Source organism: Pituophis catenifer, unplaced genomic scaffold, assembly GCF_029215685.1.
Source record: "Pituophis catenifer annectens isolate HBS135680 unplaced genomic scaffold, rPitCat1.0.hap2 SCAF_6, whole genome shotgun sequence".
Taxonomy (NCBI): domain Eukaryota; kingdom Metazoa; phylum Chordata; class Lepidosauria; order Squamata; family Colubridae; genus Pituophis; species Pituophis catenifer.
The window spans coordinates 56,772,657-56,916,835 of record NW_027256886.1 but is presented as its reverse complement, the minus strand read 5'-3'; the positions used below and the strand labels follow the sequence as shown (position 1 = coordinate 56,916,835).

Below are 144,179 nucleotides of genomic sequence, written 5' to 3'. Positions count from 1 at the left end.
TTTATCCATGATTTGTCTACGGGGGTTGAAAAGCTCAATAAATCGTGTGTTGGCGGGTGTCGCACGTTGGCTGTTGTGACGTATATTTTGAGTGACAGGGAGCCGCAGCAGAGGAGTGAAAGAGCCACATGCGGCTCAAGAGCCACAGGTTGCTGACCCCTGATTTAGATAAACAGGGATTAACATCAGAATTAACATCATACCAACAATCAAGCAACAAACAATACTCCAAGGAACTGCCAACTCAAGACAAATGATCAAACAGTAAACAACAGCCTAATCAAGAAACTACCAAGAAAAGCCCACCACTCTCACTAAGACTGACAGAGCAACCCATTGTATATAAACAGACGGCAAACCCCATTGCCTTCCAGCACTGTAACTGTTACCTAGTTGGGTAATGAAACGCTGCAAGAAAACAGCCAATCTCAGAGAACACCAAGGACTCCACTGTTTTGCCTAATCATTGTCAGGTCAGGAACACTTACACACACAAACATGCACGCACACACGTGCACACACGCACACGCACACACACACATGCACACCTTCTATTTCCACCAGATTCTATTTGTAGTGGAAAGATTAGAAACATAAATAAATTGATTGAAAAACCTTTTCCTAAAGTTTTTGGCTTTTATGCAATGTAAATATAGCAGTAGGACATATTATTGGTCAAAAGGCCCTTTTTAAAAACCTAGTCTTGTTAGCATTGCTTTGGGATACAGTCTCCAACCTCAAAAAATATCTAGTCAAAAATTTGTGTGGTTGTGTGAATGAGCAAACCTATACTCACAGTACACCTACCTGCTCCCTAAAATGAAAAATTCATTTTCTACAGGGAATCAATTATATGACTTTTTGTATTTCACAGATGTATCTGGAGAATTTAATCACTCAGACAGCATGAATGATTCAAGTCAAATCGTTTTACAGTCAATCAGTCCCTGGGGATACATGGAGCTTTTATTAAACCTGTCCTATTGAAAACGACAACTTGAGATGTAATGTTTTGGATTACTTCAGACTGAATAGCAGAGTTTTAAGCTGAAATTATTTTTTTTCTCATCCCATATTTCTCATCCCCTATTAACAGAGTAGGAGGCAATGGGTAAGCCATAGAGGGCATAAAATTGTTTTGCTTTCTCTTATTATTAGAGTTGACAAAACAGGAACATGGTAAAATAGACTATCTTTTCCAAAGCTTGCTTACTTGATCTAAATAAAGAGATCTAATCACAAAATCAGCATTTCATGTACAAATTATCAGCCCAAATTAAGCATGCATGGTGAATAAGTTTGTAGTCAACCGTTCATGCTGATTCTATGCATCCATATCTTGCTTTCATGACTATATACCAGGGGTGTCAAATTTGATTTCATTGAGGGCCGCATCAGGGCTGTGTTCGACCTCAGGGGGCTGGGGTGGGCGTGGCCAAGGTGGGCATGGCCAGCTCAATGTCAATCATGTCGAGGGCACCTGTGGTTGCCAAGTGCTAAGGCAGGACTTTCCTCAGACCCTCCCTTACTCTCATTATAATCTTCCTTCCTTCCTTCCTTCCTTCCTTCCTTCCTTCCTTCCTTCCTTCCTTCCTTCCTTCCTTCCTTCTTTCTTTTTCCTTTCCTCTTCCTTCTCCTTTTTTCTTCCTTCCCCTTTTTCCTTATTTTTCCTTCCTTGCTCTCTTCCCATCTTCCCAACTTTTTCTTTCCTCTTTCTCTTTCTCTTTTCCTGTCCCTTCTTACATGCTCAAATGCAAAAGGGGAAACATTTCTCCTTTTGTTTTTAGTTTGGACCTTAGACCTTGAGTTTGTTTTTAGTTTGAGCCGTGGGCCTTGAGTTTGACACCCCTGCTATATACAATAAAAAATGCATTGTATGGTGCACTTACTAGGCTTCACCTACACTTGGACATTCCTTTAGATTTGCTCAAGAGGTACTCTTCTACTGTTACATATGACTCATAAGTTGGGCTTAGATGGACATTCTTCAAAATCAACCTTTACCATCCCTCTGCCATGGTCACCTGCTATTTTTAGCGCATCTGCTATTTTTAGAAGGCAGTGAGTATGGGGAAAGAGAAAGATAATTTCATCAAAGCCCTGACTTCCTTTTATCGTCCAAGTTCTGAACTTGCCACTTGCTCTACTTTTGCCTGAAGATCAGAATTTGTTCTTTCATGCTTTAGTGAATACTCATCAATAGAACACAAATGCCTATCTATTGATTCTCACAGTATGCGAGTCAGAATTTTCAATGCTTGATTTAGGTAAATATCTGGTTTATTTTTTTTTATACAGTCACATGGTTTCACTGCATTTTGTAGAGCATTCTCTCATCCTTAATAATATCTGTACAAGGAACAGCCAATCTAGGCACAATTGGAAAAGAGATACCCAAGTGAAATTAATACTAGCATTTGATTCCCCAACTGTATCAATCTGATAGAAACCAATATATGAAAAATACAAGCTAGTTTAAAAAGAGTTGTCAATGTCATTGTTCAATATCATAAGATCTGAGATATTTATGGACATTTTTAAGACATATTTTTTTCTGAAGTTAATGATATATGTTACAATACTCATCTCCCCATAATTTCCCATCCATGCTATTGCAATATGTTACACACAGAATTGCTTTTGAAAACAGTTTATTTATTTCACTGCAAACACATCATATGGGCATCATAATTCGGCAGTTAAATATCTTCATTGATCCTTTTAGATACCTTAAAAACATGTATTTTTATTTTATATATAATTTTTATATTTTAACATTTTACTGATTTTGTAAGTCCCCATGAAATATTATTGAGCAGTGTATAAATGCCTATATCTATAGATCTACCTATAGAGCCTTTATCTTTCATGTCTTCTCCATTCTAGTGAGTGTTTTTATTGATGGTTTCAGCAATAATAGCAATAGCACTTCGACTTACTGTATATACTACTTCATGGTGCTCTACAGCCCTCTCTAAGCAGTTTACAGAGTCAGCATATTGCCCCCAACAAACTGGGTCCTCATTTTACTGACCTTGGAAGGCTGGAAAGCTGGAAGGCTGTGTCAACCTTGAGCTTGGTAAGATTCAAACTGCCAAACTGCTGGCAGCTGGCAGTCAGCAGAAGTAGCCTGCAGTACTGCACTCTAACCATTGTGTCCCTGTGGTTCCTCCATAATAACCATAGCCTGTTAATATGAATGTGTGGATCAGTCAAGAGTCAATCTGGATTGAATATTTCATATCCAAACTTGGCATAATTGACTGGAATTGGCTATTCAAATTGAGGAGTTGAAAATATTGATGAGGCTTTATTCCAAATCTATATACTTTTATTCTACCTTTCCATGCATCCAAATTTCTTTTAATCCTCTCCTGACATTCCATCACACAAACTTGCTATGTGAAATACTCTGACTTAATTTAACTAAATTTGTATTCCAGACTTTACAAATTAGTGACAAAGCTCATAATAAGTCAAAGCTTAAGAAGTCACATTATGCTTATTTTGTCCCAGGCATCCATTTTATGCATTTTAAACAGGACTTCTGAACAAACATTGTTGACCTGTTCTTCCCAAGATAGCAGGAACAAAAATTCAGCATAGATTAGTAAAGAAGATACTAAGAGAAACCACCTGTGTATAATAAAAAAAAAAGTTAGGTGTGTAACGTTATACATTTATAGCAGTGGCCAAACTACTTCTTATAATTATTAAGAGGTAGCTTAGGTTTATTTTATAACAAGCTGAACAAGTTTATTATTTCTGTTAATGGCTACTTTCTCTTTAACTTCTAAAATGTTTAAATACAAAATTCATAGTTTATTTTTCTATAACGATTTTCCTTCTTGGTGCATTGCCATTTTTGAATAACAACCCCAAAGTACATAGCATAAGAATTTCAGGTTTGATCCTGCCATATACTCAAGAATTCCTGTTTCTGTCCTGATCTTTCTAAATTATGCTTCTTTCATATTCCTCTGATTTAGTTCAAAGTTTTTTTTCCAGATTTATAGATCATATAGATTTTTTTCCTTTTTTTGTTAGTTCTTGGGAAGTTTGATATATGCTTTCTACATATCAGAATTCTACTGATTTGATGCCTGGTGATCAAATGAAGATCAATAAATGTGTACAAAGACTCAACAGAAACATTGAGCTAATCAACAATCCACCTCTTTTATTTATCTTTTATTTATTTAGCTGTAATATTTTTGCAAATTTTTTGTTGTTCTGTAATAAGCATCAAGGAGCACAGTAGGAAAGGTTTGTCTAATGACTTGATTTCATAGACTGTATAATTTCAGCTTTCAAAACCAGCATGCAGGCACAAGTCCATGTTTAATTATTGTCAGACAGGTTTATAATCCAGCTATGAAATTATGTTATCATATATAAACTAAATATCTTTTTTTCAATACTTCCTATATGACATTTCAGAAGAATATACCTCAGAGAAAGGATATGATGAAAAAGAAGTATACCGCTTCATATCATATAGAAAATTTATATGATGTACATTAAATATATTTGTTCACTTTACAATATTAATAGGATAGTTGGTCAAAATCTATGTTTTAATTTGATTCATAAAAATTTTGATGAAAAATAATGATGGGAATTATTTATTTGTTTGTAGTTCATCTATATTAGTTTATTCTCAAGAAAATCAGTGCAAAATACTGCACAATGTATGTCAACTTTCAAAAAAAATCCCCTTGTCTTATTTTTTAATTAAAATTACTGTATGGTCATAGATTCCAATGTGCTAAATAGGTCCTATTCTTAGGCAAATATACTTGGTATTGTGGCCTAAATATGTTCACATTCTTGAAATGAAAACTTGAGTTTCCAGTCATTTCACAGCTGTATATATATAGTGCTTCCTTTGCCATTTAATCTTTATTGCAGTCCTGTGAAGAGAATAGACCAAGTAAAGATGCCTGGCTTATGATTTGGCTGAATGAACATTTTATGATGGAATTTGGTTGTTTGGGCATCACCGATAGGAATGCTGGAGCCTGTCAAAAACACTATTATAAACGTAATGTGTCCACATTATTAATTGTTTGTTTTCCATCACAGTTTGTTTACAATAGTACTGACAAATTTAAACTAAAAGTATTGCAGGGATATGTTATAATTTTTATGGGCAACCATCCCCCACTGTTACAGTAATTACGTAGAGAATGACTCAAAATATCTATTATAAGTCCTTGCCATCAGACATTCTGAGAGATTACAAATTGCCCAAATGTAAAATCTAACCCTGTCTTTTTCTTTTTTTAAAGTCTAGATGATGATACTGTTATTGCATCTGGGAACTATATAGAACAGAATGAGGAAGTTATTGTTTCCATGGCAATTGGGGCTCATTCATTACACACACAACTATAACGTAATGAATTATTTTTGAGAGAAAAAGTAGACCAGGAAAAAAAGGAACAATGCTGTTTTTAACAACCAGGGGTGGGTATCGTTTCTTTAATAATTCAAATACGCTTCAAATTTAACCTTGAGGTATAATAAATGCAATTTATATACTGCATATACAGTAAGGACTCTTTAAAAGAAGAAGAGAAGATATCTCATTAGTCACATCACCTAAATCTAGCAGAATAATCTGCATATGCTAATGTTGCTTTTGCAAAACTTGCATGCATGACCATTTGCTGGTTAATTATTTTGAGAACAACTGTCTGTCTGCTGAGGGCAAGACTATCACAATTCTTCCTTTTGATGCTGCCAGAGCTGACAGTACCTATCAGTTGTTGGGCATCCATATGCATTCCTGGCACATCCATGAAAAAGAAGGCATTGGATTTGAGTTATGGAGAAGCAGGGTTTTTTATTCATTCCTTCATTATGCTATCAAATTAGCAATAGTTTGAAATTTCTTTGTTTCCTTTATATCTTCTTTTCTATATGATGCTTATATGTTCGCATATACACAAAGCACTCCAACAACTAGATCTGCAATGCAGAGCACACCTTCTCTTGCTCTCTGTTGGCTGCATGACTTACAATTCTGTGTTGGTGAGCTCTGAGACATGACCCAATGTGGCATCATTTCTACAGTAGAAGAAATGTGGCTACAAAAAAACTGCAGAGAGAGTCTCACAACTATGTTACTGCAAGGGTCAGAGAGGGCTGAGAAAATATCTACAGACCTCTCACATCACATCACATAACTTATTTCAACTCCTCCCCTCAGATGCTACAGAGCATTGCATGCCAAAATCACAAAGATAGTTTTTTCCTCCATCATTCTGCTAAACACACAGTTCCCACAGCACTCTTATGCCTAAGGATATCTAACCATGTAATAGGATAGTATTGCTATTATCCTTTTCATCTTTCTTATTACCTCTTCCTACTTATTGTTTTATGTACATTGAGAGCTTATGCACTGGAGACAAAAGTGTGTGTCCAATCACACTTCGCCCGTAAAGAATATTGTGTATTGTATTGTATTGTATTGTATTGTATTGTATTGTATATTGTAAGTGTGCAGAATACAGAATTTCTTTATTTGACATTAAAACAGTAAAATATCAGAAAACTCTTAGCCATCTCTTAGTCTTGAGGCAGAGGCTTCAGCTCCTGATATTAGATATATTTTGCCTGTTTTAGTTATCAAGCAAAATATATACAGTAGGGTTTATTTTTTTCTTTGTTGACCATTTATATTCTTCTATATAAGGATAATTGCTGGTACAGTTTGTCCAGAGAAAAAGTGACATGTTTCTACTCAGAAAATCTTCAACACACTTCAGTTGCTTGTCCACCTCCTTGTAATTTACATTTGAAAGGTCTACTTTGAACAGGCAGTCCAACCTAAGAACAATAATGCTGGTGCTTCGTTTGTAGTTGTGTGTACTACATAGCAATATGCCAGTAGAAGATGTGCCAGCTTTTGAGTCAGTGTTATGGTTTCTCCAGATATTGTTCTCAAAGCATTCTGGAAATTTTGAATAAGCCTGGCAGTCAATCCATTGGTAGCTGGCTAATGCAGTGCTTATGCTATATATCTGGTTCCATTTTTTCCCCAGAAACTGAAACTATGAATTGGAACCCATTCTCATTCTTTAGTTGTTCTAGAAAACCTATTCTTGCACTGAGTTGTTGTTTGAAAATACCCCTGGCCATTTTGAACAAACTCTACCACAAAGTAAAAGCCAAACTCTGCACTCAAGCAGCTTGTCTAAGTGTAATTCTCCTTAAGGCTTGAAGATTTGAAGTAGTAGTTAATAATCAATGATGAAGGTCAAGTCTATTCAGATACGTAAGAGCTAAAACCTTTAAATCTCCACACCAATCCATGGCTTTTCTTTGTATACAGTATGTGTAGAATTTTTCTCCACAGATACAGTATGAGTGAGCACGGAAGGAAAGGAAAGAAGTCACTGCTGATTTTACTCCACTAGTTGTAGTTATTCCACTATAGGGGGTGGTGCTCATCTCCATTTCAAAACCATGAGTCAGTGCTCTCCAAAGACATTTCTGTAGTCATGTGGCCAGCATGATGTCGTGGAGCACCACTTCTTCTCCACCGAAATGGTACTTATTTATCTACTCACACTTGCATGCTTTTGAATTGAGTAAGCATGATGTGTGCATTAACAGATTAACAGAGTTGGAAGGGACCTTAGAGGTCATCTAGTCCAACCCCCCGCTCAAGCAGGAGACCCTACACTATTTCTGACAAATGGCAGTCCAATCTTTTCTTGAAAGTGTCAAGTGATGAAGCTCCCACAACTTCCGAAGACAAGCTGTTCCATTGGTTGATTATTCTCACTGTCAGAAAGTTCCTCTTTATTTCTAGGTTAAATCTTTCCTTGGTTAGTTTCGATCCATTATTCTTTGTTTGGCCTTCAGGTGCTTTGGAAAACAGTTAACCCCCTCCTTTCTGTGGCAGCCCCTCAAGTATTGGAAGACGGCTATCTTGTCTCCCCTGTCCTTCTCTTCACTAGACTAGCCATGGCCAGTTCATGTAACTGTTCTTCATATGTTTTAGTCTCCAGTCCCCTAATCATTATTGGGCCTTTATTTTCCTCTTTTATGATTAATGAGAACTGTGCTGATTTTTTATTGTGAGGCATCCCAGGTGAATTTCACTGCTAAGTGTGAAATGATGTGTGGATGTCACTGTTACTTTTGCTTATGTTAAAACTTGTTTGCACCATTTTTCCCCGTCATCTTCTCCCTACTTTTAGTGAAGTGTTCAAAGGAACAGGTTTTAACAACAGAAATCTGTTAAAATAATCAAAATTCCTAAAGGGAATTAGGCCTGAGACATATCATGTGGCTTAAAAATTGCTTGAGGCTTTTTCTTTTCTTTTCATACTTACATAGGACTTGTGCATCAATGGTGAGACCACAATGTATAATACTAGGTTTAACAACCTCACATTTATAGAATCATACTGAAAGGTCATAATACACACAACCTTTCCCACACTGCTTTGAAACTTTGTAGATGCACTTTATCATTTTCCCTGGTGACAATGTTATAATCCAAATAGCACCAGGAACATTTTGCTGAAATGTTATCTCCGCAGCATGGTTAGAAAAAGAAAAATCAGAAAAGGTATTGTTCAATATGACACAGTGGATTAACAGTAATTGTAAAATCACTACAATTCATGACAGTTCTAACTGAGCTGCTGGAACTCAGATGTAGCCCCTGGGCACAAATAACCTTTTGAAAAAGTATCTTCAGCTTCCATGCAACCCAGCTCCGTTTTCAGTTTTTGGCATATCACATATGGGTCTATGAAATTTGTATTGAGAATTATCCTGCACATCCTTTTATTATTTGTGTGCTTCACTGATTTGATGCCATCTTTGAAGGCAGTTCAGTCTCATCTAGTACTTTTGATGGCTTCATCTTGGTGATGTCCATAATTGGAAGTATTATGTGCAGGTTGCTAATGAAGATCCAATCCAATGGAAGTCCCAAAGGTGCTTTTCTCAAGAGGCAGCTGGACGTTCTGGTTTTTCTTTGAAGACATTTCGCTGGTCATCCAAGAAGCTTCTTCAGCTCTGACAGATGGTGGGAAATGGAAGGATTTATACCCCTTGCAGACAGCTGGACATTTGAATACTTTTAGTGGGTCATTAAGGTCACTTGGAGGTTTATCTGTGTCATCAAGGTCACCTGAGTGGTGCAAATTGGTGTGGAGCCTTCTTGGAACTGTTGAAAGGACTGTGTTGTAGATTGGAGATTGATGATGTTGTATCCCTCCCCCTCCGTTGAGAGAGGGATTTTCAATTTTGGCATAGATGGCATTTTTAACCCCTTTTTCAAACCAGCAATCGTCTCTGTCCAAAATATGGACTTTGTTGTCTTCAAAAGAGTGGCATCCAATGGCAGCTTCCTTAGCCAGTCATGCTTGGCTAGTCCATTTGTTCACACAAAATATTATGCAAAAAGTCTAATATATCTTTCTGGTACTATTGGCAATTACGATTATCATTCCAATGGAAATGAACTTTTTATAATAGCGTTTTTAATTGAATTTCTGATGGCTTTTGTGAAACACCTCTGAAATGTTACTCAAATTCAAACTGTAATATAACCCCTGTCCAATGGCATTGGTTTTTTGTTTTGTTTTGTTTTTGTTTTTGTTTTTTTTGGCATTCACTTCTGGTATCAACCTGGAAGCCAAGAAAACAAATGGTTCATCTAATAAATCAATCAATCCAGTGTTCTCACTTGAGGAATAAATGGTCAGGCTCAAATTATCCTACTTTAGACACATTTAGCTTTCCAGAAAAGGCCCTAATACATATATATTTAAGTCTATGAATGTTTCACCATGTGGTTTTGTTTCACCAAATCACCATGTGATGCAGTTGGTGGCACGACTAAATGTTTGGCTGCTCAAGCCAGACTCCAGTGACCATCAACCGACCAAATACTGACAGAGACAGATCTGTTCAACTTTTGTGACAGAAACATCCATGGACTTAAATATATATACATTCCGAAGGAAGAACTTGAAGACAGCAGGATGCTGCAAGAAGAAAGATGGAAAGTTAGCAGCACAATAGCTGGCACAAGAGATCATCACCAGTTTATGACAGTTGATTCAAATTGCTGATTTCTGTCAGCAAAGTTTCAAATGACACAATTAAATTTGTAGCCAAAATGTCCAATACCGTTGTTCCGAATTTAAAATTGGCTGACATATTTCCCGGTTGTTATGTGGCCTGCATTTATGACAAAAAATGATGGGTAGGCAACATCATGGAAATTTTGATCGAGCAAAATGATGCATTGGTAACATTTATGTATCCACGAGGCTCTGCTCATTCATTTTATTGGCCTGAAAGACAAGATGTTTGTTGGGTTCCAGAACCACATCTTATCTGCGTGCTTCCAGCATCTTCAGTTACATCATCAGGTCGATAGTATCAATTCCCAGAAGCAACGCTAAAGAACATGGCACGTAAATTCAATAATAAATAAGTGATTGTTGGAATTTGGCAGTTCATACAAACAGTATGGACTTCAGCTTGGGAACCATATAAGATACCCACTTTAGGCTTGGGAACCTAAGATAAGCTGCCCAATTGCTGGCTTTGGAACTGGACAGATATCCACACAAGGTTTTGGAACCTCGAGGAAGAAACCAAACTACAGGCTTGGGATCCTGAATCAAGAAACCTACCCGTGGCTGGTATTTCATGGCTATCAGGCGTGACCCCTATGGTGATGGGGTTGTAGGGTCAAGTGCCTGAACTGGTAGTGACAATGTCACCATGGACCAATGCAATATAATAGTAGTAATGATGTCTATATAAAACAAACAAGACGAAACAATAACAGAATGCATGTGATGCTGCCATAACAACATCCTCAACTTTGTCCCTATTTTTAGGGACACCAACCCTACTTTTTTTTAGGGGGGTTGAAACATGCTCTTTCTAATGAGAATGATTTAACAGTGTTTCCAGAAGGTCTTTTTTGTAAAAGCGGGCTGAAAATACCCTATTTTTGGCATTTTTACAAAAACCATCACTTTTACACTCAATTTGCGAACTATTGGAAAGAAGTAGGAGAATGAAATTTTATCTTCGACAACCTTGTTATTACGCACAAGGTTTCACGTTTCTCATATTTTTCCTTCCAGAGATATAAGAAGCCAAACGTTACCCTTTTTTTAAGCTGCAGTCATTTTTGGCCAAATTTGCTCCAAATTATCTAGATGGAGATTGCTCATGAGAATGTTTTTATTATTTTGTTTAATAGAACACAACAAGTTGTACAAGATGGCCAAGTTTTGTTTCTCTCAACAAAATATTGCCGGAGATATTATGTCTTAAAGTTGCTGAAACCTCAGAGTCGTAATGTTGAAGGCTGTGGTATGGGGGTCAAACAAATGACTATATCTCCGCAAGTATTGCATCGGCAAACATAACACTTTACCAATGTTCATTGGGGACGTGTGTGCATGTTCACACCAAATTTCATTGAAATCTGTGATGGTCGAGCTGGGAGCCCCAGGTCACTTGACGTGACCCAGGTGGCACACAGTGCCCTCTCTGACTGCATGCGAGCCATCGTCCCAATTCAGCTCTGCTGCACATCAGCTGGTCTTTGGGTCTCTGCTGCGTATGTGCAGGGGGTGGGATGCATGTGGGGAGCCATGCACACATGCGCAGGGGGTGGGGTGGATGCGGAGGTTTTGCATTTTGGGGTTTGGGTGTGCTTTGGGCACTCGGTCCAGAAAAGGTTAGCCATCACTGCTATAGTATTTCTAGCAGCAGTATTTACTGAAATAGCCATTTCAAATGCTGTATAAAATCTGTCTTTTAAATTTCATTTTCTTTCAGAATTCTACCAACTTTCTAGTTGGTGAAGAGATTGCAGCATTGAGCCTTTCACCAAATTGGTCCAGACATCTTTTAATATTCATTTGCAGCAGATTTTTGCCCTCTTTCAAGTTGTATTTATAAAAACTTAAACGCTCCGCTATCAATAATAACAATCAATTTCGACACCAAATGTTCCTGCATTATTTTTACTTGTTCTGCAAATGTGAATATGAAGAATTTTGTGAGGCTGTACGCTTTGCCTCCCTTAAAACAGTGAAACAAGAATATCTTATGCAGCAACTATCTCATTTGCCTCAAAAATTAATCATGTCTCTCTGTATATAATGTCCACTTACCTGCGATACCACCAAATATATTTATCTCTTGAAGAAAGCTAACTATTATGCTGTGCATGCTAATTATATGCCACCAAGTCATTTTCGGTTTTCAGGTTTAAAAACTCAAATTTATTTTAATATTATCTATATTACATATGTTCATATAAATGTAAACTGTCTCTCCTCTCTTTCCTTTATATATATTATACACACACACACACACACACATACTGTATATATACAGGCTAACCTTTTGTAATAGAAGTGATATTTGTAAAAAAAAACACTTAACATTTATTATGACAACTGATACTTATGAGGAGTGAAAATTTTTAAGCTTTTGACATAAAGCAGTCGGAGAGAGGATTTTCAGGGCTCAGTGAACAGAGAAAGCATACTTAATGACAGTTGGACTTTGAAAAAGCAAGGTCTCAATGTTTAAACACAGATTACTGTGTATTTTTCAAAAGTGGTTCCTTTCTCTGTGGGTGTAAATTTTACCTCTGTTGACAGCAGGTATAAATGGTTATTGTGAAGAAAAAAATATGAATGTTTAAAAAGTGTAATTCCAGTTTCTTTCTCTATTGTACAGCTCATGATATACTGCAGATTTTAAGTACTTAGGAATAGAAGCTTTCTACAATGTCAGAAAAAAATGTTATTTTTAGCAATGCTTTGTTGCCAAAATATATACAAACCACATGGCCTTCTCAAAGAGTTAGTATTCCATCATTTAAAATTCAGTCTTAGAAAACTGTTCTAAACTGATTACTACAGTGTTAGTAGTTTACACAGAAATAAATTTTAATTCTCTGGATTATTCATACCTTATTTTTTAAACAGATAGGTTCCCCATTGGCTTTGAGGAATGCAATTAATTTAGATTTTGCAAATGAAGTAAAGTAAATATTTAAACAATCTTCAGCTGTAAATGGGCTACGGTCTGCTGTGAAATGTAGACTCATTCTGTAAGACATTTCATCTGTATTGTATGTTTTAGTATTAAGCACTATTCCATAGTAATCTTCATATTTCAAAGTTGTCTTTTAAAATATACTTAGGTATATACATACAACATGCAATACATACATTTCTTTTCTGGAATTTATTTCTTTATTTGATTTATATCCCACCTTTGTTGCAGAAGTTTCAAGCAATATATGCAGCACTCCTTCCTCCAAGTTTTCTTCCATTACTAATGTTTTGGGGGAGATTAAGCTGAAAGGTAATTGGCTCAAATCTAATAATGACTTTTCATGGCTGATGGATAAATTAAATATCAAGTATTGTCTGACACCTTAACCACTATAATACATTTCACTGTTGGGTAATTTTAAATGGCTGAGCAAATACAAACATACTTTTCAAATAGACAGCTATTTAAAGTTACAACTGCCAAAACATCTTATGGATATATTTATGTGAGTGAGATTCGAACAGCTTGACACAATGATCAGATATGGGAGATTACATTCTATACCGTACAATGGATGTTTCTGCATTTGCGGAGTGGCAGAGGTAGAAGACCTGGCTCACATCCTATTTGATTGTTGCCTGTATAAGACGGTGAGAGACAGGTACCTTGGTCTATATACTAAACAAATGACCCATTGGGATCCCTATATCCCTATGTGGAGCCAGAATCTGAACATAATATTTAACACAGCACAGTACTTAAGCAAAATGGTTCGGTTGAGATCAGCATATGTGCGACTGATTGGGGTAGATTGTAGGGGTGACACTGAAATATAATTTTATCATATTTAATTTATCTCCATATTATTTTATTTTATTTTATTCCAATTTCATTTTAAACTGTATTTTATTCCAATTTCATTTTAAATTGTTTTTATCATATTTTAGTAATCATTTGTGTCTGGAACTGCACTTTGATATTGCCCAAGGGCTAATCAATAAAGTAAACTTAAACCCAATAAAGTAAACTTAAACTTTTACCATTTAAGACTGTAGTCAGGGGAAAGCAAGCAAGCAATATGATTGAATATTCTTTCCAGAAAAACAGCATGCATGGTACATTTGCTTTCTGTTTGCAGGGGTTTTGTCCCATTTTATGATGAATCAATTTAAAAAAAGGCAATCCTCTGCCTGCCATTACAATCTACAAAGGTTGGTAACCTATACTGAAGCTCAGGATCAAATTCCAGATCTGGAACAAGACTAATGATTGCAATACAAATTCAGAATAATTCATGCTATGTGTGATTTACAATATGATACATGAATAAAAAAAATATACTGATCAGTACATAAATTCCAGAAAAATTACCTCTGCCCTAAATCTGAAATCTAATGCTTTTAAGATCAAACATTTAAAAAAAAAAACAGTTAAGAGGTCTGCCAAAAAACTTTTATAGAAAAAAGGTGCCACTAGTGATAACTGAAGAGGGACACCAGGAACTTTATGCATTTAATCATAAGGGGAGGGTTGGTATAAATCCCACTCACACACTTAGTAGGATTACAGTCAAGTCAAGAGAGAGTTACTAGTCCAAAATAAAGGTGAGGGCTGACATTTTTAAATATTTCTAATTTTCACCATAGAAAATGCTGAACTCGGTGATCCTTGCTCATATTATGTTCTTAAGTTGTTTTGAAATGTTGCTACATCTTTCAGCTGCACTTTAGAAAGCCAAGAATTTGAAGCTGTTCAAAAGAACATGAACCACTGAGCTACAAAATGTGACTGTGGTTACATTCCCCAATTCCAACAGCAACAAGAAGAGACACAGAATAAAATGCAGAAAGCAGTAGCAGAATCAAGTTATGGAGCATACAACCCAAAACCTAACAGGCTTGTGGTTCTCTATTTGTCTTCCTTCAATTTCTTCAATATACATTTTAATTCTCTTAAAGACCAGTCCAACAATACACTCAGTCAGCCAACAGAAACAAATAAGAGCCCTTTTATATTTTCTTTTCCACTAGTTGGAAGATATAACATCAGTAGAACCACAACAGTATGTGTTTTTTTCCTCTCATGTTCTCTTTATTTAGCTACAACATGCAAAATCCTGCTCATTACCATCCATGCCCTGGTAGACATTATGCACTCAGTTTAAAAGACTGAGTTCAGTACAAATCTGACACCACCAAAAAACTAATTTGATAAATGGCAAATGTGATTTTATTCCCAAGATTTGTTTCTTTGATTGTAGTTGCCGGGCTCCTTTTTATTTAATCAAATAAAAAAGCATCAAATTATCAAAAATATGAATCAGCATAATAAATATAGCAGAAATTTCACAACAACAAATATTTACAATGTACCCAATTCAGTACACACACAAGATATGCTAGAGAATCCATGATCCATTGGACCATGGTTTGAGAGATATTTCCATATTTAAATGGAGAAAGAGAAGGATCACAGGCGGGCAAAAGAATCTGTGAGACTAGAAGTGACTTCCTACTTCCTGCAGCTTGAATATGGCTGACTACCCACTGGCAGCCAATGGCAGGACCAGTTTACCTGACCTCCTTCCTCACTTAATGATCATAATTGGGACCAGAATCTCAGTTATTGAGCAAGATGCCTATGTGACTGCTTTCTTCAATGATTGCATTCCCAACACTTTCAGTTATGGTCATTAAGTGATCTTCTGGCTCATTAAGCAAACTGGGCAAAAGAGCTCCTTGCTGAAGGATTTCAGCTCTTCTTCCTGAATGGAATGGAATCCTTTGATAGGATAGACTGGAGTAATGTTGCTGAAATATCCAGGATATCAGTAGCTTCAGAAGAATAATTACATTTATCTTCTTTGAAACCAAGCTAGAATTTGTATCCATTTTTTCCCTACAAAATATATTTCACAGTTGTAGGTTTCCCATTAATCTTGTCTCTACTACCTCATTCTTTGAGCTGACATATTTATCCACTTATTTAAACACTGAGCGACTAAAAAATAGGTGAAGTGGGAAAAGATCCTCATTCTTAAAGCTTCTTGAAAATTCCCAGGGGAGGAAACAATTACAAATAGCTCGGTATTAAAGAGCATAAATTTTGCCCTGGAGTTTTATTGGGTGAAAAATTTTGTAGACTTTGGAAAAAAATTATTTATCAGTTTTAACTCTCAGTGATTTATATGAAGCCAACAATATTGGTTGATGCTCCAGTATCCATGCAATGATTACCTCAGTCATGTATACAAAGTGATAAAAATATACAAATCTGTCAGGTTTTCTGATTCAGGCTACAAACTCAACCAAGTACTGGGGTGTCAAGCCTCACACAACTGGATAGCCCCCCCTCTCTCACACACACTCAATTATTTACCTACCTACCTACTTACTATGATGCTAAGTGAGTTATAAATAAAATAAGAAAATAATCACAACAGCAAACACAATCTCAAATATTACAATTAAAAAATAACCATTAGCCCAGCGCCTCTCAATTCTTGGGAGGATATTCCACAATATCACTAAGATCCTTCTCCAAAGGCCCTTTAAATCCACCAGCTATTCACCAACTTCTTAAAGATCATTAGAGAAATGACTGATGTATGTTTTATAGGCAACTATCCCACAGGAGAGCCTTCCCCAGAGAATCCTGGTTTCTAAGTGCCCTTTTACCAACTTCCCAACCGAAAAGGACTGTGAGCATGCACTGCCTGCAGGCAGATTCTTTGTGGAGCACTCAGTCTTCGAGATAACCAGGTTCTAGTTATAGGTTCTATAGAGGGTAAACAGAACTTTAAATTGCACCTGGAAACAAACTGGTATCCAGTGCAGATCCATAAAACAGGTGTTATGTGACAGCAATAAGTAATAAACAGGAAACTGAATTCTACCCCAGTTGAAGTTTTTGGAGGGTTTTTAAAGACAGCTCCATGCAGAGAACTTTGCAGTTGCCTAAACAAGAAGCAATATAGGAATAAGGGCCCAGTGCCCCTAGACAGAACTCTTTCCTTCCACTTCTATGTATTCTGTCTTTAATTGGGTTACTACAATATTCAAGTTTGGTGAAATGTATGCAACTAAATCAGCATTCCAATTCATGTTTGCACCTTGGTGATTTGCAGGGTTTCTTATTGTTCACTTATGGAGAATGATCCCTTATCCAACATATGAGTTCTGTTCCAACATTTTGGTGTGTTTGAATGTATCTCATTGCCATGCTCAGAGAAGAGGATAATCTAGATACGGTATGTACCCAAAAATACGTTAGATATGTACCCAGCTCAAAATGAATAGTTTTTGTCCCTGAGCTCAGTTATGAAACAAATTATATTAAAATGTATACAAATCAAGTTGATTCATGCATGGAGCAGAAACTAAATCACTACAACATAACTAAAAACTCCCTTATATATAATTCAATTTCTGGTGACCTCATGGGCATGTTCAAATGCTTTTTCTTTTCATTTTTTTTTGCAAAAATACAAAAGTAGTTTACCATTGCTGCCTTCACATTCCAAGTCCAGCTGGCAATCTCCCATCTAAGCAGCTGTAACTCTGCTATGTTTTTCAAGATCAGCCAAGGTCAGTTAGACGCTGTCACTACAAATGCACACACAGATAATTTGAAGCATATATGAAATCATGCCAGAATTCATCTCCCAAAAGTTTGATTGTATTGCTGAATGAATGAACAAGATTATTCATTATGAATCTGGTTTTGGTTCTTTTTTGTACAGATTGATGGCTACCAAGAAGAGATCAAGTTTTATTACAAAAAGACACATTATTATCTAATTATATGCAAAATAGTATCAAACATACTATTTCAATTACTCCAAAGCTTTATTTATTTACATTTGTAACAGTTTGTCCTTTCCTTTTCGATATGAATTAATTCATCTTAATTGGACTTCACTTTTGAATTTACTGTATTTGTCTTAAAAACTTTCTCTGCCTGAAACCTACAGTAAATTCTTCACTTCACCCCATTTGTTGTTACTTCTTGATTATTATTTAGCTCTGTTAATGTTTCTTAATTCTTCTGTTGATTTACTTTTGAAATTCTACTCTTTTACTATGTCTTCTCTTACTTTCTCCCTCTTGCATTTTGTTCTCCCCTTTCTAACTTCTTCCTTCACTTCAATTGCTTCTCCCATCTTCTTCCTTCAAGCATATGAGGTTGGTCCTCATAAGAGAATAGTAATTGTGGTTCTTTTATCAACAATCCTCTCTCTATTAGCCTTCATCTTTCTCGTCTGTGGTGAATCTGATGTCTCTCATCTTCTTCTTATCTAGCTTCTTGTGGATTCCACATAGCTACTTTCCATTTCCTCCTTTGTCTAGTCCTGGCAACAATATTCATTCTTAACAACCCACATAACAATGGGTTGGATGAAGTAACTGTCCTCCTCCTTCAACCTTCCCTCCCAAGCCAGCTTTGCCTGGAACTTCTAAGGCAGTGATGGCTAACCTTTTTGCCGCCGTGTGCCAAAAGTGTGTGTGGGGGGTTCATCTACATGCATGCCCACACTCATAATTCAATGTGCCCCAGGCCATTTCCAGACTCCGGAGGGCCTCTGGGGGATGGGGAAAGCCATTTTCACCCTCCCCAGGCTCCTAGAAAGCCTCTGGAGCCTGGGGAGAGTGAAAAACAGGTCTTCTGGTCCCACCGGAAGTTGAAAACGGTGGGCTTCTGGCCTCTGGGGAAGGGTGGGGAAGGCTGTTTTTGCCCTCCCCAGGCTCCTAGAAAGCCTGGGGAGGGTGAAAAATGGGCCTTCCTCACTCCTCCGGAGGCTGGAAACAGCCTGTTTCCTGACTTCCGGTGGGCCTGGAAGGCCCGAAAATCAGTTGGCCGGCGCGCACATGCATGCTGCAGCTGAGCTAGGGCAATGCTCGCATGCCCACTGATATGGCTCCGTGTGCCACAGGTGGCACGTGTACCATAGATTCTCCATCTAAGGCATAGTTGTCCAACTTTTTGGTTTTCCTGGATTGTGAGTGAATTTCCTGGACAGTGAGTGAAGAGGAATTGTTCTTGAGTCACATATAAAATATAGTTAACATATATAAATCACATAAAAATGTTAAAAGTTCTTGCAGGGCTCCATTACTGGCTGTCCAGGGCTACATGCAGCCTATGTGTCATGGATTGGACACGATTGCTCTAAGGTTTTCAGACTGCTAGACTGATGATTATATCTTCTTATATATGCATCCATACCTCCAACAGCAATCTTCCTTTTCACAATTTCATTCTTTTTTGGGTGGGGAAAGGGGGGGAAGAATGTCTTCTCAGCATTTTTCTATTAGCTTTATGATTTATAGTCTTCAGCTTTCTATCTACCTTTAATTTGCTGTTGTGATATTCTTACAATTAGCAGCTTCTTTAAATTAGCAAATCTACTTAACCGCTAGGTCTCAGCTTTCATAATTTCATATTCCTTAGCTGCTTCTCCTTTCTAGTAAGGTGCTTGTCCATGGATTTACAGGACATACATCCTTGGTAGGAAAGACTAACAATAGCTAATGATTTTGGTGAGAGATGTGTAGGGACTATTCTCTTACAGAACTCTATTTATAGTTAGATTTTTTTTTAAAAAAATCCCACTTTGTGTTTGCATGCTGTAAATATGAGTGAAGGAGTTACCAGAACCCTTACTGCTATCAGACATTTTCTGGATGCTACTATCTTCAACAAATAGTATTATTTGACCATATCCGATCAACACATTCCAAACTGGGGAAGTATCAAGGTTACATCACAGATGCTTCACTGATATATAGTGGAAAACACTAATGTGCAAATTCAGGATAATCATGCAGAACACCAAACCAAAGTATTGAAGCTTTAAATTTAACATGCATGTTCTGTTCGACATTTAGAATAAAAGTTCAGCACCATTATTTTGAGTATTTTGGATTGTTCTGAGCAGTGCAGCTGCATTTTTATTTCATATTTTCTGGTTTAGATTTTAAAACCTCTCTCTTTTCAATATTCTCAACTTAGATTACATAAATCAACCAATCAGTTGGTAAGGAGATGGTTAAGATCTGAAGAGACGTTATGGGTCCTGCTAGCCATAGGCACAAATCCAGTGACAGTAATTCTTCAGCATCTCAGAACATACAGACCAAGATTGATGAAGGTGGGGTGAATTGACTCTGTGTTCCATTGTTATTTATTATTTTCCTGCCGTTTGTCTACAATATGGTTAATCTGAGTCATGTTCCTCTGCCATTCTTGCATGCAAAACACAAAGATGACCTGTTCTTATTCTCTCCTCCTGGTAACTAGCTACATGATAATCCTTACTTAGCTCAATAAAATATTTCTTATAAATAACTATTCTTTCTATCACAGTTGTATAGTCTGCTTTGTTAATCATTGCTCGAATTCCAGCTCTCAGGAGCATTGACATACCCATATAGAATGCTTCAATATCCAGCATTCAGTAAATGTACAATAAGGTTTCATGAATAAAACAGCAGGACTCTCGTGAGCAATGAAGAAAAACTTGGAGAAGAAACATACAAAAAAAAAAAAAGAATCAAGAAATTTTCAGCCTGTTTGGAAGTGGCAAGGATCAAAATCCTCCCTCTGATAATCCAGAGTGAAAATACTCCTTTGACATTCAAAGTGAAAATACTTTCTAGGAAGCACCTTTGTGCTAGATGAGGAAAGACGCCCAATTTAGGAATAAAGAGCCTGGGATGCTGGAAAATACAGAGCAGCTAAGATTTATCTGGCAGCCAGTGAAGCTGTTCTTCTGCATTTAAGGGATTTAGATCATGCCAAAGAAATTTGGAAAATTTTCTCAAGACTTACAGAAGAAAGAATCCACAGTCTCCAAAATGCTTTTCAGAAAGCTATGAAACAAGTGTCTGGAGAAGGTCATTATGTATAATAAATCAAAAAATAGATATTGCAAGTCAGCTTAAAAGGAACAAATGCCTCTAATGGGAGGACAGTTGATTGTTTTCATGTTAAATTCATTACCATTGCTATGGTACATGTAGTGGATGTGAAATATGAATGCTGGTATTAATTTCATGGTAAATTGCTTGGAAAACTAATCTGCATAACTATCATGGGCAACTTGCAGTTGTCAGTCAAGAATCTGATTGTAAAGGAAAAAGAAGACAAAAAGAAAGGGAATAACTTCAGTCCCATGAAAAAGGCCAAAGAAATAGATAGAACAATAAGTATCAGAGCAAATAAACTAGTGGTGAAATTCAGCCGGTTCTATCTGGATCGTGTGATCTGGTAGCGCTGGTGGTGGGAGGCTCCGCCCACCCATCCGGACATCATCACATCCCGTTTTTGATCCTCCGTGCATGCGCAGGATGTGCACGCGAGCTCACATTTGCGAACCGGTAGCGAAGGTAAGTGAATACCACCCCTGAAATAGACCCAACAAACAGCATCTGTTTTTATCCTGCAACAATTGTTAATTCCATTAAACAGAAAAAATGATCCATTGAATTCAGTGAGCGTACATCTTCTATTTATTTGGCACTCTGGACAAACAATTACCACAACATGGAGAGGTCTATAAAATTCCAGTGTGGATTAGGCAAAGCAGAACGGGTCTAACAACTATATTTTTTGTCGCTTTTGTTCTGGATTGGGTCTAACACACAAAAGGCAACAAAAGCAATAAAAAAATGTAGCTTGCACTTGTTTAGAAGGTAGCCTGAAGTGGAAAACATTGATACAAAACTCCATAAAGGATTAAAAATATTTCTGAATTGCAGTCAGTAGTCATCATAGATAACTACACCATATCCTTTTGTGGCTTTTTGAAAATGAAAATCAAAAGAGCAGGGGGCTTGTTCTGAGTTCTGATTGATTCCTATAAACTTAACATTTTATAACCTAGAACACTTTTAAGTTTTGTACACTGAATTTGCTTTGAGATATAGTCCACTTGGAACATTCTGATGGGAAACTACAGGTGAGGATCTTTTGTTCACTCTTGAAACAAAATGTTTCCCATTTCATGGATGTTTAAACTACAAAAAAGAATAAAAATATAAGAATCCCTTTGGACAAAATAACTTAGCAAACAGATTGGCTTAGTTCTGTAAACATAAAGAGAACAAAATATGGAATCTACATAGGTAAAAATCCTATTTAAAGGTATCCAATATCTTGACTGTTAATGTTTGTAATATCATAGTCATTGTGTGCAACTCACAGCCACTCTATGGCTCAGCACTCTCCATGCCCCTCTGTCTCCACTGTCTCCTTGAGATCCACCATGGTCATTCCAGTGTTATCTTTTATAGTGTCCAGCCAGCGGATATTAGGGTGGCCCCTTCTTCTTTTTCTGCTGATCACTCCCAGCATGATTGACTTTTCAAGTGACTCAGCTCTTGTGACCTGACCAAAGTATGACAGTCTCTGTTTGGTGATCTTGGTTTCAAGTGGTATTTTTGGTGAATTCCGGTCTAGGACTTCTTTGTTATTTTTGCAGCTCATGGCAAGCCTAATAGTTGTCTCCAGCACCACAGTTCAAAGGCGTCCGCCCTTGTCCTATCTGCATTTTCCAGAGTCCAAGTTACACAATCATAAGTAGCAATTGGAAAAATTATTGCGTTAACTAATATGCATTTGGTTGTGAGGCTGATGTCTTTACTCTTCCAAATGTTATTCATGCCAGACATTGCAGTTCTATGTGATATATGCCGTCTAATCTCAGGGTTGCAGTTACCACTTTGGTCATTTTTAGAGCCCAGGAAGATGAATTCCTTCACTATTTCAATGGTCTCATTGTCGATCTGCACTCTGACCTGTGTATTCCCAGCCAGGAGGTCACACTGCTTGGTACTGTATCTTCCATATCTTTGAATTGATACGTAAAGTTTTTTGGTGGGGAAAAATGGAGTAGGTCCCAAGTCTTTCTCCAAGACAGAGCTGTGTTGTCCAGTATAATAAGGCTTATACTGTTTACCCATCACCACCATGCTTTGGGAGGGGAGCTTTACAATGTACTCCTATGCATTTCTATTAAAAACCAATAGTGCTTACTCTTAGTTTATTGTGGGCACAGGCACAATATTAGTCTCTCTCATATGTTAGGAGGACAGACTGTACAAATGAAAAAATATCACTTTTCTATGCCATTAATGATCTGCACCTGTTTTCTATCAAATGCTCGAAGAATAATAGGCATTTTCATGAGTCTGCCTTCCTGTTTTCTAGAACAAGAACACAACCTTCACATTCTGCTGAGGATTCCAGCTCCACCAGAGGAGAAAAAATATTTTCCCTTTCTCCTTCAGTTTCATCTAAACACATTTCAGTCTACACAATCCAGGCAAGACAAAGGACACAATTTGTAAAAAAGGAATCGGATACCAAGGCTTGTGGCCAACTCACTTTCTGCCCGTCCCCTACTTTATTGAATAAACAATGTCCAGACCTAGTATTATAGCAGCATTCAAAGTCCCAGAATCTTAGGAGCCATGAGTTTAATTGAATTTTTAATGGGGAGTAGGGGGGGGGAGGTAAAAGTGAGGGGGAGAGAAACAATATCTTTAAAAGCTTGGGATGGAAAAATCACACCTGTCAAGTATGTCTCTTTTCCTATATGCCTGCATATGTGTTTGACTCTTAAGCTCTGCTGATCACATGAACTGTAGCTGTTTCCTCCTCCCTCTGCTTCCACTCCACACTCCTATTGCATTAGCTGTAACTTTTGCAAACTATTCCCAAAGCAGAAGCTCTAATGCCAGACTTTGCTCTTCACCTTGGATTTTACTAGCAAATAACTTTCTTTCTTTCTTTCTTTCTTTCTTTCTTTCTTTCTTTCTTTCTTTCTTTCTTTCTTTCTTTCTTTCTTCTTGCTTCTTGCTTCTTTCTTTGCTTACTTGCTTTTATCTTTCTCTCTCCACTTAAATTTAGTCTGGAAAACTGCAAGGCTACATTGTTTCAGCACAACATAAACATGATGAAACAGATTCCCATTTTCAGGAAGATATCGTTTCTTCAGTTCTACCTTGTTTTTTGTTATTTTGATCTGGTACTGCTTGGCTTTATCACGTGGGCTCTCCCCATGGAGGACCAGGATTACTACCTACAAGAAATCATCAATAGGAATCATTATTATTCTTATCCAGATCCCAATGAGGACTTGTCACCTTTCACAGAGCAACCAAGAGAAAAAGACATGAAACCTTCTGCAGAAATAGAGGTATCTCCAAGATTCAAACCAGGCAAGAAAGAGTACAAATCAAAGAAAACTATCAAACCAAGAAAGAATAAATCAACTCTGGAAACACCACCAGGTAACTTTCTTCCTTTGCTTTCAAATTTAACATTCTAGATTGGGTCTCAAGGGTTTCCAATAAGCATAACTCATACATAATATGGCCTCTTATTGCAAGTAAACAAACAATTTGTTATTAAAAGCAGCTATTATGTTTACAGGGTAGTTTCTCTCAAAACCTAGTAATCCTCTCTACTCTTTTAGGAAGACATAGCCTTTCTATTACTCTTTCCTTGGTCTCTTCACTTAAATGTTTTCAAAAAAAACTTTTTCTCTGTACCCAGCTTCCTTTTCTCAATTGCAGATGACATCTGCTTTTCTGTTTAATATAGATATACATATGAACAAAGTTTTATTGTGAAATTCATAGGGAAGGAAGGATATGAAATTTCTTTCTGGAACAACATGTGGATTTTGTCTTATCTCATATGAAAGCTCTGCTCAACAATGATCAAAGAGGATATTAGACAAAATTCAATTAATATGAAATGAAAAACACAAACAAACAGATACAAAATAAAAGACTGCGGTCCAAACGAGTTTGGACATTCATCTCTGATTTTAGCAAATATATTATCATTTAAGGTTTTAATGGGTTAATTTTAAATTTTTTAGATTTTAGTCTTTATTTTTATTGTGGCTTGTGTTTTATTGTTGTGAGCTGCCCTGAGTCCATTGTGAGATAGGGTGGCATATAAACCGAATAAATAAATAAAATCATCCTCACCATCCTCACTCTTTCTATATAATGACATTTAAGATTTTAAGTCCTTATGTTGCTACACTATACTAAGACACCTGAAATACAATGTTTTGTCTTGATTTTTTCAGGTTCTGGTTTCATTTTTTTGAAAATACATTTTTATATTAATTTTGTTCTTTGTTTTATTTATACAGTCCTGTAAAAAAAGATGTTAAGTCTTTCTAACAACAAACAGTACAATGTGTTTACAAGACAGTAATAAGACCGTAACATTTGTAATGCATCATAAAAACTGTCATATACAACCACACATGTATCAAATATTAAAAATAATATATTGAACAAAAATAAATGAATGGATTTCTTCCTATCAAAGCTCTCAATGTGCTAATAATGTGAGCGCAAGAGTTTTACTGTATTACTCCTTATACTTTTCTTTGATTTCGTTCCTGAACAACATGCTTAAATGCTGGACAGTTGGCCCAAGAGTCTGGCACTGTAGGACTCTTGGAATGTGTTGGCACATCATGCACTGTTACATAACAATTACATCTTGAAATGGTGTCTTGTTGGATTAGTCTCATCTCAGCAAAAGACTTTGTGCTGCTGGAAGTGGAATGACAAATTACACTTGCCTCCTCAGGTCCATCTCTCTAGCTGAAAACCAGACACATTAATATGCTGTTTTAGACAGCAATGTAAAAAGCATTTCTGCTATCCTTAAATGGTACTTCTTTTGGCCTAACCATGCAGGCAGCCATGGATCTTAGTATAAGCAATGGGAATCCTGCCATTCCTTACTGTACAGCATCTTCAGGAAATAATTACTTTGTGCACAGGTGATTTTTAGAAAAGCTCTTGTGTTGATTGTTTGGATAGATTCTTCTGGACAAACAAATTTCAGAACAAGCCTAGGGATATTGTTTACACAAAGGCATAAAAGTGGAGAATCATGTAGATAAGCAACAATTAATCTTAATTGATACTTTTGGTTCTATTTGTAGAGTTAATGGTCCATTTCTGTAATAAGGTATTTAAGAAAAACAGTAAATTAAAGGCTAAAGAAAATAATTCAAGTGGCAAACATTAAAAATGCCCTCCATTTCTTTTTTAGCTTGATGGGGCTAAATGCATGTTAAATTAATTAGGTGTTTGTTGCAAGCAATCAGTTGGGTCTATGCTAGAATGAATCAAAGCCAAGGGATAAGAATTAAGAACATGTGATTTGCCCTTTGGTTGACAGCTGTTACTGATCATTAGTTTGCTTTGAATCAGAAGTGGACTAAAATTTATAATAATCAGAAAGTTTCAGCTTTTTACAGGCAATGCTCACTTATGATTAGTGTACTTCAATAAAGATAGAAATCTTGAATGTAACTGTTGCAGACATCACAGGAAATGGATAGGTTTTGCTTTAGTTTCATTTCTGTTGACTTGAACAAGAAATTTATTATGATGGGAATTTACTCACATCCAAAACAATGCCAAAAGAGCAGCTTCCTGCTTACATGGTGTTAGTTATGTTATGCAATAATCAGAAAGATTATAGAAATAGCAGCTTCCCCCAAAGTCTATCGACTGTATTCTTGTAAACTGTAATAAATTTGTTCTGCATCAGAGTGGCAAGAAATCTGAATGACCAACTTCTTGGGGCCAGTCATTGGCTGAAGAGGGAATGAGGGTTGCCATATTGGTATGAGTGTCATGGCCATAACTACCTTTCCAAGTCTTGGAAGCTTCATGACCACATAACTTTGGATAGCTGGCCTCCTTTTAATATTTGTTGAGGTCTGCAATTTTTATTTTTGGAACCCCATGCTGATAATGGGCAAAGTTAAATAAGAGATCAGCTCTTCTTTCTTCTCTTTCTGTTTCTTTTTCCAAAGTAAGCTGCTAGGGGAGGAAAGTAGCAGTCTTGCCAAAGGTTTGATTTGATTACTTGCAGAAGGCTTTTGAAAATAATTTCATGAACCACAGAATCTTTATCTGTGCTGTATGGGGTGAGAATTAAAAGGAAGATTTGGCAAGCATCCTTAGCCAAGGATATAAAAGGCTGCAGGATTGAGGAGAGGAAACCTGGATTCTCCTAACACATGGAGGACCAACTTTCAAAAGATCAGGGGCCATTATTCAGTAAGGGTATTCAGTGTTGCAAGTGACATCATGGAAAAGTTGGTGAAGTTATAGCAAAGATTGACATTCCCATTGTCTTTTTGGTTATTTCTTATCAGTAGTTACATTTCCCCCCTCTTCTTTGGAGCTGAGAGTTACAAGCAGGCATCTGAATACAGAACAACAGACTTGGAAGGGACCTTAGAAGTCTTTTAGTCCAATCCTCTGTTTAAGCAGGTGACCCTATACCATTCAGTTCAAGTACCATTCTGGTCCAATCTCTTCTTAAAGCCTCCAGTGATAGAGCACCCATAACTTCTGGAGGCAAGTCATTCTATTGATTAATTGTTCTGTCAGGAAATTTCTCCTTAGTTGGATCTCTCCTTGATAAATTTCAATCTGTTACTTCTTGTCCTGTCCTCAGGTACTTTGGGGAGGTTGACCCTTTCTTCTCTATGACAGGCTTTCAAATATTGGAAGACTGCTATCATGTCACTCCTAGTTCTTCTCTTTGTTAAACTAGACATACCAATTCCTGCAATCCTTCTTCATATGTTTTATCCTCCAATCCCCTAATCATCTTTGTTGCTCTTCTCTGCACTCTTTTTAGAGACTCAACATCTTTTTTGTATCATGATGACCAAAATTAGGCGCAGTTTCCAAGTGTGGTGTTACAAAACAGTATAAATTGGCACTAACACTTCATGTTAGTGAAGTGTTAGTGACACTTCATGTGACCCTGATATTATTCCTTTGTTGATGCAGCCTTCTGTAGGAAGGGTCTTTTGGCAGTGCAACATACTGCTGATTCTGGAAAGAAACCCTTCCCATTCACACATTAAAGAAACTTCCAACTTCACCCAATGGAGTCTGAATCAAACTGCCAAAATTTGGTGACAAAATGGTATAATGATGGCACAATTCTAAGCCATTTTGGGGTGGGTGTGGGAGGTTAAGAGTGGAAATGGAAATGAGAGGCCAACTTTTCTATTTTCACCTGAACTTTTATCATTGTTTTGCATGAAAATTTCAGAATGTAAACTTGGGGTGCTGTGCTGCAAATGGGGTGTAGCCTATGAGTAGTAGATTGTCCACCTATCCTAACATATCTGAGGCCCATGAGAAGGAGAACTGATGAATGAGATTTACACCAATATGATCCGCCAGTGTCGTTTTCATTATTCCATCCATATTGACCGGCTTGTACATTCTATGACTCTAATCCTATCACACATGTGCACCCTTCCATGCCCTTAAGAAGAAAAGGGAAAGCATTCCTTCTTTTCCTGACACCTTATAAAATAACTATCAGGTATCCTTTAGAAAAGAAAAATAAATGACTCATTTCTTCCCATTCCCTCTACTGCTCACCAGAGAACGAATACAACAATCCTCTTTTTAAAAATTTAATTGTTCTCCAGGCTTTTTCAACATTTGTTGAACTTGCTGGCTGACTTCATTTGGGAGGTGGTGCTCCAGTAAGCTGTGAAATGTTTTGGAAAGAGATTTATTTCCTTCCTGCTGACTGGAAAATGGAGCGGGGAAGAATGGAAGAAGCAGGTTAAAAAGTATTCTTCTGGTAGGTCACTAAGAGTGTAGGCCTGGTTAACAACATTGAAAAAAACATTACCTGCTAATCAACTCTAGAGGTTGAGTGATGTTTTAAGTTGAAATGGAAAAAAATAATTTCATATTTTTATCTTAGTGGCCTGATGTTCAACACTGTATTTTTTAAAAAATATCAACTGCCTGAGAGCTAGGCTTCCTATCAAGTTATGAACATATGGAACATATTGTGAGAAATGTGTGCATCAATGGATAAATGTAATTTATTGTCTGCAAACATAGACCCAATAAGCTTTCAACTGGTGGGTCCATATTAGCAACTGTTTCCACATCCTCTATAAATCAGGCCTAGCAGTGATGTATTTCATAAGTAGGCACGCTGGTGCTTCCCAGATATGTTGAATTTCAATTCCCTTCTCATTTAGCATGAAAAGTGCTAGGGGACTGTGGAAACTGTAGACCCAAACATCTGGAAAACATCTGCTTCATATGCGTCATAGGATTATGGGGATGATAATTGAGATGATGGTACATGAAAGGCTTTATACATATTTAGGCAATATCTCCTAAATCCCAGTTGCCAGATGCTACATTGCTGAATGGGAAAGAAGTTGATGTTCAACACATCTGGAAGCCACCAGGTTGCCTAGGTCTGAAATGCATCATTTTTCATCCTGATTTATACAGGATGTGCGAATAGCTCTGATATGGGGCCACCAATTAAAAGGTTATTGGGTCTATGTTTACATGTAATAAATGACATACATCTACTCATACATACATTTCACATGATATATTCCTTAGATGTACAGCTTAATACAATGACCTAGCTCATATCATTGTGACCATTAGCCTTGCAAGCAGAAGATGATGAGAAACATAGTCCAGCAGCACTTGAGGACTCAAATTTGTAAAATGTGGCAAGAGGTTGTCCTGTCCTCCATTCTTTACAGCATCCTGATCAGAGAACTACCCAACCATAACATACTCTCTTTGCTTTTTATATAAAGATTTTCTTGGCAGAGGAAGATCGCATAGGATGAATTCTGTTTTCAATCCAAGTAAGCCTAAGACAAAAATATCCAGCCTGCATTGCCAGATGTATTTCATTTAAGGGAACATTCTTTATTCTACAATGCTTCCATGCCAAATGTTTCTTTTCCATAATATTACCTTCCGTGTCCACAAAAGGCATTTCAAACCACATGATGTTACTAATATTTTCAGCCCCTTGAAAAGCCAAAATTGCAAATTTTTATAGAACAATAAACAATCGTTCTCTTTATTGTAGACATGCCATTATCCCACTTAGGCTGGGTCAACTGGGAATTCTGAGAGTTGTTGTCTCAGGACATCTGCAGGCCACCTGAGAGAAGAAGGATGGTGAATGTCAAGAAACAGTCTTAGGGAGTAAACATCCAACTTAATAGCATCCTTAGCTTTTTGTGTGTTGTGCTGCATGACAACAAAGCCCTTTTATTTCATAGTTAAATAATATGCACTTTAAAGGACTTTAAATACAGGGAGTCCTTGACTTACAACCACAGTTGGGACAGGAATTTCAGTTATAAGTTGTTGGACTCATGGCATCCATATGACTGGATCTGATTTTTTGCAGTTTTTACAGTAGTTGTTAAGTGAATCACACAGTTCTCCAGCAAATCCATTTTTCTGAATGGGTCTTTTTTGCTGTAAACTGGCAAAAAAACCTATTGTAAACGTCTCAAATCATGTTAACATGACGTTGGGATGCTGCAACCAACTGTAAATGTGAGCTGATTGCCAAGTGTCCATAAGGCAGTTATGTGACTGCGGTGTGTGGGTGGGCAGGAACACACCCAACCATGGGTAAAACACCCTTTCTGAGGTCATGTAATTTTGAAGTATCATTAAACAACTGTTCATATGTTGAGTATTATCTTTATAGTTTAGAATGGGAAGCCTCCATAGAAAGGAGCATGCACTACTTAGTGTACAAGATATGCTACATCCTACTTAGAAAATGCTATCTATTTTGTTCTCAACCATTTCTTCACCCCGGACCCCTTTTAAATACCTTTTGTCATCATGGACCACCAAGACTTAACTCAAGATTTAAATCATAACATTTCTTCAAGCCTCTGCGGAATTCCTCTGATGACATCACTGCCCCCAGGGTTCCACAGGTTGAGAACCACTGACATAGATGATATCCCCTGGGCAACCTTTTCCATTAAAGGCCCCATTTCATGAGAAGGTAATCTGGGGAAAAGACCAAAACCAGAAGAAGTCAGGATACACCTTCTCTCCTGACATACGTTCTTCTGCTTTCTCACACAACATATTTATATAGCTATCCAAATAGTAATAGAACCCTCAGTGTTTAAGAAAAGATAATATCTAATATATAGATCAATTAAAAAAACAATAACTTGAGGCAGTATTAAAAAAAACCATACCAATATGATGTACCACATTTTGGTTAACAAATCTCTGGAAGGAGGTTGAGATTCATAAGGGAGACATCATGACAGAGATGGTATGCTCCACCAGAATGATATCACTTCATCTAAGAGAATGGGAGAAAGTCTGTTTAGCTGGCTCTAGTGGAACAAGTAGAAACCACAGGGGGCAGAGTTATGGGTCACAATAAAGATTTAGACCCTGAGTCTGATTCTGACAATGGTGTGCCAACTGAGTCTGTGGATTGTCAGCCTTTGGAAACTTCAAGCCATGATACATCTGAAGAGGCTGAGGAATCCCAAGCATCTCCTGATCAGCTGGAGCAGTCAATGATGAGACACAACCTCCAAGCCATAGATCTTGATGCATGCAGTGAAAAGCAGAGCTACCCCAGTCCATGAGGCTTCTCACTAGGCAAAGGTCGTGACCTGAGTAATTGCAGCCAGCTGGCTGCAGTCATATTTATGTAGCTGCTTTGCCTTTTTATTGAAAACAATCAATTGGAATCCTAGTTTATGACTCAGGTTCCTGTGTTTACTTACTCTTGGACCCTTGACTATTGGACTGGCTAACTAACTGACTTGGCACTTTGAATCCTGCAATGAATTTGGACCATTCTGAATCAACCAAAGCTTCTAAATACCATTCAAGAACAGCCCCGCAGAGACTGCATTGCAACAGTCCATTGCTACCACTTTAGAGTCACTCATCCAGAAAAACTGTCTTAATCTGCAGCCTAGAAGGAAAAGATAAGTAGTTTTACAAACAGCTTAAAATAAACTCTCACACAATGATTTTGTAATTAGATAAAGGCTCTGTGAAATTAGGTTAACAAATGTTTCAGATTCTAGGACTACAGGCTAACAATTTCTGTCATACCGCCCTGAACTAGATTTAGATCCAGACTTTTCTGCTCTTTGAAATTGCAAAGCAACAACTCATGGTTTGCCTATTTCACTCATCAATTTCTTGCCACAAATTGTTCCCCCTATAAAAACAAGACCTCCATAGACATATACATTTTTTAAAAACCTGAAGGAACAGTACATGTCTGGAGAAAGAAAGAAATGGCTAATGAGTAAATTTCAAACTGAGGGGTGCAATGGATCAGGGATTAAACACACTGAGCCTTGCTACCTGGAAAGCTGGGTTCAAGACCTGTGTACTGTGCGACAGGATGAGCTCCTGTTACTTGCCCCAGCTCCTACCCACATAGCAGTTTGAAAGCATGAAAATGCAAGTAGAGAAATACCCCTTCAGTGAGAGTATTCAGTGGGAGAGGTAAGAGCGTTCCATGTGCCTTGGTGTACAGTCATGACTATGGAAGGATCTTCAGACAATGCTTTCTCTCTTGGCTAAGAAATGGAGACGAGTCACACACAGCTGGACAAGGGAAACCTTTACCTTTAAATTTAAAACTACAGAAAGGCATGTATGGAATAAAACAGGATTCTATAACTGGATGGATAGATTTCAAGACCTCTTTCAGGAATTTTCTCCATCCTATAATAAAAAATTATGGGAAGGAACTCCATTTATTGTATGGATGATGTCCTTTCACTCATTTGTATCTGTCCTGAGTTGGGATAGACTTCTGAAACTCTTTTGCTATGGTGGTTGTTAGAATAATATACAAACCCACATAATTAAGATTTAAAATCAAGCTTGAAATATTCATGAGTAAACATTTGTCATCAGAAATTTGGCTCCCAATTATGAGGAAAGATGCACTTAAAACAAAAGACACACAACAGGAGGTTCACCTTTCAGCGTGATAGTCCTCTTTTTTTGTGTAATGCAGATGAACTCTAGAATAGAAGAAAACTCTATTGGCCAACATTCTGGAATGTTTGGGCATTCCAGAAGACCAACACTAGTGTTGAAGATACCTGGTCTCTAGTTGTTTCTCTTCTGTCATTTGCTTGATCAACTATTCCTCCTTTCCTCAACCCCCTTTCTTTATATGAGAAAAAAATAAATAAAGATGAAAGTATGTTCCAATAATTAGAAGCCTGTCTGGTTCAAAATCTGGGCTACTTCCTGTCACAAGGAACTCAGCAAATTGGGACACGTTGCAATGGAAAATGCTAAAACAAGGTAACAGCCACCTATTATGAGATTATGCTGAATAGGGTTTTATATATAGAGATGTTATAATGTTTGTTTGATTTTTTTAAAAAAAGTTTGTTCCAGGTGGATGAAATGGAAGTGTTAAGTGAAATAGTAAAAATATTATCCTGAGTTCATAAATGATAGAAAATTACTGAGAAGATTGAACTGTAATTATAAATTTATCTTCCCACAAGGTAATTAGCAGAGATGACAAATCTGTTTATTTCCGTCTATATCACTTCCATGTATTTTCAGGCTCAAATCTGTTCCATCTTATTTTCATCTATTTTTTTATATAAATGTGTATTTTTGAATGTTCTCTAGTATAAACATTTTGTACTAATAATTTCATTTTTGAATTAATTATTTCTGATATTCTTTCTGAACAACTTTTTCTCATGCAGGTATGATGCACATAATTGTCCTTAATATGCATTTTTGTACATGTTTTTATACACTTGAAAATTTATAGGAATGTGCAATCTGGAAAATTTCTTCCCAGCACCTGCTTTAAGAAATGCAAGATTAGTTCACTTAAAATGCAAGCAGAATGAATTCCCTGCAACACCCCATCAATTTTATTTATACCATTCTTCCCAAATAAAGAATGATAGCTATCCCAAAGAGCTTGCCTATTTGAACAGGTTTACCACTATTCTAGGACAAGATAAACTTTTCCTTCTGGTTCCTAGACTTCTCTTCCCAAACTTCCTCATTTGTTCAGGCATTCATCTCAGGGGTGAAATGCTCCTGGTTCGGACCGGATCGCCCGATCTGGTAGCGATGGCAGTGGATGGTTCGGAGAACCGGTAGCAAAAATCCCTGCGCCCCCCCCATGCCCAGCTGAGCGGCGTGATCATCAGAGGCTGTTTTTTTTAACTTTTAAAAGCATTTTTTCTACAACCTCTTTGGCCAAACAAATGCTTTTAAAAGTAAAAAAAAAGCCTCTGATGATCGCGCAGCTCAGCTGGGATTGTCAGAGGCTTTTAAAAGCATTTTTTTCTACAACCTCTTTGGCCGAAGAGGTTGTAGAAAAAATGCTTTTAAAAGTAAAAATAAAAAAAGTTGGCCATGCCCACCCAGTCACATTACCCCCCCAAGCCGGTAGTAAGAAATTTTAGATTTCACCCCTGATTCATCTATATATGGGATGGTTGAAAATAGACATGGTGAGGTTATCCAACAGTGGCCAAGCGAGAGATATACATTTATTGTGACTTATACAGGTAGTCCTTGACTTATGACCATAATTGAGCCCAAAATTTCTGTTGTTAAGTGAGATATTTGTTAAGTGAGTTTTGTCCTATTTTATGACCTTTTGTTCTGCCCCAGCTACGGACCCCAAAGAATACAGCACATACAAAGTTTGTACAAAACTTAATTTACTAAAATAACTCAGTCTTTTTCAAAACAAAGGTTGTTAATAAACTTTCTTGACAGACTACAAGACAGACTACAAAGATAAAGTAATCACAATCTTACTAAGGTTTGCAGAAAGCCCAGAAGCAATCTGCAGAGAATCCAGATTCGAAGTACAGTGAACTAAAGTTGTTCCCTACAAATTGCTTCAATCAGCGTTCCTCCTTAAATAGGCTAAGGGAGTGGCCAATTAGTCCCAAGCCTTACTCTCGAGGAAACCTCCTCCTGAGGAGCCACTCCTGCCTTTTTGCAGCTCTGCGCGCCCGTGCATCGAGAAGAGGCTCCTCCTCTTCGTCCTCTTCACTTAAAGGAGCTTCTGGAGGTTCTGAAGGCCCTGGCTGAATCTCTGCCTCTGGCACCATATCTTCTCTAGTCTCCACATTGTCCGACTCGAGTGCCAGCTGCACAGGCTGCTGGCGCAACACCACACCAGCCCCCTCACTGTCAGAGTCAGCTACAATCCGCACAGGCCGCTGACGGGCCACAACACCTTTCTTCCCACAGCTGTTAAGTGAATCATTTTAGTTGATAAATTAGTTACACGATTGTTAAGTGAATCTAAGTCACATTTTTTCAGGGCAGGTGTAACTTTCAATGGTCACTAAATGAACTGTTGTAAGTCAAGGACTACCTGTACTTTTCAAGGACAATAAGAGGGAGGATTATCATGGTATGATGATAATATTGATTAAATGGAAAGAAGAGAACTTTTAGACAAGACTTCATACTTTTGGGTTCCTTCCTTGACTGTATTGCTGATGTTTGGACCTACTAAAATATGGCACCACTTCAAATTTCAGTGCCCTGATCGCTGACGGTTCTTAGCGAGCATATTGTTTGGCATACAGGTAGTCTTTGACTTACAGACGTTCATTTAGTGACAGTTCGAAATTACAAAAGCCCTTCAAAAAAAGTGTCTTATGATCGTTTTTCACACCATGGCAGCTTCCCCATGGTCACATGATCAAAATTTAGACAATTGGCAAAATGGTTGCAGTGTCCCGGGGTCATGTGATCTCACCTTTTGTAACCATCTTACAAGCAAAGTCAGCAGGGAAGCCAGATTCACTTAACAACTGTGGCAAGAAAGGTTGTGAAATGGGGCAAAACTAACTTAACCACTGTCTTATTGAGGAACAGAATTTTGGACTCAGTTGTAGTCATCAGTTAAGGACTTATACCTGTATACACATTGTATGGAGCTAAGGCTGGTTCAGCTTTAGTGTCTCAGCATCTACCAACTATTGGCCTATGAAGAACATTTTGTCTCCTTGCCTGAATATAACTAAAACTACTGTATCTTTACAAACATGTACAATTGCTGTAGTCCTGAAGGCTGAAGTCATTGTACATCTTCCTACCAGGAAGATACCAGTATGTACCTTCTCTTCCCTCTATACAAGCCTAGCCTTCATGGGTTCTAATAAATATCTGAGCAGAGATCATAAAACAGCGTAATTTCACTGAAACATAGAACAACCATGGCCATTGGAAGAAAAGGCTTTCGGAAAAATTATTTTTGCTGCATTCCAAGCCATTTTGTAAAATATCTTAAGAATGTGGCAGAAATATATAGGCAGATTTATTCATGGCAGTCCTTAAAAGGAAAATTAAGGGCCATAAATGAACAACAAAACCCTGATTGAGGGTTAAGTATTTAGGATTAACATGAAATATCTTGCCCTTGTAGCTCTCATGTTAGCCAGTTACTAACATATTTCAAAGAATAGTTCTGAGATTTTTGGTTACCAGTAATGTATTCCTTGGTTTGTTAACTCCATTGCAAATTTCTATTCTGCTCTGCTGAGGAATCACATGCTTGTTTTGATTCTGGAGATCACTGCCAGATAAATCAAAAGCTCCTATACTTTGTGCTGACTTCAGCAGCACATGTGCTAAAAGCCCATATACTTTGCAGAAAATCTAAATTGGCATCTTAAGTACTCTATGCATATGTGAAGGAAACACAGTTTCTTTGTTTGCTGCCCAAAATGTATTTAAACCAAATCTATAACTGTGTTTCAAAGAGAAATTAGGAGGTCTGCCATGTTTTTCTACTTAACAGTTGTAAAAGACCAGTTCCAGCTTTCAGTTTGTTTGCTTTTGCAATCTTTATTATTGCTATTACTCAAGACTTAAGTAATCAGTGCTTTCAGATTAAGTTTTGGAATACCCTTATGGGAATAATTTGTTTCATTAACCCATTAGGAAAAAAATATGGTGTCATGTGTTCAAATAAGTTGTCTCTTGCCAATAAACTTTTTATGCCACAAAGCACTGAGCATATTATCTTACACAAGTAGTCCTCAAACTGCAACAGTTCATTTAGTGACCCTTCAAAATTGCAACGGCACTGAAAAATGTGACTTACAATTGTTTTTCACAGTTATGACTCCATGATCATGTGGTCAAAATCCAGATGCTTGACAGCGGGTTCATATTTATGACCTTTGCTGTGTCCCAAGGTCATGTGATCACCTTTTGTAACCTTCTCTCAAGCAAAGTCAATGGGGAAGTCAGATTCATTTAACAACCGGCTTACAATGCAGTGATTCGCTTAGCAACTGTGGCAAGAAAGATCATAAAGTGGGCAAAACTCATGTAACAAATGTTTCAAAGATTAAGAACAGAAATTTTGGTCTTAATTGTGGCTGTAAATCAAGGACTACCTCTATAAGTTCACACATACAGATGTGATACTGGAAATATGATGCTTGTGTGGCATGCTTAGATGTCTAATGCTATGTCTGATTCAAGTCAAGAACCATATTCTGCAATTTATGGGTTAAGTCCAAGCAACCAAATGAGAGATGGTCTTCACTTAACAATCACTTGTTCAGCAACCATTTGGTGACAATAGTGCTGAACAAATGGCATTTACAACTGGTCCTCATACTGAGGATAGTTGCAGCATCCTCAGTGTTACATGATTGTATTAGCAACCTTTTCTGTTGACTTCCTATTGGCAATGTCAATAAAGAAGCAGAGAGAAAGTTCCAGATGGAGACAAATAATATTGTACTTTATGAACATAATTCTTAATTATGGAAATTCAAGTCCTAATTATTATTGTTGAGTGAGAACTCCCCTTAAGTCTAATTTATGAGGTAGGTTTTACATGTATTCCATCTGGTATAGAATTACAACTTGTACCTCAGTTTACTTGCCTGAGTAGTCACATATAGGATCATTCATCCAACTTCCTGCTGAAATTAGACTTGGATCACATCTATGCATCCCTTTAACTTCATCTAAAAGTTGCCTACTTAACTGTTCTTCAGGGATACTTCTCTCTGAGGGAGCCCTTTAGAACTGAAGCTAATGTGACATTATCCATAGCATAACATAAATCTTGTTACCTAGAGTATGTGATGGGTGAAGTTTTGGTGCAACCAAACTGATGACACAATAGGGAATTATAACTTGTAAGCTCCCCAGAGTCATCTTGTAATGGACAATGGATGACATAAAAATGTAATAAATAAATATAAAAAAATATAAAAAAATCCACCTGGATGCTTTTTGCTGGCATGCCATCTCCCTCTACTCACCTGTGGTAGCTAGAGATGGACAGGTAGATCATGTGATGGAGGTGATAGGGGCCACTTTATTCTTAGCTACCAAACCTCTCAAATGGCAAGTTGTCAGGTTGTGGACTGCTTCGGTGTATTGTACTAGCTCCATGTACAGTGTGTTGATAATCAAGCATGCATTCTAACTTCCTTACTACAACATTATGTGTACATCTGTATCATTGTTTGTACTTTAATTCAGTAATTCAGGCACTTTCATCTTCTAATCATCACTCTCCAATGTTAATAAAGAAGGTAGTAATTTGGTTTCCAAAGTGAGAAGGAGAAGGGCATTGGCTTCCTTTTACTTCAAAGAACAACTTGTAGGAAACTATATTTTTTTAAAAAAATCTCAAAAACTAGTCTCTGCTTGACACAACAGTAGGATGCATAAACTCCAAATTAATGGACCCTGAATAGAGCAGGTATGTACTTATAATTTTATCTTGGGATGCAGTTCTAGGCTTTCTTATCTTAGAGCACACATTTCTTTTATCAGGCAAGTGTTGCCTAGCATAGCTCCATAGCTATTTTGAGATTCTTCCATTCAAAAGGAGCACATTTTAATCCTGCAGTTTGCAAGCTTTTTTCTTGCTAAGATTGCTTCTCAGCTTCTTTATGTTGCTCAGATTTCAATTTTTACAAAGTTTAATATTCTGGAAGCTGTCCAGTGCAAATTTTTAAGAGTTATACTTATAGTTCCAAGAGGAATCTAGGATGCTTCCTTATGGTCTGAATCAAGTTCTGTCTCTGAGACTGCCAGGGCCTTGTTTTAATTGGTGGAAAATAAGCATTGATAATTATTAAATTAACATGCTTTAATATAGCATTTTAACAATGTAGCATTTTGATCATGGTGCCCTATTAAATATATCTCTGCCTTTAAAGCACTTGAGACAAAGAAAATTCAAATCCAAATAATTCTGACACAAAAATATTGTTTAAAATGTTTAAATTGAAATAAAGACAGCAGAAGGGGGGGAAAAGGAAAAATATAAAGGACAATAAATCAAGCAAACTGCCTGGGAAGCTAAAATTTAACAGACTGTTTAATATTATAAATGCATCTAGCATAACAAAATGAAAGAAAGAAATGTCAAGAAGCTAAACCAGAAATCAAAAGAATTTCAACTAGAGCTCACAAAAATAATAACCTAACCTTAATGACTACCGAACCTTGTGAGAAAAAGAGAGTCAATTGCTTCTCAAACTCAAATAACTGTTGATGAAAAAAATGATAATATATCTTTAGCATCAGAAGATTCAATCATGGTTAACCCCAAATGCTGTAAATATTGGAACACCTTTAAAATACTAAGTTGTTGGTATATTCTGAAACCAAAATTTATGCCCAATAAATTGCTTTACATGAATTATTCCAAATCAGAGGGAATAGTATTTCAACTGAAACAGAAATTACCTTGAGTTCAACCCTTGCAACATCTAATTCCATTAATTACTATAATTTATGATTAATAAGGTAGAGCAGGTATCCAGAATCTTTGGGTAACTATTTGCAACTGGGTCACACAAATGGAAGGCAAGTGCATGCGCTTGCATGCACATCCCCACTTGCACAAGTACTCCATTTGCATGAGATGCAGGCGCGTGTGCACGCCACTCGTGCAAATGGACATCTTTCCATGGAACCATCCCCTCTCCTCCCCCCAGTCTGCAAAGCTTGAAAGGCTGGGGAGCTCTGAGGTAGAGTACTTATTTTAAAATTATTTTAAAGCAAGAACAATTTTTAGATTCAAAACAGTGGAAGTGGTAGGTAGCATATTTGAATTCAATAATTCTATTTCTTATAAATTTATGATAGTGTGCCATTTTTAAAATATAAGCAAGTGTACATCAATTTTTCTTCTTCTTCCTAGTGTATTCCCACAAATGCAGGGTCCACTTTTTGGGTCATTGAATGCCACTTTGCACAGTCAGCTGTGTCTCCAGGGTGCAGGCCTGCGGCTTGCATATTTTTGTTGATGATGTTTTGTCATCTGTTTTGGGCACCCGTGAGGTTACCGGCCATTGACTTCTAGTTGGTAGGCAGTCTTGGCAACAGTGGAAGGTGCTGCTCTCAGGATATGTCCATACCAGCAGAGCTGGCCTTCTTTCATCTTCTCTATAATTGGTACCACACCAAAATGTTGTCGAACGGGGTCATTTGTGATGTTGTCAAGAAGGGATATCCAATGGAGCATTTGCATTTCCATGGCATGGAGATAGCTTTAGGTCCCTGTTGTTGCTGCCCAGCATTCAGTGCCATACAGTGTAACAGGGTGGATGGTTGTCTTATAAATCTTAGATTTAAGATGAGTTGGCATTCGTCTCTCACATAACAAACCAGTGAGTTCTTGTCAACACATCCAGGCTGCATTTACACTTCCTGTACATCACAGCAAGTATACATCAATTGTACAAAGCTAAAAATTGACTATCCAAACCATCAGGGAAAGTAATTAACCAAACAAATCAAGCATCAAAATGCAATAATGTGCTAAAAGGATGTTCTACTTAGTAATATGTTTAGTTCAGCCCCCTGTACAGGTTGGAAAAGTGCAACAACTCTGACATCAGCTTCTGGCATGAAGTCAAAATGTACAAGAGAAACAAAGAGATACCAGAATAGATCTAATACTGAGTCTGCTTCAAACTATCAACAAATGAAATACTTGGAGGCCAATAAACTAGGTGGTAACATAGACAATCTACTGATCTTTACAAGTAATCCCAAATCCATCCAAAACTTGCAGGTGAATAACTTTAGAAACTGAAATCACTGTGTCATTTTTGATAAATAAATATTATTAAATCATATCTATGTTGAAGATTGGTCACTTTTGAAATATTGTATAGCACTGAGTATGCCATTTGAAAATAATTTCCTGCAATATTGTTTGTTGGTATAATGATATCTCTTTTACTCAATAGTTAAGTAATTTTGATAATACTGTACTCGCTTAAGGAAACTGGGTGCAAATTATTTTCATTTTCACAGTTTATTGTTACTGTGATTTATTTTAAAGACATTTAGAACTTTCAAAGTTGGGCATAACAATACAGCTTTATTTGGGAAATTATTAACATAGGGACTAAACCAGGGGTCTGCAACCTTAAACACTCAAAGAGCCATTTGGACCCGTTTCCCACAGAAAAGAAAACACCGGGAGCCACAAAACCCTTCCCATGCCTGACTATTTCTTGAGTGGCCACAAAACTAGCATATGTAGTTGAATTAAACTTTGTTTTCTTCTGAAACTTTTCTTTTCTTGGATTTATCCATGGTTGGCCTACCGGGGGTTTGAACAGCTCAATAAATCACCTGCTGGCGGGTGTCGCACATTGGCGGTTGTGATGCATATTTTGAGTGACAGGGAGCCGCAGCAGAGGCCTCCAGAGCCGCAGGTTGCTGAACTCTGGACTAAACAATAAATACTTTTACAAAAGATTGGAAACCATTTATAGACTTTTTCATTGAAAATGGACAAAAATGAACTGGTGATTTGTGGATTTGTGGATTTTAAAAGATTGAATATGGGAAGAAAAAAAGTTTATGATGTAATTCTACAGGGGAAGAAATGGTAATGTTTGTTTCTGCTACAAAGTATCTTTTTCTTCCCTGTTTTTTCTGTTATCTTTTTCTTTCTTTATGTATACTATTTCCAGTACCTTTTCTTTTATATTTTTCTCCTTTTCTTTAGATAATCTTTCATATTTATCTTATAATTATGCAAAAACTTTCATTTAAAAATATCTCTACAGTTCATTGGCTTTTCTCAAATGGATATATCCTATTGTCTTATCTTGAGAGCTGTGGTAGCACAGTGGTTAGAATTCAGTATTGAGGCTAATTCTGCCAAGTGCCAGTAATTCAATTCCCACTGGCTCAAGTCTTCCATCTTTCCGAGGTCAGTAAAATAAGGACCCAGATTGTTGGGAGCAATATGCTGACTCTGTAAAGTGCTTTGAGAAGGCTGTAAAGCACTGTGAAAAGGTATATAGGTCTAAGTGCTATTGCTATTGCTATTGCTATCTTGTCTCCATTCTCTGAAATTTTGTCTGGACTTCACCTAGACTAGATTGGGTGTACCAACTTCTGCAGTCCAGTGGGAGTGATATAAAACATTTATATGCCCAAATGGAGATGCCTCTGTTGAATTCCTAAGCCACTTGCTCTTTGCTCTCCACAAAGGGAATCTTGGAAAATATATAGTATATCTATCCCATTTTAAAAACCACACTGTTAATAACACAGTGCTTAACTGTCACTTCAATCTGACAGAATCTTGACATATTTTTCCAGGTTGCCAGATTTTGTGTCATCTGTATTTATCTATGACTGAAGATCACTACCAATTTTGGTGACTGTGATCTGTATTATTGTTTCTTTATTAATATATTTTATTTGGTGTTATTTTTTTATGCCTACTTTTTGTCATTATATGTGTGTAGGTTGTCATGTTTATTGTCATGTTCTCTGGCCTAAAGGCTATAATCAAGGTGGTTTTTTTCCGCATTGTTAAACATGTCAATAGATCAGGCAGGATGGCCTCCAAGAATGCCAGTGTTAGCTGAAGCAAGAAAGTCTTGCTCCATTGGCCAGAATTTCCCTCCCTCCCAACATGACTGGCAATCTCAGCAGTAGTGTTGGTCCACCACACTGAATTCTCCTGTTTCAAATAGTCCACCACCATTATTCTGCATGTTACTTACCAGTAGGTTGATCTGAAGTCAAATGTGTGTCTATTAGCTCCCTTGGCCATGTATGAGCAAGTTTGTAGGCAAGTTATTGTTGGAAGAAAAATCCAGCCCAGTTCCAAGCTGGGAGAAAGATGCTGAAAATAAAATGGAAGCTGCTGCAGGAATGAAGGCCTCTGTTTATTTAGATGCCAGAAACTTCACTGACAGCAGCATGTTTCTGGGGTGGTTGACAAAATGAGGTTGAGGTAAGTGAGCTTTTATACATTCTTTGGGGTCTATTCCTCTGCAATAACATGTCCTTTAATATTCTAATGACTGTTTCTAGATTCCTAATGCAGTCATATAGGAGTCATGGCTGGCTCTACAGGCAAAAGGGGAAATGCAAACCCTAGGTGTTTCGGCTAATCTTGTCAACTTTGGCTTGCCTAATTTTGTTGCTTATCTGGAGTCTCTGTTTGCTCTTTGCTTATGAATAGAGTGGTCCAATCTTTCTGAATGGATACAAAATATCCTAAAAACTGGCCTCTTCATGCTTCTGCTTGAGGGTGTTTTCCTATAGCAGGAAGACTGAGGCTGTTCTCTGCCTTTGTTAAGCTTTTTCTCCGTTTCTCCTTTGCAGAAATATTCTACCTTGCCTCTTTTTAATATTAAAAATAAAGAATATTTTAATCTGGGGGTGGGCTTTCTACATTATATTAAGTGGGAACTTCCCAGTATAGCTTTTCCTTAAAGCAAGAGAGAAGAACCTCTCCTGATTTATCCAAAATCTTGTAGTACTTGATTCACAGGGCTTTAGGGGGTCCATGGAAAGTACTGTAGGTTCTTCCTGGTCAAGCAAGAGTATGAAGCCTCCTTAATCCACAGAGTAAGGTTTGATAGATTAATAACTTCCTCTCCTTTTACCCACCTGCTAAAACTGTTCTCTCAGCCTCAACACAATTCCGTGTTAGAGAGAACAATAGGTGGATATTTTCCCATCAGCAGGGGAAACTGCCCTGCTGTCAACTGTTAAGACAATCCCATTCACTGGCCTCATTAACAAGGCAGAATAGAGCAGGGACTGGCTTTGCAGACAGAGGAAATGCATACCGAGCTCGTTTTTTTGTGTCGTGGGTGGAATGACAGTACTTTAAACCATCTGTTTGGATGTGTCTTTATAATGAATACCTTGGCATTGTGATATTAATATGGCTATTGGCTAATAATGCTTGGAAAATAACCTATTTCCCCTAAAGCTTAGGAAACAGCTTGGCTTCTTCTCGGGTTGATTTTAATTTAAATTAGACTCAGCTATGCTCCAGATATCACTGATATCTATCAAAGCTTATCATCGTAAGCTTTGCGTTCTCTGCCAACGCTGTCTCCAGCAAGTGTCTAGTTTCATTCTGTCCATCTTCTAATCCCCACCTGATTTACTGTTTAAGCAGAATATTGAGAGCTCTTAGTGCTGTTTTTGCCACTGGTTTGGCTGTACACCAGAAAAACAGAATAACAAAGAGAACTTTTTATTTGAAGTGCATATTGTGAATGGCCAAGATTTGTATTTCTGAGCTTGGAAATCTTGATCAATGTCATAATAGTGACAGTAATAACAATGGTGATCTTTAAAAAAAAAAAAATCCAGAAGCCTCCCACACATTTATCTGCTTAGCTCTCTCTTTAAAACTTGTGTTGACACAGTAATTCTAGCTTTTTTTAAAGTTTCACTTGATTTCCCAATTTAACTGAGATATCTACCATAATTTCACTATCCCATAATTATTCCACTCTGTAATAAAATAAGATAAAATAGCCTTTAAATGGAGGGGATAGGAAGGCCAGGAAACAGTAATTGCCAAATGCCAACCCTGCTGTCTCACAGAAGATTATGATGGTTTCCTTAGTATCAACAGAGAATTGGAGAAATTTCTAGTAAAAAATGGTGAATTGATACCCCACTAATAATGGGAGGCATTACAGCCAAAAGGCATCTGGATGCTGGATCCAGACTGCCAAAATTCTCCCTGGAGAAAGGAGAGATCCAGGGGTGAAATCTAAAAATTTTCGCTACCGGTTCTATGGGCGGGGCTTAATTAGTGGGTGGGGCTTAGTGGACAGGTGACTGGGTGGGTTGGCTTGTTGGTCAGATGGGTGTGGCCAAGTTGACATCATTTCTTTGTCCCTTTTTAACCTACAAAACACAACACAACACAACTGGCTCACCCACAATGTAAAAGCAGCTGTGCTAGACCCAAAATGGCTCCTGCAACAAGCAGGAACCTCACACAACCACAAAAAGCCCCCAAAACCGACTTTCACACTTTACACACACACAACACAACACAACTGGCTCGCCCACAATGTAAAAGCAGCTGTGCTAGACCCAATATGGCCCCTGCAACAAGTAGGAACCTCACACAGCACAAAAAGTCCAAAAAATCAACTTTCACACTTTACACACACAAAATTCCACATACAGCTTTGTGAGATTTTGTGTGTTTATGTAGTTAGAGTGAAACATACAGAAAAACACAAAATCTCAGAAAGCTGCACAAATATTATTTTATTTTATTTTTATTTTTATATAAAAGCAGCTAAATTTAAAACTTCCTAAACTTTAAATGGCTAGATCTAAAAAAAGAACTACTAAAAAACTCCCAATGAACTTTTTTTTTTAAAGCTCCAAAAGGGGGAAAACAACTTACAGGCAGGCAGGCAGGCAGGCAGGCAGGCAGGCAGGCAGGCAGAAAGAGCTGCTCACCGATGAGCTTGATTGCAGGCAGGGAGATTCAGTTGCTTGCTGATGCAATGGATTGCATGGATTACAGTAAGCAAAGCAAGGCAGGCGTGCGAAGGTAAGCAAGCTGGAGGCTGGGGGGAGGGGGATTTTTTGCTACCGGTTCTCCGAACTGCCTGCCGCCATCGCTACCTACTCACCCGAGCCGGTCTGAACCGGGAGCATTTCACCCCTGGAGAGATCTATTTGAGATTGCCATAAGTACTCTGCTCTTTTTCTTTTTCTTTTTGTCAATAGATGTCAGGAACTGACATTTTTGTGGCCTCTTGAAAATTGCTGGGAGTTGCAGGATAATCAAGCTCAGAGCCAGTAATGTAGCCTGCTATTGACTTAAGGTTCAACCAACCCTCACTTTTTATTCAGCTCCATGTTTACTTTCTTAATATTATTACAGCTTGTTAAAGATTGAAAACCTTCAGAAGGTTTTGGTTGTATTTGCTTTGTTAGTTCTCATTTAGTCCTTTAAGGAAGAAAATTGCAAGCTTTATAGGATTTTTTAAAATATACAAATGAAACTAGATGATGATTTGACAATTACAAAAAATGTACAAATGTACCTTTAATAATTAAATTAATATCAAACCAGAAAAGTGATGTGGATAACATCTCTACAATAGATTCAAAATAAAGATTTGTTGGAACTGTCAAAGAGAAGTGACTGTGAGAAGATGAACAGCAGTATAGATATTTTCTCTTTACTGGAGTTACAAAAGAGACTTGGTGAGGATGTTAACAATTCTCAAGAAAAGTCAAGAGAGTATGAAAAAGCAAATGCTTGGATTTTGAAGGGATTCAGGTTTGTTGGGAGAAATAGAAAAGAATATGAACTCACTTTATTTGCTCAAGATTAATAATATATCCGGTATATCCGGTAATGTTTAATGGTTTACAGATTAGATCTGTATAACAATATTTTAAGGATTTTATTTATGAAGATGCGATTTTATCTCCAGTGAGGTTTAATGGACTTTTTATTAGGATTGGATGATGATACTTTCAAAATTTTGTTTACTTGAAAATGTTATATAAGTGTAAAAGGAAAGATTCAAAGTGGGCTAATTAATGTAATTTTGTATAGTATATTGTTATTACAGATAATCGCTAACAGATTTTTACTGATTAAGATGGAATGAAGCTTTAAAGATTTTATTATAGAGGATGGAATGAGATGTAGGATGAAGTAGTGATTTTTAAGATATGGTGATAAACTGTTAATGTTGACTATATTTACTGGGGAGGAAGAGAGAGTTTTCTTTTTTCTTTTCCCATTTTTTATTTTTCTGCACTTCTTTATTTTCATTTTTTATTTTTTCTTTCTTTTTTGAACATTTTTATTCAGTGTAGAATGTTAATTGTATTTGAATAGCATCATCCTTAGTAAATTAATTACCAAAAATTGAGATAGAATCATGGAATGGAAAGGGGGCATTTTTCTAACATTCAATCATAATACCAATAGAATGTAATTGCTAAAAGGAAGTTTTACTTTAGTAATATGTTTTTAGTTCAGCCCCCTGTACAGTGTGGAAAAGTGCAACACCTCTGACATCATCATCAACTTCCATTAATGGAGGCCTTTGGAGGCCCCACTTATTGAGGCCTTTTGTTACTGTAATTCGAGGATCGGACTCAATAAAGAATTCAGAATTATATTATTCAAACGAAGTAATGTTTATTTACAGAAGGCATTCTATATTCACTGAGTGATTGTAGATAGAAGCAAGTAGGAGGAGTGTGCATCCCCTTTTATATCATTGAGGTGGGATTAGGAGGTAGGAGTGGTTACAGAGGAATACATTAGGGAAGGAAGAATAAATTAACCCTTAGTACTCTATGAGCATATGTCTCTTTCATTTGAGAATAAGGCATTTATCCATGACACCTTTGTTGTCTTCTTAAACTGTTCTTCCCATTAGGAATGTTTTCCTGATGTCCAGTCAAATCTACTTCCTTGTAACTTACAGTAAACCCACCTTTTCTTCTTGTCCTTTCTTGAACAACTTTTTATATTAGGAGTCTCCAAACTTGGCAAACTTGTGGACTTTAACATCCAGAATGGCTGCCTGAGGAATTCTGAGAGATGAAGTCCATAAGTCTTAAAGTTGCCAAGTTTGGAGATTCCTGTTCTATATCACTGTCCTTCAGATAATTGAAGATAGTTATCATGTCTCCCTGCAGTCTTCTTTTCTTCAGACAAACGTATCAATCATCTCTCATGATTCCTTATAAGTCCTTCCAGGTCCTGCAAAATATTGGTTGCTTTTCTCTGGACATTCACTTTCTGAACACCTGAATCCTTTTTCCAAGAACTGTTGACTAATAAGGTCCTTTACATCCTACACTCATGGTGTTTATTTTTCCTATTCAAATGTAAAATGTATTTTTCTCTGCTAAGATTTATTTTGCAGATGAACATGCTCCATTCTATCAAACCTCTTAATTTTTCCACTCTAAATCTAAATCTAAAAGACTGTCTTTTAAAGTGCCTTTTCTCCTATCTTTGTGCTTTCTGCAGATTTGAAAGTATATATTTTAAACTAGGCTATGTTTAGTCAAGGCTATGGTTTTCCCAGTTGCAATGTATGGCTGTGAAAGTTGGACCATAAGAAAGGCTGAGTGCCAAAGAATTGAGGCCTTTGAACTATGGTACTGGAGAAGACTCCTGCGAGTCCCTTGGACTGCAAGGCGATCAGTCCTAGAGGAGATCAACCCTGACTGCTCTTTAGAAGGCCAGATCCTGAAGATGAAACTCAAATACTTTAGCCACCTCTGAGAAGGAAGGTCTCACTGGAGAAGAGCAGAAATGCTGGGAAAGATTGAGAGCAAAAGAAGAATGGGACGATAGAGAATGAGGCTGGATGGAGTCACCAAAGCAGTAGGTGTGAGCTTAAATGGACTCCAGAGGATAGTAGAGAAGGCCTGGAGGAATGTTGTCCATGGGGTTGCGATGGGTCGGACATGACTTCACAACTAATGTTCTGCCTCAGCTACGGACCCCAAAGAACGCAGCACACACAAAGTCCATACAAACCTTAATTTACTAATTAAAGACTACTAATGAGCTTTCTTAGTAGTTGTTCGAACACAAGTACAATAAATCAGTCTTTTCTGAACAAAGGCTGTTAATTTAATTTCATTAACAGCCGACAAGAATTCAAAGAATAATAACTCAGTTCTGAGGCACAGTATTTCAGATAACTATAATCTTACTGTGGTTGGCAGAATGCCCATGAACAATTTGCAGGAAAACTGATAAGAGAGAAACAAGAGCCAAATCAAACGTTTTCTGGAATCAAGACACGAAGGAATTTGAACGAAGTTGTTTCCTACAAATTGCATCAGTTGTCATCCTTCCTTAAATAGGCTAGGGGAGTGGCCAATTAGCCCCAAGCCTTACTCTCGAGGAGACCTCCTCCTGAGGAGTCACTCCTGCCTTTTCGCAGCTCTGCGCACTCGTGCATCGAGAAGAGGCTCCTCCTCTTCTTCCTCTTCACTTATGGGAGCTTCTGGACTTCTGAAGGCCCTGGCTGAATCGCCGCCTCTGGCACCACATCTTCTCCAGCCTCCTCATTGTCCGACTCGAGTGCCAACTGCACAGGCTGCTGATGCAGCACCACACCAGCCTCCTCGCTGTCGGAATCAGCTACTAACTGCACAGGCCACTCATTGGCCACAACTAACAACAATTCTAAATCTTTCTTATTGTTTTTCTTAGAACAACAATTTTAAATTATTCTTATCAAAATAATTTATAAATATGTTGAATAGCACAGAGTCTAAAAAATCCCCATGTTATGTTGCCCAACATTTCAGTCTTGAAACAGAACCATTCACAGAACTCAATTCTTTACTTACTCTGTATTCCTCTAATAGAAACATAGCCCAGTACATTTTTCATGTTCCCCACTAGAATCTCAAGAAAAAGTTCACTATGCCTACCACATTTTCATGATTACTTTTATTAAAAAATCAGGTTGGTCTGTTATGATTTGTGATCTTATTTTGGAGGGGGGTGCGGACCTGGCAGGTATTACGGAGACCTGGTTGGGCCAAGAGGGGGGGGGTCGTTGGAATGTGCCCACCAGGTTTCCATGCATTTCATCAGCCAAGGGCCCAGGGGAGGGGTGGGGGAGTGGTGGTGATTATTAGGGAAAGTCTTTGTCCGAGGGAGACCACTGTTCCTCAGATAGCCGGATGTGAGTCCCTTTTTGTGAAGTGGGGCCGTGGGGTGCAGATGGGTTTGCTGACTACGTACCTGGCTCCCTGCCACGTAGCAGCGACCCTGCCCGAGCTACTTGATGTCATTGCCGGGGTGGCGATTGATACCCCCAGACTTATTGTCATGGGGGATTTCAACCTTCCATCCATGGGTAAGGCGTCAGAGGTGGCTCGGGAGTTCATGGCTTCCATGACGGCCATGGACCTGACCCAGTTAGTTCAAGGCCCCACTCACATAGGGGGACACACTCTGGACTTGATTTTCATCTCTGGTCAGTGGTTGAATGATCTTGGTAGAGGGGACTTAGATATTAAACCCTTGTCATGGACAGATCATTCGCTCCTTCACTTGGACTTTCCTACCGCTTCCCCCTGCTGCAGGGAGACGGAACCGACCAAATGGTTCCGTCCCAGGCGCCTGATGGATCCCGAAAGGTTTCTGACGGAGCTTGGGCTGTTTCCTGAGACTCTGACACATGACTCGACTGAAGAGCTGGTGGCCGCCTGGGAGAGTGCGGCCGCCGGAGCTTTGGATCGTGTCGTGCCTCTGCGGCCTCTGACCCGATGCCGATCTCAATTGGCTCCTTGGTTCTCTGAGGAGCTGAGAGAGATGAAGCATCGGAAAAGACGCCTAGAGAGCATTTGGAGGACTAGTCAATCCGATTCCGACCGGACACAGGTGAGGTCTTATATCAAGACCTACCTAGTGGCGATAAAAGCGGCGAAATCTAACCATTTTTCCACTCTTATCACATCTGCAGAGAACCGCCCAGCCGCCCTGTTTAGGGTGACCCACTCCCTTCTTCGGGGGGGGAGTGCGGGAAGATCCCTTGCAGGGTCGAGCTGAGGATTTTGTGCAATTCCTGCATGATAAAGTCGCTCGGATTCGGGAAGGCTTGGACTCCGACTGGGTGAGTCCGGGGGAGGAGACGAGAGTAGGTCTTGAGAATATTACCTGGGAGGAGTTTGATCCTGTGGCTCCTGAGGATGTGGACAGGGTTCTGGGTAGGATTAGTGCCGCCACATGTTTATTGGACCCGTGTCCCTCCTGGTTGGTACTGGCCTCCCGGGAGGTTACACGAGGCTGGCTCCAGGGAATTATAACGGCTTCTCTGAGTGAGGGTGCCTTTCCCGCCATCTTTTTTTTTTTTATTGCAAAAGTTTTACAATTACATTTTCACCCCTTTTTCCCCCCCCACCTCCCCCCCAATCTTCCCAACCTCCCTAACCCTCCCTAACCCTCCCCTCCCCCCAAACTTCCCAACCTCCCTAACCCTCCCTAACCCTCTCCTCCCCCCTGACTTCCCTATAATATACTCATAATCATGAAGAACCCTAATATAATAACATAATATAATATAACACTTATATATAAACTTGAGCCCCTCCCTCCCCTGTATAGATTTTCTCTTTATCTCATTACTTTAAAAAATTTCTAGTACATTATTTTCAAGTAAAAGCTATTTGATACTTTCTAGTTTGATATTTGTTCTGAACATATTCTATCCACCTTTTCCATTCCCACTCATAAGTCTCTTGTGAACAATCTTTTAAATATGCTGAAATCTTCGCCATCTCTGCAAATCGCCATCTCTGCAAACCTTTCCCGCCATCTTGAAAGAGGCGGTGGTGAGGCCCCTCCTCAAGAAGCCTTCCCTGGACCCGGCTGAATTAGCTAACTACCGTCCGGTCTCCAACCTTCGTTTTGTGGTGAGAGTGTGGTGGCACGACAACTGCCCGGGCACCTGGATGAAGCTATCTATCTAGACCCGTACCAGTTGGGCTTCAGGCAGGGGCACAGCACAGAAACGGCATTGGTCGATTGGTGGCATTGGTGGATGATCTCTGGAGGGCTCGGGACAGGGGTTGCTCCTCTGTCCTAGTCCTATTAGATCTCTCAGCGGCTTTTGATACCATCGACCATGGTATCATGCTGCAGCGGTTGAGAGGGTTAGGAATAGGGGACACTGTTCTGCGGTGGTTCTCCTCCTTCCTTTCCGACCACTCGCAGTTCGTGTTGGCAGGGGGGCAGAGGTCGACCTCGAGGCATCTCGCATGGGGAGTGCCACAAGGGTCAGCCCTCTCGCCTCTTCTGTTCAACATTTATGTGAAGCCGCTGGGTGAGATCATCCGTGGTTTTGGGGTGAAGTGTCATCTGTATGCTGATGATACTCAGCTGTACATCTCCACCCCAGACCACCCCAACGATGCCCTTGATGTAATGTCTCGCTGCCTGGAGGCCGTGCAGGTGCCATCGCTGACTATTGGGGGTGAATCTTTGCCCCCCACAGAGAGGGCTCGCAATCTGGGTGTCCTCCTGGATGCACGGCTGTCTTTAGAAGAGCATATGACGGCCGTGGCCAGGGAGGCCTTTTATCAGGTTCGCCTGATCCGCCAGTTGCAGCCCTTTCTGGACCAGGACACCTTGTGCACGGTCACTCATGCCCTTGTCACCTCCCGGCTGGACTATTGTAATGCTCTCTACATGGGTCTTCCTTTGAAGAGCACTCGGAGGCTCCAACTGGTCCAGAATGCGGCCGCGCGGGTGGTTATGGGTGCAACTCGTTGTGCCTGCGTGACACCCCTCCTGCGCGAGCTGCACTGGCTCCCAGTGGTCTTCCGGGTGCGATTCAAGGTGTTGGTTACCACCTTCAAAGCGCTGCATGGCATAGGACCCGGGTACCTTCGAGACCGTCTTCTGCCACCAATAGCCTCCCACCGACCAGTCCGTTCCCACAGAGAGGGTCTCCTCAGGGTGCCATCAGCCAAGTTATGTCGGCTGGTGACATCCAGGGGGAGGGCCTTCTCTGTGGGAGCCCCAGCCCTGTGGAGTGAACTGCCCCTGGAAATACGTAAGATCTCCGACCTCCGGGTGTTTCGCTGTGCACTGAAGACCCTGTTGTTCCGCCAGGCAGGACTATCAACATAATAATTTTAAATTGGGGTATTTTAAATTTTTGGGGTTTTAAATTGGCCAAATCTATTTAATTATTTTAATTTTTAATTATTGTTTTGTCCTGTGTTTTTAAATTGGCTGTACACCGCCCTGAGTCCTTCGGGAGAAGGGCGGTATAGAAATAAAATTATTATTATTATTATTATTATTATTATTATTATTATTATTATTATTATTATTATTATTATTATTATGTATCTTGTTAAAGTCATGCTGGCTCTTGCCAAGTAGTCTACAATAGCCCAAGTCCTGTGGTTCATCTCATCTGAAGAGAGGGACATCATTTGTTCTTCTCCAGTTGTCTAGCACTATGCCTATCCCTCATGATTTTTCAAAAAAAATAAAAATAAATAAATCATAGAAATAGGCTCCAAAATGACATTGACAAACTCCTTCATGAGTCTCAAAAGTAATTATTCTAGTTCTGGAGACCTGGATTCATTCATGGTCACCAGGTACTTCCTAATAAAGTCTGCATTTTTTTTTTGATTGCTTCAACACAAAATGGTCTATTCTATTTGAAAATCTGTTTTCATTTAAATTCTTCTGGGAACCTACATTTTCATCTTTTTAGATACTGAAAGAGTATTGTCATATGATCTAACCCCCATCCTAGCTATCTCGTATACTGTAGATTTAATTTTATTAACTTCAAAAGTGACAAAGTTTATGGCACCCTTGGTATATTTGGGAAATTATGAGATGCTAAGATCTTTCTATATTTTTTTGATTCCATTTCCCCCTGCAGACCTGTGATTATATACAAAAACTTGGACAGCATGAGTGGAAAACAACCAGCAACAATAATCAGCACTGTAGGTGAACCTGAGAAGAACTTGAAAAGACTCCCCAAAATAAGCCAGTGACACAAATATCTATGTTGTTGCTAGGAAAAATTATTTTGGCTCAATGGAGTCCTTACCTTTCAGCAAGCTAATCAGTCCTGGAGGATGAAAGTCTATAGAGGAGCAAAAAAACATGGAATTGGTACCACTTTCATTTGGGGAAGGAGGGAATTTTCTTCCAATTTTTCTTGTTTCATTTTAGTTGCTTGGAATGATGTTTTCCACCTCTGGCGCTTACATAGTTTAGAGAGTATTTCTGATATACTGGGATAACACAAAAAGAAAATATCCTGAAGATTGTTGAGAAATCACAGAATCCCCAAGGATTCACTTTGCCTTTTCTGAAAAGTATCCAATGTTTATCTGTTTTTGAAAACTCAGGGAGACAAATGTGAACTCTTTACTTCCTTTTTACAGTCTCACTGGAAATTATGGTTCTTTTTTTCATTGTGTTCCTCGTTCTTGTCTTTCTGTTTGATAGTTTATATTTTGGGAGAATTAATATCATGTGTTTCTCTTTTCTGCTGTCAGCTAAAAATGGTAACAAGAAAGGTGAGAAAAACAAGAAGAGCAATGAAAGAACACCAGATGGCAACTATGAAAGGCGAAACACTGGTGAAGACAGCAGAGAAAGTAAGCGAGAATGATTGAAGATTTGTTTGCACCTCTTTTTTTGGGTGAACTCTTTCTTGGGACAAATTTTAATGATGTGAGAAGCAATCCTAAAAATAAATATTTGATCTTCTGGAATATGAAGGTAATTCATTACAGTGGTTCCTTTATAAATAAAAACTTATCAAACTTCTTCGTGAAGTGCAAGAAAAGCACTTTAAGGTTAAAATGGATAAATGTGGGAGAAAGTGAAACTAACAAGAAAAGGACTCTGAGTGTTTAGGTCTAGATTTATATACCAATTAAATTTCAGAGGAATAAATCAGAATATGACAGATATGAAAGGCATCCAGATCAAAAGGAGTCAAAATCCAAAGCTTCACTAATGATTTGGCAATTATTATTTTTTTAAACGTAGACATAGACAATGCTTCTTTAAAGTGGCAACGTTGCTTTTCAAGCTTCTACGAAAAGCAGGGATGATAAGCAGGTGGAGGAGGAAGGGGGTGTAATTTTGCAACTGACAGCTCTAGCTTTTAATTACAGTATCTGCTTTTAAAGGATTCCCCAATTATAGTGATCTTCATTGAAGAATGTTGACTGTTGAAGTAATATATTATATATCTACTGTATCAGTATTTCACAATCAGAAAATAGGGATGTGACTATTTCAACCCATCATATCTGGCACACTTATTTTTAGCTGTTCCTCTCTGCCTGTTCCAACATGCTTTCTGTCCCTTAACCCCCAATTAAACAAGGTATTATTAACTGGATGCATTTCCAGGAATCAACCTTTCCTTGCCAAAGTTTCTGATTGCAGAGTTTAAATTAATCCCAGTCCTCGAGCAGGCTACTCTGAGTTATCAGGACGGTACAGGAACAAGCATTAAGTCAGGAGTCTGTTGTGCTTCTAGGGATACAGCTCTCAATTACAGCTTGCTGTTCCTTGGCGACAGATGAGCACAAAGATGTTTCAGGCAATCAATATGTGTGTCTTGAGGGTAGGAAGAAATGCTTCTTCTATCTCTCAGTTTTATGCTGGGTTTACTGATAATGATGACAAACCAACACACCGTTTTTGTATAGACTTCCTCAGCTTGTCTTATTGTACCATACTGGTTTATACAGTGATTGGGCAAAGATAGGAGTAAGGAGTAGGCTCCAGTCCAGTGGTGGGTTCCTCCCGGTTCAGCTGAGCCGGTAGCGGTGACGATATGATGTCACCGAACTAGTTCTCTTTGTTCGGGAGCTGGGCCCTCCTGCCCCCCTCTGCCTCCCGCATTATTCTTACCTTTTATTTGGCCCCACCGCCAATCTATTGCTGCTTCCCGAGTCCCAGCTGATCGGCTAGAAGGAAAAAAACTGTTTAAACTCTTGCCGCGGGGCTTCAAAGGGCCGCCCTACAGCTGATCAGTGTTAAAGGCAGTGTGGTGGTAGACCGGTGCCTCCAAAAACAAATGAGTAGACCGGTATCTCCAAAAACAAATGGGTAGACCGGTGTCTCCAAAAACAAATGGGTAGACCGGTGCCTCCAAAAACAAATGGGTAGACCGGTGTCTCCAAAAACAAATGGGTAGACCAGTGCCTCCAAAAACAAATGGGTAGACTGGTATAGCTCTGCAAGCAGTTAAAAGCCTGGTAGACCAGTACCTCTGCTAAATCCTAAAGAATTGTCACATGACCATCAAGCCACACCCACAAAATAAGCCACACCCACAGAACCGATAGTAAAAAATTTTAGAAACCACCCCTGCTCCACTGCCCTAGTTAAAAGCCCTCTGCAAGAAAAGTCAGCACAGAGCCTTGGCAGCAACACTTCCTATTTCTATGTTGAAGGGTCCACTTTGCTGAAAACATCCTTCCCCATTCTTGCAGCAGGTGGAAGATGGGACAAGGCATAATAATCAATTGAATTCCCCATCTGGGGAAGTGAAGGAAATTGGGGCAAGGAGAGCAAGGGAACAAAAACTATGGATCCATTCTAAATGAACAGAAATCTGGTAAAACATGGTGAAAATGACTGTGATCCACGTACTGTACAAGCAACCAAGTTAGAGGCTGATTTAATAATATGAGAAGTTTGGTGAATTCAGATTTTCATATTAACTTATTAAATGTGTTCTTCCTGGATCATTATGGAATGTGAAATTGGAAGTTTAGTATTTAAAGTAATCAGAATTCTGCAATTCAGTTATCTAAAGAAAAATACAGATTTTGGATTGCATTTATTTGTAATACAGGAAATAAGCATAAAGAATACACACACACACACACACACACACACTTACATACATACATATATTAAAGTTGATTAAAAGTTCACATAATCCTTTTATTAGCTGCATGTTTCTCTTTGAAATAAGAGCAGTGTTCATTAGTTACAAAGATAATAAAACATGGATTTAGATATAATTTATTTAAAAGCTTTTTTATTGCATCCTACAACCTTGATTATAAGCCATGGAATAGTCTAGCACCAAGAAAATTGAAAATGCAATCTTATGTATGTGTCCCACAAATCTCACCAGATCCTTTGTCTCAACTACAAGTGGGCATGAAAAAGATTTTGCACCATAATCATTACCATATTTTAAAATAAACACAAATCCACTGTAGCTAAAGCTTATTTCATAATCCTATTTTTTCTTATATAATTAAGGTTTTTTAATTAATATAGCTAGAAAAACTGAAAAGAACCAAAATAACTCAAGATATTTCAAGCTTGACATTTTAGAAGCTGAACAAAAAAAGATTTCTCTTTTCATCCAGCGTGTTAATAAAATTGAGGTCTGTCTGAACTGCATGTTTGAATATTCATTTTTCCACTTGCTGCTTTAGGAAAATTGTTTTGAAGACTTACTTATCCACATGCTGGCTTGTTATCAGGCATAGCTGTGCTAGTAGCTATGCCTGCTCTAGTAATGCCTGACTTAATCCTTCCCAGAATGGAAATTAAAATTTGACTTGCCAATTGCCCAAGCATTTACCTCCCTGTTTTGTGAGATTAGTTATTTGTTTCAAGTTGCTAACAAGCTGCCACAGGATAAAGAAATTAAAAAAAATATATAATACTTGTCTAGTTTATATATTTATTATTTGTAGCATGCAATGCTGAATGGAGTTGCTGCACCTCCCTCAACTGAAAAGCTTAGATCTGTATAGAGAAAACTGAAATTGGCAATAAAGAGATTGTGAAAGACACTATGAGAGAAAGAGGCACATGGTTGCTGAATGAAAACATAATGTTGAATCTGGAGCAGAAATCAGATGAACTGGACAAGTTTCCCACATATTTGATACAGTATGCCAGATTTCGATAACAGATATGTTCCAATAACATCATCCCTAAATGCATACATCAGTGCAGTGGTGGGATTCAAATAATTTAACAACCAGTTCTCTGCCCTAATGATTTCTTTCAACAACCAGTTCACCAAACTGCTCAGAAAGTTAACAACCGGTTCTCCCAAAGTGGTGCGAACTGGCTGAATTCCACCACTGCATTAGGAGTGTCAAACTCAAAGCCTGCAGGCCAGATCCGGCCCACATGGTGCTTAGATCTGGCCCATGAGGCTGCCCTGGAAAAAGCAAAGGACTGGCCTGCAGTGCCTCTGCTAGCAAAAATGGAACTCAGGAGGGCCACAAGTGATCCTCCCAGGCTCCATTTCCAACCCTGATGGCCTTCCCCCTCAAGCTCCATGTTTGCTGGCAGGGGAGACCATCACAGTCAAAAGGAGGCCATCACAGCCAAAAACGGAGCTCAGGAACCCGTTTTCGCTGGCAGAGTGCTTGGGCCACCACAGGCGCCCGCAACATGAGTGACATCATGGCCACATCCACCTTGCCCCCCCCCCAAGGGTCTCAATGAAATCGAGTTCGACATCCCTGGCATACATCATCAAGGATAATGTTTAGCCTTTCTGGTTTACTCTAAAGCTCTAGGCATTTTCAATTGTGTTTCAATTGTTGTATTAGGCAGGGGTGCCAAACTGCTGGCCCACAGGCTGGATCATCCATGCCACACCCATCCCAGCTTCTCAAATGGGAAAAACACGGCGAAACGTCACATGATGGCAACGTGACGTGGTGAGTTTGACACCTGTGTATTAGAGGTTGGCTCCTCTTGAAGCTCTTCTCAGTTTGATGATGGTTTACTGTACTATGCAACTCTTTAAAACTGGATCACAGATGAAGCTACTCCAATAAAGGAAGTCTTTCATCAGATGATGACCTTTGGCTAAAATTCTTCATTACCTTAAGGAGAAATTTTCAATATGTGTTACATTTGCATTTCTTTTTATTCATCTAGTTTAAACAGTATTTAAGCTGCAGTAGCATATGCATGCCTTGCAGACATTTTTCTGTGGTAGGGATTTTAAATAAATTTTTTATTACTTTTAAAATAATAACAGAGAAAGAAATAAGCAAAAGGAATAAAACACAAGAATATATACCTTATCAAAATAATATGTAAGAAGTGCTTAAAAATAAATGAAAAAATATAACAGAAAAAAAATAAGATATAAAATATAATATATTGTTAAAACAATATCAGTTACAATTCTGTATAATTAACTAATACAAACATTCGAGTATATATATATTGCTCCTATAAGCATGAAGCAGAAAACATCAGCCTGAAGATGACGAATGAGATTTCGTCGAAACTTCACCAAGACACTTCCAATTCTACGCGGAAGAAAACCTGAATAACCAGAGACCTACATACAAACACCTGTGAAAACCTCAGAAAACAAATTTATTTATTTATTTATTTATTTATTTATTTATTTATTTATTTATTTATTTATTTATTTATTTATTTATTTATTTATTTATTTATTTACGGATTTATTAAAAACAGAATTTTATATTCTGGTTATGTGGAAAACATGGCTGACTTGCTTCCTTGAATTGCCACATATATTACTAATGCATAGTTTTATAAATTCCCTTTAATTAACTTGTATACTTTATCATTCATTAGTGTTCAACAGGAATAAGAATAAAATTTTATTCATTGTGCAAAGCTATATTAAGGCAATATGAAGAAGTAAGGATTTGCTGGCAAAAAGCAAAGAAAAACAATTTGAAAGAGGCGAATAATGCTTTTTTTCCTCCTTCAATTGATTTAGATGTAGACTACTATTATTTTCCTATCCATGCTGTACCTTTCTCTCTTCCTTCCCCCTCAATATGGATTGTGTTAAAAAAATTGTGACAGTTTCTTCCTTTTCATGAAGATCTTCTTTTAATGAACTCTCTGTCACTCATGAAATGAATATCTAGCATTGTGTGGAAAGGTTTTCTTAGTCAGGTATGTTGAAAAGTTAATTGGCCAGAACAGATTATGAATGGAAGAAGAGCTAAAAGCAGGCGAAGTCAAAGCAAAAGTTGTTTGGAGCCACAAAGCTTTCTTAATTTTTCTGTAACTTAGGGTTTCCAGGTGTCCACTATTTGAGCGGACGGTCCGCTTTTTTCACATTATGTTCACTATTTTTTTTCACAAAATAGTGGACATTTTTTTTATTCAAAAGCTTTATGATGAAATGGTACGTAATCTAAAGCTGTACAGTCTAAGAGAATAAGGATAGGAGAATCGCGTTTTGTCTTTTTTTTCATAAGTTAGAATGAGACAAAGATCGAATATCCATTGAACTCGATTCTCCGAAAAAATTAATGATGAGATTAAAATAAAAATATATTATAAAATTATGTACAGTTCACATTTTTAAAATGTATTGTAGCTTGTGTCGACTGACCTAAAATGGCGTGTTAAAATGTTTGTAAGAAAATATATAATTTAATTGTAATTTTTTTTAAAAAAATTACTACTTAACGTCCCCCCCCCCCCCGCTTGTCTGCTATTTTTTGGAAGCAGACCTGACAACCCTATCCCTTACTCTGAATCACCAAATAAAATTAGATTATTAGCAGCCTTAAATTAGGCCAACACTACCAAGTCCTGACTTAAAGAAAAGAACACAAAGCTGCCCCAAAATCCACAGTCTTCTTGCTGACTATTTTATTTTCTCAAAGGCTTTAGGTGACTGTCTACTCTACTCTTTTGATACTAACCAATGCATAGAGAAGAGCTGACTGAAGATAGCACAAAGATAGGAATACAGCAAATATTTCAAAAGATGGTATCAAAGTTTAGGAAGTTCATACAAGCTACAACTATATGCAGACACCGGGAAGATGAATTTCATCAAGGACTGTTGCAAAGTCCTACAATTGGTTAGGAAAACTCAAAAATATGTATATAGGCTTGATACTGGCTAGCAGGACATTCAAAATGGAACTAGGGTGTATAGTGGAACACAACTGCACATAAGCCAATAATATGATGCAGTTTCAAAAATATCAATGTAGATCATTGTTATATTCTGTTCTGCACTTTGAATATGGCATCCAGATCTGGGCATCTCATTATAAACAGTCCAAAGGAGAAAAGTCAAGATGTTCAAAGACAAAGGAAAAACCTACAAGGAATATTTATTTATTTATTTATTTATTTATTTATTTATTTATTTATTTATTTATTTATTTCATCAAGCATATATTTGATCTTTACATTCTCTGATTAATATTTATTATTTTCTTAACATAAAAAATAATATTGCTGACAGAGTATGAAAAACATAACAATTTCAAAAGTTCCAGTTCCTAGGTTATCTTGTATAATATCTGAAGCTTAACTAAATCTCTTGAGCCTTAGTTTGGAAAATAAATCTCATGAGAAAAGATTTACTGGAAATTCTTGCTTTCAAGTATCTTAGACTAACAGATGCCCAGCATCAATTAAGAGATAAATAAATAAAAGGATTGACTTCCACATCCAGCTGGAATGCAGAAAGCAAAGTGACATGAACTCATTTGATGACCAATGAATACATCATTTTTTTTCTAAATATAGTAAACAAGATTACTAATTATCTCACTGATGTTGTTATTGTGGTTGTTTATTATTGCATAAATGGTTGACACAAGCAGAAAGAATGAGTGACTATTTTTTCATATTCTGAAAAAGTACTCCACAAATACTTCCAATACATCAAAGTATTCATTTCTTATGCTATGGGATACTGCACAATTCAACTGTACTCAAAGTACATAAAAATATAAGTAGTCCTTGCTTAACAATCCTAATTGGGACCAACCACTCTTGAAAGAGACAAGACTCCTCAGTTTCATATGTTCGGATTTTGTTTTCCTGCTACCCCCCCCTACCCTTCCCTTTATAATGCTCAAGTGCCTGCTTATTGTCTTGTCATATTGCAATTAATGTGATCACAGCATAGCCTGAGGGTGAGAGCCAGATTACGCAAACAACTTATTCTCTTGAAATCTCTTGAAATTTTTCCACTCTGTGATGGGGATGGAAGAAAACAAAGCAAGCAATTTCTCAGTCTCCTTTGCCTGACCCTCCCTGCAGCAGAGGGATCGCAGAGGGATTTCAAGAGAGTAAACTGTTTGCTTTCTACACATTGAGAGCAATGCAACTGCATCTGGTGCTGTGAGAGTCAGGCAAAGGAGAAATTGCCTATAGAAATCTCTTGGTTTCTTTCTCCCCCCACCTTCACATAATGGAGCAATTAGAGAAGGGATTTCAAGAGCATACTGTAAGCTGTTTGCACGTGTTCCCTGTGCTCTCAGCCCTGGGCTACAGGCATGATCACATTGCTTTTGATGTGTAGAAGAGCAAAATGGCTTACTTTCTTACACTCTTCTGTTGGTCACAGGTCATTGTATACCATAATGATGACACATGACTGAGAAATGCCGTGAAGGTCATAAATAGTCATAAGTGAGCCATAAAGTTAATTTTTCAGTTCCATTGTAAGTTTGAATTATTGATAAATAAATGGTTCATCAATGAGGACCACCTGCATAAAAGCTGTGCTTTTGTTAATAATATCAGCCACTCATAGCTGGTCATATAGGCATGAACTACAGAGATTTGGCATCTCTAATGTGTGTCTGGAAATTTTAAGAATAATCTCCCATCTTTATTTATAGTAGAGCAGGGGTGTCAAACTCAAGACCCACGGGCCAGATCCGGGTACTTAAATCTGGCCATGGAGCTGCCCTGGAAATAGCAAAAGACCGGCCCATGATGCCTCTGCCAGAGAAAATGTAGCTCAGGAGGGCTGTATGTGGCCCTCCTGAGCTCTGTTATCACTTGCAGAGGGTTGCAGAAGGCCATTGCAGCCGAAAACAAAGCTCGGAAGCCCGTTTTCACTGGCAAAGCGCTCGGCCCATCACAGGCGCCCCCGACATGAGTGATGTCAAGCTGGCCATGCCCACTCTGGTCCCCCTGCCCCCCCAGCCCCCTCATCAAACACAACCCTGATGCGGCCCTCAATGAAATTGAGTTTGACACCCCTGCAGTAGAGATTTCATTAAAGCAGAGACAATCAGTAACTTCCCTTCCACCTGGGATTAGATCTGCTTCTTTCTTCATTCTTTTTAAAGCCTTCCTATAGTTTCTCATAAATAAGTAGCTGAAGATGACATGGAACTTCAGAGAAAAACTTTCCAATCCTGGCATTTGAAATTAATAACCAGATGGCAGCTGGGAAAAGTCTGTATATATAGGACAGACCTATAAATATATTTTTAAAAGAAAGCTTGACTGATTATTATTTGTGATACATTAGACATTTCCTGAGCATCTAAGAGGCTTATAACTATTTTCAATGGTCTGTGTATAACCGTTTGGTTCTGTGAGTGTGTATAAGGCTTGTTTGAATTCATTTTAATTAATTGAAATTGGTTTTTCCCAAAGAATTACATCATTTAACATAGAAAGAGAGCATTTCTATTAAGATTCTTCTCATCAGCTTATTCCACAGTTTCCTTCATAAGTACCAAATGTGTGTTGGTAATTACAGTTATACAGCTGAAAATGTACTAGTCCAGAATGTGTGCCTAATTGTAGATTTTATTTAACTGAGCTGTCTTTGCAATTCTCTTTGCTTTTTTGTCTTGTAAAAACAAGATGGCTGTCAAATATGTACCAAACAATGCATCAGTTTCTTAGATTGTAAACTCTATCCACCTCTACTAGATGACAGAAAAGTCTGTGGTTGTTTTGGGCAGCTATGATTTGAGTTAATTATGAACACATAATGTGAGTTCTATCACTGAATTTAACAACTCAAGCTGTCATTATATAAACCGATGGTGAATTTTCCAACTTGTGACATCAACCATAGTGGGCTCTGCCTGACTAATTGGAAGCGCAATTCACTTTTATACTGGGAGATTTTCAAGTGTGTTGTCTACAAAAATAAGTGATGTACTTTAAAAAAGATTTTAGTTCAGCCCTCTTGTGATATTTCCATGGGTATTTGTATAGGGAAAGGCAGAATTGGGAACTTAATTGGGATGTTCTATGAAATATATGCTCCATCTATTTCAACACAGAACATAACTATCATTCTCTTGTTTGTAGGACTGAAATTTTGGTTAAAGATATAGTTTCCCCTAAATTACCTTTATTGCCACTAATACAGAAATGTTACATCATTTCAGCAACCATCTCTTAAATGCTCCAGAGTCAACATTGCTTACAAGAAAATTTAACTTTACTGCATTCATCTTTATAAAATAAGGGGAATTGAAGACAATCAGTACTCAAAATCAATATACAATAATTGGCTTATTATATCAATCAGTAACTGGATAAATCTTCCATATATGAGTGGATGTGCCATCAAGGTGGCTGATTGTAGCTGCAATTCCTCATTTCCTCTACAATTCTATGCAATTAGAAATAAAACAAACTACTTCCATTACATCAAATATGTTGTTCTATCTCATCCAACCCCCAGAAAGGCTGTCTGTGGAAATGTTTAACAACACCAAGCAATCAGACCATATTTTCAGCTAAAAAAAAGTTTTCTGGAAGGAAAAAAAAGTGATTATTGCCTGCTTTATAGACCAAGTCTGGTTAAAAGTATGACACATTTTAAATGGAGAAAGAAAGGTCCTGCAGAAGAGGAGGTGGAGGAGGAGGAGGAGGTGGAGGAGATGGTATTGGTGGTATACTTGAATACTTTTATGACACCTTCCTTCCTGCAAGCTACTGACTAATCATCAAGTGCAAGGCCTTAAAGGCTAAATACAGAACACCTATTATAGAAGATACCTACTCAGTGGTGGGATTCAAGTAATTTAACAACCGGTTCTCTGCCCTAATGAAAATTTTTTTGAATCCCACAACTGAAGTGAGGGAGGTGTGAAGGAACTCCTGCCTTAACATTTGGCCACCATAGGTGCCTCCGACACTAGTGAAGTCAAGATGGCCACGCCCACCCTGGCCACGCCCACCACACCCACACCCACCCCAGCCCCCCAATGTAAAACACAACCTTGATGCGGCCCTCAATGAAATCGAGTTTGACACCCCTGATCTAAAGCCTTAGTTAATATTTTTTAAAATATTTATATATTTCTTGAACTATAATTATATGGATATTTTTGCTGACATAGTTCCCCAGTGTTCAGGTGACTCATATTGAGGCCTAGTTACTTAGATTCAAGTAACAACTAGATTTATTTTCTGGAAGGATTTAATAATGTGGTTACACTGACTCACGTGGTTAGGATTCTGGATAGCAGGTTAGCAAGCTCATGTTGGAGATCTGAATGCTGCCGTGGGACAGGATGAGCTCCCATCCCATCTTGCTAGGGACATGAAAGAAACCCCCAATTGGGCATCCTCCAGGCAATGGTGATGTCACCGGCTAATCCTTTGAACCTGGACGCACGAGTGCAGTGCTATGTGGTAACTGCAATTTCAGGAAACAATTATTGCATATAAATTACTAATGCTACTGCCAAGACACTCAGGTCTCAAAATTTACACAATACAGTTGCAAAATTAAAGACAAATCTTTTTTTCACCAAGAAGAATTTCCCCCCTTTTGCATACTCACAACAGAAGCATATTTGAGTACAGCAGTGGCGAAGGTGCATATGCTTTGTTGCTTTCTCACTTAACACTTAAATATTTGCTTTTCAGGCTGTCCTCCCTTGGGTCTTGAAACTTTAAAAATTACTGATTTTCAGCTTCATGCTTCTACAGTGAAGCGATATGGCCTGGGAGCACACAGAGCACGGTTAAACATACAGGTAAGATTATCTTTCATTTTTAATATATATATATATATATATATATATATATATATATATATATATATATATATATATATATATATATATATATATATATATATATGTGTGTGTGTGTTTTTCTTCTAGCCAGGTTTTCCCTACGTAGCCAAGGTTTTTTTTTTTTTTGTAGCTCCAGCTCAGTAGAATCTCATCTACTCATCTACTGAGCTGGAGCTACAAAAAAAAAAAAAAAACCTTGGCTACGTAGGGAAAACCTGGCTAGAAGAAAAACACACATAGACCCTACGAAGAAGTAAGAAAATTGATATATATATATATATATATATATATATATATATATATATAGATAGATAGATAGATAGATAGATAGATAGATGGATGGATGGATGGATGGATGGATGGATGGATGGAGGGAGGGAGGGAGGGAGGGAGGGAGGGAGGGAGGGAGGTTATTAATCTTTTGAAAAGCCACTAGTAAATTCCTTTGATTTTTTTAAGCACTCTAACAAGTAATACCATTTTAAACAAAAGGAAATAATGCATATGTTGCTCAATAGTGAATATAGCAGTAGAAAAACCTTAACCTTTTGCCCCCACAAATTCTCCCTTACCCCATTATTTGTGCAAATGTTGTATATTCAGCTGTCTTGAAAACCACTTCAAGTTCTTAGGGAGCTGGCAGTATAGAAATGCATTTGATAAGCCAATGCCAAGCAATTAATTAATTTACTCCAAAGCATGATTGTTGGTAGTGGGATAATACTTGTCCTGTAGCTCTGTAGGAAACAATACAACTCCTTTTTGGAATAATTTCTTCTGGAGCAGAAAGAGATACAATTGTTAATTGGATTACTACCACAATATCCATACCAACCCTTCATTGTCATGTAGATATGGCGGAACAGCACTGATCTAAGCTTGGGAGAGCTCCTGCATGTTGAAAACCCTTCTACAAATGTTATGTTACAAGCAACCATCAACTCCTAAGTTGCTTCTTTATCAGATGCATGGAATGAATTTCCTCCGCACAATTTTCTTAAAAGGGTAGGGAAATCACTCTTTTTAGTTTGATGCTGATCAGAAAGGCTGGCATTAAAATGCACTCTCATAATTCTTCGGTGCTGATTGTATAGATACTCATAACAAGAAGTGTCCAATTGTGCAGAGTTTCTGGAGCAAAACATCTGCCTTGATTAGAAGTTTGGAGCACCTGGAAAACCCAATGTCAAATCCTTTAATGAACCACTTAGAACTTTCTGAAATAATTATATTTGTGTGCTACCGGAGATTGGATCGATGCTAAGTAGAGCAGCTTCTTGCATCTGCATCTGCAGATGTTCCAGGATTCATAGGAAAATGTGGCATTGCGGTTTTAAAGCCATTCTCAGCGCCATGCTAAGAAATAGATTAGTTTTCATCCTGTATGGCAAGTTATTTATCGGAACAGATTATAAAGAAAGCTCTGAAAATGATGGAAAGGATGAAACTCAAAGCTACGGTGCACTCTAAGAGAACTATAAATATAACATCTTGTTTTGATTACCATGATATATGCTCTATGGTACATAATGAGTGATCTGCAGCAGAATCTTCTAATTAAAAAAAGGCCAGAAAGATCTATCTAGAACAAAATCTTCTAATTAAAGGAAAAAAAAAAAGGCCAGAAACTTCCATCAGGTTAAAGGAATAATTAAATGCAAGGTAACAAAAGACATTTAAAGGATCATCTTTTTCCCTTCAGATGTCCTGAGATGAAACTTAACCATATGCAATCCTTTTCTGACTGATCTTTTTGCCTTTTGTTTCTGAGTTTTTGCTTTGCTGTTCAATCCTGTCTTCTGTTTAACCATTTGTTCCTGTTACAGACTTCAGCCTTGACCAGTACTTCAATACAGATCCAGGTTTAGGGCGTCTAAGAGTCAATAAACAGGCATTTCTGACCACCAGCCGTGAAGAAAAAAAGGAGGCTAGAATTCGCTATAATTTTACTTGAGCTTACTTTTATCTCTGAACTTATTCCTTTTCAAAAGGCGCCTATTCAGATTTCTAAAGAAAGTTTTGCCTTCTCTTCAGGCAGGTATTAATGAGAATGATTTTTATGATGGTGCTTGGTGTGCAGGACGGAACGATCCCTACCAATGGATTGAAGTAGATGCTCGCAGGCTAACAAAGTTCACAGGAGTTATTACACAGGGAAGAAATTCTCTTTGGCTGTAAGTCAATATATCACATAATATATTGTGTGCATGCATGCATTTTCTAAGCAAAACCCAGATGTTTTAGGAAAAGTTTTATAATGTAAATAACTGTAAAACTACAATACTTTTAAAACATGGTCAAGTATGGAATTAGCCACATTGTCCCATCTAGTAGGTACTGTTGAAAAGCAGCTTCATTAGGACTACTTTTTCTTGTCCAGTTATTTCAATGGAGTTCTGCTTTGCTAAATCAAATCTTGGTCTTTTTTCATCAATTTTCTCCACAATCATGGTTAGCCATTTGGGTGACCTTGACAACATTCAGCAGAAAAGTTTTTGATAATTTTCTGGGTAGATTTTTGAATTTCAGAATAGCGTATCCCTACACATCGCTAACGTTAATTTGAGTACAAGGGAATCTAACAGGTAGTTATCAGCGGAGGGGAGGAATAGTGTGTAAACCACATCTAATGTATCTTTATTTCAAGTATTTCTGAAACAAATGTGGAAGCTCCAATCAACATATCTTGGTCCTGTTATTGATCTGTGACTTCACTAGGCAAGTTTCCTATCTCATTTCCAGTTTGGATGGGATTTTGTACCATTCTAGCATGGGTTTGGGTAATGTGCCCTTGAGGATAAGGTGGCTATTTATTTATTGTTAGGCTAAAACGGGGCTTCATGCTTTGAGAATATTCTCCAATTTGATGCTGGTGCTGCTTAATTTCAAATTAGCATCAGAGTTTCTATATTCTATATATCTAATAATTAAGGCAGTCTATTTGGGCATCATGAATATAATTCTACTGGCAATTTATCCCTTTCTATAAACAAAACGTTGAGCATTCCAATACAAGAAAACATTGTTTCTTGTCTTGCCTTTTGGTGCTTTGGTCAAACTATTTTCCAAAGCACCAAAAGGCAAGAAAAGAAACAATGGATGGAAACTAATCAAGGAGAGAAGCAACTGACAACTAAGGAAAAATTTTCCAATGGTTAGCGCAATCAACCAATGAAAAAGCTTGCCTTCAGAAGTTGTAGGTGCTCTATCACCGGAGGCTTTCAAAAAGAGACTGGACAACTATTTGTCTGAAATGGCATAGGGTCTCCTGCTTGAGCAAGAGGTTGACTAGAAGATCTCCAAGGTCCCCCTTCCAACTCTATTAATCTATGTTATTGCATTTCACTAGGAAAAGTAAGGTAGATTCCAACGCATCAAGCTTTGTGTTAGGTATTAAATCTTTCCAAGCTAGCGTTTCATATGTTGTGCACTGATCCTAGTAAATTTCAATGTGATTTATTCAGTGTGCCTATGTCTCAACAGCAACACATATATATTAATGGCAGATGTACAATGTCAGTTAAAACCTAACATTTAAACACTGTTTAATTGTCAGTTGTCATAGTCTCCTTTTAATGAAGCTCCATTCCAACACTTTTATGTCTGATTAAATGATGCCTCACATTGCATTCTCAAGTTTGATCACTGGAAATTCAAGATAGACTTTTCAGCATGAAGAAAAGCAGCGATAGAAAGCTTCCTGTATTAAATGTTAAACTGTTGCACGTTTATTAAAAGTACATAATTCCTGGCAGGAAAGGTTGACAGCCAAATAGACACTAGATTTTACCAGCAATGTTTGGGGTACAATAAAGCAGTCCCATTCAAAAGAACAAAAAACAGAACAGTGTGAAAGCAATGGGTAGAATTGTATGTAACTTCAGATTTAGCAGCACGAGAAAAAAAGCACTGAGAATAATGCAAAGATGCTTTTGCAGAGCCATAAAAGGCCAAAGATACAAAGCAGAATTTATAACCCTATCTTGTGAATATGGAGACAACATAAATATGGAACTAAATTAATATCATCATAGGGTTAGTAGTCACTTTTTGTTTTTGAAGCAATCTGAAAGTATGGAATAGCCTCTCCTCCCCCCCCGAAAGTTAGAAAGGAATGTCTTGGGGTGTGTATCTGGGTCACAATGACTGTGTGATTCTGTTTTATTTCACCTATAGGCTTTTGTTACAGTCTTTTTAACTGTAATTGAAATACAAAAGGAGAGTGCGGTTTCAGAAAACTGCTAAGAGAAATCAATAGCGGTGATTAGCCAAAACTCTTTTATAGCTGGAATTTTATTCTGAAAGAGTCAGGAGCATTGACATAAATCTAATATATCTCCAGTAAACACAATAATGATAGAAGTGAGTCTCTCTTTCAATTTCCTGGTGCCATATTCTCACTCAGTCCTGAAAGTATTAAATACTATACTAGTTGAAATCAAGACTGCTTTTAAATAGTAACTCTATGAAATAACCCACTAAAAGGCAATGGAATGAAGAGCTCTCTATAAAACCATGTAGAACTATGATGGACATGTAAAACAAAACATATTACAAGTAGTCTTCGACTTACGACAGCAATTGAGCCCAAAATTTATGTCATTAAGTGAGAAATCTGTTAAGTGAGTTTTTCCCCATTTTACGACCTGTCATAAAAATATCCCAATAAAAGAAACAGGAGACAGCAACACAAATAATAATTCTTACTTTAAGATTCAGAGGTTTATTTCATGAGCAATTTGGAACATGAATAGCCATCATAACACAACTTAGATCAATAACCCATTGTAATGAGGTCCACTGACATAGCTGAGTCCAGCAAGGAGTAGCTATGGCCAGTGGCCCTGAACGCATCCCAAGATATTTTTTTTATACTTTTCTGCACACAACTTACTTCCTTGTTCTTTCTTACTGACAGACAGTCTCCAGATATACCCATGAACATCTCAAACCTCTATCCTTTGGCTACTTTCAGTTCCCTATTTCTTGCGATTTTGTCCTTCTATGTCCAAATATATTTCAAAACTATGTACTTTGCAAAATCCCATTTTACAGCAACGGTTCAGCAGGATTACAAATAGTTCTGATACACTTTATTTATTTATTTATTTATTTATTTATTTATTTATTTATTTATTTATTTATTTATTTATAATGCAATTTATATGCTGCCCTATCTCCAAGGACTCAGGGCGGCTCACAATGGTAAAGATGCACAGTTCCTCATTAAAAAACAATATAAAATTAAAATTCCAATTTAAAACAATTTAAAATTCATTAAGAAACCCCTCATCAGTCCAGGCTGTGGAACAACCAGGTCTTCAAATCGCGGCGGAACGAGCAAAGGTCAGGAGCCATCCGGAGCTCCAAAGGAAGTTGGTTGTAGAGGGTGGGTGCACACACAGAGAAAGATCTCCCCCTGGGGGTCGCTAGCCGACACTCTCTGGCCAACAGCACCCTGAGGAGGCCCTGTCTGTGAGAATGCACCGGGCGATTGGGAATTGTGGCTGGCTTCAGGGGGTCCAACAAATATTCTGGGCCTAGGCCATGAAGGTCTTTGTAGGTAATAACCAGCACCTTGAACCTCACCCGAAGGGCAACTGGTAACCAATGCAAGTCGCGCAGGAGGGGTGTAACATGGGAGTGTCGGGACGCTCCCATCACAACCCCCGCGGCTGCATTCTGCACCAGCTGAAGCCTTCGAGTGGTTTTCAAGGGCAGCCCTACATAGATAGTGTTGCAGTAGTCAAGACGGGAGGTGACCAGCGCATGAGTAACAGTGCATAGGGCATCTTGGTCCAAGTAAGGGCACAACTCGCGCACAAAGCGGACCTGGGCAAATGTCTCCCTGGTCACGGTCATTACATGATCTTCCAGAGACAACCATGAATCCAGGAGAACACCCAAGTTGTGAGCCCTATCCACAGGGGATAACACCTCACCCCTGATGGTCAATGATGGAATATCTCAATCGGACCAAGATGCCGGTACCCACAGCCACTCCATCTTGGCGGGGTTGAGTCAGAGCCTGTTCCTCCCCATCCAGGTCCATACTGCTTCCAGGCAGCAGGACATCACATTGAGGGCATCACTGGGCTGGTTTGGGGTGGATATAAAAAGCTGAGTATCATCAGCGTACTGATGATACCGCACTCCAAAACCACGGAAGATCTTCCCAAGTGGCTTCATATAGATGTTGAACAGGAGAGGTGAGAGGACTGACCCCAGGGGCACCCTACAAGTGAGGAGCCTCATAGCCGACCTCTGCCCCCTTGCCAACACCGCTTACCTACGACCCGAGAGATAGGAGGACAACCACCATGGAACAGTGCCTCCCACTCCCAACCCCTCGAGCCGTCGCAGCAAGATACCATGGTTGATGGTATCAAAAGCCGCCGAAAGATCCAAGAGGACCAGAACAGAGGAGTATCCCTTGTCCCGAGCCCTCCAAAGATCATCCACCAGCGCGACCAATGCCGTCTCCGTGCTGTACCCCAGCCTGAAACCCGATTGGTATGGAGCCAGGTAGTCTGTATCTTCCAAGGCCAATGGGAGCTGCCATGCCACCACTCTCTCAACAACCTTCATGACAAAGTGAAGGTTGGAGACCGGACAGAAGTTATCCAGTATGGTTGGATCCAAGGCAGGTTTCTTGAGGAGGAGTCTCACCACCGCTTCCTTCAAGGTGGCAGGGAAGAACCCCTCATCCAAGGATGCCATTATTACTGCTTGGATCCAATCCTATGTCACCTCTCGGGCCACATAAGCAAGCTAGGAGGGACACGGGTCCAGAACACATGTGGTGGCACTCAGCCTTTCCATAATCCTGTCCATTTCCTCAGGGGTGACAGGATCAAACTCCTCTCAAATCCCAAGACCAGCTGCCTCTTCACCGTCAGACCCTGCCCAATCAGAGTCCAGACCGTCCCGAATCTGAGCGATCTTATCCAGCAGATGCTGACTAAACTCCTTGGCACGTCCCCACAAAGGATCCTCCCCCGCCCTCTGATTCAGCAGGGAGCGGGACACCCTGAACAGGGTGGCTGGGCAATTATCTGCAGACGTGATGAGGGTGGAGAAGTATGCCCGCTTTGCCGCCTCCATCGCCGCCAGATAAGATCGTGTGAACTTTGAAACCTTTCTATCTAAAACTTTGGTTCACGTAGCTTTTTTAGGGCCTGCTTTTTCCATTTAGGCCTTATTGATTCTAATAGATCAATAGGCTATATTTCCATTTCCCACGGACCTTTCTTGCCACAGTTGTTCAGGGAATCGCTGCAGTTGTTAAATTAATAATGCTGTTGTTAAGTGAATTTGGCTTTCCCATTGACGTGGCTTGTCAGAAGGTCACAAAAAGGGATCATGTGATCCCGGAACTCTGAAACTGTCATCAGTGTGAACCAGCTTCAAGCATCCATATGTAAATCATGTGACCATGGGGATGCTGCAATGGTCAGAAGTGTGAAAAATGGTCATAAAAGCCACTTTTTTCAGTGCCATTGTAACTTCGAACCTTCACTAAACGAATTGCTGTACTTGTACTTGTACTTCAGTCAAGAAGGCATGTGCTTTAGATGTTGGTCTAGGTCAGGGGAGACTGAGATTCAAATCCATTTTCAGAGATGGGAGGTCACTGAGTGACTTTGTTCCAAGGGCTTATTTCAGTCCTTCCTACTTTGTTCCCTTGTTGACTGTATTATAATGGTGGAAAAACCTCATCCAGTTGATCATGTGAACACTATCACTCTTTCGTCACTAGATGGCTCTGGATTTAGGCATATCTGAGAGAAGTGAAGAGGTTTTTTTTGAGTCAGTTCTGCTTTTAAAGGAGACAATAAGGTTTTTGTGTCGCTTTTAGACTTTTTAGTCCTTCTTAACAGGCTGCAAATGTTCAAGACTTGCAATAGAACCCTGAAATAAACTTCCATGCTGGGCTACATATGGTGATTTTCTCATAAAAAGGTCAAGTGTTTGAACACCATTTAAAAAAATACGCAATTGCTACGATGACAAATTTCACAGGGACACGTTTATTTAAATGCTGGCATTCTTTTTCCTTGTCATCTGCCTATGCACAGTAGACAACTCCCAAATTAAACTGTTAGAAAAGCCTAAAATGGGTCTAATGATAATTAGATTCAATGATTTCTTTGCTAAAAGCTTCGGAAAACTTGTCACTAAGGGGAAAACTTGTTTTTTTTTCTGTCCATGTTTGTTATAGGTTATCTGGTTGCAGAATTGGTTTGTTACGGCAATTAAAAACAATGCCATATGCAGGGGCCACATTTTTCATGTCTTTCCCAATGAATAGTAATACCCCATTCTACAATTTCAGTTTTAAAGGCATAAAACCTGTCAGACAAATTGACCTGCATTTTTGTGACATATTCTAGAAGTGGAGACACATGCTTAGCTATTTTAGGGACTAGAGTTAGACTTGCAAACTCACCTAGGCTGAAGAGCTATTTTCACCTCTGGAAATTCCAGTACCACATTCCAAATTTTCAAACATAGATATTCAAAATGTTCAAAAGCTAGTTTGAATGCAGGTGGAGAGGAGAAATGGGATCATAATGTATTTTAAGGCACAGGTAGTCCTTGACATATGACCACAATTGAAACCCAAATTTCTGTTGCTAAGCAAGACAGTTGTTAAGTGAATTTGCCCCATTTTATGACCTTTCTTGCCATAGTTCAGTGAATCACTGCTGCTGCTATGTTGGTAACCTGGTTGTTAATTGAATCTGGCTTCCTTGGCTTTGCTTGTCAGAAGTTTGCAAAAGGTGATCACATGACCCTGCAGTTGTCATAAATATGAATCATTATTATTATTATATCATTATAAATATTACCAAGCATTTGAATTTTGATCACATGACCATGAGGATGCTGCAATGGTCATAAGTATGAAAAATGATCCTAAGACACTAAGTCCTAAGTCCTAGGTTTTTCAGTGCCATTGTAATTTCGAACGGTCACTAAATGAATGGTTGTAAGTCGAGGAGTACCTCTACTATCCAGCAGGGTTGTGAGAAGCAAAGAGAGGCACAATGGTAAAAGAATTGTGATGTTGCATGTACACAACAAAGGGGTGGGGCTTGTAATCCAATGGAGAACATTGATTTTATCATTTTGATGAAGGCAACAAGATCCTACAGATGCCCAAAATATCACAGAAGTGGCGATTGCATGCAAAGCACACGCACAAAGAAAACCAGTAGTAAAGCTGGTTAGAACCCACCCCTGCGGAGCATTTACAACTTCTGGAGGCATGTTGTTCCACTGGCTAATTGTTTTAACTGTCAGGAAATTTCTTCTTAGTTCTAGGTTGTTTTTCTCCTTGATTAGTTTCCACCCATTGCTGCCTTCAGTTGTTTTGGAGAACAGGTTGAAGGTGTTGGAGAACACCTCTTCTTTGTGGCAACCTGTGTGATATTGGAACACTGCTATCATGTCACCCCAGTCCTTCTTTTGATTGAACTAGACATACCCAATTCCTGCAACCATTCTTCATATGTTTTAGCCTCCAGTCCCCTAATCATCTTTGCTGCTCTTCTCTTTGCACTCTTTCTAGAGTCTCAACATCCTTCTTACATTGTGGCAACCAAAACTGGATGCAATATTCCAAGTGTGGCCTTACTACTATTGAACAAGGTACCACCTATATTGTACCTGTGCATTTGGTTTTTCTTGCCTAAATGTAGAACCTTACTTTTTTCACCATTGAATATAGAGGATTTTTACACTATTTAGCAAGATTTTTTTTAGCCAAGGTAGTGCAGCACTATTTTTAAATATTTTATTGACGCTAGAGTCTTTATTTTTATTTTTCCCAGTACTTGTATACTTCTATATACCACTATAATTATATGTCTCAAGGAGATTCAAAACCCAAGTGATAAAATAATAATTCAGTAATTCAAATCTAAACAGACTGCAGGAAAGGAAACTCCCTTGTTTTTGCCCAAAACATATTCCAGATCAGGCCTTATGCCAGAATTGATTACCTTTGGAGATCAGGATTTGACTGAACCATTTTTAGACCTCTGTATAATATATCAAACAGGGACGCGGTGGCTCAGTGGCTAAGACGCTGAGCTTGTCAATTGAAAGGTCGGCAGTTCAGTGGTTCAAATCCCTAGTGCCGCATAACGGGGTGAGCTCCCGTTATTTGTCCCAGCTTCTGTCAACCTAGCAGTTCAAAAGCACGTAAAAAATGCAAATAGAAAAATAGGTAGGAAGGTAACAGCGTTCCATGCACCTTTAGTGTTTAGTCGTGCCGGCCATATGACCACGGAGACGTTTTCGGACAGCGCTGGCTCTTTGGCTTTTAAACAGAGATGAGCCCCTTAGAGTCGGGAATGACTAGCATATATGTGCGAGGGGAACCTTTACCTTTACCTATAATATATCATCGTACAAATACAGTTTAAGTGACAGGGGGAGAAGGAAACATTTTGATGGGTGTACATTATATTTCCTACAAAAAGAGACTGCATACCCCAAAACATAAATATATCATCATCATTCATCATTTTAGCCATTGTCTATCCTCTTCCAACCAAAACAGTCCTGAGCTTTCTTTTGCCAATTGGGCCCACAAAACTTGCTGATGTCGTCAATCCATCTTGTTTTAGGTCTCTTTCATGGATCTTTTTATCAAGTGGGATCCCTTCTATAACTGCCTTGGTCCACATAAATTTATACACAACTCAATAATCCCATAATTCATACTCCTGTACAGCAAAACTACCTAACAAAGAAAAAAAAGTAACACTTTCAAAAGTTAACATTATTTAAAACATGATACTTTCTCAAACTGCATTTGAAATTACATCATAAATTAGTTATACATAATTTAAACATGTTTTCCTTTTAGATACAGCTTTTCTAAGAAATTATTTAAACTGGGAAGAAGAAAATGATAGTTATGACAGTACTGCTTTTTTTGCAAATTTGGACTGCATGTTCAGCACTTAAAAATAACCTCGATAATGAATTCATTACTTTTATGCATATAATGATTTTTTTTCTTCTGTATTTTTGCATATTCATAAATGGGAGAAATATATCTAGTACTGCATCTGAGAGACTAGTTTTGAAGAAATGTGGGATGATTTCCAAGTATATTGTTCATTATTTAAATACTAGGGTTTTTTCAGGACCTTTTTGAATTTAGTGAGTGTTCTTTTTAAATATGCTTAAATATAACACACTGAATTCACAAATTCACTAAAAACCTGACCACAACTCTAGAGCAGGGGTCTCCAACCTGGACAACTTTAAGCCAGGCTGAGGAATTCTGGAGTTGAAGTCCACAAGTCTTAAAGTTGCCAAGCTTGGAGACCCTTGCTCTAGAGGATAGGAGAGATGCATCCTTTTTAGTAATATTCCACATTTTAAAACATTAAAAAAGGAAGGGTATGCAGGTAGTCTTTGACTTACAATAGTTCATTTAGTGACTGTTCAAAGTTACAACAGCACTGAAAAAAAGTGACTTATGACAATTTTTCACACTTATGACCGTTGTAGCATCCTCATGACCACATGATCAAAATTCAAATGCTTGGCAACAGGTTCATATTTATGACGGTTGCAATGTCTTGGAGGTCATGTGAAACCCAGGACACTGCAGCCATCATAAATATGAACCAGTTGCCAAGCATCCGAAGTTTTGCGACCTTCTGACAAGCAAAGTCAATGGGGAAACTACTGATTCACTTAACAACCGTGTTACTAATTTTTTGTTTGTTTGTTTGATTTATATGCCACCCTTCTCCGGAGACTCAGGGCGGCTTACAATGCATTAAGCAATAGCCTTCATACTTTTGTATATTTATAGAAAGTCAGCTTATTGCCCCCACAATCCGGGTCTTCATTTTACCTACCTTAGAAAGGATGGAAGGCTGAGTCAAGCTTGAGCCTGGTGAGATTTGAACTTGCAGTAATTGCAGGCAGCTGATGTTAATAACAGTGCTTTAGTCTGCTGCAATTTAACAACTGCAATGATTCTCTTAACAACTGTGGCTAAAAAGGTCATAAAATGGGGCAAAATTCACTTAACAAATCTCTCCACTTAGCCACAGAAATAATAATTTTGGGCTCAATTGTGGTCATAAGTTGAGGACTACCTGTAGTCATATTATTTATATATACACACAGGTAGAAAAAGCCTGGTGCCCAGTGAGTGGAGCTTCCTTACATGGTCATGGCCAATGATCTTTCTAACCATACCTTACAGCTGACTTATAGACATCCAAATAAAAGTCCAAATAATTTTTTTACTTATGGGATTTATTTCCTGCCTCGATTTTTATAGACTTTAGGAGGTTAATTAATGTCCATGTTCTGCTTTTAATTAATTAAACAATCTAATTTAGCTAATTAGGGAGATGGGAGATCTAGAGATAGGAAATGTAAATAAATGGGTGATATTTAAAGTATTTGAGATGGCAGATTTGGTTTCAACTCTCTCTTGTTCTCTTAGTATTTTTTTCTCTGTTTCATAGTTTACAGTTAGATTTTTTTTTCCTTGGATTTTGGATTCGGTTCGCCTGCTAATTTCCTCTCCTCTAATATTACTGGTTGCAATATTGTACCCTTTCCAATTTTTGATAAAGGTACTGGACCCCCACTACTGTCAGCAGGGATGGCTGTAGATGAAGGAAGGGATTTCAGAAGCCTGGTGGTACCAAATTGGTGAAATCTGTAATAGTGCCTTTAAAGTTATATCTTTGTAGTGGTCCTGCTTTACAGTATTAATCTTTGGCTGTGCGGTGTTATAGTAAGATATTCAGATCACTTTTTGCCTTTTAAATGGAGTTTTCCTTTACAGCTAAAAGTTGAGATGTGGAACATTGAGTTTCATACTATATATGTAAATTCATGGTTTTTTTTTTTAGAGCCGCGTTGCAACTTTTAGCTGACAATTGATTGGAGAAAATGTTATGTATTGATTTGTCTGTAGTTAAGAGAAATATTATGCAATGAACAGTTTAAAATTTTTGAATTAAGAAGAAGTGAAGAAATTGTTTACTAGTTATAATGAGGGTGGGAAGTTGCTTTCTTCAGGTCGAGAGTTACTTTCCTTTTTTATTTTTTGAACTTTTTCTTTTTTCTTCTTTATTTAGTTTGAGTTATCTTTTACTTTTAATTAAAACTTTTAACAAAAGTATTACCAAAAAAGATCTTATCTTTGTAGGACAATAATGTTCAATATTGTGAAAAGGGAGGAATAACTCTTCACTGACTTTGAAATTTTGGAATTGCTAGTAGCTTTATTAATTTTTATTGAAAGACCTAATATGTCAGTCTTTCTTTCCCTTGAACTAATAATTTCATGCAGTCCTTTTTTTTGAAATTTTGCACAAATAGGAGATGAATAAAAGGTTTAAGGATATTGGCTATTGACATTAAAATATTGCATGACAATGATTAAATATCTATATGAAAAGGATTCCAGTTTTAAATACAAATTCACAAATCTGTTTTTTTCCTTCCAAAGCATAGCATCTATTAATAATAATAAAATAATAATTTGGCCTATTATTTTATTAAATGTTGATTAGGAAGAGAGAAATACCAAATTATTATAATAATAGGGGGGAAATATCCTTATAAAAATAACCAGTATTTACTACCAGGTGAATCTTAGCCATTTTCTAGAATGAGAATTTGGAATGAGGAGATGGAATATTATGTACTTTAGAATCAGTAGCAAATGTTTTTAAAATCTTAAAAACATTGCTTACAATAACATAATGTGAATAGTTCCAAAAAAGCCAACTCCAGTTCTAATGGATTGGAAATATATATTGGAACATCTAACCACAGAATACAGGCCTGTCCAGTTAGTGTTCCATTTTTGCTTGATATTGAAATGAATGTGGTGTTATAAAAATCACTATGATTTAAAGAGATGACTGAGCTTCAGAATTACAGGGGGAAAAAATAAGATTGACCTTTATAACTGTATTGTGCTTGAGTAAGGGTTATTAAAGATGATTCATGCTGGGAAATAAATAACTCTGAATGTACAATCTTGGATTATCAATATGTACTTCTTTTCTGCTTATAAAGTAGCGCTTTATTAATGAAATGGGAAGAATGATCAATATTACTTTCTGTGGTCAAAGTTTAATCATTTGTTTTAAAATTAGCCTTAATTTACTTACCTGACAGAGGAGATACCATGATCACAAATAATACAATATGATTTTTTCTGTTTAATGCATTTCATTTATTATATGCAAAGTATAACATAAGGCAAAAAAGAGATGGCATATCTACATTTGAAATTTATACGTTTGATATATATTGTTGTTAGTAACTTCTCCCCAGTTAAAAGATGCATTCTCAATGTCAGATAAAAAATAATTTCTATATGAATAAAAAATAAATATCATGTTTGTACAAATTAAATTGATTTCCTGGATCCTGACCTTTATAGCTGGAGTGAAGACAGTGTATAAAAGCATGAAACAAACATGAAATAAGTCTACATATTGAACTTATTTCTATTTCCTCAATGGCTAATGCCAGACTCAGAAGACAATTTAAATCAAGGAAATGGTTCTCAAAGAAGCTTGTGAAATTTCCTCTACAGAGAAGGTTACCTGGTACCTTTCATGCAAAAAAAAAAAAAAAAAAAAAAAAAAAAAATCAGAATACTTTTTTACCACCCCTTTTCAAACATGTTTTAAATACAATGGTACTTGTACTCAATTGGTTTGAACTCATCACATTTGGTACTCAATACATTTTGATGCTAAAGTTTTGTCCCTGTACTCTTTGTTTGTTTGGTTCTTCATGCACAAGCTAGAACATTGGTGTCGGCCTCCTTGTGCCACACTGCATTATTCCTTATGGGAAATATTTGTTTGGTACTCATCATTTTTGGCATTCATCGTGTCTTCCGTAACCAATTTGCAATAAGTACCTAGGTACCTCTGTACTTATTAGAGTCTGGCCATTATGCATTCCATTCATGTTGTATGTTGATAATTTTGTAGTTCTATTTTTTTTTCTTTTCAAAGAACTAGCAGATGATATATAAATGCTGCCAACAGATATAAAAATAGAAGCATCCTTAAGGAAGCAAGCAATTAAATAACTATAATTGTCCCATCAAACTGAAAATAACACACTGCAAAATAAGGTGGGCTTTGATAATCTTTAGAAAGCAGATAAAATGCATTAATAATAATTTAAGAAAACCATCCTCTGTTTTTTTCTAGGAGTGACTGGGTAACATCTTACAGAGTTATGGTGAGCAATGACAGTCATGAATGGATCACTGTCAAAAATGGTTCTGGAGACATGGTTAGTGTCCCAAGAAATATCCTAACTGCTTATTCCCATTCAGCTGTCATATCCCTATCAATAAAATGGCTTAATTTCACCATTTGCCTCACCAAAGTTTAGAGAACCATCAAAAGCTAGCCAGATGAAATGATCAGAAAGCATATAATTAACCAGATTTTGCTGAAATTAAGAAGTTATCTGATAGCGGATGCTGAATTTTGAAGTTCATTATTGAAGATCATTGCATACACCTTCCACATAGATCAGGTCAAGTAATTAAAGCAGCTTACAAAATCTTTCGAATCTCAAATACAAAAATACAAGTACATTTGTTAGGGAAAAAAATCTCAAGTGAAGGTTAGGCTACTCACAGATTTTTGGATTGCCCATTAAGTCTCGTGCCTGCCACTTTTATTTGTCAACAGAAGCCCAGTTCAAGTAATAACATTTTATGAACAAGAGTACTGAGCTCTACAAGAGAGATGTGTGTTTTCCCAGTTTCCTTGTAAGTTTTATTATGGCTAATGCAATACTTCCGGACTTTTCAAAGCCCGTGACAGTGTTACAATTTGCACTATTTGTACATGGTGAATTTATGTTCTGACCATGGTGCATTTTTTTTAGATACTTCTAGATTAGGACCTTCTCTATTAACCATATATTCAAGACAGAAAAGCAAAGGAACACTCTAAAAAATGGAGTAACAGGATAGATGTTTGGGCTTCCATTATTCATATGGTATTGTTCATGATGTTCATGAGTTCACTGCACTATTTGAAATAAGAATAATTATGGCCATTCTATATATTCAATTACATTTTTTCCAAAGAGAGGCAACTCATATATTGTTCATTGTAACAGAACAAATATTTGTGCTATGATGTTATCAAAGGGTAGAGTATAAATGTATGCCTATTACAATAATAAGCACACTAATAGAACTAATATAACATCTAAGAAAAAATGCAATTATTTCAATTAAGTAGAGGAACCAGTAGTATGTAGAGTTAATTACCTGAAATTGATCTGGATATGTTTTTTTCTTCTGCTGACTTATTTTTATGTTAATTTCTCCATAGATGAAATGCAAATAGCAGTCTTGGAAGAGTTCTAAAGCACATTTTGCAGCCTATAGTTTCAAACTTCATACAGCCTCCTCCAAAGCTGCCTAATGTGACAAAATGAAGAAGGCTGTGGAGTATTTTAAATTTATCACTTTAGATATAATGTGTTTTTTGCTCTAGCTCTGACTCTATCTATCCTAGCTTGACCTACTTTTTCAGATCAGAAATCTGTACCTTTTCCAGCTAGTACATTTTATTAAAACTCATAAGCTTTTGTGAGCCTTTCCTTGCCAGATAGCTCAAGTGGTTTCAGCATCAGTTCCCTTCTATATACTTTGCAATGTAATATTTATTTAATATTCATATTTTATATATAATTACAAGCATAATATCATTTCCCCCTCCCGCCCAAACTGGAGAAATAGTCAAGAAATAGTCAAGCAACTGGAAAAATAGCAAAGTACAAGACAAAAATCTGAAGTAGATTTATATCAATAAAAGCATCCTCTGAAATATCTATGTGGATTTTTTCTTAGACAGCTTTTGGGTACCTTCTGAAGATCAGTTATCTAAGACTCAAACAAGGGTTTACGCCATCACCATCCCTCTACTTGTGGCCTCTCCTGGTTCTCATTTCATTGATTCTGTGTCATCAGTGAAAGGCCAAAATATAGAATACTTTCAAACTGAATTTGCTTGACAATGTTAAAAAAAAGTTTTCCATTTGTTTCACTGCTATATACACATATTCCATATTTATTGGGCTGGTGGCAATCCCTTTGTCTCATAGAGGTGTAGCTCCAAATATCCCTTTTGAAGGCTCTATGCAGCTGTCACTCTACCCAAAGAGATTCTATACCAAAAGATACATATTTGATTGGATGAACTTTTTAAAATTTTTTGCAAAGCAGTAGTATGCTACCTTGAAAATTAATATGAAGACAGGAAAATGAGGAAGTTTCTCTCAAGCACAGTAAACCATTTTAATTTAGCCTCAAAAGAAGTGCCATTTAAACTAAAGAAAACGGAATTAGGAATAATGTTTTCTTGGATGTTCAATGTAACACCTAATTCTTTCTCTAACTTTTCACTGATTTCAGTTTTTATGATTAACTATGCCCATTCTTTGTGTTTTGAACTAGCTTTTTGAAGGCAACAGTGAAAAGGAAATTCCGGTCCTTAATGAATTGCCAATACCCCTTGTTGCACGTTACATTCGGATAAACCCTCAGTCCTGGTATGAGGAAGGAAACATATGCATGAGACTTGAGATCCTAGGCTGCCCTCTTCCAGGTAAAGCCATGCTTAAGACCAAATTTGGAATAATGTATTTAAAAATATCAAAGGAAAGTTCTGGGTTTATTAAGAGCCGTGGTGGTGCACTGGTTAGAATGTAGTATTGCAGGCTAATTATGCCGACTGCCAGCAGTTCAATTCTGACCGGCTCAAAGTTGACTCAGCCTTCCATCCTTCCAAGGTCAGTAAAATGATGACCAAGCTTGTTGCGGACAATATGCTCTGTAAACCGCTTAGAGAGGGCTGCAAAGCACTATGAAGCAGTATATAAGTCTAAGTGCTATTGCTATTATTCCAGGGAGTGAAGTTGCTGAATCTTTTTGAACCAGAGGACATATTAAGAATGTTAAGAACTTCTTAGATACAATCTCACAATCTCTGATACAGTATATCAGAGAGAAGTAGGGATTTTTCTCTTTTCCATTTTGTCCATAATCATAATCATAAGTTTATTTGTCAAGCATATATAAGATAACAGGTAAAAGTATAAACATAATTTGAATACATGAAAAGAGTAAGTAAAAAGGAATATTAGGACAGGGACGTTAGGTACGCTGGTGCACTTATGCATGCCCCTTACAGACAGGAATGGGGTGAGGTCAACAGTAGACAGTTTAAGGTTAAAGTTTTGGGGGTTTGGGGAATAAACTACAGAGTCAGGTAGTGCTTTCCAGGCACTGACCACTCTGTTACTGAAGTCATATTTTCTGCAATCGAGTTTGGAGCGGTTTACCTTGAGTCCAGCTAGTCAAGATATTCATCTTTTATCGTGCCATTTGTTTTTTTTGGAATTGGATACAGATCCAAATAAAGCACTTGTTAGCAGCTGCCCAGTATTCTGAATTTCTGAAAAATCTGATCTACGTGCTGAGTCAATAAAAAAAATAGAAGATAGAATTATTTTCATAAGTTATAAAGTTTTTTTTTCCATGATAGCATGTTATTAGAGTTAATAATACATGAAGAAAGTAAAGAAAGTGCACACATACTAGCTGTTCAGATTCTTTCTTGGTTTTTAACAGAATAAGACAGAGATTTGTGGTAGCTGGAAAGGAGATTGATTGATTGATTGATTGAAATATATATGCCACCCATGTCTCTGTTGAAGCAACTCTGGATATTTTTTTTCTCTATTTATTCCACAAAAATGTCCACAAAGATTTTTGTCTCGATTGTAAGGATCTATACAGCTAATCCTCCACTTACAACAGTTCGCTTAGTGACTGTTTGAAGTTACAACGGCACTAGAAAAAGTAACTTATGACCATTGTTCACACTTATGACCATTCGCAGCATCCCCATGGTCATGCAATTTATATTTGGATGCTTGGTAACTGGTTCATATTTATGAAAGTTGCAGTGTCCCTGTGTCATGTGATCACTTTTTTGCAACTTTCTGACCAGCAAAGTCAATGGGGAAGCCAGATTCACTTAACAACCATGTTACTAATTTAACAACTGCAGGGATTCGCTTAACAACTGTTTCAAGAAAAGTCGTAAAATAGGGCAAAACTCACTTAACAAATTTTTCACTTAGCAACATAAATTTTGGGCTCAGTTGTGGTCGTACGTTGAGGACTACCTGGTTCTGCATTTCATTGGTTTTCAGTGTTTTCTCAACTTATTTTTCTTGAAGTTGGAAAGAACCTAAGATGTAAGTAATTAGTTCTGTAGATTTGTAGAGTTCAATTTTTTGCCCCAGTCCTTCATCTATAGTGAATATTGCTATTGTAATTTAATGCCATTCACTTTCTGAAATAACTTTATATGTAAGCATTAAGTAAGCTGCCCAATTAGATTTCTTGTTTTGAAACAATCCACTATGGCAGTGTTTCTCAACCTTCGTAGCTTGAAGATGGGTGGACTTCAACTCCCAGAATCCCCCAGCCAGTGCTGCTGGCTGGGGGATTCTGGGAGTTGAAGTCCACCCATCTTCAAGCTTCCAAGGTTGAGAAAAACAGCTCTAAGGATTTAAGAACATGTACAGCAGTTGATATATCTGTATCAGAGCCATGGTGTCACAGTGGTTAGAATGCAGTATTACAGGTTAATTATGCAGGTTAATTAATTATGGGTTCGAGTCTCACCGGTTCAAGGTTGAGTCAGCCTTCCATCCTTCTGAGGTTGGTAAAATGAGGACCCAGATTGTTGGGGGCAATATGCTAACTCTGTAAGCCACTTACAGAGGGCTGTAATGCGCTGTAAAGCAGTATATAAATCTAATTGCTATTGCTATCAGCTACTATGTTATCTCTAGTTTATATTGGTATTGCAAAGATATAAAAATATTGAGTGAGAATAAAAATCAGAGATGTAAAGTGGACCAGTTATATAAAGTTGCATTCCTATGCCATTGCCAATTATGTAAAAGATCTAACTGATTATTAAATAATGACATATCCCTAGAAGAAGCTAAGTCTATTTTTGTACTTCACAGATCACTGAAAATTTTGTTCATTTTGTTTCTGAATACATGACATATAAACATCCTTGTACTGGATAAATTTATCTAATATTAGCTTCTGATATATTTTCCTAAGCTAAATGTTAATGTGAATCAAATACATAGATAAGCACATATAAACAACATGATGTGAATTATAACAAAGATTCTGGTGGTTTCAATATAGATATGAATCTTACATCTGAACAGCAATGTTATTTGTTCTAAAGCAAAAATAAAATAAAATGAGATATGGGATAGGATGTTGAATTGTCACCTGCAGTCTGAGTAGGGATTTTTAATCACCATTTTGACTATTCTAATTAGCTCAGTATTACAACAAGATCTATATTATTATCATTCAATAACTGTTGTGTAAATGATCATGGTCAAAAATATTATTCTTTCTTTCTGAAAAATGTTTATCTTTTTTTAATTACAGACCCAAACAATTATTATCACAGAAGAAATGAAATGACTACCACAGACAACTTAGATTTCAAGCATCATAATTACAAAGAAATGAGGCAGGTAGGATTCAAAGGAGCAAAAAAATGTGTATAAAGTTCATTAAGCAGGAAATAAAGTGACGTTACTGAGAATAGCTACCCTGAAGAAATGTGAGAGGAAAAAAGACAATGCAGAGAGCTTAAATCATACTAATGGGCTATTCGGTTATATAGCCTTAGGTTATAACCATTAAGCTCCATTTTAAAATAATTGGATGCACTTACTGATCGGTTGATTTAAAACCTGCTTCAGAAAACCATCAAAAATTTAGTTGCCTGTAATCCACTGGGAACATAATTTGAAGTATTTCTCAAAATAATTCTCCCACCTACTTTATTGTAAATTTTTCAATTTTGAAATAGACATTGTTTTTTTCTAGCACTTTCTCAATAAGGACCTTTTTAAAAACATTCATAGGGGAGAATGACACATACTGTATTGCACTTAAGGTGGTTCAGGATTACTATGACATCTGGTTCTCCTTATGCTTATATTGAGTAAAAATTAAGAAAAGCCTTCTTCATGCAGCAATGGTTCATATAACAGAAAAGCAGAGTTGGAAGGGATTTAGAGGACTTCTAGTCCAATCCCTGCTATGGCAGAAAACCCTATACTGTTTTAGACAAATCGTTGCCCAATCTCTTCTTAAAAACTTCCAGTGTCAGAGCATTCACAACTTCTGGAGGTAAATCATTACACTGATTAATTGTTCTAACACTTAGGAAATTTTTCCTTAGTTCTAGGTTGCTTCTTTCCTTGATTGCTTCTTGTCCTGCCCTCAGGTGCTTTGGAGAATAGCTTGACTTCCTCTTCTTTGTGGCAACCCCTGAGATATTAGAGCACTGCTATCATGTCACACCTAGTCCTTCTTTTCATTACACATACTCAATTCCCACAACATTTCTCTATAGCCCCCACTTTTCTAATCATCTTTGTTGATCTTCTCTGGGCTCTTTCTAGAGTCTCAACATCTTTTTTTACAGTGTGGCGACCAAAACCGGATGCAGTATTCCAAGTGTGGCCTTACCAAGGCATTATAAAGTGGCATGAACACTTCATAAGTTTCTTTCCCTGGAATAATTCTGAGAAAGCTCTTGTGATTATACACTACCGATTACAGGTAGTCCTTACGTTATAACAGCAATTGGGACTGAAATTTCCATTGTTAAGTAAGTGAGGGTAGGCAAGGAGTGCCAGTCAGAAGGGAATTTCAAAGACTAGTCACAACCACCATTGAGTGCCATCATAACTTCAACAGTTGTTGAATATAGTTGTAAATTGAGCACTGCATGTAGTCAAATGAAAGGTCTTAGAGGCTCAGCCAGAATCAAAGCCACCATGAAGTGTCCTGTGTATTTTTGTGTTGTGGTACATGTTACTTGTGGCAGGTATATGGTCTGATCTTAAAGTCATACATATCTATCCAAAATCATTCTGACTTCTGTTGTCTCTTATAGATGCTCTGTATCCAGAATGTTGGAAAAATCTGAATAATAAGAATTATAGTGAAAACTTAATCAGATGTAGGTAGCTTGGATGAAATTTTGAATTAAATGTAGTCATCCGCCAGCCTTCACATTTTTCTGTAACTCAAAAAGTATTAAAAGAGGTTTATAAATGTGTTTCAGAACTAGTTAAAATATACTGTATAGTAAAATATCAGATACTTCTTTTACAGATTTGTATGTATCTGTGTGTGTGTCTGTGTACCAATATATTTTAGCAAACTGAGAGTAGTTTGGTCTAGTGGGTTAGATACCAGCTGGAAACCAAGAGATTGAGTTCTAGTTCTGCTGTAGGCATGAACACCAGGTGGATGACTTTGGACCAGCCACACTTTTTTAGCACATAACGTCAGGATTAGGCGGCAGGCTGTTTGACCAATTCTTGTTTAAACCAGTGGATCAAAATTTGGTTTATTCAAAGAATGAATGTAGGAATGAAGGAATGAAGGAAGGAAGGAAGGAAGGAAGGAAGGAAGGAAGAAAGAAAGAAAGAAAGAAAGAAAGAAAGAAAGAAAGAAAGAAAGAAAGAAAGAAAGAAAGAGGAAGACCCTGTACTTGCAGGAAAATTCTAGGAAGGGGGAAAATGCTAGCAATTTAATGTGAATATAGTTTGGGAAAGACTTGTAGATGACAGGTAAAAACATAATAGATTCTTCAGAGGTCTTCTCTCTTATAATCAACACATCTGAGTATTTATCAGAGTGGTTTTATCTATAAGTTAAGATACGTTGATGTGGTTCTGATGATTCTGGATTCTCTCCAGTTGTGGCTAAAAAGAGAGAGGTTTTAATTCTCTTCATTCTTTTAAAAACAGAAAAATAAAGACCTAAATTCCCTCTCCAACCAGTGCAACCAAAAATCAATCAAATTGCTAAATAAGATAAAACAGTGGCTAGAAGTGTGGCTTCTCTGATTTTAACATTTTGGCAATTTTGGAAGACTATTACTGGTACTTCCTGATCTCCAACCTGGGGAGGAGATCTAAATGGATTTCTTTCTCCAAGCCTGAAGGACAGCTATTCTAAATACCTAGGATTTTGTCCTAGATATTTATAATATCTATAACAATATAATATTGTTGTCTAAATTAATGAGTAATATATAATATGATTGAGCAGAAATATGCAGCAGAGTAGGGTCTATTCTGTAGGAAATAAAAGTATTTGATGAGATTCTGTGAGGGGCTAAAAAGGAGGGGGTTCATATGAATGTAGCCCTGGGCAACTATAGCAATTTTTCTAAGGTACAGTGGAAAATGTTGGATTTGTCAGCTAAGGAGGGCATTTGTACTCGTGATGACTCATTGGGGGTTCTAGGAAATAAGAAATTTCTACAGCCTGAGCAAGTTAAAAAACCCCTAAAGAAGAGGCTTTTAGAAAAGCATTTTCTTTATGGTCCTATAGATTTGATTCTACTAGATAAATGAATAGTAGACTTCATGCAGAGTGTACAGATAGCATTAGAGGCTATCTGTACACTCTGAATGCAATTTCATACAAAGATGAAGTACTTTCCAATTTATGTTTAGATCCACCAAATATAATTATATACTTCACTTTAGTGCATTGAGTAATATCACTCTTAATTAATACCACCAGCAGTGTAGGTGTAGAATGTGCTAAAGATTTTTTCCTATCTTTTTCTTCAAATATGTTTAGAAATGAAGTATCTTCACCGTATTTATCCTGGATGAGTCATCCTTCTTCCTTTTTACTGAACAATTGTGTACTGAGTCACACACTGTTCAGAAGAGATTTCATGGCCTATATTTCCAGCAGACAGATTAGATGAGTAGGAACTCAATTGGCATAATTAGTGTCAAGAACAATAACTTTAAAAGCATTTTAGTGCCTAAGGTTGGTCAGGTAGAAATATATATATATATATATATATATTTGTGGGAAAATGAAACATTAAAGCAGGGGGGAAATGATTTCATCAGCTCTTATATAACAAATGAAAAATTTGTGATTAAACAGTGGTTACAACTGGCCAGTGGAGAGCTAATATCCATATACGGATTATCTGCTTCTTTAAGAGTTTCCAGAGTGTTCTTGTAATATAGCAGTTCATTTTCATTGTCCCGAAGGTGCTTTTTCAAGAGGCAACTGGACTGAAGATGAAGATGTTTTGCTTCTCATCATCAAAGAAAAACCAGAAAGTCCAGTTCAGGGGTGGGTTCTACTTTCCTTTACTACTGGTTCGCACTGGTAATAATGCGCAAAAGCGTTTTAATGACGTCGGAGTCGGTGGGCGGAGCCTCCCACCGGTTTTACTATTGGTTTTACTACCAGTTCTATAGAACCGGTGCAAACCAGGGGCAACCCACCACTGGTCCAGTTGCCTCTTGAAAAAGCACCTTTTGGACAACCATGACCTGGATCGCTGAGAATCTCCATAGACATTCATTTTCATTGATAGTGATGGTTTTTTACATAATCCAAGTGTTCCCTTTAAACACTTCAAGCAAATAGTGGTTTAATAATCAAAGAATTGTGTATATTTGAAATGGCCCAAATGTTTGCTTTTCAGGCAAAAAAAGAAAAAGAGAGGAAAAAGCTAATTCAAAGGTACAATGTCCTTTAAGTCTAATGTTCAGCCTTCTTAAAATTGTTGTTCCTGCATTCTGCTGATATGGTTTCTTTTTCCAGTACTATTCCCATCATTTCAATACTGTATTCTTTGCTTGCTTGGAGAAGATGCCAAAGTTTAATTTAAATGCTTTTCTTTCTTCAAGATGCATGGTTATAAGGAAGCTGCTGAACAAAAGACATAATTTATCCCAGCACTCTATGTTTTGTACAGAAACAAAGAAAGATAAGATGGAGAGAGGCCAGCAAGAAGCAAGTGGGAAGATCTGGTGTCCTAGTAGAGTTAATGCATCACAAAGATGATTCCCACCATTATTAGAGGAAACATAAAGAGGCTACTTGCTATGAAACATTTTATTTTTAATATCACTTTAATAGGCATTTCTATGTCATGTCTCAGCAGGCATTTCAAAAGCATCCAGAAATGTCATTGACAGTAATGAAAGTCAATTGAATCAATCAGCTGCATGGATGACCCCTAGTCAATCAAATCACTAATTGCTTCCACTCTCTGTGGGAAAAAACTTCCAGTCCCTGAAACACTGACAGCACACAAATATGTATACACTCTTGCAGATTATTAAATCTGGATATTTGTAAATGCTGGTAATAAACATACACCTGCCTCAGTCCTAGCATTCTTCCATTGGGAAAAGAAATGTATAGCTAAATTTCCTTGCAAGCCCAACTTGGAGCTCCCAAAGTCTAGGAATAATTAATGTACCTCTGTGTTATCTCTCTCTCTCCCTCTGTCCCTCCATCCCTCCATCCTTCCCTTTCACTCACTCCCACTCTCCCTCTCCCCCCTCTATCGCTAACATTTCTATAATCTCTATCTCTAACTCTATCTCTATTTCTATCCTCTCTATCATCTTCTCTCTCTCTCTTTCTCTCTCTCTCCCCTCCCTCCCTCCCTCCCTTCCTCCCTCTGTAAATTGAATGTTTTAGTTTAGAGACACAGGACTGTGCTTGTTGGCCCTATTCATATTATCTTATGACTTCTTGACTGGTCCATGCTGTCCGAATATCATGGTAAGTTCAGAAGAAAGGATCTAGGTATATCTATAACTAAGAACCAGATGGCCTATGGCTCCCTCTCTCCAGATGGTTGTTTAATTTCAATATGTGAGCGAAGAGAACATGACACCAGCTCAGAGGTTCAAATAGTAGTAGTGGTCTTTATTATGGTTACCGAACAGAACTCTGATAGTTAACAAAATAAGTTAAGTAAACAATATCTTTTTCAAAGGAAATAAAAAGATAATATTATAACTAGATCACTGTGGGTATTAGGGCATGTCTAGTTTTACAACAGGATAACAAAATTTAGTCATTGCCAAAGAAATAAAATAGTACTGATTTGATAAAAGTAATATAAACAATATAAAACAAATCTAATTTGACTGATTACTTTGCCAAACAAGGAATTACAAAGTTTGCCTTTATTTTCTTATAGGAAACACAATTTAACAGAACATGAGCTATGGATTCAGTGGATATTTTTCTATCAGGCACAATCTTAGCTCATAAGTGTTTTTTTAAAATATATATTTGCCTTCAAGAACAGCTATTGAAAAGTTCTTGGGGTTATTTTTTTTTTTAATTTGATTTATATGGTTTACATATCTGGCTGGTATAAGAAGATAGAGGTTTGACTTCTCAGGAACACATTTTTGAGTAGGTCAGACAGATCTAATTGGGTTTCCCAAACTCTAGAATGTTCCTTGAGTGCAGTAAATGCTTAATTGTTTTATCATAATGGCTTCAGCTTTGGGGGGGGGAGGGGCAACTATAACCAGTGGTCCCATTTCTACTTTTGCCCAACCTATCTCTTTCCTAAGTGTTCCTTTGAGTTAGCAATGACTGCTGTCAATTGCCTGGGCATGTCTGCAGTTTTCTTGGCAAAATTTCATAAATGTTTTGCCATAGCCTCCTTCTTAGGACTGAGAGAGAGGACTGGTTTAAGGTCACCCACATGACCTTGTGTCTAAGTGAGACTAGAACTCCTGGTCTAATCTGTAGCCTGGCACCTTAATCACTACACCAAACTAACTCTCCCTTTCCTAAGTACGACATTAGATAGTTACAGGAGCACCTGAAATATAGAGATTAAGAAATTATCAGTCAATCAGAATAGAACTGGAAGGGACCTTGGAGGTCTTCTAGTCCAATTGCCTGCTCAAGCAGGAAACCCTATATCATTTCAGAAAGGAGGCTGTCTCATCTTTTCTTAAAAACCTCCAGCAATGAAGCACCTATAACTTCTGAATGCAAGCTGTTCCACTGGTTAATTGTGAATTATATGCTCCCAATTGAGCACCAAGCAAATATTTCATGCTTATCTTAACCAGATAGAGCTTTAACTTTGCTGGGATATGTTGTGCCTCTCTGATGAAGTGGAAGGATTTCATTGCTGGTGATGATTTTTGTCCATTTGGAATTACATAGTTCTGTAATGTTCATTGCATTTGGTAGAGCTATGAAAAACAGACACTCAAATATTTTTTTAAAATTCACTTGCACTATCATCCAGCCATTTAGCAGCCCAACTTGGATTCAAGGTTGCTTTGCAAAATTTTAGTCCAGCTAATCTGTATTTTTTTAAAAAAAACATTTTTATTAGATTATAAAATATTATAAAATGCAAAATACAAAAGTAAATAAAAGAGCAGTGAAAGGGAAGGGAAAGGGGGAGAGAAAAATGAGGAAAGGTAGGGAAAAGAAAAGAAAAAGAAACATTGACTTCCGACTTTCTGTGTTGCAGTAGAATAGAGCATTAACATCAGATCATAGCTTTTTATTTTTCCATAAAGGTCTCTATAAAGGTCTATTAATCTAATCTGTAAAACCCAAAATCAAAATTACATTCTTTTCCACATCAAGCACGAAATTTTGAAGCGGTTTCCATGTGGAAACAAAAGTACTTATGGTTTTTTTCTTTAATCAGAGAAGTATGTTTTGCCATTTCAGCCTACTCCATCAACTACTGCATGGTAGGAATTGAAGGGTCTTTCCATTTTTAAGACTCTTGCTGCTGTCAACATGTATAGTAATAAAGTTCCAATTTTTTTTCTCCAGTTCTTTTTCCATTAGTTCAGCTAATCTGTGAAAGAATTCACATAGTCTTGGGAATAGAGAATAGAATAGAGAATAGAGAAGAAATAATAGAGAATAAAGAAGAAATAATTTGTTTAGGAAGGACTGTCAGTAATGATTTCTCAATCTTGCGAGAGAGGAAAGTGTAAGAAAGAAAATAACACTTGCCTTATTTAAAATGAAGAGAGAAGTTCTAATGGACTTTCAAGTGTAATGTCGGCACTTCAAAGTAGGCAAGGTCAAGAAACAGGTGCAGTCAAGATTTCAAAAATGCTCTTTATGGTTGCATGGTGGAATAAAAGATGATTAACTTATCTACCATTTTAACTGATCAAATCAATTGCCATAAGACACATATACTAGCATACAACTGTTAGTAGTGAATGTCAGTATGTAATCTCTGTTGAGTGTGTAATTTTGTTTGGCAACTATGTAATTTACGCTGACATCCACTAATAGGTGGCTGAAATTCTGAAATGAGATAAACATTTGTCTGTTTTTCATTTCCTTCCAGTGATATGTTTGATCTTTTCTGTCTGTTGCTTCTGCCACTGCACACCCAGAATGAATCTCTCTCTCTCTCTTATTTTGCATCAATATCCTCTCTTCCTTGAACAAACAAATTTGCATTTTTTCCTATCTCCACTTTTTCCTATTTTCCACTTAGAAAAACGGGGTTTGGCAGCACTTGATAAACATTTCAGTTAGTGATAAACTATATTTGGAGAATCCTTAGCCTTACTACTACCTTTGTAAGGTAGTAAGGTGTTACTACCTTACAAAGTTCTGGAGGTATTACTAAATACATGATAATTTTGGAGAATTTGAGATTTAAGCTTGTATCTTCCTCTTCATTTTGGAAGGTTTGATCCCTTTCTTTTCTGGGCATTAAGGCTGATCTGTGAAACTCCATTTGAATCTTGCTTCCTTGTTTGTGCATTGCTTTGAAGAGGCTTGACATTAATTGTGAAAATTTTTAGGGGTAATCTTTTTAGATACAACTGAAAGGTTCATCTGTTCTTCATCTGTTAGATTTTAAAATATTCCCTTTTCTTCCTTGGTCACTTCATGGGGTTTCCACAATCTGTGCTGCTCTTTTTCTTGGCAAAATTTAATACGTTTCATAGCAACACCTTTTGACTCTGTAATATTTTGCTAAGAGATTTTATCGAACCCTTCTTCCCTCTCCCTTTAAAAAAACCGTCCTTTCTTTACAAGAGATTTCTTGTAATCTCTTAATTCAGAATAGAATCAGAGCTATTGAATGGAGATGAACATTTACTGGCCAGATGCCCTTCCTGATGCCATGTGGAGTTCACAGCACATATAGTTCGACAGCATATATACCAAAATTTAGAAAAACAAACCCTTTTTAAAAAAATGTAAAAAAAAATCCATTTGCAGTTTCAAATGTTTACAGGTAAAAATACCTTTATTTTGGGCATGACAACACCATACATAGTTTTTCAAATCATAGATTGCAACTATTTATTTATTAACTATATTTATTTATCAAATTTATGTAGCCATCTATCTCATGAGAGGTGACTCTGGACAAGGTACAGTAGTCAATAGAAAATCCTATATAAGTCTCTGAACAGACCACAAGGTCTCCTATTATTAGAAATATCTCTGCTAAAAATAGAGATTCCCATTACATAAAATGCGTAATTGCTGAGCTGAACATTGAACTTGGATATAGAGATCATAAAACTTAAATAGTAACACACACCGAACAATAAAGATTATGTTCTCTGTTACAGCATCTGCCTCTGGAGTAGCACTAGAAATCTATGTGATTCCAGTCTTGATGGCGTTAGTCTCTCAGACTCAGGAGTAGAGACATTACTGAGTCGCTGTCAAGTATATTTGTGAAGCATTTGGAATTTGTATCCAGACAGGAAGAGTATCCTCTTCCTGTTTTATTTTATTTTGTTTTGTTTTGCTTTGTTATTCTATTTTATTATCTATCTTTAGTGCCCGGTAAAAATATTTAATTTTTTTTTCAACTAGCAAAAGAGAAATTTGGTGGGAATAGTCTTCCTGAGTATGGGATCCAAAACCCTGGCTCAGGGCGTGTTAATTCAACTTTGAGATGCTTCCTATTCATAAGGGGACAGGTCATCTCTTCATTGCCAATTCACTTATCAATAATAATTTGTTTATTACTTGTCCGCCTCCTAACTCTCAATGACTCTGGCAAGCTCCTGTGAATCAAATAAAGAAATTACAACAAAACCAATAAAAAATAAAATAAAAAAGCCAGTTATCACTCACCCAGAGTAAAAAGACTAAAACCTGATTTTTGATTAAAGTTCATTTGAGGGTAGCCAATGATTTGCAATCGGGCAAAAATCTGATGTTACTTGATTTCACTGATCATTCTTTATTAGTCTGCCTTCGTTTAGTATAACATTAAATGTTACAATTTCTTATTGAGATTTTCATGTTTGTTGCTCATGCACTTTTGAAAAACATTGAATTATAAGATTTATCAGTGTCAGTGTCAATTCTCCAGGAAGCAGCACAGTTTATGAATCATGTTCCTACTACATGCTTAAAATAAATCATCATATCAAAAAATGGAAGCAAGAGGTTGAAGGATGTTTGAGTTATGGTTTGCACTTGTAAAAGATCATTTCCAAAATACAGTGATGTTGGTTCTCAACTGCTTTGAAATTCATTGAATTGGGTACTCAATGTGTTTTGATAAGAAAATTTTGTCCTAGTACTTGTTTGTTTGGTATGCAATACACAAGCTAGAATTTGTCACTGTTTGCCTTGTGACTTGCTACCCTTTCCACTTGGAACAAAGAGTGGTGCATTAGTCACACAGAAATTCTTGCCCTGTGCATATCTCCTTGCAGTCTTATCTGTTTCTGTGGTCATTTTGTGTATTTTTGTCCTTTTTTTCTCATTTGTACAAGTAAAGTGAAGTTTTTATTTAATTTAATTTAAGTATTTATTAATTTTTAGGTTACAATCCTATCCTCTTAGATATTGCCTTAAAATGTGCATTGTCTTTGGTTTGAGAATGCATTAAATCTATTTATATTCTTATAAATAAAATAGGAATCTTATGGGAAAATCTGTTTGATACTCATCTTTTTTGGTACTCATTGTGCCTCTCAGAACCAATTAACAATGAGTACCGAGGTAGCACTGTATTCATCTCAAATTTTTCAGTAGGAAATACTATTGGGATAATAGGGAATACAGATGAAACAGATAAATAGGTGGAATGAATTTGGCTGAAGACCTAAGTCAGTCACTGAAAGATAATTCATTATAAGTTGGCTTGTAGCACTAGATTCTACTCAAAAATTGTAGCTGGCTTAGATTTGCCAACTTCCTTCTGTAGCCTTTAGTATAATGGTGAAGTACAACTGAATTAAGGTTAGGTCTAATTAATGGTTCTTTTAAGGAACTTATGCAGGAGTTTTCTTCTAGAATGTTAATAGAATCAATATTATTGTGAATTCAATTATTATTAATAATATTATAAATTTATAATATTTGCCTCTGCTTGAATCGATCTAGAAATTGTCTTTATAATTGTTCCACTTGTTAATAGGTATGACTACATTGTAAGAGACAACTCAGTTTTTGTAAACACAAACAAAATAGAGTGTTTCATGTACCTGTGTTCAGCTTGTATTGCACCTTGCAGGAATAGAACAAACATGTCAATCTTTTCTATTCTAGAAGTCGTTTAAAAACCCATAATGATTTATAAGTGAAGAATAATAAGGAATCCATTATTTATTTACTGCTCTTATTAATTTTTTTTTTAACATCTCTAAGGCCTAAATCTCAAACAGATCAACAGATAGTAGTATATAGACTATGACTATGCGAAGCTTTGGTTTGAAAATTTTATTCAAGGATGAATAAATTAATTCTCCAAATTAAATCAGCTTTTCAAACCAGGTCAACAATTTTGACTGAATCGCTAAATGCAATGAGATGCCTCCAATCAATTTGGAAAATGGAATTAGCTTGCTTTTCCCAAGTTGAATTCAATCATTAAATCAAATCAGGTCAACAATCCAAATTGAACTGACAGTTTGATTTGGATCAGAATTGATGCGCACTTTTAACAGAGAACCAAAAAAAAAAAAAAAGCAAGGGTGAGGTAAAACTTTGAATCCATTTCCTGGCCAATTATTATATAAATATCTTATTTTTGCTTGTTTGTTTGCTTTTTACAGCTGATGAAGGTGGTAAATGAGATGTGTCCAAATATCACAAGAATTTACAATATTGGAAAAAGCCACGAAGGACTAAAGCTGTATGCTGTTGAAATATCCGACAATCCTGGAGAACACGAAGTCGGTTAGGATTACATTCTTACAAAAATAACAGCCGGAAGGCTTTGGGGCTGATGGTTTTGGAATGTTTAAAATTTTAATATTCCCCATATTTATAGCATCTAGCTAGTGGTAGAGGCTTGTGCCTCTAGGACCACAGTACTGCAAAATATGTGGGAGGAATGTTAATTATATTTTCCTAATTTTAGAAAATCAATATAAATAGAAAACATCCAAAGATGAGACTCAGATTTCCCAACATTAATTGTATATTTGTCTTTACAATGAAATACTCAGAAATATATACATAGTTCTTGTGGTTGATGTCTGTTCATTTAGAGTACTCAACTCAAAGGTGGGTTTCAGCAGGTTCTGGCCAGTTCTGGAGAACCGGTAGCAGAAATTTTGAGTAGTTCGGAGAACCAGTAGTAAAAATTCTGACCGGCCCCACCCCCATCTATTCTCTGCCTCCCAAGTCCTAGCTGATCGGGAGGAAATGGGGATTTTGCAGTAACCCTCCCCTGGAGTGGGGACATAATGGAGATTTTACAGTATCCTTCCCCTGCCACACCCACCAGGCCACACCCACAGAATTGGTAGTAAAAAAAATTGAAACCCATCACTGACCCAACTCCAACCTGGTGCCCTCCAAATTTTGTGGTTCTTACAGTTCCTAGAATGTAAATCTCATAAATAAATAAATCAGTAAATTAATCTCCAACTAAATGAAAACCTATTTAGGCCTCTACTAAAAGCAACTATTATAAACATTGCTTTATTAGATGTTTCTAAATGTTTCCTACAGCTTAAAGAAAAGCCTACATCAGCTGAATCATATGACTGATGTTTAAAAATATGCTCATTTTTAGTTCTTCAGATTGAATTTAATAAAATCTCCTGAGTTAATCCAGTACTTCCAAGAGGTGAAATAATAGAATCCTGGTAAAATGTCTGGAGTTAAATCATTCTGAGCAATTTGCTCCTCTCTCCGCAAGTCCCCAAATAATGTTTTGATTTTGTTTTTTCAAGAAGGAGAGGAGAGACGGAGAGTGAAGAGGGATGGAATTGAGCTGACTTAATTGAATTGAATGACTAACAAATGTATCTTCTAAATGCAGGAAATAGTTCATAAGTCATGTTCCAGATGCAGTGCTTTGGGATTACTTGGCTACATTTATTACTGAGATGCTTTATGAAACTGCTCAAAAAGACCTTTACCTTAAAATATGAATATATATATATATATACGAGTGGTGGGTTGCTACTGGTTCGCCCCAGTTCGGGTGAACCGGTAGCAGCGGTGGTGGGAGGCTTCGCCCACCCGCCCAGACGTCATCAAATACGCTCTGCGCATGCGCACGAGTGAACCGGTAGCAAAGATAAGTGAAACTCACCACTGATATATATATATATATAGATAGATAGACAGACACATATACAGACAGACTCCGTCCGCCTGTCCGCCCGTCTGTCTTTTTTCTCTCTCTTTCTTTCTTTCTTTCTCTCTCTCTCTCTCTCTCTCTCTCTCTCTCTCTCTCTCTCATACACACTTTTGGACTGTTTCATTTCAAAATATGTAGAATGAAGATGAAAATCTTATAAAGTGGTTTTCTTTATCTCTCTTACTGCTTGTTATAAAAAGTTCTGCAGGACTGCTGGCAGCATAAGACTCATATTATAGCTTCCTTCTAATTACATGTCCTACAATGTGTTTTTGAGAGTAATATCTCAACATGTGACATCATATTGCTCCAAAGATTTGTTGTTGTTGTTGTGTTAGTTGCAAAGTCATGTCTGTCACAACCCCATGGACAACATTCCTCCAGGCCTTCCTGTCCTCTACCATCCTCTGGAGTCCATTTAAGCTCATGCCTACTGCTTCAGTGACTCCATCCAGCCACTTCGTTCTCTGTCGTCCCCTTCTCCTTTTGCCCTCAATCTTTCCCAGCATTAGGCTCTTCTCCAGTGAGTCCTTACTCCACAGAATCTACAGATGTCACTTCCTTGAAACAACATGATGTCACATTATTCCAAGACATTCTGGAACATTCCACTGGAAAGAAACATTGAAACAGCCTTCTGTCACACTGAGTACCATGGAATATCTTAAAATATTTTGAGAGTTAGAAGCAAAATAAAATCCCTTGGGTACACTCCAAGTGTTTATAAATAGTCATCAATTTCCTGAATAAATTAGAAATCCAACCTTCATTTTCAGAGTAAGAAAAAGTTGCAAAAATGGACCAAATTAGGACACTAGACTTATTGCCAAGGTTTTTTTTTTTTTTTTGAATAGGTGAACCTGAATTTCGATACATGGCAGGGGCTCATGGGAATGAGGTGCTTGGGCGTGAGCTACTGCTTTTGTTAATGCAATTTATGTGCCAAGAATACCTTGCTGGGAATCTGCGCATTAAGCATCTCATTGAGAATACTAGAATTCATCTTCTTCCTGCAATCAATCCAGATGGATATGAGAAGGCCTATGAAGGGGTAATGTGGTAAACTATCAGTACAAATGCTGTTTTCAAATGTAATAAAGTAGAGCTCAACTTTAAGTGGCTACATGAAAAATCACATATACAGGTGGTCCTCAACTTACGAACATAATTAAGCCCAAAAGTATGTTGCTAAGTGAGAAATTTGTTAAGGGAGTTTTGCCTTTGTCGTGAACAATTCACGACTTTCATCACCACATTTGTTAAGTGAATCACTGCAGTTCTTAAATAGGTAATACGGTTGTTAAGTGAATCTGATTTCTCCATTGACTTTGCTTGTCAGAAGGTCGCAAAAGGGGATAATGTGACTCTGGCACACTGCAACCGTCATAAATGTGAGTCAGTTGTCAAGTATCCGAATGTAAATCATGTAAACATGGGTCATAAGTGTGAAAAATGGTCATAAGTCATTTTTTCACTGCCATTGTAACTTCGAACCATCATTAAATGAACTGTTGTAAATCGAGGACCACCTTAAAAGGTGCGGTGGGACAGCAATATAGAAGTGGTTTCTCATTACTATCTTCTTACACATAGTTCTTGACTTACAACCACAATTGAGGCCAAAATTTATGTTGCTAAGCAAGACAGTTGTTTTGCCCAGGGGTGAAATCCAAAATTTTTCCCTACCAGTTCTATGGACATGGCTTGGTGGCCGTGGCAGAGGATGGATATTGCAAAATCTCCATTCCCACCCCATTCCAGGAGAAGGATACTGCAAAATCCCCATTCCTACCCCATTCTGGGGCCAGCCAGAGGTGGTATTTGCCGGTTCTCCGAATTACTCAAAATTTCCACTACCGGTTCTCCAGAAACTATTAGAACCTGCTGGATTTCACCCCTGGGTTTGCCCCATTTTACAATCCTTCTTCCCAAAGTTGTTAAATGAATCACTGCAGTTGTTAAATTAATAACACAGTTGTTAAATGAATCTGATTTCTCCATTGACTTTATTTGTCAGAAGGTCACAAAAGTGGATCACATGACCCTGTGGCACTGCAACCATCTTACACATGAGTCAGTTGCCAAATGCCTGAATTTTGATCACATGACCATGGGAATACTGCAATGGTCATAAGTGTAAAAAAGGCTATAAGTCACTTTTTTCATTGCTGTGCAACTTCGAACAGTCAGTAAATAAACTGTTGTAAGTCAAGAACTACCTGTACTGACTTCCCAATCTAGTTTACAGAACAATATTTTCTGATAGTATTAATACATATTTTTTTTTCACGATCTGTTAGGTGCCTGAGCACAGCTCACTTTATGGTAAAGGGGTATTACTTTTTTCTTTTTAATTGCAAAATGTAGATTGTAAGATATCACTGCAGTTTTCATGCTCTTCCATCTTAAAATAGTCTGACATTTTGCTGTCCATGTTTTAGAAACCACAACAAATTAGAGCCACATCTTTTTCCTGAGGCTTGCTTTAATTTGGATATAACCGAAAATGAGATGTTTTTTTATGTTTACTTCATTCCCTAAAGTAATCACTATAGGCATTATCTTCTGCCAAATGTTGATTTCAAATTGCCAGCTTCGTATTTTGAAATAACATATATATTCCAAGATTCTACTGTCAAAATAGGAATGGTTTGAACCTTTAAGAGATTTTTGTGGCAGCTCTTTTGGGATGTTATTTGATTAGTCTTTCATTTCTTCCAGTAATTCACTTAACTTGACGTCTTGGTCAAACATTTCTTTAGTGGCAAAAATGCCTAGGTAGCATATTGTACAATTAAAGGAAAAAGGGAATGTCAGAAGAAGCAATGAAAAAGGCTTTCTTAGACAACCCTTTGCTGTTAAACTGGACATAAAAAGCAATGCTTTTTTTAAAAAAAACCAGATATGCTGATTTTTCTTCTTCTTCTAAAAACAGTATTTTATAGGAATATTATTGTGGTCCTGATTTTGTTTTAATCCACAAGTTCTCAATCATAATATTTATTACCAATAGCATTTAGCATTTAGGCTTATATACTGCCCCATAGCCCTTTACAGTACTCTCTGGGTGGTTTACAATGTAGAAGCGCTATTTGTATATTGCTCCCAACAATCTGGATTCTCATTTTACCAACCTTGGAAGGATGGAAGTTAACAGCTGAATCAACTGTGAGCACCATCAGGATCAAACTCCAGGCTGCGGGCAGAATTGCCTGCAGTACTGCACTGTAACCATTGTGTTATCGGATTATTACATTCAATACTAGGCAAAAATGTGTTTATAAACACAATAAAACATGCGTAAAATGTTTTCCTCCCACACTAACCTAGTCTTGTGATAGTCTGAAGAAATGGAACCTGTGTGATAGTTGTGGGGAGGATGAGACATAGAAAGAGCCTATCTTATAAATGACAACTTAGTCTAAGTGGCATCTCAAATATTTCAAGAGATTATGCCTTAATAATTCAGTACAAATGAGGAATTTATTCTAGGAATTTCCAAGATATTGTATTTACTGTAGAATAGCATATCTTACTGAAGTCTATATAATTTTTGCTGCCTTGATCTTATGTAGCTGTGCTGGGCTTTACGAACTATTACACTGAAGAAAATATGTGTAGAATTGTCCTGCATTTGAAAATAAGAGGATAGAATCCCTTAAAGTAGAGTAGAGAATCTTTGGAACTTCAAGTGTGGATAAGCCACATCTGCCAGAATTCCAGCTAATAGGACCTAGTGGTACTAGAACTTAAATCCATAGCATCTGGAGAGCCACAGCTTCCCCATTCTATGTGTATGTGCACATTATGTGTAAAATCTTCTTCAAGCTAACTTGATTTTTTTTGTGAATATGCTTTGTAATTTCTTGGCAATGATGCAAAAGGATCTTTCCCCTTGCCTTCTTTCAGAATATTATTCAACTTCCTAGTGAAGCCTATGGCCTTGGAATGTCCTATAGGTCTCTCATCTAAATTCAAATCATGTTCAACCCTGCTTAGTATTTTAAGATTGGCCAAGGTTAGCTAGATGCTATCCCATTACTTGCTCCCTTTCTATTAAGTTATTACTATTTCTAACTAAAATAATGTTGACAGAATCCTAACATCACATTTCTGGGAATCAATTATGCAGAAATTCAGTTGTGGCTGCCTCCATATACAATTACTATTCAATGCTGGGTTTTGGAGGTTTTTTTTATTTACAAAGTGGCATTTTATGTTTTGACAGAATTCACATTCTTTGCTGAAGATTTAATGATATACAGGACATTTGTAATAGCATGGAAAAGAAAAGAAGGGATCATTATATTCAAAAGTGTACTAAGAAAGAAGTCCAACAAAATGTCAAAGTGTTGGGGATAAGGGGATAAATGTGAATTAAATGAGTCATCCTTGTATCCTATTGAAATGAGGATTTAAGTTAGACATGCTGTCCAATTGTTCACATTATAATGTGGAGAAAAACAAAGAATGGGATACAAAAGAATGTGGTATTTTATTCAATCCATTTTCAAAACCAAAATGACTTATTTTACCATGCACATAGGAGATTAGTTTTATTACTATAAGAAAAGTAAGCAGAGTTGTCATTATATTCCTGCAATAATTGCAGTTATAAAATAAGCCAAATGATCTGATCATTGCATTATAGGGTTCTGAATTAGGAGGCTGGTCTTTAGGACGATGGACTCAGGAAGGTATTGATATCAATAATAACTTCCCCGATTTAAATACACTTCTCTGGGAATCTGAAGATCGGAGAAGACTTCTGAGAAAGGTCCCAAATCATCAAATTCCGATTCCAGAATGGTATCTGTCGGAAAATGCTACAGTAAGTAGAAATTTTACAAAGAAAAATGTCAAGTTATTTAAAGTAGTTGAAAATTATCTCAGTTCTTTTCACTACAAAACAGCACAGCATATTCCAGTATGTTTAATTTATAATTTTACAGTTTAATATTCTGCAAGTAAGGCTGTTGACCTTTCTATAATCTACTTCTAATGTTGTAATCTAAAATATAGATTTCAAGTACTTTATAATGTATAATTTAGCATGCTCTGGGGATTTTTTTTAGCCCAAATAATTCTGATAACTTTGGGCTAATTTTTTTCCAATGGGAGAAGAACCAGAGATTGCCAGAATGATTAAAAAAAAAAAAAGTCAAATGGTGACTGCAACAAAATTTGAAGCTGTACCTTCTTTTATGTGCTGCATCCTGACTTTTCTGACCCTACATCCTGAAGAACTTTTCAAAATATAATCTTCAATAATGCTAATGGCAATGCCACACTGACTTGTGTAACTTATTAATGGAAGATGTAACATAGTTAGATTGTTTGCCCTTGTCATATAGTTTAGTTTAATGCGATTTATATACCGCCCTATCTCCAATGGACTCAGGGCAGCTAACAACAGTAAAATGCACAATAACATGAATACAATATAAAATTTAAAAGTCTGAATTAACAATTTAAAAACAATTAAAAAACTATTTAAAAAAGCACCCCCTCATCAGTCCAGGCTACGAAATAACCAGGTCTTCAAATCACGGCGAAACGAGCGATGGTCATATATATCAGCTCCAAACATTGTTTCTTGTAACTATTACTTCCTAAAAGAGGGATTTTTAAACAGCTTATATTATTGTTAATAAAGAATCAGTGTGGTTCAGTTTTAGTGGAAGAAAATGAACATAGCTAGTTCTAACAGATTTGGGAAATGGTTCGTTTGATGGTTCGTTTGATGGTTCATTCCTTCCAAATCTGAAATGAAACCTTCACCAAACTCCTTTAGCGACTCCTTATTTTTCTTCATCAGCAAATTATACATATTTATTTCCAAAGTGATTTGGAAATCATACATTTTACAATCTGTTTCTGATTTTGATCCTGCTGGAACATTTATGGTCATTTTAGCAAGGATTGCTAAAACTTCCTTTTACATTCCTTTTATCATGACTTCAGTTCCCTTTGATATTTTTCTTGCGTTTGTTGGCTGTTCCAGACTCCACAATCAAAACAATGTGAATGCACAAGTGTTGTCTTTGGATTATAAACTTGCAATTGTGTCCACGTATTTAGAGAGTCTCTTGAAAAGCTAGCTTAGAATTCTTGTACACTTTTTCTTTCATAGGTAGCAGTGGAAACACGAGCTGTGATAGCCTGGATGGAAAAGAACCCTTTTGTGCTTGGAGGGAATTTACAAGGAGGAGAGCTTGTAGTTGCCTATCCGTATGATATGGTCCGTTCAGTCTGGAAGACTCAGGAGCACACACCTACTCCAGATGACCACGTCTTTCGATGGCTGGCCTATTCGTATGCCTCTACTCACCGACTAATGACGGATGCTCGGCGAAGAGTATGTCATACAGAGGATTTCCAGAAGGAAGATGGAACAGTAAATGGAGCTTCCTGGCATACTGTAGCAGGAAGTAAGTGGTAGTTCAAAATAAAAATTTAACAACTTGTCAAACATATGTCAAATATATAAATAGGTCAGGAGCTGTGGTGGTGCAGTGGTTAGAACGCAATATTTCAAGCTAACTCTTCCCGCTGCTAGAAGTTCAATCCTGATCAACTCAAGATTGGCTAAGCCTTCCGTCTTTCTGAGGTTAGTGAAATGAGGACCCAGGTTGTTAGGAAATATGCTGAATCTGTAAACTGCTTAGAGAGTGCTGTAAAGCAATATGAAGTGGTATTTAAGTCTAAGTGCTATTGCTATTTGTTCTTTTGCTTTCTTGTCCTAACTGTACTTTAAATGGCAGTCATCTGCTAAAGAGCAGGAAAGCAAAACTTTGTAATTATGTCCTGATAAAAATCTGAGTTTTGAAAAATGTTCCTGGGCTAAGGCAGAATTTTCCTTCGGTTTTCCACATCCATATTTTTATGGAATAGAGGATTTAAATGATATCTGGTTTACATAAATAGAATAGAGGCTATGCAGCTTAAACAATATTTAATATGCATCTAAAGGAAGGAAAGGGAGATAACCCATTTAGGCATTGCAATAAACAAAAATATATGTGAATAAAAGAATTGCAAGAGCAAGAAGCAATAGCCAAAGAAGCTATAATTCCTGATTAATCCTGATATACTTTAGGAACTATCATCAACTTTTTGGAGTGATGTGTACATCTTAAAAGTTGAGCATTTTCTTGTACAATTTTCCCAAAATGGCTGCTATGGTAGGCATATCGAATCTACTCAATGCAATTATAAAAGTATCTGAAAGACTCGCTGATGAGTTTGTTTTATACCACTCCTCTAACTTTCCAAAATAGTCTCTATAAACTCAGGTTATCATTTTTCTGGCCACAATTCTAAACTGGATTGCAATATTTAAATTCTACGAATGTTTCTGCTGACCACATTGGACCCAGAAACAAAGATGGAAAACTTAGTACAATCATTAATTAGAAACACAAAACATTTCAAAGAGCATAACATAAAGCATACATTCCTAACCCATAGACATCATGCATAATTAAAATCAGAAGAGCTCTACAAATCAACCAATACAATTATAATTAGCTAGAAAAGAAATGTTGAATTCTCAGTGTGGGTGCTATAAGAGGAACAATATAGGAATGTGTTGGCTGATTCCAGCTCTTCTTTATCACATAGGCATGGTTATCAAGCACGGAATTTGACTAAATCTACTTGCGACCAAAGCTGGTGAGAAGGTCTTAGTAAAAGTCTTGTCCAAAATGTGTGTAAACAAATAAATTAATTTCAAATTAAAAGATATTCTGTAGCGGTATGTCTTTTCAACCTAACTCCCAGACTTCAATACCAAGGCACCCGTGCTGAATATCTTTATGGCATGTCCTTGACCTGCTGCTTAATCATTTCCTTAGCTTTATGGAATTCATTATTGCCACAAGTTCTAGCTAAAGAATAGAGGCTTTCTTAGTAAACTGGATGTTATTATGTAGAAGTAGTGGGGTCAGATCAAGTAGGGAAATGATCCTATTAGACAAATGTAACAAAATAGTTAAAAGATACAAAGCTAAAGCTTCCACATCAGTTACTCTATGGCATGATTATACATGTGATGTTGCATTTGAGACACAGCTTCAAAAATTGGATTGAATTTTCCCTTTTGTAGAAAGTTATAATTCTTGTAAATAAATGCTAGAACACAGAGAAGTTGAATGGTGGCTTTAGCATGAAATACCTTGGTGGCAAAAATAAATATTGGCCTACTTTTGCCCAATAAAAACTAAGAATAGCTTCTTTGAGCATTCTTAGCTGCATATTTAGAATACGTCTCGACAAATAACATATTTTTAAAACAGCTTTTAATATTTAAAAAGCTTTCTTTTGTGCTTGGAGGGAATTTACAGGGAGAGGATCTTGTAGTTGCTTATCCCTATGATATCATCCAGTCAATCTGGAAGACACAGGAACAATGTTAATCTACCATTGACTCTAAAGTCCCAAATGATTCTGGTAACTTTGAGCATTCTCTATCAGCTTCATCCAGGACATCATATCTAGATATTGCTTATTTAAATGCCATCTATATAATTTGTGCAGAAATATTCTTATTATAGGGGGTGCGATAGCTCAGTGGTTAAAGATGCTGAGCTTGTCAGGGGGAGAGCTGACAGCCCAGGTTCAAGACCCGAGCTCCACGCAATGGGTGAGCTCTTATTATTTGCCCCAGCTTCTGCCCACCTATCAATTTGAAAGCATGCAATGCAAGTAGATTAATAGGCACCACTTTGGTGGGAAGGTAATAGCGTTACGTGCACCTTTGGCATATAACCATGCTGGCCACATGATCACAGAAATGTCTTTAGACAATGCTGGCTCCCTTGGCTAAGAAATGGAGATGAGCCCTAGATTTGGACACAACTGACAAAGAAACCTTTATCTTTACTGTACTTATCATGCTTGAGGCCAATGCTATTTTTTTGTAGTTGTCTGCCAGGAAGGGGCACAATTAAAGTAAATTATAACAGGTGCCTAATGATGTAATTATAGAAATGACATCACTTATACATGACATCATCATGGGTTTTTTTAGAAAATGATATCACATACATGCCATTAATTTGACAGTGGGTTCTTCTGAATTCCACTGGTATGCTAAGTTCCTATTTTACAAAGATATCAAACAATACATTTAAAAAAGAATCAGGTAGGACTAGGTAGCTAAGTATGTGTAACATACACCAAGGACAAGATGGTCTATTCACTTTCTCACAACATGATTAGATTAGAACAATCAAGAACAGCTGCATTTACATTAATGAATAGCTAACATTTACATTTGATCTTCTCATGCGGCGGGTACATATATAGTCTGAGTAATATTTAGAAAGAAAGGATTAATGCACTATAGTTCTGAAAATATCGGAGATTTTTTTGGACCGAAGTTAAGATGCCATACAAGGAGAATAATATTTAAGTGAGGAAAGGGAAGTAAATTCATTAATGAGGTTTTACTTAAGGAATTAAGTAACTTCCTTTAATTAAGGAAGGAAGTACTGTATTTAAGGGATTTAAGGATTTGGGGCTTGATGTGGCAAAATATTTTGCCTATGATTGAGTTCTGTGAAGTTGGTGAAGATCTGATTACTGTAGCATTCTGTCTTAGAAAGCAAAATGTTTTGGGCCATCTCTGTAGAACAGGAATGGAAAAAAGTCCTCCTTTTTTGCCTTCAGTTTAAAGATTTGTCCACCCTTGTATATTTGTAACAGAGCCACAATCAATATCTCTAGTCCAGTCAAACCTATTTATCCAACCTAACAAAAGAGACTTTATTTAATTATTTTATTCTGATCATCTGGGAAGACTCTTAGGGATATATTACTTTCAATTCTATTTCTGTATGTTGTCTAATCAAATGACACTTTAGAAATGCTCAGACTCTGTCTTGACTCAGTCTGGCCTAGATAGAGATCGATAAACTGAAAATGAATCCTGGTGGCAATTCATAGACCAGGGTAATTGTTTCAGATGACCTTGCATTTTCTTTATAGAAATAGGTGCACAATTTAGAGTGCTTCTTAATCTACCATTGACCCTAGAGACTCAATTGATACTGGTAACTTTGAGCATTCTCTATCAGCTTCAGCCAGGATATCAGCAAGAATATTTACTATGTGGAAAACAATTTTGCTCTAGGAACAACCTGTTTGGCTCACTGTAATTAACATATTTGAGGTTGGCCCAGAATAGTTTAATTTTTCAAATTCTGCAGAAATTTAAAATTGGAATTTGATTTCGATCTACCATAGATGAAACTATCATATCAATTCTTAAGGAACTTTATTGACTCTCTGACCTCTACTAATTCCCTTAGCGCAAGAGTGAGATTTACAGTATTTATTTTCACCTATAAAAATTTAAATGGCATGAGGTCCAATTATATAAAGGAACACCTTTTCCTATCCTGTTCTCTCTCTGCAATACGATCTAGGAATTTTTATTTAAGCTCATTGCAAGAAGTGTATTATGCCTTACTGTGGTGGTGCCTTGACTTTGAATGACTTTGCAATTTTTTTATTGGTATAAATTTGTATCTATTAGCATCACATTAAAATGCTTCCTTCAACTGAGCCCTTTAAAATTTCAAATATGTTTTTTTCCATCCTTTTGCTTAACTGACTGTTTTGTCAATTTTACTATGGTCAATCTCTGAAAATACTGGCATTTATAAAAACTATCATCAAAATCTTTCTTTAAATTTTTATTTAAATTTTATTTCCTGTGAATTTTGGTAACATTAATTTGAGATGAAATGTACATTTGCCCAACCATTTTGTTAGTTTCTGTTATTGTTGAAGACTCTATAAGCTAAAAACTGTATTATGTTTGCCATGGATCACATAATATTGCCTTACTATGACGATCCCATAATCTAAACTACATTTTTCATTTTACTTCTGTATTATACTCTCAAGTTATTTTTAATTATCTCTATTGAATTTCTATAAATCTTGTATCTTTATGCAATGAATTTCAAAATACTGGTTACAGTTTCTTATTCTTTCTATGTGTTCTGAAATTCAGCTGTTCTGAAATCATACATCTCTACTCATTCTGGTCTACTGTAAACCCAGAACCAAGAATTTAGGTTGGACTGATGATGATGAAATAAATAATCTTTCATCATAATTTTTGATGAACTAAGTTTTATAATTACCTCTTGACTTTGCTTTTGCTTTGATCACACAATCCAAACTGCAATAAGGGAATTAATCTTCAATATGAAGATTATATAAAAATTACTGGATTTTTATATAATCTGGATTTAGATCTCCAGTTTAAATTTCCATAGGCAGTAGGACCTTATTCTAGGTCTTAGAAATATAAACTTTAACATTTCAAAAGAGAACATGGATAAGCAGATACAATGACTCTGTGCTTTATGTGATATTTCAAGATATTTTAAGAAACTGCTTAAAATTTAGCATATAATTCACTTTTTACAAAATATTAATTTCAAATCTGCAAACCTTTGGCATTTAACTGAAAAGGGAAAAGATTTTAGCTGAGCTGCATCAGTCATTGCTCTCACATTTTAATCATTTAATCAACCCCCAAATTAACATCTATGTTATATAATCCACCCCCAGAGTACATACTTTAGAGCTCATTAAGTACCTGAATATTCCTGTATGCTAATGTAACTTTTTTTGCTCATGATATACTTGCATTATTTTTATTATTATAAAATAAATAGATCTAAGAATTGTTAAACTGCATAGATGGGAGGGAAGAAGGTGGGAAGACCAGTGAAAGGTTTCAGCAAAGAAATATCATTATCAAAACTTTGTGCAGGGATCTTCAACATCCAGGGCTGAACAATGAGGACCAAAAATTTCTTACTGACTAAGGGTGCCAGAAAGAGACACAAGATTTAAACTCTGGAGCTGACATATAATTATAGCTAGAGTCCTAGCTAGAGACCCAGGTAGGCATCAGGCCAGAAATCAGGAGACTTTGAATTGCACTCTTCCTTTAGGCACAAAGCCAGATGGGTGAACTTGAGCCAGCTATTCTCTCTCAGCCCCAAGAAGAAGGCAATGGCAAATATTTCTGAAATCTTGCCAAAAAAACTTCAGAGTCTAGTCCAAGCACTTTCCAGGAGTTAAAAGCTGATTCAGTGGCATGCATACTTGCTGACAGAAAGATTCTTAGCTGACCATCATTGAAATGGTTTCTTTTCTGTTTGCAATACAAGCAACTTATCTGAGCTTTGTCCACTGTTTGCATTCTTAGGAATAGATTTATTGCCATATCCATAATGAAGATAATTGGAAAGTAATAAATGGATCTAATTTTTTCTAAATGCAAATGTAATACTATGTTGATCAAACAGCCGCTCATAAAGTGATTTTAATGAAGCGTTAGAATGCCATCACATCAGCCATACAGTGATAAAAGTGATAAAAGGACTTGTTCACGACCCAAAATATCAGAGGCAGAATCTGCAGGTGGGCCACTCAATTTGGCCAGCTTGGAGGGTCCTACAATGAACACTGATTGATTGATTCATTGATTCATTGACAGATTGATATTTTTTCAGCCTAGTTCTCAATTTATTTTGCTAAAAAGGATAGTTTTATAACAATGAGGTTAGGAATATCCACATGGATTTTTAAATGGTAAAGGCTACTCTGAAGTATTATGGTTTAATTTAAACAAGGGCTATAGAAAAAATGAATAGTGGATCATCTAGAGAGTCTTAAAAACTGCAACCAGTCGTATCAAGTCTGCTGACATTGTGGATTGATTTAAAATAAAATAATTATCATCTTAGAAATTACGTCTCTCTATATATATTTGTGAGATTATCCTGAAGTTATACAAGCATGTCAGCATTGGTGGGAATGGATATAAATTGGAAGCAAAACCTACTGTCTTTTAGAACTGATGATGTTACCTAGTGTTACCTAGAATACCTCTCATTTCAATCCTTTGTCAACATCCCTTTTCATCACAAAAAGAGGTGATAAAATAAATTACTACCCCAACATCTACATTTCCAAAATATATATTGCAGCAAAAAAGACATCTGAATCCCCAGAGTAGGGTGAAGCAAGAATTCCTACTAAAGGGAAGACAGACCACCCACAAGCTATAGGGAATTTCAATGTGGCAAATGGAAACATCATTGTAATAATTTGCAGTAAAAACAGTACATAAAATCCCAGCTGTGTTCTATAATGGAACACAGCTAATACTGTATACAATGCTGTATATTAAGTGTGTGTGTGTGTGTGTGTGTGTGTGTGTGTGTGTGTGTGTGTGTGTGTGAGAGAGAGAGAGAGAGAGAGAGAGAGAGAGAGAGAGAGAGAGAGGGAGGGAGGGAGGGAGGGAGGGAGGGAGGAGAGAGAGAGAGAGAGAGAGAGCGATCTTAGAAAACAAAATAAAAACTCCTTTATGGAGCCAGGAAGCACTATCTTTGTTACGAAGAGAAACTATAACAATATTCTCTGATTGCTAGTCTTGAAACAATCTGCCGAAGGTCAGAAACAAGGAAACAAGATGTGACAAGAAATTCCATCAATGAGGAATATGATTTCACACAATGTCTGCAGAGTTTCGGTATTACCAATGGAAATATCCCTTTTTCTGCCATATTAAAAATACCACATTTGAGTTAAAGCTTCTGAAGCAGAAATTAACCTGAGAATACACAGTTCCCAAGCTGATTCTGTCCAGGGCAAAGGCATTGTGTAGAAGTGTCCATAATGAAATTAATCCAGATAGCAGTCCACAAAATGTGTTCTTTTGCTCTTTAATTAACTTGGACATTGGTAAGAGTATAATGTGACATTGGCCCTATATTGTTTTCATGAATCTTCATAGACATTGCAGGAGAGAACTGTCTTTGGCAGCCAAACCCCAGGAGATGTCTGGTCATATTTTTTTCAGATTAATGAATTGAATTGAAAAGCATGCATTTTTTTGTGAGCTCATTCTGATTCATGAATCTTTGCTGTTAGTCATGTCTAGAATCTTAGGGTTAGAACAACTGATTATCAACAGGTACATATAATGAAATATATAGCTACTTTTTCAAGGAAAATAACAGAAGGTTTTAAGGATGAGAAACAATGAAGAGAAGGGAGAAATTATCCTTGTCCTTCCTTCAAATCCATCTGGGGAGAGCCAAGTTGAAGTTTAGAAGTTAAGAGAAAAGATTAAGAGTCATCTTTGCTCATAGTCTAAGTTCTACATGTCTTGATCAGAGTGTTAGAAAAAGATTTATTACAAATATATGCATGATGGATAGCTAGCACTCAAAATACATTTTCTGTTGAAAGTGTTGATCCCTGGCTGGATTTCTGTTATGGCTATTTTAAATCTAAGAGCTTGAGAATTTCTTCTTTTTTAAATTTTTTGAATACTGTTCCTCTAATAATATCAGCTTAGTTGAAGAAACTTTTTTTTTTTGCAGTACTTTTTTAACCAGAATATGATTTGTTGCATTCTCAACCATTAATCTGTAATATACTCTGGTTAAGAAAATACAGCTTTTGAACCTCTGAAGAATGTGGTAGTAAAAAAGAAGTCTGCAGTTTCCTAGATATGTTTTACATTAGATATTGGTTTTGAACTTGCTTCAGATTTGGCTCTGAATATGTCCTCATATCTATAACAGCAAGATATTTACATGCCAGATCATAGCCATATTTTTATGACCCTAATTTAATGTTCCACTATAAAAATATTAATGCTGATTTCATATTATGTGACTTCCTTTTAGTTAAGTTACTGATATATTTTAAAATACACATATTTTCTAGAAATACCAAGTCCATTTGTAACTATTAAGATAAATGCTTAATTTTTTTTTTTAAAAAATGACTCTTCTTAGAAGAAATGACAGTTTCTTTTTTTTTTTTGTTCTCATCATTGCACTTACAGGCATAAATGACTTTAGCTATCTACATACAAATTGTTTTGAATTGTCTATATACGTTGGCTGTGATAAATACCCTCATGAAAGTGAATTACCAGAAGAATGGGAAAATAATCGGGAGTCACTTATTGTTTTCATGGAACAGGTAAGTACCGGTAGCAAAACAATGTGGCTGGTAAAGTTTGGATCTGTTTCCAATGCAATTCATAACAAGAATGTGTGAGATTTGTTTATCTCTGGGAGCAGAAATATTTTAGTTTTTAAACAAGTAGACATTTTGGCCTCTGATGTGAATCAGCATGCTTCACCACTAGTCAGAAATACATAAATACATAAGAGGGAAAATTCTTCCAATAACCAGTTCTGCTGGATATCAGGGCTGTTGTTTTTTAAATGCCTTATTGTGCATTAAATAAAAAAAGTATTTGGATTTGGGCTATGGATAAACACTTCATGTTTTGAGTGATCAGTCATAGAGGGACAGTAGGAATTCAAAATAAGCTCTTTGTTCTCTTATTTTTTACCCTAGTAAGTATATGGGTAACCCATCTTAATAATAATGCACATTATCCAACCTACATAGAAATGTTGCCAAAGGGCTATTTTTTGTGGCATATTTAAAATCCTGCAGGAAGCAAAATTTTAAACAAGCTTTTTTTCCCCCAGTTTGCTGATACAGCCACAGAAACCTTAGCAAAAAGCAATACACAGCTTGATTTTCTTGAACACTTCCCATAAACAACAACACAAAATCTACATTTTTCTGATTACTGGCTGAGGAATCTAACACATTGCACAATGGCTGTATTTGCATTTGATCAGATGTCAGCAATTTTCAACAAACTAAAGCCACATTGTCTTTAGCACACAGCTTGAAAACTATCATTAACAAATAAAAATGAAGACAATACACACATCACAATTCAACAAACAAAAACAACAGAGAACCTGTCCCCATTTGCTCTTTTACCCAGGAATGTAAAAGACCGTTTCTCCACTTTATCATGACACAATAAAACTTTGATAAAGCCATCCTTCTGTTTTGGTTGCATGTTCTGCTTCATTTCATCCCCAGTTCATTAGGAAACCAATCAATCAATCAGAATAGAACTGGAAGGCACCTTGGAGGCCTTCTAGTCCAGGCCCCTGGTCAAGCAAGAGACCATATTTGAGACAAGGGGCTGTCCAGTCTCTTATTAAAAACCTCCAATGATGAAGCATCCACAACTTCTGAAAGCAAGCTATTCCATTGGTTAATTATCCTCACTGTTATGAAGTTTCTCCTTAATTCCAGGTTACATTTCTCCTTTATTAGTTTCCATCCATTGTTTCTTGTCTTGCCTTCTGGTGCTTTGGAAAATAAGTGGACACCCTCTTCTTTGTGGCAGCCCCTCAAATACTGGAATACTGCTTTAGTTGGGATAGTGCCAGCTGAAGAAAGAAATTTATCTATGCGATAGACACATTTCCCTCTTTAGCTGGCACTATTCCATCATAGCTTCAAGGTGTATAAAATCTATCATAGCTTGTCCCTTTGGAGGCAACATCAGTTGGGCTACTGTGAGAATGATCAGAGTTGTCATTAGCCAATTTCCTCCACTGCCATTCCTCTCCCTGCTATTCAGACTAGTTAGTGAGGAAAGACTCAGAGATATCAGTAGGAAGCAAACTGAGGTGCTATGTGACTGCAGTCCCCATGGGTCCTCCCAGTGCCACCACAACCTGGGACAGGTCTCCATATATGTATGTACATGTACATATATACATGTACATATATATACATGTATATATATATATATATATATATATATATATATATATATATATATATATATATATATATATATATATATATATATATATATATATATGTTTTCTCAGGTTTTCGCGGGTGTTTGTATGTAGGTCTTTGGTTATTCGGGTCTTCTCCCACATAAAATTGAAGGTTTCTTGGCGACGTTTCGACGAAGTCTCATTCGTCATCTTCAGGCTGGTGTTCTCGGCTTCGTGCTTCCAGGAGCAATGTGAGATCGCAGCTGTCTCTTCCTTTTAACTGCTAGTGGGGGTGTGAGCTGATTGGGTGGGGACTTGGCTGTGCTCTGATTGGATGGGGGGTTGGTTGTGCTCTGATTGGCTGGGGGTGTGTTCTGTTTGGGTGAACGTTTGGGAAAAACGCCCACACAGCATGAACAAACGAGACGATACCTCCCGCCTACCAGCCATTTGGAAACCCGCCCTTATTGACAAACGAGTCCCTAACACGACGAATGACACCAGACCCACACTCACGAGAGCCACACAGGATGTCACCACCACACATCCACGCAGAAAGCAGACTCAAACCCACACTGATAATGAGCCACGACCAAGGACCAGAAGCCAGACCGCAGCTGCATCATTAGCCACTTTAAACCCCTCCAATCCATACATGAAGCAGACTGACACCCACCATGAAGAGCTCGCATGGCCACAAACACGAAGCCAAACAACAACAACGCAGCTCACCAGCTCAAATCCCCCTGCAACTCAGACTAAGCTGAGCACAACCAAGCCCCCACCCAAACAGAACACACCCCCAGCCAATCAGAGCACAACCAACCCCCCATCCAATCAGAGCACAGCCAAGTCCCCACCCAATCAGCTCACACCCCCACTAGCAGTTAAAAGGAAGAGACAGCTGCGATCTCACATTGCTCCTGGAAGCACGAAGCCGAGAACACCAGCCTGAAGATGACGAATGAGACTTCGTCGAAACGTCGCCAAGACACTTCCAATTTTACGTGGGAGAAGACCCGAATAACCAAAGACCTACATATATATACATATATATATATATAAATATATATATATATATTTGTAGTGTTGAACGACTTTATGCCCATTGGTAAGGAACAGTGCAAACTGTCACAATATAAAACCCTGCTGTTACAAATCCTCTATTTTCCCAATCTTTACAAGGGATTATTGCTGATTTTTTTTTTCATCAGCAATCACATTGCATTCCATGGCAACTAAGATTCTCAATTATCACTTTTTTGATTTGCTTGTTTTTAAGTTCGCACTTCCCTGATGGCTCCATAAGCAATGACAAAATGAAGTCTCTTTTGAGCTGAGTCATCCTGGTGATTACGTGGATATCCATGTAGTTTTCTTGGCGGCGATAGGATGTGATTCGCTCTTATGTGCTTCTGTTATTTTTTTCCTTAGCTTCCAATCTAGCTTGCAGCTAGACCTTCATGATCTCCCATTTAAGTGTTAACTAGGTATAACTTAGTTTAGACTGAATGATTGAATCTGTTAGGTTCTGTCAGCGAATTGTAATAAAAAATGGTCTTAAAGTTTAGAGACTAAATGTGAGAAAGAGAAGAGATTGTTTATCTTAACCACAACTTGTTCTCTGCTGCTTGCTTATTCCTCATGTAATCCTTATGATTTTGGAGAGTTATCCATGTTCTTGTTTGTTTGGTGATGCTTTCCCAGAGAAATGTTAAATATACTCAGTTTGTATTGGCATGAATGAAAAATTTTACCCTTCAAAAGTAATATCAAATTATTTTCTTCCCCGCTCTCATCGCCCCACCCCCAAAATGAAGCTATTTTAGTTCAGACAAAAAAGCTATTTTCTATAAGTAAGTCTAACCCATATCTTAAAGTGGGTTTAATAGCTTCTTATATCTCTGACCTTGGCAATATTTTTAAGATGATGGTTCAAAGCTGGTACGGAATATACAAATAACAATTTATCTGCTTATCTATATATATTTAAATCATTATTTTATAGTTCAATCTTTCGTAATAAGTTGAACTAGAGAGGAAACTCAGGATCAAGTTCTATTAACTCAGTAACAAGTTATTTAATTGCAAATCATTACAGCAGACCTATAAATGTGAGGTTTAATGACTTACATTATATCGCTATTATGTTCCAAACATAATATAATGCAGGTCATTCTATTATTAATAAGAGTTTGAATGATATATTCAATATGGCTATGCAAATTCACAGATCAAGGCCACAAAATCTTTGAAACAGTGAATCAAATTTTGTGACTTTCAAGCAACTTGCAGCTTTTTTAAGTGTTTCCCAAATTCCATGTTGCTTCTTATTTCTGAGCTTATTATAGACTGCCCTCCAATTACTTGAACTGAACAGACTCTTTTGGTATTATTATTATTATTATTATTATTATTATTATTATTATTATTATTATTATTATTATTATTATTATTGCAGTATTATTATTGCAGTATTATTCTGGTTGGTCGCATAGCCAGCCAGATGTTTAGGCTGGATCTGACAGTTTTGCTTACCTATTGACTCCTTTCCAAGAACGTGGGATCGCAAATGGTTAATCTTTGATGGCATTATTATTATTGTGCCCTCTAGTCCCTGTAGTTTTCATGGCAAGATTTTTTTAAAAAAAAATACTATTGCATTCTTAATATTCTGAGACTGATAATATTCTGAGAGTATGACTGGCTTGAGGTCATCCAAGTGGCTTCATGTCTAAGTCAAGACTAGAACTCTCGGTCTCCTGATTTCTAGCCTGGTGCCTTAAGAGCTACACCAGACCGGTTCTCTTTTAATATTTCAGGGGTCCCATTAAAATCAAGTCAAGATGGATTTGCAAAGATTGAATATGTGACCTTGATGGAAACCTGTGAAGTACATATATCCCATTCTTACAAATCCTCAGCATTATTGCCCCTGCTTTTCTACATATGTATTCTCTTTTTCTCTGCATCCATAGTTATGTCCTTTGCCTATATTTACATATGTTATTTTGCATCTCAGCTGCAACAGAGCACTATTTTTTGCCTAGGTCTGAAATACTTTAGCAGGGGCTGGACTAAATGACTTATGTGGTGTTGTGAATCTATTCGTATAACACTACAAACTTTTCTTGGTAATCCTAAATTTGTATTCCTTATTACAGTTTTGAATGAAGTCCTTTTTGGAGATTGTGCACAGAATCCTCAGTTGTAGGTACATATGTGAGTTTAGTGGTAAAAGGTACCTTCCTCCATACACATGCAGGCTGCATTCCATACCAGACCTTAAATTCCCCCTGCCCCAAAAACATACAAACTACTGAAAATGCCCTTGTAAGAAAACATTCACAGCAAGCTGAATTGAACGGGAGTGAAGAGAGAGCAGGATCAATCAGGATCATGTAGCCCAGTAAATCAAATTGCTTCAATCCACCAACCAAAACTCAAAGATAATATGGCTAGCATGCTAACCTAGCAGGAAGGAACAAATAATAACAAGTCAGGCATACAGGTTTGTCTAAAATATTCTAATATCACACTGTAATTCCTAAGATGGTTCATCCATTTGATATCTCAGTATTTCTTTTTTTCCCCTCTAAAATAGCCCTAATGTCAAATGTTCTGAAGCTGTTTATTCATTGGGGACCTCCTAATCCTTGAGATGATGATGATGATGATGAAGAAGAAGAGGAGGAGGAGGAGGAGGAGGAGAGGAGGGGAGGAGCAGTGGTAGGATTCAAGTAATTTAACAACCAGTTCTCTGCCCTAATGATTTCTTCCAACAACCAGTTTGCCAAACTGCTCAGAAAATTAACAACCAGTTCTCCCAAAGTGGTGAGAACTGGCTGAATCCCACCACTGGGGAGGAGGATATTTGTTATAACTGCCCATGCCAAAGATTCTTTTCCTTTTATGTAAACATTAAAGTCTTTAGCCCACAATGAAATATACAGCTTTGAAAAACAGTCATCAGCAGGTAACTCCTTTTTGTATTGATGCTGATCCTTATTTGTCCCTATTATTTCACCATCAGGTGCATCGTGGAATTAAAGGCATAGTCAAGGATCAACATGGGAAGGGAATTCCAAATGCCATTATTTCCATAGAAGGGGTGAACCATGATGTCCGCACAGGTAAATACACATTTTTGTTATAAAAAGAAAATGAAAAAAAGGACAACCAAAACAGCCAACACTGATTTACACAAACCTATTTTATTAAGGGATCATTTAACTGATTGTAGCCAAGGCGCTAAAACAGACACTAGCCCAACTATTTGAACATCAAGCTAGTGGCATGCACAAACCTTTCAAGTTAAGTAGCCCTATTCTTGCCAGCCCAACAAGATAGACCAATCTATTAAGCCAATGCCATATTGGTCAGGACAACTTTTATTGCAACAATTATAGCAACAGAATCTTGAATGTCTCTTTCCTCGCTTCATATGAGATAGAAGATCCTTGTCAGAGATGTCTTCTCACTTTTTTTTTTCTTGGCCCAGACTCAAGTCCCTCTTATTTAATCTGCCTTGATAGCAGCTGTTCCTCCTACCTTCAAGACAATTCCCGATGCTCTCAACCATATACAGAAAAATAAAACATAATTGGCTAATATACTGTTGTGATTTCTTTGCAATAGCCCATGCTATTGTAGTCAACAATAAACAAGCATAGTGGTATATGTGGCAAAATTAATCACTGCATCCAGTGCTCCATTTGTATCTGATTTCTTGAGGAATAATATCTCCTGATGGAAATTCACTATACATGTCGTACTGAATATCACAGAAAATTATATGTTTAATATACACAATACAGCTTCTTTTTATATAGCAAAATTCACGATAGGTAAATGTTGCCTATGGAATCTATTTTTAATCTCACTGTCAAAATAATGCAATCTTCAGAAAAACATGTGTATATATGCCAATTTGTATTATTACCTGGTGGCTCAGCAGACTAATAGCATTGTGATTAACACCAGCTGTCTGCAATTACTGTAAGTTCGAATCTCACCAGGCTCAAGGTTGACTCAGCCTTCCATCCTTTCTAAGGTAGGTAAATTGAGGACCCAGTTTGTGGGGGGAATAATCTGGATGGGGAGGAACAGGCTCAGGCTCAACCCATCCAAGACCGAGTGGCTGTGGTTTCCGACGTCCCGATATAGTCAGCTAGTGCCATCGCTGACTATTGGGGGCGAATCATTGGCCCCCACAGATAGGGCTCGCAACTTGGGTGTCCTCCTGGATTCACGGCTGTCGTTAGAAGAGCATGTGACGGCCGTGTCCGGGAGGATTTTTCATCAGGTTCGCCTGATCCGCCAGTTGCGTCCCTATCTAGATCGGGACTCCCTACACACAGTCACTCATGCCCTCGTTACTTCTTGTCTGGACTACTGCAACGCTCTCTACATGGGGCTCCCCTTGAGGTGCACTCGGAGGCTCCAACTGGCGCAGAGTGCGGCCGCGCGGGTGGTGATGGGAGCGACATGGAGTTCCCATGTGACACCTCTCCTGCGCGAGCTGCACTGGCTCCCGGTGGTCTTCCGAGTGCGCTTCAAGGTTTTGGTTATCACCTTTAAAGCGCTCCATGGCTTAGGACCTGGTTATTTACGGGACCGCCTGCTACCACCAATAGCCTCCCACCGGCCAGTACGCTCCCATAGAGAGGGGCTCCCCCGGGTGCCGTCGGCCAAACAATGTCGGCTGTCGGCCCCTAGGGGGAGAGCCCTCTCTGTGGGGGCACCTACGATTTGGAACGAGCTCCCCCCGGAGATACGTAGGATCCCGGATCTGCGCACCTTCCGCCGCGCGCTTAAGACTTTTCTATTTTATCAAGCTGGCCTGGCCTAAATCTTCCCCCTTTTTAAATGTGGAAATTTTAAATTTTTAAATTTTAAATTCGTCTTATTTATAGGGGTATGGGTAAGGCGTTTTAAATTGGGGAGCCATTTTAGATTTAATTCTGTTTTAAACGTATTTTAATTGTTTATATTGTATGTTTTTAACTTTGGCTGTTCACCGCCCCGAGTCCTTTGGGAGAGGGGGCGGTATAAAAATCTAATAAATAAATAAATAAATAAATAAGCTGACTTTGTATAAATATACCAAAGTATGAAGGCTATTGCTTAACGCATTGTAAGCCACCCTGAGTCTCCGGAGAAGGGCGGCATATAAATCAAATTTTTAAAAAAAATCACATACAAGTTAACGCTCCATAGTACCCAAATCCAAGGTAGACATTAGATTTGCATCAATATATATTCTTGCATGTATTGTTTGTATCATAGGCCAATCATAGTTATTAGACTAGAATTTAGCTGCCCATCATAAAATTGCTTAGTATAATAGATGCAGTTTTCAAAAAATGGTCTCAGTTTTTATTTTAAAACATTTGTGACATCTGAAAACTTAGTAATTCACCTCATTATAGTGGTCCATCAACTGACTTTTTTCAGGAAACAGAATGAGAAATACCACAACTGTATTCAATCTCATTTTCTCTCTTTCACGCATACAGTTTGCAGACAAAATGTCAGGTTAGTTTTTCTGGTGTTGGAAAACTAGGAGCAGGATATACTCTGCATAATTTATTGTCACTTTATATTAGCTCAATTATGCCAATGGGTTATTACTGTGAAGATATATTAAAGGAAAGCCCATGTAAGATGTCAGAGAACAGGCAGGATAAATATTCATCAAGGAAAAAAAAAGGATCATAGTTTGATCCTTGCAATTGATCTCAAGGTCTGTAACTGCTTTGTTTTAGTGCCTAGGATATCATCTATATATAATTTGTCATCCCAAAACCCTCTAGTCCAACAGATGGTTCCACTGGGAATGGCAAAGATAATAAAATTATATTGCTTCTGCCCAGATTGGGACATTTTTTCCTAGATGACTTGTCCCAGATAACTCACTGTGGACAACCTGCTGCAGAATAACTTGCTGTGAGAAAATTCGATGTGGGATAACTCAAGAGAAGGACAACGGGGACTAGTGACTCCATGTTCTGGCTCACCCCAGCCTTGAGGATTTCTAATCTGAGAAGGTTCAGACCCAAAGCAAGACAAGCCCCACTGCAATTCACTTGTCCCTCTCTTGGGTTATCCTGCATTTAATTGTCCCATGGTGAGTTGGGTTAAGTGAATTGACTGTGGCAAGATAGATGGGGTAAATTGGCCAGGGTGAATCAGCCATGGTGAGTTGTCCTAGACCTGTTTCTAACTATCATCTGAGTTGGTTTTTATTTTGCACAGGTGTCTTATCTTCCCTTTCCTTCATGAACAACAGACAAAAATGAACCAGGCAAATATGCAGCATGTGTCATTTCATTCATTGTGCAGGACATTGATTTAGGATTTTTCTAGGCCAGGGGTCCCCAACTCCAACCCCTGGTTCATGGACCAGCACTGGGCCGTGGCATGCCAGAAACTGGGCTGCGCAAACAAGCGAAGCCCCATCCATGGGATGCAGGCATCATGTGAAACTATGCCCCCTCTGATCTGCAAGAAAACCTCTGTCCGTGAAACTGGTCCCTGGTGCCCAAAAGGTGGGGGCGGGGCACCGTTCTAGACACAAAATGTTTGACTGTCATCCTTTTTTTTAAAAAAAAAAAGATTAATCATTAAGTCTGCCTTACTATTTAGATTTCTATTTAGATTTACTATCTAGATTTTTGTTGGGCTGTTACTTGGAACTCTACCATTTGACTTCCTATCACTGAAATTGAAATATCCTTGTCAGTAAAGGGTATACAACAGTTTTAACATTAGGAATTTAATTATATATTTCTGTTTAGTTCAATCTAGGTTCAGATTAGTTTAGCAAGAAGAAACAGAAGGAAAAAAATCATAATATTGCAATGTGGAGACCAATGCCCCCAACCCTTCATGTTGTCAGATAGATGGATTATTATAAAGGCATCCAAATCCCACTGTTACTTGTGGCATACAAAATGATTTCTAAAAGCCTCTCATATATTCTCACTAATTGCAGAACAGAGAATATGAAACATATAGTTTAATAAAGTTAATTTAATATATATGATTGCGCTGCACATTAAAAGGTTGGTGAAATATTTCCAGGATTAAAAGCAACTAAGCCTGAGAAATAATTAATTCCTATACCAATCCTTAGTAGCAATCCTAGAGCGATCATCAAATATTTAAGCAAAAGTAAGGCTTTAGATTAAAAACAAAAACAAAAAACCAGATGGTACTGAATGAAAAATGTATTTCAATATTTTATTATTCTTTGATTCCTCCTCAGCAAACAATGGAGATTATTGGCGGCTTCTAAATCCAGGCGAATATGTGGTCAGCGTAAAAGCCGAGGGCTACACTACGTCCATGAAAAATTGTGCCGTAGGATATGACATGGGTGCAACCCACTGTGATTTCACCATCAGCAAAACCAATTTGGCCCGAATCAAAGAGATCATGGAGAAATTTGGAAAGCAGCCAATGAGTCTCTCACTTCGCAGGCTCAGACAGCGAGCAAGGCAGAGACGCCAGCAATATAGATTGCTTTCTGCAATGTAACAAATATTCTATCAAAATTTTACCCTTAAACTGAAACCCATTTTTGTAGTAGAATATATATATATATATATATTTATATTGGTAAATATTTTTAACATGTGCTTTTTATTCATGTTGCTGTTAAGAATTGTACCTTGAAGAATATTTTTGAATTCACAGTTCAATGTTTAGATTTGTAAATTCTTGTGAAATTATTGGAATTAAGAGGCTGTCCTCTAGAAAGATACTACAAAGTGATGAGTATCTATATAGTATCTCTAATCCAAATGGAAAATATCACCAAGACCTGGAAAGCAATCCAGACTAATAAACTAAAGGATAATTGGCTTACTATGATTTTTTTTTTTAAAAAAAAGCTATTATGCAATGATTGTCTATCTTGTTATATTCTTATGAAGATTAAAATTACATTCAATTTACAGTCAATTACAAAAAAAATGAAATCACTGCAAGTAGGATATTGATCGTGGACATGCAACATGCTTGAGTTATATCATTAATTAGCTCTATTACTTTACTAATCTTATGATAGTGCACTAAATGCTCTGAATTATTACAGTTTATTTAAGTAAAGCAATGAATAGCAATCATTGTGTATTTCCTATTTTGTTAGAATGTTTTTTTGTGCTGTAATTAGCCATTTTGTTTTTCAGTAAATGAAACTTTTATAATTGGCTAAATCCAATATAGCAGTCATTTTGTAAATACAGTTTGCAAATATGTAGCAACCATTCTATGTAAGGAAAAAATAATCTTCAGATCTGCTAGCATCTCAGTCATTTAATGTGTTGTTTCCTGTATATACAATAAGCCCTTTGTGGTCAGTTTGTTATTAGTAGTAGCTTTCCAGGGTATTAGGCTGGGAACTTTCTCATCATCTACCATTTTCTTATCTTTTTAGTTCAAGATCTCAGTTATTGAACCAGAGTCTTTTTTCTAGGTGTTCCATTAAAACCACACGAAAGTGGTGACATTTTCGTGTGGTATATATAGCTAAGTGTTGGAAGAAAAAATGACCCCTTTCTATTCTGAGAAGGAACCTACCACATTCCTGTTTTCAATATAGCTAGCAGTGGACTGAAGTTGGCTTGATCAAATAAGATGTTTATCATTTGAAAACTCCAACATCAGAGACTGAGTCTGTTCTGAAAATGAACTAGCACAGGTTCTACTATAGACGATTTCAAATCAACTGACAAAAACGGTATATTTCAGCTTAATTATACATTCAGCCATGTGAGGCTTAAATTAGAATATGCAGAAGGTGATCTATGCACATAGGTCTACTGTTTTTGGTCATCAGAGCAAGAATGCAATACTATATGAGAAGGACAAAAGTTAATTACCTCTGTAATTGACAATAGTAGAGTTAAGACCTGCAGTGGCACAGTGGTTAGAATGCAATACTGCAGGCTACATCTGCTGCCTGCTGGCTGCAAGCAATTTGGCAGATTGAATCTCACAAGGCTCAAGGTTGACTCAGCCTTCCATCCTTCCTAGGTGGGTAAAATGAGGACCTAGATTGTTGGGGGCAATAGGCTGATTCTGTAAACCGCTTAGACAGGGCTGTAAAGCACTGTGAAGTGGTATATAAGTCTAAATGCTATTGCTATAGTGCTATTAAAAGTATTCCTTCACATGATTGTAGCATTCCTCACTCTTTGAAAAGCAGTTGTTCACAACACCATAGTTCAATATTTAAATCAGTTTCTCCTCCATAATTAATATTTTCTGGTTTTAAAAAGCAAGGGAACCTAAAAAAAATCTTGGCCAGCTCATTAAGAAATATCAACTACCACTTTTCAGCAAGGAAGTGATGGATAAGTAGGTCTAGTTTTGACACAAAATATTTTCTACAGCATATAGCACACCCTTATTGGTTCCCGCACTGGTCAGTGCATCTTATTTCCCTAAATTGCTCTACTCAGTCTCTGCCTGTAACATTCCTACAGTTTATATTATGATAATGTATGAGCCCTACAAAGACAGACAGATAACAGTTGGACAGAAATAGGACAGATATGAATTTATGCATAAATGCTTTCACATATGGTGTCTGCTTTATGGAATTTCTAGATAGGAAACTACTTAAAATATGCCCATTCAATATAGTTAAAATAGTAACCAAATCCTTGGCTGAATCATTGTAAACAAACATTCTTGGCATCATATAATTTCTTGTATTCAAATATCTTTGCAAAAGGTTAGAATGTAGAATTAAATTGCTTTGTTTTCCTTCTACATGTCAAGAGAGATTCTAAACATTAAAACTGTGCCTGAAGGCACCGAATCCATTATGTTTAATGCAATCGTGCAGCAGTGCAGATGTGAGTCAAGAATCCTATGTTTCCGAAGACTTGTTCTCATTCAGGCAGGCTTTATTACCTGAATTCACCATCATTTGTCAGAATTGGTTACTAGTGGATTGCTGCCTTGTTCTGAAGACATTTATTTAGCGTGGTATGTGAACTTAGATTTTTGTATAGACTACTTAAATCATTTCTACTCATTCCTCTAACTCCCTTATCAGGTGTTTATCAGATTTTATCATGAGGTGTACTGATTTTTTTTTTTTTAATTTGATTTATATGCCGCCCTTCTCCGGAGACTCAGGGCGGCTTACAGTGCGTTAAGCAATAGCCTTCATACTTTTGTATATTTATACAAAGTCAGCTTATTGCCCCCACAACTGGGTCCTCATTTAACCTACCTTAGAAAGGATGGAAGGCTGAGTCAACCTTGAGCCTTGGAGAGATTCGAACCAGCAGTAAATTGCAGGCAGCTGTGTTAATAACAGGGTGCTTTAAACCACTGTAGTACCAAGGCTCTTAAGGATTTAATGGCTCAGTGTTTTTATCAGCTCATCTAATGAATTTGTCAACCTTCTTGCTTAAGGAGATGGATATGCATTATGAAAATTTATATAAGATGCAAAAGATACTTACCTTTCTAATTTCAGTAATCTCCACTAGCTTACTTCTGTAGGTCAAAACAACTGAGATATCTCTATATTGCCCTTAAATCAATTTTAACTTTCTGTCCAACTTCCCTTTACTGAAGAATTCATCTGATGTTTTCCATGTTGCCTAAAAATAGTGTGTGGAGATAAGAATGTTATTTTTATCCAAGTCCAAACAACATATTATTTTCACATCCCATCAACTAGAAGGTATATGTAATGTATTGTTATATGCTGGGCATGAGTCATCTATATTATCTTATATCTTTTGGGCTCTGTATATTAATCCCTGGTTTGTAATTAGTTGTCTGGATAAGATATAAGAGTTAACATTACCAATAAATGAAAAGAAGACAAGAAATTTACAAGCCTTCAGATGTGATTATTATTTCAGATGTTATGGTCTATTTAAGTTGCTATATTGCATTAAATACTTCAATATACCAACCATCATACAAATGCTTAGATGTTAAATAATTGAGTACATTATGTTCATTTTTAAAATTATTTTTTTAAGTATCAATATTTGTAATATATTGTATGAGACTATATATTTCAGTGTCAACATTTTCTACACAGATTTAATGAAAAACAGAAAAATTTCTATTAAGAAATATACATATGGATTCAAATACACGTGGATCCCAAAGTGAAATCTGCTGAAAGTAATGATAATTCCTTTAAATTACACATATTTAGGATTATAAATGAATAGTTAGCAGTAACAGTAAAAGTGTTAGCAGTAAAAGTGCCTTGTGTGGCACTTTTGAATAAAAAATGATTATTTTGATTATTAAGTCCAATCCAGGGGTGAAATGCTCCCGGTTCGGACTGGATCGCCCGATCCGGTAGCGATGGCAGGTGGTGGTTTGGAGAACCAGTAGCAAAAATCCCTGCACATCCCTCCCATGCCCAGCTGAGCCGTACAATCATTAGACGCTTTTTTTTAACTTTTAAAAACATTTTTCCTACAAATTCTTCTGCTGAAAAAATGCTTTTAAAAGTAAAAAAAAAAAAAAAAAGCCTCTGATGATCGCGTGGCTCAGCTGGGATCATCAGAGGCTTTTCAAAGCATTTTTTCCTGCAACCTCTTTAGCTGAAGAGGTGGTAAAAAAAAGCTTTGAAAAGCCTCTGACGATCCCAGCTGTGTTGCCTGATTGGCAGAGGCTTTTAAAAGCATTTTTTTTCTACAACCTCTTTGACCGAAGAGGTTGTAGAAAAAATGCTTTGAAATGTTAAAAAAAAAAAAGTTGGCCACGCCCACCCAGTCACATAACCCCCACCCCCACCAAGCCACGCCCACAGAATTGGTAGTAACAAATTTTACATTTCATCCCTGGTCCAATCCTTATATAAGTATCTTAAATACCTGGAAATCTAGACTATCATAGAAAAGAAGCATTGCTGAAGTAATGTTTTGAGGAGAACTACTTTAAAATATGATTGAGATTAAAAAAGGCGCAGCTATCTTTTTTCAGTTGAGATATAATGTGATAATATTATTACATTATAGTATAGCTTATAAAATCACATTATAATGTGATAATACTATCACATTATAGTATAGCTCCGTGATGGCGAACCTTTGGCACATGTGGCCGAAGTGGCACGTGGAGCCATGTTGCCTGGCATGCACAGTGTCACCTGTTCCTCTTCTGGGTTTCTGGTGCGCATGCGACAATCAGTTGGCCTTTTTGCATGAGGCAGTGCCAGAAAGTAGACAATCCTCTAGCTAGTCTTCCATTTTCCTGCATGAGCAGGCGTGCCAGCCAGCTGATCGTCGTGTAAGCATGCGTGCCAGAAAACTGGAAGTTCATTTTCGGGCGTGCGCATGCACCCTGGCGGCTTCTCTTCCAGGTTGCAGCCCAGACGCATGCAGGCTGTCTTTTTGGCACTCGGTGCTGAAAAGGTTCGCCATCACTGGTATAGCTTGTCTTTTAGCCTAAACAAGACCCTGAACATTAAACCACATTGAAAACAAAATGATTCATATCTCATGAAGTGAAACCAAACCATTTTGTTTTGTTTCTTTGTTCACTCATTTCTTGCTCTTTGTGGACTAGTGGATTTAATTTCACCAGGGATTTCACCATCTTGTCTCCTGCCAGCTTCACTCTTTTATCGCCTTCCATTTTCCAAGCTTTACAGTATTTTCCAATGATTATGTATATACTATATTTTATATTCCAATAAGAAATCTGGTTTTATTTCACCTTCTATTCAGTTCTTTGCCCTACTCATGGAGTCCTAGTTATTGTCAACAATTTTCTCCAACATGAATTTTTGAGCTTGGGAAGAAAAAGTTTGTTATTGTTTTGACTTCTCCATCAATTTGCCATAAATTATTAGGTTGTATGTGTCTGTGTGTCTCTCTGTGTGTATACATGTGTGCATATTTTAATATTGGGCACCTAATGGCTTTTACAATCTTTTGTATCTCCAACAAAACAATCCTTAAATTTTCCTTGCTTACATTTGCCATATTGGTATCATGAGTGTTTTTGATATTTTTAAACAGAAACATGTTTGCTCACTGTGAAAATTCTCATCAGTGCACGATATAATTAAAAAGAATTAGCAACATCCTAGAATATTAAATGGATACTTTTAAAAAGTTGTTTTTTAAAAAAGCCTCTTTCGAAAATAAATTTTAGGGATTTCTTTTTTCATAGAATAAAATTTAATCAGGGACAAAACTGCTGATTATAATACGAACACCATTTTCTTAAAAGACATAATGATTGAACATCAAATAAAAGTAGATGTTATTTATTCTACTACCCCACTGGGAAAAAATAAACCTCTATCACCAAACAAGAAAAGAATTCAAGGAAAAAAATAAAATATGGCATGTAATATAACAAACACAAACACGAATGGGGAGAAATAAATTGCATATGAGTATGTCCTTGATGTTACTAATCATTGCTATTATTGAAACAATTAGTGGCATTTTGGTCATTAAAATTTAACAATATATACATTTCTATATATTAGAGTCTCAGTACAACATCTGTTTATTCATATTTACTGTGGCATGCAGAAGCGTTCTTTCACAGAAAGAAGAGAGATATATTATTAATGATAGCTGAAAATAGTTTTGAAAATACAATGATGCCATATGCTTTATACTAGATTATTAAGCATTTTAGATCTGGGTTATTAATTATAGCAACTCACTTGGAGGTCTGTAATTTAAAGCAAAGCTTGAGTGTATTATTTTATGATGCTTAAGCAGAAATTCAGCAAAAGCGGCCTCATAAAACTGAGTTTCAATATTCACTTTAGAGAATTGCTCCATTTTATTGGTTTGCTATATATACCATTTTGCTAGTCCCCTTTTATTCTGTCCAATATTATGAGATTTTAATAAATGTATTAACTGGGCATACATTTTACCAAAGTAGAAGGAAAGAGCTCCCCTCTGAAGAAGATGGGCAGTTTAAAAATGGGGAAACAAACAATTTATATGACAGTTTGGCTTATTATGTTCATGATATTTTCTGTAAAGTAGCCAATGAGCTGCCGTGGGAAGCCTGTAGTAAATCAAACTTCTAGGCTGAATGGATAGGCATTCAGATGACAAATCATGAAAAAGTATACTACTAAAAGGGAGCAAAGAAATGTAGCCCAAAGATCATTTGAAGGTAAGTGGGGGATTAACAGAGAGTTACAAGTCCAGAAACAATTACTGTACCTGTCCATTCTGGCATCAGGCTGGGTACTGCAGAAAATACCATTTTGGTCAGTCTGTTAGCTGACTTCTTGTAGCTTAATACTTTTGATCCTGCTTGATCTTTCAATGCTCTCAATATTGTCTAGCACTTTATTCTCTTCAATCCACTGGGTGAGTTTTGGGATTGGAGGCTCCTGTTATAATAGTTCCACTCCCAGGAGCAAGGAAACTCAGAGAATGGTTATTTTGTTGGCCGATATCAGTGTCAGAACTGATTCAAAAGTGCTTTGGACCTTAACTGAAAAGAAGCACATTTCTCTACTATTCACTAGTGCAGATTGACTGTTTTTTTCCTCAGGAATTAACTTGTAACTTTCACTTTTTAAAACTTTATCTACTTTATATTCCTTACCTTACTTTGTTCAGGAGTGCCCCTGTTTTTTTTTTTTTCTCCTTCTGTTTAGAAGTTTAGAATAACAGAGTTGGAAGGGACCTTGGAGGTCTTCTAGTCCAACCCCCCGCTTAGGCAGGAAACCCTACACCACTTCAGACAAATGGTTATCTAATCTCTTCTTAAAAACTTCCAGTGTTGGAGCATTCACAACTTCTGGAGGCAAGTTGTTCCACTGATTAATTGTTCTAACTGTCAGGAAATTTCTCCTTAGTTCTAAGTTGCTTTTCTCCTTGATTAGTTTCCACCCATTGCTTCTTGTTCTACCCTCAGATGCTTTGGAGAATAGTTTGACTGATTCATACTGCTTTCTTTTCTTCCTGGTAAACTTTCCATATGGTTAACAAATGTATGTGTGGTTGGAATATTGGATCATTGTGTCAGCTTTTGTACACCTATTGACTGTATATCTGCAATGAATCTAAATGTGCCATCATCACTGAGATAATAAAGTGAATTCCATACCAACTGGAGGTCTGGAACAGGCAGCTTGCAGAAATGCCAACCTACCTGTGAGTAGCATCCTGTACACCAAATATTGAAAGTCATAAAGTAGAAGGTTGCCCAGTTACAATTCCCAGAATCCTTCATTACTGAGCTTCCTATATGGGACTCAGGAGCTAACATTTAGCAAAAATGGATGATTGCTCTTCCTTTTGTCATTTATTTTTCTGTAATGTTAAGAAGATACAGTGATCCACGAGTCTTATAAAATGAAACATTCCAGAACCATTTTTAATCTTGTTATCAAAAATAGCATTTTTGAAAGTTGATTATTAATAAGTGATAGAAGAGAATTTCCATACAGATTAAGTGTATGTATTTATATGTACAATATATGTATGTGTGTATGCATATCTGTATATCTGTGCATATGTATATGAGTAAGTACAGTATATATGATATAGATAGGGTAGAATAAAAGGAATGTAGTAAAATTGGAAGGATTTGGGATTAGCTGTCAAAGAATTTCTCTCTTGCAAATTTGTGTAAACATCTCCTAAGTCACTGCAGTGTTTCCCTCTTCATTCACTGGTGTAGCATTTACAGTGACACCTGTCAAGATGAAATTATTGTACTTGTGTAACTTAAAGTCATCTACTTGTCCTTTGTTGCTCTGTAGCCATCTGAGTTCTAAATAAATTATGATCTTTACCTTGTCCAAATTCTATTCTATTCTATTCTATTCTATTCTATTCTATTCTATTCTATTCTATTCTATTCTATTCTATTCTATTCTATTCTATTCTATTCTTTCAATATCATCTTCTGCAACAGCTTAAACTCAATTTATGGACTACAAATAAAATAATCATTTTCCATCAGTGACCACAGCATGATAGACTTTTGTCTCACAAAAATCACCATAATAATGGGATACCCAACTACAATTTCAAAAAAGTCAACTATGATCTCATAGACACCGACCTCTCATCTCTTGATTGGCAAATTCTATTCTCTAACTGTAACACTGCCAAAGACCATTATAATATTTTCTTGCTTGAAGTCAGTAGAGTTATTAAACTATATGTACCACTAATCACCACCAAAACCAGGAAAAACAAATTACCGATATCAATAAGAAAGCTCCAATCCAAAAAAAAAATCCCTTTGGCATAAACTGGCTATGTAACTAGCTTTAAAAGCTGCTACAAAAATATATAACCCCAAATAAAGACTGACTGCACCAATTACCACATCAAACAAGAAGAAAACCTTCTGCGCATGAAATCCAATCGCACCTTCTATAATTCTGTAAACAACAAACTTAAAGACTCAAGATCCATCCCACCCCTAAAAGGACCTAACGGTGAAGAATGCAATGATGAAGCAGTTAAAGCAAACCTCTTTAACACATTTCTTCAGCTCAGTCTTTGTTAACAGCAATGGCTCATGCCCAACATTCCCTAGTCGTACTACTAATGACTACACATAACACAAATAGATTTCACAGAAGATAATATTGAAAAGGCACTACATAAACTGAAACCATCTCTATCTATTGGACCTGATGGACTATGTGCATACTTCTTAAAAAAGCTTTCCACTGCTATAGCAGAACCCCTAAGCATAATCTTTGAAAAATCTTTCAGGACCAGCTCCCTACCCAACCTATGGTCACTAGCCATGGTCATCCCTATCTTCAAAAAGGGACACCCCAGCCTACTCAAAAATTACAGATCAATCTCTTTATGCTGTATCACCTGCCAAGTCATGGAATCAATCATCAACCAATCCATTACTCTCCACCTAGAAACAAACAACCTACTCTCTAATAAACAATTTGGTTTCAGAAAAAAATTATCCTGTAATCTACAACTTCTACTCTGCAAAAACATATGGACTACAAATCTTGATCAGAGCAAAGCAGTTTACATAGACTTCTGTAAAGCCTTGATTCAGTGGTACATGACAAACTACTTCTAAAACTAAAATCCTATGGCATCTCCGGATCCCTCCATAATTGGATAACTGCGTTTCTGTCAAACAGACAACAAGTGGTCAAAATAGTGAGTGCCCTATCAAATGCTTTACCTGTTAATAGCTGTGTCCCCCAAGGCAGCATTCTAGGACCAACACTCTTCATACTATACATAAATGACCTTTGTGATCATATTATAAGTAACTGAGTTCTCTTCGCCGATGATGTTAAACTATTTAACACTACCAACAATGCTGCTATCCTTCAAAAAGACCTTGACTTTGTGTCGGAATGGTAAAAAAATTGGCAACTCCAAATCTCAACCAACAAATGCTCTGTCTTACACATTGTCAAAAAGAATCAGAACACTAAATACAAACTAAGTGGACATGACCTTGTAGACCTTGACTCTGTCAAGGACAAGGAGTAGTCATATCAAATGATCTAAGTGCCAAAGCTCACTGTAACAACATCGCCAAAAAGGCATTAAGGGTTGTAAACCTAATCTTGCATAACTTTTTTTATGGTAATACATGTGGCCCCGCCCTCTGAGCCTGTCCCATCGGAGGAAGAAAGCTCCGAGCATGAGGAAGAGGAGTCAGCCAGGCCTCCCTCTCCAGGCCCCTCCCCTCTGGCATTGTCTCAAGTGCCGGCCGAGGGAGAGGAGACAGCTGATTCGAATCAGAGTGATGAAGAAACATCATTCCTGGACGCACGCCTCCGAAGGCGTGATAAACGTTTGCAGCAGCTTAGGAGGCGTGCTAGGGATTAGAACTGAGTCACTGGACCACACCCCAGAGACTATATAATAGAGGGTAGTGGTCAAGGATCCTTGTGACGAACAAAGCAAACCTTGGATAGTCACTAAAGCCTCGTCCGGAGCTGCTGAGAGAAAGATTTAAAGTGTCGGACATTTGGACTCTTGAGTATTTATCTTTCTGTTTTACTTTGAAAATAAAGTCACTTGGCAGACGGTGTGTCTATCGCTGCCAAGTGGGAGATAAGACCTGGGTGCGTTCCAAAGTGTTTCCTTAACCCTCGACTGGCTGTGTTTGTGTGTGTGTGGGTACGGGGACAGATCAATACACTACTAACCAGAGCATACAAAACATTTGCTAGACCAATTCTCAAATACAGCTCATCTGTCTGGAACCTGCACTGCATATCGGACATTAATACAATTGTGTCCAGAAATACTTCACAAGAGTCTTCCACTCCTCTGCTCGTAACAAAATACCCTATGACACCAGACTTGAAATTCTGGGTTTAGAAAATTTAGAACTATGCCGCCTTTGGTATGACCTAAGCATAGCTCATAAAATCATCTGCTACAATGTCCTACTTGTCAATGACTACTTCAGCTTCAACCACAATACACAAGCACACAATAGATACAAACTTAAAGTGAACCGCTCCAAACTTAATTGCAGAAAATATGACTTCAGTAACAGAGTTGTTAATGCTTGGAATGCACTACCAGACTCTGTGGTCTCATCCCAAAACTCCCAAAACTTTAACCTAAAATTGTCTACTATTGACCTCACACCATTCCTAAGAGGTCTGTAAGGGTGTGCATAAGAGCACCAGCATGCCTACCGTCCCTGTCCTAATGTTCCCTTTAATTGTATTCATTTTATGTATTCAATTCATGCTTATACTTATATATATATATATATATACTGCTCAAAAAAATAAAGGGAACACAAGCAGAAGACATCCGAGATCTGAATGAATGAAATAGCCTTATTAAATACTTTGTCCTTTAAATACAGTAGTATTTAATAAGGCTATTTCATTCATTCAGATCTCGGATGTCTTCTGCTTGTGTTCCCTTTATTTTTTTGAGCAGTGTATATTACCTAATATACTCGATGAAATAAAATAAATATAAAAAAATCATCCACTGTTCTGTTTCCTTTTTGCTTGCTTTTAGTTTGAGGCATGCAATTACCATACGCCCACTCCCTTTCCTCTCTCCTGGTCCTTTTTATGGCATGCTTAATTCTTTGTGAAGGTTGATGTTTCCAGCTTGCTTAAAACCTGCAATTATTTGAAGACACCTAATGAGATCAACAGTGATATTCCATGCTAGGCAGAGAAAATGATTTTTCCCCCCTCCCCTAATGGAATAAACAAAGAGAGATGACAGCTAAAGCACTGAAAGCAAATCTTCACATTAGACAACTGGAAGGAAAGGTCAGTCTTCTAAAAATGAGCATGCAATCAATTATTGTGCAGTTGACTCCTTCCAAAGATTTTTAACCAGGCTATTTTTATTTGTACCTTTCAAAACCTAATTGGAAGACCTTGGTAGATTTTAAGCTGTAATTACAGGTGATATTAATGCTGCTTTTTAAAACCTTTCAGTTCCTGCCCTATGTTCAAAACAAAATAAGGTAATACAGTGTCAAGATTAATTATAGCTTCTACTTTAAACATACAGGCCATCCGTGTCTGGGAATGAACTGAAGGACAACTGCTGTTGATTTTTAAGATGGAAAGTGTAAAGTGAAATCCATTGACTACTCTAATAACTCTAACCTTATACAATTTAACAATCTGGAAATCCTGATAAAACAAAGATAATTTATTCTGGGAATATTTTTTTCTATTTCAGATATGGAGACAAATATCAGAGCTTCTGCGTTGTTCAAGCATAAAATCCAGGGGAAAAAATTCTAACATGAAAGAATCATGGGATTATGACTGAGTGGGGAGGGAGATATATATTGGCCTAGATGGAGGCAAAATAGAAGAGACTGCTGCCCTTAAGGTATAACCTGTGATACACCTGTGAAATTTTCTCTTCTATATTAATAGAGAAAGGACAAGGACCATGTTTATTCTGTATTTGTCCACTTTACTGTATATTGAGCACTGAATTTATTTTTGGTGCTGATCCTTTTACAATATTTCAAAATTTAGAATTAAAGGTACCATCTACAGTTAGAGATCCTATAGCATATAGTATAACGTTAGAGATTCTATGCAATATGTAAATGCATGGAGTTTTTCTGATATACATGGACTATGTCAGAAGTTGTAATAATATGTGGGGAAGATCTTGGGAGATGGAGTGAAGAGATGCTGCCTAGGGAACAATCGGGTAAGAGAAATCATGACAGCACCCACAACTCCATAGTGGGTGGAACAAGAGGCTAACAAGAGATAGCCACTCCTCCCTAGGTTGCAGACTGTAAAGAAGACAGTGGAAGAATTGTACTTTCAGACTTGCAAAATTCTGTTAATGTGTCCCAAAAGTGCTTTTCCAAAAGGCAACTGGACTTTCCTGTGTTTTTTCCTTGAAAACAGATGGATTTATATTCTTTGTGGTTATTTTTCCTTGAAAATGAAAAAGAAAAAGGAAGGATTAAAATCTTTCATTCCACACTTGTCAGAACTGAAGAAGCTTGTTGGATGAGAAGTGAAATGGTTTCAAGGAAAAAAACCAAGGAAGTCCTGTTGCCTTTTGGAAAAACACCGTTGGGACAACCATGACCGGGATGATTGAGAATCTTCATAGACATTCTGTTAATGTAGCTTTACAATAAAATAGCACTGAAGATGTTACCTAGTTTGGGTAATAAAATGTCTGCAAGAAACCAGCAAGGCTCAGAGAGCACCAAGGACCCCTCAGACATAATTTAGCTGGTTGTTTTCTGTCTCATCTACCTATTAAGGCTAACAGAAGTTCAGACATGACACATACTAGCCACAAAAGTCTTTTGAGGAGATCTAGTACACATGGACAAAATAAAAATACCTTCAGTAGTGTTGGACCAAAGTCCAAAGATGACACAATGAAATTCAATAAAGTCCAATCCTTTATTTGCTTATACCTAATGGATAGAATCTTGCCAAACTAAAGCTATAACCTTTTACCCTAACAGATATATCCTGAAATATTTCAGAGTGTGGTTACCCTGAATCTTTTTTCCTTCCCCTCAAGACTATGCAGTCTCTTAATCTGAGCTTTTCTCTGATGGATGTATTTCCTCCTTCCTGGGAAAGCTTTGTGTTCCCAAAACTCCTCTCCCTGCTTTGCCAGGTGCACATTCCATACATTTACTATGTTTAGTTTTATTGGATTTTAAATTGCTTATGCTATTTATAAATGTATATAAGCAAAGCAAGGTTAGTGGCACATATAGTTTCTGCAAGTTGATCATTATTCCAATTCAATGTCCTCACTCCTCAGGATCCTCCCTCCCTCCCTTCCCCTCTCTCAGATTCTTCTTTTAAAACAATATATATAGAATACTATTTCAAAAGATAATTTTCAGGTGACTCCCAATTCCGGGATTAGGATTCACTCATAACGTCTATAACAAGCAGTAAAACATGAACAAACTTTGGCAACATTCTTGATTAGAGTTAAGAACTGTTTATAGGCAAAAATATGTCAGATCCATTCACAATATATATCAATGTGCATATGATTTACAGCCTTTCTTTCTTTGTTAAATTTGTATGCCTCCCATCTCACCAGAGGCAACTATATTAATTCACATTTGCAACGATAACCACACATATCACAGATACCATGGAAATGTGATAATATCACAGGACTATATATAACTAGTCATAGCTGGCTACATGGTGACACTACAGAAGTGAGCCAAATTAAGAATGCTTTTAGTTCTTAATAGGTATGGCTTTATAGAAACAAACAGACAACCTGTGATCCATTGAGTCATCTTTGCAGAGATATTTCCTCACTTAAACAGAGAAAGAGAATGACCATGGGCAGATTGCTATTGTTTTGGTTTTAAAAGAAGAAAATATCATTTAATTAAAGAAGAAAGATGCATAGCAAGACAAATATGTATGTATGTATGTATGTATGTATGTATGTATGTATGTATGTATGTATGTATTTCTCTTTAACCAGGTTCTTCCTAAGTAAATCAAGATTTTTATGTAGCCCTAGTTCAGTGAAATCACAATCCACTAGTTTCTAGGCTTTTTTCAGGCAGCCAGCAAGCACCCTGCTGCCCATTGGGAGACTAAGGAGACTAAGATAGATCTATTTCGGACTTAATCCGAAATTAAATATATATATAATTAAATATATATATTTAATGCTTTTGATGACAACCTTTGTAGTTGATCTGTCATTCTTTAAGAAGGATAAACCATTTTAACTTCTTGTTCCTCAGCTCAAATCAATATTCAGCTGATCATGCTGGAATACTGGTTTTTCCAGATAAATCAGTACATTCTTCATGATTTGTCCTTGGATTTTATGTATAGTGAGAGCACTATATTCAGAACTGCGCACAGTGAAAAGGGACAACTTCACCTTCTGATAAATTGAGTGTAATTCTTGAATCTACCAATGTTCATCTTTACTACAATAAATTTTTTTTGGGATTCTTCCACAATCATCTGTGTTCCATTGCAAAGTCTTGAAAAATCCAAGTTCCTCATTAAAATGATGGTAGATACTGTCTTCAATCTATCTATCTAGCAAAGTTACCACTTTGCTAAATCACAAATCATTGTTATTTTCTATTCTCTAACAAGATAAAAACTAAGAAATCCCTTAGGCACTGATTTGAGAAACTACTGCACAGTCTTACATCTTGTCTATTTGACATATACTTTCCTGGGGATTTGTCATTAATACTAAGTCTCTCATTACTTACTGGTAATTGTGAAAAAGTGGGCTTTCACCAAGTAAAATGACAGCAAAGAGACAAATTGTTTTATTTTGTAATCTTAACTGGCTTTTCAGACTTTCCTAGTTTATAGTTTAGAACTTCAGAGTAACTAGAAAAGATAGGTTAAAACTGCTGCTGTTAAAGGATTATACACAAACACACACATTCATTCTATATGATTAACAACATTCCTATTCTGCTTACTGAAAATAACTTTTTGGAACTTCAAAGACTATTATTTCCCTTCCCTCTTAGAGATGTCTTAATAAAAGAAGGAAGGAGTTCTTTCCAGTAAGTACAGTAGGTCTGTTGTTGATTATAAAGAATAGAGTTTAAAGCAGTACTTCCTTTCCAGTTTTTTTCTCTGAATAGCATAAGCATGAAGAAAGTCAGCAGGAATTGATGATTTCTCCACAGAATAGGAATACACAACAGTGAGGAACACACAATTTTGGCTATGGCACCATAAGTAGCAGAAATGTTACATCATACAAATTGTGCATTTTGCCTTGCTCTTTCTCTGTTGAACTCTTCTTGCTGAAGGTGGGTACTGTCATATTGAGGAATGCTCTCAGTAATTAGTATTGGCCATATATTCTTGAGTTGATCTTCCCTTTCCTCTTTTAATTCCATCAGCCCAGTGAACCTGGTCAGTAGTGACTGAATATAATTAGAGTTTTAGCACACACAAAAATGAAAGACACCAGAATCTATTACTTTAGATGATAGAAAATCTAAATTGCACAATCTAAACATTCTCTAAATTGCAGTTTCTTTATCTGTTGTCCATCTAAAATTTGGTACCAATATTCTCATTTTTGTTCATGTATACTGGACTGATGGAAGTTGTCCAAAACATCAAGAGGACAACAACATAGAGCCGAGGTGACGCAGTGGTTAGAGTACAGCACTGGATGCTACTTCAACTGACTGCTAGCTAGAGTTTGGCAGTTCAAATCTCACCTGCTCAAGGTTGACTCAAACTTCCAACCTTCTGAGATCAGTAAAATGATTGTTGGGGGCAATATGCTAACACTGTAAACCACTTAGAGAGGGCTGTAAAAACCCTATGAAGTGGTATATAAGTCTAAGTGCTATTGCTATTGCTATTGCTGTTAAAAGTATCTGCAACTGACTGCAATGCTTCTGAAATGATTCTCCTTTATCCTGAAAATCTTGCCATTATGTATTTGTGTCCCAACATCTAATTTAAGTAGGAAATCATTGCATTTGTATGGTGATGTTATGATCTTTTTGTCATGGGGTCTCCTTGTACCTTACATTTGCACCTTGCTTGTGCCTACAAACACAAATCAGCATCAAACTAGGATAGATAGATAAAGTCCGTTTGGTAATATAACAATAAACCTTATGCAGAACATTTCTGCTTCTGTTCTAACTCTCTTGTCAAACCAGAAAATCATGTTTAATTTTCTGTCTCTGTTTTATTTGGGGTTGTTGGAAGGAAAATCCATCTGGTTCAATTCCAAGACAATGGAAACAACATGGAAGCTGATTGGAAAGGAAGTTCATTGATGAACAGAAGCACACACAAAGACAGTGTGCAGTTCTGGGTCAGCTGAACAACTAGCTGAGTGAGAGGAAGGGTTCTTATATGGTTCTGTGTTTTTGAAATTTGGGATTTGTGCAATATGGGCTTTGTGTTTCTAAAGACGGTGTTGTGCGATTTCCATTATGGTTGATGGTTTATGTCCTGTGCTGGATTTTGGGTGAGGGGCTGCTTGTTATAATCCTATTATTCAGCTTTTGTTAGCTGTCAAACTTTGCTGTAAGGGGTTTCGAAATATCCTGTCTTGAATGGACTTCTGCCAGCAGTATTTGCTTTCCTTATGAATGGAGCCACCTAGATAGTTAGCTTCCTCTTTCAATAAGCTTGTTATCTTAAGTGTTGTCATCTGCTGTGGGCTATTAAGAAAGACTGGGGGCTGCTTTCTGCCTCTAAGAACATGTTTCTCCATTTCTCCTTTGGAGAAAGATAATATTCTGCCCCAAAATATTTCATTCTTCTAGGAGTGGGCGGGGGGCTTTCCACAGGGTACAGCAATCATAGCCCCATTTCACATTCATTTTGTTGGCTGGTCCAAATTTCTACTTGCTGAACTTTCTAGGAATATGGCAAAGTATTGCATGATTGCTATTACTATTATAAGGTTCTGGGTTAAAAGGTATGGTCTATGATCAGTTTGGTCTAGTGGTTAAGGCACCAGGCTAAAAAGCAGGGGACTGCGAATTCAAGTCTCATGAGTTCAAGTTCTGCTTTAGCCTTGAAAGGGGGTTGGGTGACCTTGGGCCAGCCATTCTGTGTCAACCCAACTCATCTCACAGGATTGTTGTTGTGACAAATAGGAGGAGGAAGTTGTGTTGGATATGTTCACCACCTTGGGTTTGCAAAAATAATGAAAGGCAAAAATAAATACATACATACATACATACATACATACATACATACATACATACATACATACATAATGCTTATGAGCATTAAATGGTGTTGTCCTGTCCCAATCTACCTTCACTAGAGCTTTTAGAATGTTTTCCCTTTTGTAATTCCTTCCTCTTACGCACTGTAGATAAATCTGTGCTTTTTGTATCTGGCAGTAGATTAATGAAGTTCACATGCTGGATATTTTCTTTACAAAATATTGCAGCTGGAGGTCACATTGACATGTAACAACAGTTTTCTCTTCTTTTCATAAAAAAGCGTGGACCTATTTTAAGGACTTTGGCTATCGAGGGCTACCCTTCCAATTATCTCTTGATTTAGCTATTCAGCGGATGAATCAGAGGTTGAAATGAAAACAGTATAAACAATTTCTCTGTATTGAAAGTGCATAAACAATTCCTGGCAGAGCGGGGACTCGGTTGCTTATCTCTGCTATGAAAGAAGTAATCATGGAAACATTAGCGGGACTTAAATTATGTAGGTGTTAAGGATTCAAGAAGAAGAAGAAGAAGAAAAGTGCAGAATAAGTGACTCAAGGCTCCCACTATGAATTCCTTCTAAGAGTCAATAGGAAAACATGGTTCACCAGAAGAAAAAAGTGTTCTGCAATCTCAGCCTGTCCCAACTTGGTCATTCAGAAACAACGAGCCTTCGACTGTATACATAGGGAAAGGAGTAACTTTACTAAAGCCAAGTGGTTACAAAGTAGAAAAGGCCAGATCTGAAGTTTGAATGCAAAAGCTGCCTACTTACTTTTCCCTTTTCCAGGTGTCTCCCCTTCCCACACCCCTATCTCCCTTGTGTCCAATTAAATTAAAACAATTTGTTTTGGTAACAGTCCTGAGGTTTTCCGGGCTCTGTGATTGTCCTCATTCCATTCCCATGATTGTGACCTTGGGGTCGGTCAGCCAATGTCTCGGGCAGGCACTCAAAATGGTTTTGGTTTCTTTGTCCTTCCTCCCTGCTTGCTAGCTCACTCACTCCCCCCACCTCAGGGATTCATGAAAGTCTTGTATCAGCGAATGTCATGGCCCTGTCGGAGCCTGGCTTAATATAGGAAGATGAGCTGGAGACAGAGGTTGAGGGCGCGGTCTCGTTGGCTTCAGAGGAATGTGGGGAGGAGCTGGACAAGGCAGCGCCGGATCCCTTGTGCTTGGGACAGCTTGCCAGCAGGGAAGAATGTAGGCAGGATGACCAAGAGAAGGGAGAAGGGAGGGCAGGCAGGGAGATGAGGAGCGATGAAGCTCATGCAATGAGCAAGGACTGTTCCCAGAGCATGGAGAGTGGAGAGGAGGCGGGAACAGAGCAGGCTGACCCAAAGACTAGGGAGGAGACCACCCTACCCCTCTTCACAAGGCACACCTGGGGACTGAGACACTGTGGGGGCGGCACTTGTCAGGAAGAAACGCTGAATTCATGGAGTTTTATGTTCCATTGCCGATGTCTGGAGTTTGCTGGACTCATTGTTTAGTTCCTTTGCTTTGTGGAACTCATTGCCTTGTTCTCTTACCTCACTGGATTTCTTGCCTGGAAGCCATTGTGCTAACAGCATTTTGCTGGACTACTCACAGCCAGAGGCTACTGGAGGTGTGTGTATGAGCGTTTTGCTCCGGGACTTGCCATAAATGTGGGAGCTTTTGGGGAAAAGTTGGAACAATAAAGGGGAATTATCAACTGACTGTGTTGCCTCTGTGCCTCGTCCTGGGTCATCACAGTGAGGCAGTGATGGGGTTGAAGCAGGATGACAGCACCGGCACAGCCTATTTTGGTCCAAATGCCATTGTTTTGGTACATTAGTCACATATTAGATGCACTCTGTTTTTGTTTAACTCAATCCTTGACACTACTCCATTCCCATTACTTTTTAACTTGTATTCTATTGACATTTTTGTGCCAACAGAGTTTGTATAAACTCTGAAACTATAAGTCTTGCAATGCATTACAACTATGCGTGACGTTATGATTGCCTGCGATTTTAGCAAAACTGGGATTTAGCAGTTAGTGCTGAAGGGAACAACTGAATGGCAGTGGAAGTAAAATAAGGTGGACAAATGAGATTTGAATTCAGCAGGAACGCTTCTTAGAGGATCTGATTCTAAGCATCTGCCAGACTGCTAAAATAATACAGTAGAAAGTCCATTAAGAAGAAAAATGCTCCAAATAGTTGCTTTGCCTGCAGAGTGTACGCTTAGAACAGAACAGAATAACAGAG

At 37.2% G+C, this 144,179-nt stretch overlaps 1 protein-coding gene across 1 annotated transcript; it reads left to right on the top strand.

Annotated features, from left to right (window-relative positions):
• Positions 1-24,031: 24,031 nt before the first annotated feature.
• On the top strand, positions 24,032-124,359 carry CPXM2 (carboxypeptidase X, M14 family member 2). Its single transcript, XM_070944870.1, has 14 exons — positions 24,032-24,371; positions 54,306-54,407; positions 65,422-65,531; positions 67,608-67,747; positions 80,810-80,894; positions 83,083-83,233; positions 86,122-86,210; positions 97,593-97,716; positions 99,988-100,184; positions 103,785-103,964; positions 105,267-105,564; positions 114,024-114,163; positions 119,825-119,924; positions 124,061-124,359. The coding sequence occupies exons 1-14, from the start codon at positions 24,032-24,034 to the stop codon at positions 124,330-124,332; spliced, it is 2,328 nt and encodes a 775-aa protein (XP_070800971.1). The 3' UTR covers positions 124,333-124,359.
• Positions 124,360-144,179: the final 19,820 nt, after the last annotated feature.

What these genes read in the sequence shown, in the direction of transcription:
- CPXM2 (XM_070944870.1), top strand. Translation starts at nt 24,032, where the DNA reads ATGATGAAACAGATTCCCATTTTCAGGAAGATATCGTTTCTTCAGTTC. An exon ending in CCTAGGCTGCCCTCTTCCAG is followed by an intron (nt 83,234 to 86,121) that starts GTAAAGCCATGC and finishes TTTTAATTACAG; the next exon opens with ACCCAAACAATTATTATCAC. An exon ending in TTATTGTTTTCATGGAACAG is followed by an intron (nt 114,164 to 119,824) that starts GTAAGTACCGGT and finishes TTTCACCATCAG; the next exon opens with GTGCATCGTGGAATTAAAGG.